Source organism: Ambystoma mexicanum, chromosome 13 (genome assembly GCF_040938575.1).
Source record: "Ambystoma mexicanum isolate Mex_15411 chromosome 13, UKY_AmexF1_1, whole genome shotgun sequence".
Classification (NCBI taxonomy): Eukaryota; Metazoa; Chordata; class Amphibia; order Caudata; family Ambystomatidae; genus Ambystoma; species Ambystoma mexicanum.
Genome location: NC_090938.1, coordinates 632213522 through 632357700, shown reverse-complemented (window position 1 = coordinate 632357700; position 144179 = coordinate 632213522). Strand labels below are relative to the sequence as shown.

General features: G+C 50.0%; 1 protein-coding gene across 2 annotated transcripts; it reads right to left on the bottom strand.

The window, feature by feature from the left end:
- Positions 1-43579: 43579 nt before the first annotated feature.
- Positions 43580-141001, bottom strand: TOP2A (DNA topoisomerase II alpha). Of its 2 annotated transcripts, XM_069634567.1 has the most exons (36): positions 140817-141001; positions 136962-137114; positions 135700-135790; positions 135366-135429; positions 134570-134715; positions 134395-134492; positions 134092-134304; positions 132084-132257; positions 131669-131770; positions 131074-131211; positions 130533-130671; positions 129993-130150; positions 129367-129492; positions 128991-129101; positions 128518-128623; positions 126418-126527; positions 124980-125072; positions 123414-123528; positions 123187-123308; positions 122430-122578; positions 121888-122119; positions 121628-121762; positions 81311-81511; positions 80705-80900; positions 80514-80605; positions 79822-79968; positions 79421-79504; positions 69837-70028; positions 69590-69725; positions 69235-69390; positions 68976-69132; positions 47369-47421; positions 46955-47083; positions 46737-46865; positions 46451-46650; positions 43580-45326 (listed from the first exon to the last, which is right to left on the bottom strand). In XM_069634567.1, the coding sequence occupies exons 1-36, from the start codon at positions 140847-140849 to the stop codon at positions 45150-45152; spliced, it is 4857 nt and encodes a 1618-aa protein (XP_069490668.1). In that variant the 5' UTR covers positions 140850-141001; the 3' UTR covers positions 43580-45149. The 2 variants fall into 2 exon arrangements, with proteins under 2 accessions (XP_069490668.1, XP_069490669.1); XM_069634568.1 differs by lacking the exon at positions 46737-46865 and having other exon boundaries at positions 45115-45326; positions 140817-140973.
- Between the last annotated feature and the right edge of the window lie 3178 nt (positions 141002-144179).

Below are 144179 nucleotides of genomic sequence, written 5' to 3'. Positions count from 1 at the left end.
AAGTCTTGAACTTTCACTAAGAAATCAAGGAAAGATTTTCTTGTGAGATTAATCCTGTGAACTCATGTATGCAGAATCTTGAAAAAACAAACCAACATAAGGAGTCAAAAAACTTTCACTTATGAGATGGAACAAGTTACTTACCTGTAACTGTTCTCATGGGTCTGGCATGGATTCACATGCTCATTAATATTCCCCGTCGTCAGGCTGGGAATCCTCGGTAAAGAATAAAAATCAGTATCAGTTTTGTTTCTGTCTTTCTTAGTAGTAAATCAATCACTGGTCTCTGGGTCATACTGCCCCCAGCCAATGACTGCCCTCTCCCTAAGCCCCGCCCCTGGCAGCATCCTCAGATTTGGTAACACGTAAAGTGGCAGTATGACCAAGTGAAGAGCCGCAGAGTGGTAGGAGGGAGGGTTCACATGTGAATCCATGCCAGACCCATGCTGGAGAACAGGTTAGGTAAGTAACTTGTTCCTTCTCCAGCAAGGGGTCTGGCATGGATTCACATGGTCATAAGAATACATAGCAGTACACACATGCACAACCACAGGAGGTGGCAAGGCTCAACATTAAGCATTACATAAACTCAACATTAAGCAACTCTTAACTCCTCACCAGGCTCACCTTAAGCAAACAGGTCGCGCAGCACTGCCTGGCAGACTCTTGACTCCTCCCTGGAATCCCGGTTGACGCAGTAGAATCTCGTGAAGGTGTGTATCGACCTCCACATAGCAGCCCTGCAGGTGTCCAGCAGGGGCACACCAGACAAGAACGCTGTGGTAGCAGCGATCGCTCTGGTCGAGTGGGCTCTCGGACGGTCGGGCAATGGTCGGTTTGCCAACCGGTGACAGTGCATGATGCAGCCGGAGAGCCATCTGGAAATGTAAGCCTTCGAGAGAGCCTTCCCTTGATTTACAGGTCCAAAATTCACAAACAGCTGTGAAGGCTTCTGAAAACTTTTGTGCGGTCCACGTAGAACTTCAGTGCTCTAGCTACATCCAGCGAGTGCAAAGTCCTCTCGGCCGGCGACGAAGGCGACAGGAAGAAAACTGGTAACACCAAGGGCTCATTGAGGTGAGAGTCTGACGGCACCTTGGGCATGAAGGAGGGGTGCGTCCTCAGCACCACTCTCGATTCGTGAAAAGTCAACTATGGAGGCTTACAGGATAGGGCCTGGATCTCTCCCACCTGTCGTGCAGAGGTGATGGCCACAAGAAATGCTGTCTTCCACCGCAGGAACTTCAACGGTGCCGAATGCAGCAGCTCGAATGGTGCCCCCATGAGCCTGGTCAACACCGAGCTCCCATGCCGGGGCCGGAGCCTTCACCGGTGGGAACGATCGCAACAGTCTGTTTTGTTTTTATTACTTATATTGCGCACCAGACCCAGGGGTAACCAGGCGCATTTTATAAGACAACTTAAAGCTTAGTTACAAGAGCACATGGCAAATAGAGAAACAAGAAATACACAACAGAAGTATATTTTTGTATATAACAGGCGAAAGAGGATGCACGTATTTACAGTCCTAATCAGAAACTACTAGGGATTAAGTAGGTCCAGGCAGTGGGTGATCTTATTGTTTGTCTGCGTTTTTGATCCACATTATGAGGTTATGTCGGAAGGTGAGGTAGGGTTGATCAGTCTTCAGGGTGGATGGTAGGGAGTTCCAGAGTTGCGCTTTCACCTGAAAACTGCAGCCACCAACTCTGGTCAATTTAACTCTAGGTATATAGATATGTTGTTGGAGTTAGCAGATCTGGTGAGTCTTGTTGGTTTTATTCTCGTGAATCTCGCAGAAAGGTAACGTGGTGCAGTGTTGTTAAGGCATTTGTAGACCAATGAGGCAGCTTTTAGTTGGATTTCCTCCTGAGTAGAAAGCCAGTTATTGACTTGTCTAAATTCGGTGATGTGGGCTCTCCTGGGAATACCTAGTGCTGCTCTAAGCGCATTGTTCTGCAAGATTTGAATTCTTTTGATAACTTCCTTATTAGCTCCAATATAGAACGAATTGCAGTAGTCCAGCTTTGATAACACGAGCGCTCTCGCAAGTATGATGCAGCTGTTTGATAGGAAAGGTTTGCCTGCTCTTATCAATTTACAGGTGTAGCCAGTTGCAGAAGCCATCGCGTTGACCTGCTTGTTGAAAGAGAGGGTGGAGTCGAGGTAGAAATCCAAAGTTTTTACCGTGTGGGCAGTTGTAATTCGGTTGGTGTCAATATTAAAAGAGGAGTAGCTGGGGCCCAGTTTTTTTGAGGGTGTGCCCAGGAGGATGATTTCAGTTTTGTCATCATTCAGGCATAGTCCGTGGGTGGCCATCCATGCCTGGATGATGATATACTCTGTTCACCAAGGCCAAATCCTTGTCGTAATCACCGGTAAGTGGTAGGAGAATCTGAGTATCATCTACATAATTAGTGTAGGTGATACCAAGAAGGTCCAGATCATCGAAAAGGGGCTTAGTGAAGATGTTGTAGAGTGTAGGAGAAACACAAGATCCCTGGGGCACGCCACATGTGATGTGGATGGAGTCTGCTGCCGCAGTGGTGGAGAAGACTCATGGTCCTATTATTGAGGAAGGATTGGATCCAATTTGTGGCTTCTTCTGAGAAGTGCGCCACCATATCCAAATGCCTACAAAGGACCTTGTGGTCAACAAGGTCGAATGCAGCTGATAAGTCCAGGAGGAGGAGTAAGGCTGGTTTGCCTTGATCCCTTAGCTCATCGATTTGCGCCTTTAGGTCTAAAAGGGCAGTTTCGGTCCCGTGCTGGGGACGGAAGCCAGACTGCCGTACTCCTAGTAAATTGTTGGTTTCAAGGTGTTTCTGGATTTGTGAGTATGCCACTTTATCTATGATCTTTGAGAGGAATGGCACGGTGGTGATTGAGCGGTAGTTCGTGGGTATGGCTGGGTCTAGCGTCTGTTTTTTAAGTAGTGGGAGTACCCAGGATTCTTTTAGGTTACTGGGTATGGACTCTGTTGCGAATGAGGCGTTAATGAGTTTTGAGATAAAGGGAGCCAGGTCTCTAGCTGCGTCCTTTATCAGTTGGGCTGGACATTGATCCCCCTGGCAGTTCGATGGTTTGAGTGACAGTATGATTTTTTCAGTCTCAATAATAGATACCTTAGAGAACTTGAAGCGAGGATTGCCGATGTTATTTTTGGGAGGGGTGATAGTAGTTTTAGGCTTAGTATCCAAACTAAGTGAGGATTTTTTCATGGCAATTTTAGATTGGAGAGTTGTCACTTTGTTAGCTAGGGCTTGCTGAATGTTGGTGCACCATATTTTATCTTTGACACAGTTGTCAGGCACTGGGATGGGAGATTCTATTTCCTTTAGGATATTGAAGAGTTCCTTCATGCTAGAGTTAGCTTGGGCTATTCTAGCGTTGTAGGTTTCCCATTTAGCCGACAGTATTTCCTTTTTGTAGAGGGTAGATATGTCTCTCAGAGTGCTTATTTTCTTCAGATGGTTGTAGTTTCCATGCAAACTCACATTTTCTTTTTTTGGTACGAAGAGTTTTTATGTGGGGGGTGTACCAGGAGTTGAGCTGGGATTTGGGTTTGCTTCGTCTCACTTTAAGTGGTGCAATTAAGTCCAGAGCAGAGGACATAATTTTGTTGTACTCGTTCACTAGAGTTTCAGGGTCCAGGTTATCTGGTAGTGAATTAAGTGTAGGGATGATGAGCGGGAGTAGGTTATCTGGGGTGATGTTTTTCTTATTCCTGGTCGGGATGGACTGTGCTGGCTGGGCTAGGGTAGGAGTAGGTCTGTCCGTTTCTAGAGCAAATGTTACAAGGTGGTGGTCTGTCCAAATTAGTGGGGAGATAGATAGGATGGAGGCATTACAATTGTGGTCTGCCACCCAGTCAAGTATTCTACCCTTGTTGTGGGTAGGGTGAAGTACTCTTTGTGAGAAGCCTAGTTCAGAGAGTAAGTTAGCCACTCTGCTTGCCTGTGGGTCGTTTTGATCATTGAAGCCCAGGTTAAGATCCCCTAGCAGGATAACTTGTGATGATTGTTTTAGGTTATGCGATAGAATGGTAGAGATGTCCTCCTCGAAGGTTCCAATAGGGCCTGGAGGTCTATAAATAAGGTGGATGGTGAGGGTTTGGGAGTTGTTAATAGCAAATTTAGCTGTTAGGCTTTCACAGGATTTAGTGTCATTAGAAGGAGCTAGCCTGGTGGAGAAGTTGGATTTAACAATAAGGGCTATGCCACCTCCACGGGCTTCACTTCTGTCTGCTCTTAGGATGGTGTAGCCATTAGGGATCGCTAACATGATAGCTGTTCCTGCGGCGGCATGAAGCCAAGATTCCGTAATGGCCAGGAAGTCAAGGTTTTCGGTCTGGATAAGATCAGCAATCTCAATGGCATGAGCAATCATGGACCTAGCGTTAATTAGTGCGCCTTTTAGGTGGGGGAGGGTGGATGGAGATGTGCATGTCTTTTCTTGGGTCGTGACAGAGGAGTGCATACGTGCATTCTATGTCTTCAAGTTTAGGCTGTGAGGTTTTTCTGTACCCCTATTAGGTGTGGGTTTGCTACGGTTAGATGAGGTTAGCGTTCTGGCGCGCGATTCATATAGTTTGGCAAGTCTGGCTCGGAGTCTAGCGTTTCTAGATGTGGTATTGCATGGTTTAGATCCGAAGGTCCAACATTGTTGAGTTCTTCAGTTTGGTCATTACGACTCATCAATGGTTGGGGTTGAGTCTGCGTGATGGCGGGGGAGTGGGCCAAACGGAGGGTAGTGTATTCAATGGTGGGAGCGAGTCTAAGTGTGTAGACTAGGAGTGTTGTTAATGTGAGAAGGGCAAATGTGGCTTGTAAGGTTTGCATCTTGTGGCGTCACCGTGGAGGGGTAGGCAATTCGAGCTAAAATAATGCTATGTATGCCAGCCTAACAGGGTAGAACATGTGCAAATAAAACAGATGCCTCAAGTGTAGTAGGCGGCACCTAAGTTTGAGATGGTAGCAGTTGACTAAAATGCAATGGGTAGTACATGGGAGCAGTTGACTCAAAGAGCAGTAGGCAGCACATAGGTACAAAGTGGCTCAAAACAATGGGGCAATTGCCTCAGATGGCAACACCTAGATTTGAGATAGTAGCAGTTAACTAAAAATGCATTGGGCAGTACATTTGACTCAAGAAGCAGTAGGCAGCGCGTAGGTGCAAGGTGCAAAGTGACTCAAAGACAATTCGCTCATATACAATAGGCGACACCTAGGTTTGCGATAGTAGCAGCTGCCTAAAATGGATTGGGGACTACAAAGGGACAATTGACTCAAAGGAAATGGGCATCATGTAGATTCTAAGAGAGCAGTTGGCTAGAAGGCAGAAGAACAGCACATAAGAATAGCTGACTCAAGAGCAGGGGGCAGCACATGGGTGCAAAGTTGTTCAAAAACAATGGGGGCAATAGACTCATATGCAATAGGCAACACCTAAATTAGAAAAGTAGCAATTGAGTGAATGCAGTAGGACAGAACATGAAACAATTGGCTCAGCTACATTAGGCTACACCTAGGTTTAAGATATTAACAGTTGACCTGAATGTGATAGGGCAAGGCATAGGTTCGAGTAGAAGCAAGTTGGGGCCATATGTAAGGGCGGCACCTATGTGGCAAACATAAGTAATAAGAGTCATCTACATTCCAGATTACTGGGATGTCTGAAATGCCGGGAGGCAAATAGTCTTAGCTGGTGTTGGTGGGGCCTTTGGTGACAGTGAATGTTCTCTGATGCAGGAGGTCGAACTCTGGTCTTGCGGACAGTCTAAGGCATATGTTAAAACAAGGTGGGGTATGCATTGGAGGAGATTAGGGCATAGATGTGGGTGGTTTACCGGATCTACTAGGATCGTTTCTGCAGGGGGGCCAGCCTTGGCCTCTTGGCATTCTCTGGACCGACATGCGCCTTGCCGGCACGTGATTGATGCAGAAAAATGCACAGTGGACCAATCCAGTTGCAGGATGGTGCCGGAGAGGGCTGTTAGGCTCCGATGCACGTAGGTGTGCAGGGGGGTGGGGCATCTTGAGAGGTGGTTAGCCTCGTGGATGGCAATGGAGGCACAGGGCAATCTGGGGCTCAGGGTGGCGAGATGGGCGAATGCCCATCCCAGTCCTTTCATAAATTCCTTCACCAGGCGATGAGACCACAGGGATGAACGTCCTGTAGTTCTGGTGTATCGGGAAATCGCTGCCAGGTGTACCTTGATAGAAGCATGTTCCAGTCCAGCCTTGGCCAGCGACAGTAGGTACGGTAGCACTTGAGGGGCCGTAATCCGTAGAGGGTTAATCTTCTGTGCACAGCACCAGACAGAGCACTTGAGAGTTGAGGAGGCACTGGCCTTTGCAAGGGCCTCTTTGCAGTCTGCCGGGATATCTTACCCTCCAAACTCTAGTGCTGCAGGAGCCAGGCCTGCAAGTTCAGCGACCCCGGGTCGTGATGAAGGATGGCACCTCCGTCTCTGGAGAGAAGTTCTGCGTCCGTCGACAGTTTGATCGGTGGGGACGCTGACAAGTCCAGAAGGTCCGGGAACCAGATCTGTCTCGGCTATGCCGGTGCTACGAGGATCATCCTGCACCGGGACCTCGAGTTGATTGATGAGTCAGAGCAGCAACAGAGGGAATGCATACAGGAACAGGCCGTCCCAGGGGAACGAGAAAGCATCGCCCTTGCTCCTCGGCTGGGGAAACCTGCTGTCAAACCTCTGGCACTTGGAGTTGGTTGCTGTCGCAAACAGGTCGATCTGGGGTGGAAGAATCGATCCACTTGATCCTGGCGTAGCTCCCACTCGTGGCACGAGCGCAGCTCCCTGCCGAGTGAGTCGGCGATGGTGTTTTTTATTCCTGCCAGGTGTAAGGGTACCAGAAACATCTCGTGGGCGACAGCCCAGTGCCACAGATCCTGGGCCTCCTTGGTTAGGGCTGGGGATCTGGTTCCTCCCTGCTTCTGGATGTAGAACATTGTGGTGGTGTTGTCGGTGAAGATCCTCACCACCTTGCCCTTGAGGGACGGGAAGATCGACCCGAGGGCCCAGAACACCGCCCGTAGCTCCAGTATGTTGATGTGGAGTGGCCTCTCCTCCGGGAGCCATCTCGTGTGAAGATCTCTGGTGTGCACTCCCCACCCCTCCAGGGAGGCATCCGTCGTCACCGTCACTTGGTGTACTGGGGTCTTGTATCCAACGGGCGTCGAGGAACTCCTGTAGAGGACGCATCCAAAGCCTGCACAGGCGCACCAGATAGATGCAAGAGGACATCATCCCGAGAAGGGACTTGATGGCCCTCACCCTGGCCATGACGCTGCACCTTGCCCAGGATGGCCTTCATCCTTTCCTCCGACGGCGAGGCCAGTTGCGCTACTGTATCAAGCTTGGCTCCCAGAAACAGTGTGACCTGCGACGGAACCAGGTGGGATTTGAGGACGTTGATGGAGAAACCCAGGTCCGTGAGCAGCCGGACCGTCTTCGCTGTGTGTTCAACGGCGAGTTCCCTTGTTCCTGCTCGGATGAGCCAATCGTCCAGGTAGGGGTAGACGTGGATCCCCTGCAGGCGCAGCCGCACCGCCACTGGAGCTAGGCACTTGGTGAATACCCTGGGCACCGACTTCAATCCAAATCAGAGGGCCTTGAACTGGTAGTGCCGCCCTTGGACTATGAACCTGAGAAACTTTCAGTGTCTTTTTAGGATGGGGATGTGAAAGTACGCATCCTCCAAATCCAACGACGATAGGAAGTCTCCTTCCTCCAGCTGGCCCAGCACGTGCTGAGGGTGACCATCCATAACTTCTGTGCCTTGATGCATTTGTTTAGCCGACGCAGGTCCAGGATGGGACGCCATCCTGTCTTCTTTCTGACGAAGTATCTTGAGTATACTCTGGAGCCCCAGAGCCTCTTTGGGACGAGCTCGATGGCTCCCTTCTTGAGCATCACCCTTACCTCCAACCACAGTTGAGGGACGTGATTTTCCTTCCTGGCCACGGGAGGGATGCGGGGGCACTTTAGAAATTCCAGAGTGTACCGTGGGCCAGGACATCCAGCACCCAACGGTCGGTGGAGATGGACTCCCACACGCTGATGAACTTAGTCAGCCGGCCTCCCACGGGGGTGCTTCGGTGGGGGCCCTATGCAACGGCCGGTTCAGTCTTGCTTGGCCTTGCCGCCTTGGCCTCCCCGACGACAGCGAGATCCCCTGACTTGCCTCGTCCCCTGTAGGCTTCTTGCGATGAGGAATGGGCCACCTGACGGTATGTCGAGGAGCCACCGCCGCCAAACCCTTTGGAGGCACCTTGCTTGTCTCCAGAGTTCCGCAAGGGCGGGCGTCATTGCTGCAGAACTCCCAAGGCCTGAGCCGTCTCCGTGTCGGCCTTGATGGCCTGAAGGGACTCATCCACTATCTTCCCAAACAGATTGTTCCTGTCGAAGGACATGTCCAAAACTTTGGCTTGTACGTCTCGACGGAAATCCGTCGCCTTGATCCACCCTCGCTGTTGAAGGCAAACGCTGTTGCCCAACTGGTGTAAACCGGTGTCGACAATGTCCGTGGCCACCGTTAAGACGTGGTCCGATGCCACCTTACCCTCCTGTAGGATCCCCAGGGCCTCTGACCTCTTGTCGTCCGGGAGGAAGTCCAACAGGGGGGCGATCTTGTGCCACAACTCCCTGTCGTAGCGGGCCACAATCGCTAGGGCGTTGGCCACCTTAATCATCATCGCCGCAGACGAGATGACTCGTCATCCCATGGCATGTAGTTTCTTGCCCGCGCCGTCCGGCGGAGAAGCCGATGCTCCCCCCCCCCCGCTTTCTTCTTGGCCGCTGCTGAGACGACCGAATTCGGGGTCGGTTGTGCTCTAAGGCACAAAGGATCGCTGTCGGGGTCCCTCTTGGCAGGCATCGTGGGCAGGTTCTTTAGGAGAGCAAGTCCCTCGTCCCAGATGTCATCCAGCAACAGCACCGCGAGGACCATCTTCCTTTTGGCCTCGCGCCGTTGGTAGAGGAAGCCTTCCTTTTCTTCGGGGCACAGCTGGAAAAGCTTGGACGCCCTGGCAATCATGGCGTGGAAGGAGCCAATTTTGTCGGGCAGGGATGCCAGAAGAATCGGCGACGGGAGGTCAGTCCCGTCGTCACCACCGTCATCCGTCCCCGTCGTGGCCGTATCTATTCCTGTGTCATCCCTCGGGAGCAGAGAAGGAGAAAAAGGCTGAGAGGGCCGTGAGGGCTGAAAGGGCGGGGCTGGATGAATTATCCTCTTGTTTGGAGGGCTCCCCGAAGGACCCGGTTCAGTTGGGTCGTCCTTCGGGGCTAGGGGCAATCTCGTCCTTATCTCCGTGCAGAAGGCTTGGATTGCCATCAAAATGGCCGCCGAGTTGTCCTGTGGCTCGGGCTGCGATGGTTGCTCCTCCACAGGAGCCTTGTCGCCGCCACCCTCGCTCTAGTCGACCCCCTCGTCGGGATCCCTCCCGTGGGACCGGGCCTCTTCCAAATTCTTGTAGAGTCCCTCTTCGACTTCAACCGGCTCCTCCTCAGAGGCTGTGTCCGTAACGGCCACTGGCCGCCGCCCCCCCCCCTTTTCCCACTGGGGTCTTCACGTGGGTCTTAAAAGAGGATTCCCTCTGCAGAGGCAGGGAGACTCTGGGCCCCGAGGTCACCTCCACTGGGGTAGCCTCCACAGGCTTTGCCAGGGCCGCTGCGCCTCCCTCAATAGAGGCCTTGGCCGGTTGAATCAAGGCCTTCACCACCTTGGGCGCGCTTGAGGCCTTCACCTTAGGGGGACGGTCACCACCTCGATCCCCTTCGGCCAGTTCCTTCGAGATCGACCGGGGCCTCTCCAGAAGCTTAGCCGGGTTCTCGGATTTTCTCTTCCCCGAGCCAGAGCGTTGGCTCGTGGTTGATGGCGTCGGCGAAGGTGCGCCCTGCCTGGCAGCCAAGAAGCCTGACCGTTTGGCACGCCCGGTGCCCGCGAACTCGCGGTGCTTTGCCTTCTGTTGGGCCCCCGTCGCCAGGGCGCCCTCACAGGACTTAGAAGACTGCTCGGACTTCTCACCTGCTGGGCTCTTGCCTTCCAGCCAGTCGGCGAGAGACGGGTCAGACGATCGCTCATAGTCTGATCCGACATGTTCATGCAAAATGCAGTCCTTCTCCACGTACGTTTTGTCCTTGTGAAGACAGTAGAGGCACCCTGAGTGCTCGTCCTCCTTGAACACATTCTGTAATCTGCATCCAGGACAGTTCCTAAACAGCTTGGATCCAGGTGTCGAGCTTCCTTTCTCCTGGGCCATGTCCGCGGAGTAGGCCTCAGAAACTTCTGGAATCCTCCAAGAAGTTTAACTCGACAAAAACTTCACCCTTGACGGGCGTAGAAAATTCCGAAAAGGGTCCCCGTTGATCGAAGTAGAAACGGTGGAGCTTGAGGCTCGATTGACCGAAAACATGAGATTAAACTCTTTGAAAAATCGCAAAACGCAGTAAAAGCTCGAGAGCTATAGCACGAGGACTCCCAACACTTGAACGTGTGGTAAAAATCTGAGGATGGCTGCAAGGGGCAGGGCTTAGGGAGAGGGCAGTCATTGGCTGGGGGCAGTATGACCCGGAGACCATTGATTGGTTACTAAGAAAGACAGTTCAGAAACGAAACTGATACGGATTCTTTTTCTTTACCGAGGATTCCCAGCCTGATGGGGAATATTCATGAGCATGTGAATCCATGCCAGACCCCATGCTGGAGAAGGTGCAATTTCTTATCAAAAACTATTGCTAGTGCTCATCCAGCATACTGAGTAGGATTAAGTTCCAAGTGCCATAAAAAACTTGAAAACTAATTTCCTCTGAGCATTAGCAGAGGAATTTTCAGGTAAAGAGTATTGTGTTTTCTGAAATATTATATATTGATTTAGGAGGGTGCTAGCGACCCGAACAAGATGGCCGCTCCTCTGTGAGCTCCCGCACTGCCTTTACATAAATCCTTACCAATCCTGAATCTTCCAGTGGTCAAACTCCGAGAAACAGCCTCCGACCCCGGTCAAGCAGGCGGAGAAGAAATAGGCCCGATGCCTGCCGATTCCAGCGTCCGTGTGAGGAGGGGAAGACCAATGGGCCCTGTGGCGCCTGCCCGGCCCCCTCGGCCCTGCAGGGGTGCTGCAGTAACAGCCGCGCGGCGCCGGTGTACCTGTGAATGCGGACAGGCGGGCGGAGTTCGCGCCGATCCCCGGGGCCTCAGTGCGAGACCCTTGTGAAGTGGGGAGGACCCGGAGGCCTGGTGGCACCTGCCCGCCCCACCGGCCCTGCGGTGAGGCATCTGCGGCAGCCATAAGCAAACTAAGTCTGGAGCGATCCTCGTGGACCGCCGGAGACGCAGACGAGCTACGCTCTTGTGGAGCAGGCGGCCCCTGGGTGCGTGCCATGGATCTTGAATCCAGTGGGGAGAGACGGAGCACTCAGTTCGGCGGCACCCCCCCACCGGAAAATAAACAGCACAGCGCGGCACTCGCCGGGGCGCCCAAAGAGGAAGGTGCCAGCACACTCGGGCGGGCGAGCTGATCATACTGGCACCCCAGCCCAGTTCTGTGACATCCCGCCACGGCATCTCGGCGAGGTGAGGGGGCAGACGGCCCACGACTATGGAGACTGCGGGGAGCCTCCACACACTCCGCCAACGAATCCGCTGGTGGCGCCCCGAAACCACAGCAGCGGCCAGTGGCAAAGCAGCAACAGGGCGAGATCCAGGCAGAGCCTCCAGGTACGGCGCGTGCGGGGGGGGGGGGGGCGGGCCCACACAGCGAAAATTAGAATCCATTGCTGTCCGCAATCCAAGTGCAGGTCCCACCAGCCGCCCCCCCCCCCCGGGTCGGGGAAGAACACCCCTCACAGCTGACCCCTTACAACCCTTCAGCTTTTGGTGAAAGACTCCGCTTCTGCAACGCAGGGGCAGAAGCGCAGCTGGCGTAAGCCAAGCCACCGAGTATTTCAAACGCGCTCCAGCAATAAAAGACAGGGGGCCACACACACCAGTACAGCTGCCCCCACCCAGGGCAGAGGGTCACCAGCAAATAGTCAGGCTGACGAGACCCCTCCACTCCCGGCACCAATAGACATCTGCTGGGAACGGAAAGCTGATCACAAACCAGCATCACAGGGTAATAAAGTGGCTCGCAAACACCCTTAGAGCCGCGGGGACCCCTATAACCAGGGTAGTCCCCCACAAAATTCTCCACCCTGCATCATCCACCCCCCAGACTCCCCAACTGAGCAACTAGCTATACCGCCCACGCAACTCCACAATGGGGAAAACGGACAAAATGCAGCGCAAACTGAACTTTGAAGCTAGCACTTCAGCCAAAACGCCAAGACTCAGTAGCGAACCCGACTCACCGTCACGTGCCTCAAACTATGAAGCATCTGACCCCCAAACACTCGACATCAAGGCACTTCTCCTAGAATTGAAATCAGGTATTAGCAACCTTGACAGCAAGCTAGATGACCTCTCTTCCAAAGTTGATCAAGTGCAACATCGGCTGGATACTCACAATGAGCGCCTGGACGAAGCAGAGCATCGTATCTCCAATCTTGACGATGGAGTCGCTTCCTTGACCAGAGTGTCGTCTCTTGAGGCCCAAATGAAAACAGCTAACGCACGAAACAAAGATCTCGAAGGTCGTTCCAGAAGGAACATCATTCGGATAGTGGGGGTGAGAGAAGCATCAGGGCAAAATGGAAGATTTCATGGAAGAGCTGTGCAAGTCTCTTTGGACCAGAAGCACTCTCGCCCCTATTTGTCATTGAGAGGGCACAGAATACCGACCTCCAAGCACCACCCCGACCAATAATTGCAAAATTGCTTAGCTATAAAGACAGAGGCGCGATACTTCGAATGGCCAGAGAGAAGGGGGAACTACACCACGATGGCGACACTGTCCACTTCTACCCTGACTTCTCACCAGCGGTCCAGGCGCAGAGGAGGTCCTTTACACACATCAAACAAAGGCTCCGCACCAACCAGATTCCCTATTCGATGCTGTCCCCAGCCCGACTGAGGATACAACATCAGGGAAAGACCCAGTTTTTCCATTCTCCAGAAGAAGCAAGTGTATATCTTGACCAAGCAGGCTGCCGCCCACCTGAGAACAACCAAGCTCGCGCCCAAAGAGAAAGAGCCCACAGGAATCCGCCATAGACAAGCGGAGGAAACGGAATGCTGACCAACATGAAGGACATACCACCGGTACACACAATAACAGGTTTGAACACCCTGAGGGCACGCGACTTGGGAAGATCCAAGCGCCCCTAGCACAGCAATGTTCAAGTTCAAAAGTTAGAAGACATTAGAAGACAGCGGAATCACGACGAGCAAGTTGGGGTTGCTCGCGTGGGATGGAGGTGATTTCACACAAGTTGGTAGTTACCAAGTTTCACGGAGCCCGTGGCTCACCACATGCGCCGCATAGGAGGGGACCGCACCCGGTTCAGTGCCACCGCGCCAGGACCCACCACCTCAACCATCTAGCTATAGTCCGCAAGAAACCGCTCGCACGAAAAAGTAAAGATATCACTTTCACAGTAGCTACATGGAACATTAAGGGGGGGGGGACCAACCGGCGAAAGTGAGAATGACGCAGTACCTAATTGATGTAGCGTTCATTCAAGAAATCCACTTACGGCCGACAACCGAGCACTCCTGGGCGAAAGACTGGGGTTGTCATCGCTATTTCGCTTCCTTCTCATACGCTAGAGGGCTAGCGATCTTAATCAACAAGACAATCAACTTCAAACTGATCGCCCAGAAAAAAGACAGAGGGCAGATCACTCCTGTTGCATGGAACAGTCGACGGGGAAGAAATCACCCTAGTGAACTCATACGGCCCGAACACAGACAGCCCCAGCAGCTTCGAATGGGTAATGACCCACCTAAACTCGGCCAGACGATCCACAATCATATGGGGGGGGGGGGAACTCAACACAACCCTAAATCCAGCCAAAGACAAATCACACAATACGACGGCCCCATCCAAAGCGAGCCTACAAATTATTGAAATCTGCAGAGCCTATGATCTCGTCGACATCTGGAAACACAAAAACCTGAACACCTGAGATTTCACGTTTCACTGTTGGGTTCATCAGACCAGCTCAAGAATCGATTATCTTCTAGTGTCCGCTCACAGTCACCTGCAGTGGGGGGATTGTCGTATTCTACCGAGAGCCTTATTGGATCACTCCATGGTGTCACTAGAATGCAACACTACACAATCAAACCCAGACCACCATAGAGATTCAAGCCCAGAGCGTTGCATGACATTGTCTTTGCAGATGAACTCCGGAGGGAACGGATTTTGTTTGTGGATGTCAACCAGGGGCCGTGGCCTCAGACGGGACACTATGGGAATCATTGAAATGCTTCACCAGAGGGATCTGCATCACGAAAGAATGTGGAATCTTAAAACTAATTCGAGGAGAACTGAACGCCAGTGAAGCCAGACTCAAAGATCTCGAAGAAGCGCAGTCAATAGACAATAACCCACTGACGCTAACAGCAATCAAGGAGTTAGAGACGTTCCAAAACGCAGCTGAGAGAGAAGTGAAATTCCTACATAGGAACCACAAAATCCGGCAGTATGGTGAGGGACAGCGACCGGGTGCACTCCTTGCAAGGCTCATAGCTGCCGACAGAATACCTACTTCAATCGACTCAGTGCTGGACCATACAGGGAACACCGTCCACTCAGCAAAAGACATTGTTGAAGCATTTTGCAGATTTTACCAAAATCTTTACGACTCAAGACTACTCCGCCAATTCAGAGGAGCTGGCACATTATTTAGACACAGTGGAACTTTACTGGGTCGACTCAGGGAACCACTGAATGCCCCCATCACCACTGAGGAGATCCTTGAGGTCATTAAGGAGCTGCCCAACACCAAAGCACTGGGTCCGGATGGTCTATCCGGCGAATTCTACAAGCACTACGCCGACCTCCTAGACCCCTTGCTCCTACAGGTTTACTACGAGGTGCTGGCCAATGACCAACTACCGCCTTCACTGTACATGGCCAACCTAATTCTTCTGCACAAACCTGGAAAGGACCCGAGTGAATGTGGCCCGTATAGACCAATATCATTAATAAATCTTAACAAAATCCTCGCAAAATCCTAAGCGGCTACTGCCCCTCATGCCCGCCAAGGTGCTAGCCGACCAAGCAGGCTTCCTCCCTGGAAGAAACACCTCTTATGGACTACGAAGAATGTTTGGAGCAATGGAAGCCCTTGAACCGGACTGTCAGGCAGTGGCAGTGCTTTTGGACACCGAGAAGGCCTTTGACTCGGTCGAATGGCCCTTCCTCTTCACAATCCTGGAAAGGATGGGCCTGATAAAGCGCTTTATTCATCTAATCTCACTACTTTATAAAAAGCCAACATATAACTTCATATTGGGAGGTCTCCATTCGGCCGACATCCAGTTAAGAAGGGAGACCAGACAGGGCTTCCCACTCTCCGCACTTCTGTTCACCCTAGTTATGGAACCCCTAGCTTCTGATATGCGCATGCATCACCTTCACAGAGGCCTCTCATTTGGCCCACACAAGATGATCCTTTCATTATACGCAGACGACGTAGCCCTGTTCTTACGGAACACAAGGGAGAATCTCAACCCAGCAATGAGAGCAGTGGTGCGGTTTGGGCGCTTCTCTGGTCTGAGGATCAACAGCAAGTCAGTGATTTTCCCCTCTTACCGCCGCCACCACTGAATTCACTGACGACTTCGGCTTTCAGTGGCAACACTCGCATGTCAGGTACCTTGGCATCTACATGTTCCGACAGAAGGAAAAGGTCATACGCGACAACCATGAAATCACGGCAAACACCATCCAATCCAAAATCAACAGGTGAAAATCCCTACCGCTTACTCTCTGGGGCAGAGCATCACTTGTAAAAATGATCATTCTCCCGAAGCCATTGCATCTATTCTCAAACATTCCTCTGCTTCTCACAAAAAAATTCCTTCAGCGCATCAAAAGCATTGTCCTAGACGTCGTCTGGGCTGGTAAGGTAGCAAGAGTGGCATACACCACATTAACTCTGCCGACACGGCAAGGAGTGCTGGCACTCCCAGATCTAGAACACTATTATTGGGCGGCCCAAGCCCAGTACCTAAGCCAATGGTACGCCACGGAGTTCATAAGTGTCAGGTTTCCTTTAATTATTCTATTATTGCCCTTTATTTCTGTGTGGGTTAGAAGTTTTCTACTGCAGTTGGTTTGGCCTTGACTTTTCTATACAGATTCCTGGCTCTGGCACAAGGCAAGATGGAGTTTTACAATAGGTTTGATTGGCTAGAGAGAACTGCAGGACAACAATGAACGTTCTAAACTGTCACTCTCTGCCTTTCATCGTCGTAACCCCATCTGAGAGGACGTGTTTGTAGCTGCTCCTGCTGAAGTCTTGGTACTAGTGGATTTGAACTTTCAAATCTTGGCAGTCGAGCTGCTACTTATTCAATGTTGTTCAGGAGAAGTATTCAGGTTCACAGCAGAGTTTTCGGAAGTTCTTTTGGAAAAGAAACATTCTTAAGCTAAGTGACTTTATTTGGATATGTAAATCTGTTGCTCAGATTCATTCGTGACTTTTAGAGAAAGTCAATGTAAATTCAATAGTAGAACTGTGATGTTACACTGTTAATAGTTCCACGTTTAATCCGTAAAAGCGTGTGTGTTCAGCGCGTGTATTCATAGCGTGTATTCATAGCGTGTGTACGCGAGCGCGCGAAAAGATTTCTACGTGATTTCTACAGCGCGTGTGTTCATAGCGCGGGTGCTTATAGCGCGTGTACGCGAGCGTGAGAAAAGACTTCTACGTGATTTCTAAAGCGCGTGTTTTCATAGCGCATGTGTTCCTCAGCCATGTTTTTCTCCGGCGTGTATTTTCTTCAGCGCGAGTTCTGCATGTGTACATCTTTGCGCGTGTGGACAAGTTTGCAAGTTCTTAAAGAGACTATGTACTTTATTAAGAAAGAAGAACTGGATTCCTTTTAAGCCCCTCATAACCGGAACATTATACAGTTTTAAAGGCACGAGTCAAGGTTCTTAATGCTACATTACTCGAAAGGAGTTGCTGTCATTTTCAAGATTTTTCAAAGCGAAAGAAGGTAGAAAGATTTTACCAGCAATTACTCCTATCTTTTCTAAGATCCGTAAGGAGAAGAACCAGGTATGATTCTTTACATTTTAGTTAAGGATATAGAGTTTTCAAAATCAAAAGGTAGTTAAAGGCATGGTCTAGTAAAAATGTTTATTGTCCCTACGGGTTGGCCATGTTTTTTGAAGCCTAAGTGGCTCGATTTTAGAAAACTTTCCTATGGACCTTACCCGAGTTTTCGTCCATTAAACGCACACGAAAACAAGCACCAGGGAGCCGCCATTTTCTGATAATCCTATCTTTTCCCCCATCGCCCTGGCTGACCTGCTTTTGCGGCACTAAATCAATTCCTCCTCCCCTGAGCCTGACATTATCAAAACATTCATATTCCCCGCCTCTCTCCGTGACGTTACTGTGCTGCGTAGGCAAACGCGCCCATTCGTCTTCTGCGCGACTCCACACAGAACCCGGAAACCAACACAGATCAACTCAACGCGCCACAATTCGGAATATGAAACTGTACTTTAAAATGAAACAGCAACACAGTACATTTGGTAAAGTACATTTGACATTAAATGTCAAGAGAATATTCAGCAATTGCCATATGAACTCAAAGCCATTTATTTTCTTTTATCTGTATCCGCAATAACTGTTCCGTTTCATCTTGAGTCACGCGCTGTTCCTTTATGGTACACAGGGTGTTCATTTTCGTAAAAAGAATCACTTTGGAAGCACAGTGAACCACAAGGCTGTTCCATCAAGTAGGCACTAGGCCAGCGTAAAGGTTGATATGTTGCTTCTAGCCACTAGTACAGCGTAAGGGCATGTGGGCCCTTGGTGATCGTCCCATAATATGGTGATCGTGCTCCAGTTGTTGACACGAAGCTGCAGGTGTCTGCTGAAGAATCCATCCGCCGGTGTCTCAAACAGATGGCAGTGGCAGAATGGGATCAAATACCCGTTATGAAAACAAAAAAACTATAATTAGTACCGCTAGCCGAACTTCATTAATATTACTCATTTAATTTATTACAGCCGATCAGAAACTATTTGCTTGCAAGGATAGTTCAATGGAGTATGTTCGTCTCTAAAAATCAATGCGAAAAGTAACGAGATAAATCGAGGCCAACACACAATGATAAACGACAGTCTACATGCGTGAGGAATGATATGATATATGATATGGCATTTGTAACGCGCCTATACTCAAGTGTTTCTAGGCGTGACGAGGCAGGTGGGGAACAAGGGCAGACAGACAACAATCCTACTAGGCCAGGTGTCTTTCTGATCGCGCATGGGGAAGGGCTGTACATGGTTAGTGCAATACAAATTAAATAATAGGGCCAGCTGGTAGCAAGTGCAAGGTAAATGCCGGGAGAAGGGGCTGAAGGATACAGAGACAGTCCCGTAGTGCAGGTAGGCAGTGCAGGGAAAAGTGGCTGGGCCAAGGACCGAGATCGGTGAGACCAGTGGACCTGCATGCCCATGTGCCCACTACGAACACGTTTTACTTGCTTTTCCTAGCTCTTCATTCATGCATCCATTCATTAAATCTTCATCCCGGTATAAAAGCGTGTAAAGATTTACTTACATTATATTTGAAATTTCCATTGTGTCTCTTCGTAATGCAGTCTGTAAAACGGACCGTGCTCTTGACAACGATTTTTCGTATACTGAACTAAAATGAAACTCGGTCTAGTTTCTGAATTTTCTGCCTTATCGTCTCTTACGTTATTGCGCACTCCCTTCAAATGTAGTTCTTTCGGCATGGTCCCGGTCTCAAGGTCAAAAAACAATAGACCCTTATACTTCCAGTGCGACTTGTGGGCCTCATCTGGGCGCTGTCCTTCGCATTCTTTATTTGCAACATCACGTAGTATAGGCATCTGTGAGAACTTGAAGTTTAGAATCCGTCTATGTAGTGCGCCTCAATGTGCAAATGCGAACTGGCTTCTCTCCCAAATGCCACGGCCCGCTTGGCTGGCACGTTCTAAGTGCCCCAATTTTGTCCCCGTTGTCTGCGAGCTTTGCAGCCCAAATTGAGACATTTAATTTTTTGCAGAAGGTCAGGGAAAGTATAAAATATCACAGGAGTTGAGTTAAAAGTGAGAATTATTGTTTGTTTTATTATTTGCAATACGCAAGCCTCCCCTCCGTTAACAGTGCGCAGCATTTACATTTACATGAGATGAGAAAAATATATACATACACATATGTGAGGTGAATAGAGAGAATTCAAAGGTGACACTCAGCTTGTTCGCCACCCATGATGGTGAAGGTAGGGGTTAGGTTTACAGGTACACTGTACAATAACATTTACAAAAAGACAATCGTATTGCAATTATTTAAACCGGGATTTGTACTTCACAATCAGCTGTTCTTCGGGTGGGCATAGCACAGTCGCAATGTTCGGTGGCAATGGATCACTGCTCTGCACAGAAACGTCCAAAATTCCATACCTGTGCTTCTCTAACACAGCAACAATAAGGCCTTTCACAAAGTCGAACTAGATTTCATCATAGACTGGTTTGATCACCCATTGCTTACTTCGTTTTGAAAACACCTTAGTGTAACGAGGCATCCTTACTTTACCCCTAGTCCTAGATTGTTCACGTCCGACATTGCTGTTATGGGCCAAGACCGCTAGTAGAGTGCGAGGTTTCATGCCCCGAAAGCTAAAATGCAAGCGCTTTGGCCTGTACTTTAGGCACATATTGTGGAACACCTCCAAATCTCCTGTGTGACAGAATTCTGTCAGTCCTCTCAAATCTCTTGATAGAGTTTTGTTGAAAACAATCTTCTCAATGGCTTTGTGTCTGTGAAGATGGAATCAACCACTTCTTCCGTGCCTCCTCTGGGGACAAAGGGCCATGTTCACATTGGTGGAAATGTTCATTTGCTGTCCAGCGGTGAACGTTGGTACAGTGGTGCATCAGTGACCCCCATTTTTCAAGTAGTATTTCCACTGACCCCTCACAAGTTTTTGAGCTCCACCAAAGATGGTTGGTGATAGAATGTGACCACTGCAAAATACTTTCAAAACCTTTTTTTCTCCCTGCAGCCGAGATTTTCTTATTGATTTAGCAAGATGCCATACGTCAAATTGATGTTTAATATGTGGGAACTGCTCTCTCATTGTCTTGGCAATTGAAACGTGTCTATCCGTGGCTATGAGGTCGATGTGCATTCCCCTTGATTGTAGATATTCCACTGATTTTATAAATCCTAGTTTCTCCATGGCCACTGACGATGTACATTGTGTTACCTGCACGACCACCGAACTCACAATTTTCTTACTATCCATGTCCTGAAAGTGGTAGGTGCAGTACTTGGCAGAAAATCCAGGGCTGTCGCACTGTCCATCGCCGGCTAGCCTGAATCGTTTGCCTTCGAATGTACTTGCTAGAGGCAATTGTTCAATTTTCCAAGCATTCACTAATGGCCGGAAACAGATAATCACGTTGGTATATGTAGTACAGCGCTTTAGAAATGAAATGGAGTCCCACAAACTGAAAGAAAGCCTCTAACTTTCTAAAACTGGAGCCACTAAAAAGTGATGCAGCTGCACACAGTAGATTGCCTGCTGGCAGTTTCCCCAGCATCGTTGTGCAGACCATGAGAACCTATGATTTAATCTACAGGCGGCATTCATTTTGACGTTACTGCCTTTTATTTGACGAGTCACATTAATCAATGGCTTCCCACATACTTTCCCTCTAATGGAATGCACACATTTCAGCATACTTATAATTTCCATCAAACAACTGTCGAATACAATGTATTTGCTCTCTTTCATTAGACTGTCATCCTGCGTCAACGTTGTTTCGGCATGTGACGTTGTGGAGATTTCAACACATTGGAAAGTAATATCGCTGATATCAAGTTCTGATGCGTCTATGGATGCTGCGGCTGGTTCATTTTCTGTCATTTCGACATCTATTACTTCAACATTGATGGGAGAACACAACAATGTCGACAGGTTTTTTGGTGGCACATTTTTGGCAGGTGTAGATTGTGTAAATTGATCTGCAACTACTTCAGAGCTATCTTCAATACATTCAATAACATCTTGTGGTGGTGCAGTCGCACTGTAGCTATGGTCCAATGCAACTTTGCTGTAGTCTCCAAAAACAGTTAATTCATGTTCTGGCCATTGGACATGAGCATCTCGACACTGAACACGCCTCAATTAATAGTTCCTCCATAGTGTACACGGTCTGGCAAGCCACATCCCTCATTCGCTTCACTGTGTGTGTATAGTTCTGACACCCACGGGTAACTGGAGGAGAGATTGGAAAAGGGATGTTCAGCTTAAACACAAGATGGAGTGTAGTAGAATTGACTGGAAAAAAACAAAATAGTCCCCAGCACAAACATTTTTTTAAAGTTATGAACTGTTTGTAACTAACCTTTTTTTGTTTTTTTTTCTTTGCAACTTTTTTGACTCGACCTTCAACATCTGTACACTGTAGCTCCGATTCATTTCCGCATTTCCTCCCTTCCTCTTGCGCTGCAACGACTATTTTCTGTATCCGCATCGACAGCACAGAATGAGGCTCCATCGTCTCCCTGAAACATAGTACTTTCATTACTATGTATCAAAATATTGTTAGCATAAAACACACGCGAGGACGAACACACAGGTACATCTCAATAGCCAAACACAATTTAAACATTGTGTGCAACAATCAAACGACAAGTATTTGACCAGTGATGATCTATTTCGATGGAACTGTCAGTATCCATACCTCTGGCTCTGCATGGACTCACGGAGGCATATAAAGAGATAACCACAAATGATTGTTATTGTTATTTTGCACTTATATAGCGTCTTATATACCATTGGTATGGTCTGAAGGCGCTGGTAGGTTGAACGCCCTTGGGAACCGAAGTTCAGATCAGTAGAGAGAGTAGGGAGAGTCAAAAGGTGCGTGTGTGCACCGGATATGTGTGCAGCTCGTGCGGTACACATGTAATAGCTGATTCTTATTGATAGGTGTGGTGGTTGAGAGATCAGGAGAATGTGTTCGTTCTGGCAGGATTTATCCGGAACGGATGTGGCTGCGTTAGGCCTGAGGAAAACGCCTGGCTGGGGTGTGAGACCAGCAGTGTTTACATAGAATGATGTGGAGTAAGCGGTGGATGTTCGTATGGGAACAGTTATACCGAATGGTGTCATAGTATCTGTGTTCTAGTTGAGTGGTGATGTAAAGGAGAGAGTAAGCGTGGGGTGTGGTAAGAATGGTTATATGCTCTTTCAATGTGCAAACTTCTAAAATCATTTTTCCAGAGAGGCTACCGGGCGAACTTCTAAGTACAATTTTCCATACAGAGGCTATTGGGAACGTTTCTAAATTCAGTTTATCAGCGAGGCTACTAGGCACACTTCTAAGTTTAACACTCGCGGAGGCTATTGGGTACACTTCTAAATGCAAATTTTCACAGAGCATCTACTGGGCTACATTTCTAAGTTCAATTTTCCAGAGAGGCTATTGGGCAAACTTCTACTTGAGACTTTCCAGGGTGTCTATTGGATACACTTCTATAGTCAACTTTCACAGATGCTATTGGTAGCACTTCTAAATGCACCTTTCACAGCGTGGCTAATGGGCACACTTCTAGATGTAGCTTTCACAGAGGATATTGGGCCCATATCTAAATTCAATTTTCCACAGAGAGGCTACTGGGCGCACTATTAACTTCATTTTCCTGCGAGGCTATTGGGGATACTTCCAAATTCAGTTTTCCAGCGAGGCTATTGGGAACATTTCTAAATTCAATTTACCCGGGAGGCTATTGGGCACACCTCTAAATGTAACTCTCATTGCGGCTAATGGGTACACCTCTAAATTTCACAGAGGGGTTGTTGGGCACACTTCTGAAAGCAACTTTCACAGAGTGGTTATTGGGAACACTACTAAATTCACAGCGAGGTTATTGGGCACACTTCTAATGGAATTTTCCAGAGTGTCTATTGGGTACATTTCTAAATGCGGCTTTCCTGAGTGTCTATTGGGCACACTACTGAATGCAATTTTCACAGAGTGGCTATTGGGCTCACTTCTAAATGCATCTTTCACAGAGTATCTTGGGCACACATCTAAAATCAATTTACCAGAGAGGCTATTGGGCACATTTCTAAGCTTGACGGAGAGGCTGTAAGGCACACTTTCTAAATGCAACTTTTACATGCTAACTTTCACAATTCCATCTAAGAGTGGACATGCTAACTTTCGCAATTCCGTCTAGGAGTGGACATGCTAACTTTCACAGTTCTAGAGTGGACATGCTAACTTTCACAATTCCGTCTAGGAGTGGACATGCTAACTTTCACAATTCCGTCTAGGAGTGGACATGCTAACTTTCACAATTCCATCAAGGAGTGGACATGCCAACTTTCACAATTCAGTCTAGGAGTGGACATGCTAACTTTCACAGTTCTAGAGTGGACATGCTAACTTTCACAATTCCGTCTAGGAGTGGACATGCTAACTTTCACAATTCCGTCTAGGAGTGGACATGCTAACTTTCACAGTTCTAGAGTGGACATGCTAACTTTCACAGTTCTAGAGTGGACATGCTAACTTTCACAAATTCCGTCTAGGAGTGGACATGCTAACTTTCACAAATTCCGTCTAGGAGTGGACATGCTAACTTTCACAAATTCCGTCTAGGAGTGGACATGCTAACATTATGGCAATCTATGTTATTTGGTGGTAAGATAGAGTGGCATGGGCTTTCTGGAGTGGAGTGATTGCTCTACTCCCCTACCCATACCACACTCACGGTTTTGGTGGTGACTGTTGGTTGCTGGCTTCCTTGGCGTCCCCTGCGGACACCTGCTGACACTTCCTGGAGCCGCCTCTGTTGGAGCCGCCCTTGGCCATGGGTCCTTAGCCGATGGGGCTGACGGGCAGGGGCTGCCCTGGGGGGATTGGCTATGAATGGAAAGTCCTCTTGATGCGACCAATGGGAGGGTGTGGGCGGGAGCGGGAGGCGGGGAGGGCCGGGGAATGAGGAAATGGATGCGGGGAGGGAATGGGAGGCGGATGGGCTACGGGGGTGGGGGAACGGGGACTACGGATGCCACCAGAAGGGTGGGTTCGGACCTAAAACACGGGCGGCTGCACTGATGCATTGTCCAAAAGAATCAAGGAAAATCCAAATATGATCACATTTCATCGACTTGTTTCAACAATTCCTTTACATCTGCATCATCTAAATGAGATGTTGCGATTGTGGTGGAAGCTCCGTTGTCTCCCTGAAACACAGTACTTGGATTAGTATGGTTTTCAATATTGGAAACATAACACACACTTGGGGTCGAACGCACAGGTACATATAAAGAGATAACCGCAAATGATGCATTGTCCAAAAGAATCAAGGAAAATCGAAATATGATCACATTTCATCGACTTACTTCTCCGATTTATTTACATCTGCATCATCTAAATTGGATGTTGTGATTGTAGTGGAAGCTTCGTCGTCTCCCTGAAACACAGCACTTGCGTTAATAGCGAAGAAAGTATAGCAAATGGAATCACGTTATATGATCACGCATGATGGAGCTGTCATTATCCATACCTCGTGCTGCTGAAGAATATCTATGGATGTTGCAAATGTAGTGCGCACTTCCGAAAGCTGTTGCGCCGATTCGTATACGCATGGTCCCGCTTCCACTTCCCCTGGAATTACTTGAATGTCAGGCTCTGCATCAAGTGCAGGGGTTGACGCTCCATCAACTGCCTGAAACATAGTACTTGCATTAGTGAGGATTACAATAGTGAAAACATACACCTGGGGTCGACAGCACAGGTACATATCAACGGCTAACCACGAATGAAACATTGTGTAGAACAATCAAACGACAAGAATTCCAGCTCTGATGATGACGCTCGATGGAGCCGTCAGTATCCATACCTCCTGCTGTTGAAGAACATCTAGAAATGTTCTAGATGTGGCGGATGCTTCAGCATCTCCCTGAAAGACAGTACTTGCATTAGTATGGATAACACTAATTATAACTGAAAACAAACACCAGTGGACGATAACTAAGGTGTATATCAATTGGAAAGCACTAACCAAACATTCGGTAAAATGATTGCACGATAAAATAAAAATATTACTTGACATGCATAAAACAGGTCTGTAGCGGATTAGCCTAGTAAGATTACCTGATACGCGCTAGAAGTGGTTGATAACTGCGACCACGTAAGGATGTAGAATGTTCTTGCTTCAGATTCAAGGGATAGTCAAGAAGTTGTAAAGGTAAATTAATGATTGATAATGAAATGCCAATATTAAAAATAGCCATGTAAGGCGACAGAATACTTGTAAAATGCTCAATACAGCACAGTTCCCTGTTCCCATATATATACACATCGCCTTTGTGCGTTATGAAATCGAAAAAGAATATATTGGTAAATGTCATTATTCAAAAAACTATACTCATAACAATATCGAAATTATTACAAGGGATAGAACACCTACAATATTAATTAATCCGTTCGGATACCTACACACTACCGCAAGGCCTAAAGCTAAATCCGGACACTTGACTCACCGGTGGCAGAATGTGGACGAATAGAGTGGGAATAGCGTTTGAGCAATTTCCGTGTCGTTCGCCGTTTATTCTTCTTTGTTACCCAAGATGTTGTGTACATGTCCAAGGAAAAGTGCCGGCTGCAGATGCGGTATCTATCACCCCTCTTGTCCTGTAAAACTTGTTGGACTCTACTTTCCAGCTCATCCAGTGGATATCCGCAATGTCTGACCCCATTCTCTTATTCGATCAACAGTTTTCGGGAATACATGCATTGTAGTGCCTTCAGATTTAGCATGAGTCTTCAAAGGGCAACCGCTAATCGAACAGGCAGGCATTGTTGATAAATCTGAAAAGTAAATATCAACATTATTATACAATCTTCAAGAATAAAGATTTGATACAAAAGTAAATGAATCATACAATGATCAATGCAAGGTTTGTTTTGGTTGCAGGAACTATACCAGTTCATTATGTGCGGCTTAGTATTTGCATAAATTGCAGAAATGTATAAATGATGTGACTAAAAACTGAACATGTGACTCATCCCTTGGATGTTCTGTATTGCACGAGAAGGAAACATGCTTACATTATAGACTGGACCCCCGAAGAGTGCAATTCGATGACAATAGACAGATGAAAATAAATATATCTATTGATAGCATAGCAATGGAAACTCAAGTCAATAGCAATGAGACCAATGAACCTAGCACTATTGTGTACTCAACTCGCAAATAGATAGAAATTTAAAAATCTGCGAAATAGGACTAGGATACATGGCCTTACCTTGACCAACAAACAGTTGGATTCAGCAAGCAGAGCAGTATGTTGCAGGAGAATAGGTGGGTGGCCACAGGTAATACACTGATGGGTTTGCTCTAAGCGGTCACAGAAGTTCATGGATAGCACGACGACAAGCAGATTAGCGTAGATCTCAGTGGTTGCCAGGTAACACGTTCAGGAGTTGACTTGCAAAGCACAAAGATGTTCTCATGAGACATATCAAGTGGTTTATAAAGTATTAGAAACAGGGGTGTGTTTGTGAATGAATGACGTATGTATGTCGTGGTCTTAGGGGGGCGGCCTGCTTCAAGGGGAGGCCTGGCTGGAGACACGGGGTCTGAGGAGGCCATGTGACCGATGGCCCCTTGGCGTGGGACACCTTTTGAAGTGTACATGTAGTTTGGCACCTTGGCCTTTCGCGCCCCCGACAGCCCCCCATGCCAGCGCGCATCCACCGGCGCAAACCGCCTTTGATACAGGGGGGTGGGATGGATGGGCCTGGGGCGTGCAGATAAGGCACAGGAAGACTGCTGAATGGAGACACTTATGTGGATTGCAGGGGGGCGGCCTGCTTCAAGGGGAGGCCTGGCTGGAGACACGGGGTCTGAGGAGGCCATGTGACCGAAGGCCCCTTGGCGTGGGACACCTTTTGAAGTGCACATGTAGTTTGGCACCTTGGCCTTTCGCGCCCCTGACAGCCCCCCATGCCAGCGCGCATCCACCGGCGCCAACCGCCTTTATATCAATATATACTATATCGTCTTTAAATCAATGATAGCAAATCGTTGCTTATCAATAACATGCCACATACCGGAGATTCTTGTGAGCACAGACCCACACTTCAACCGGTGCATTATAGTGGTCAAGACCCAAGGCCTGTATAATCCAATGGTAATTGTTAGTATAGATATATGTGTGACTTTTATAGAGATATAACCTACTGAAAGACTTTGAACAAGTGTCATTTAGTGCATGCATTATCGAGAATGTGTTATGTTAGCTTAGATAGATAGTGACCACCCTGCTTCACAGCGACCAGACCTTCACCCATTCGGAGCACAGATGTCCGACGTCCATCCTTGAATGGAGACACACTTGATTAATTTAAAACATCGAAACAACCGTTGTTAAAATATATGTGGTGTTTTATTTTGATGACACAAAAATACAAGACTTTAAACATTGTACAGTTCAGGTTGCCGCACAGCGAGAGAAAAATCCCCTGTACTGACCGCTGTCACTCGGGAACGTTTCTCTAATGGCACGAACGGCACAGGCGGGTATCGCGCTTCGAACGCGGTGCCCAAGCCTCCCGTGGAGCCACCATGTAAAGGAACGATAGGCCACCAGCCTGTACCACCTGTGAAAAGGAATGAAACAAACTGTTTTTAAATGACCAAGATAAGTTTAATAAACGTTTGTTGTCAATGACAATTCTTGTAACTAATGGCATTCTGCACGGACAAATGCTATCTAGACAATGCACACTATTGAACGACTTACATGCGTTACAATGATATGTAGATGTAATTTTGGATATAGTAGAAGAACATGAAATAGGAGTGGCATGACAAGCAGAGTATACTTACTCGTTACTCGGATTACGAGGACCAACAGTTGCGATGTTCGTGCATAAGCACCATCATTATTCTCAACACGGCCCGTGTGAGGCAGGCTGCCCTGAAGTCTGGCAGCTCGGTGATGCATTGCGGTCGTGGCTCGCCTTCCGAAATGTAGGCCAGGCATCCGGAGTTTTCATGGCAGCAGCAGTTCTCCTCGGTCGGCATTAGCTCGCACCGATTGCATGTGCACCAGGTGGAGACGCCGTCCATTCGACTAGGCCCAGGCTCTTCATCTGTTGATTCGTCCTGCCAACTGCCGTCCGAATCCCCATCGTTTTCGCGTGCTTCCCTTTCCAGTAGTTCCTCCTCGGTATACCCAGGCTCGTACATGTAGGGCATTATTGTAGCCATTGTGTGTTAAAAAAACTAAAATAATTTATGGCGGTGGTACTGGTATCTGTTCACACAGGCTACAAGCGGCGAAGGTAGCTGACCAGAGCACTGAAACGAGTCACAGAATACTCAAAGTAACACAGAGAGAGGAATGGAATCGAAAATCTGCTGCTGTGTGTTGTGAAACGGTCTGTTTATACTTATTGAGGAAAGAGGCATCCTGCCATTTCCATGGCGACACGTCATTAGCTGAAGCGCAGCGAATGCTGACACAAGACGTGCTTTGGCGTTGGGAAATGGGCGGTACGATTCTGCTGATGACAGGCTCAGGGGCGGGGGAATTGATTTAGTGCCGCAAAAGCAGGTCAGCCAGGGCGATGGGGGAAAAGATAGGATTATCAGAAAATGGCGGCTCCCTGGTGCTTGTTTTTGCGTGCGTTTAATGGACGAAAACTCGGGTAAGGTCCATAGGAAAGTTTTCTAAAATCGAGCCACTTAGGCTTAAAGAAACATGGCCGACCCGTAGGGACAATAGAATGTTTTACTAAACCATGCCTTTAAGTAATTTTTTGGATTTTGTGTGTTCTTATGTATTCACTGCAGGTTCGGCATCAGCTAGTCTAGACATCGCCAGCCTGGTGTTTATGTTATCCACTTCCCCCTTTCCCTTTGGGGTGTAGTTAACAGAGCAGAGTATAAACTGGTTCTGAGGATTACATTTCAGGGGGATTGTCGGGGGTTCAGCAGCTTCCGCGGACACAGGATATCTCTGAGCCTGACAGAATGAAAGGCCATTAACCTTAGTCCGCCTGAGCTGACATGAACCCCGACGAAACCTCAATGGAGGCTCTAGGATCTTTGATACGGGAGTTACGGGAAGAGTTAAAAATATCTCGTAGTGAGAATGCTTCACTTAGTCAAAAGGTGGAGGATTTAAATGGAAAAGTGGTACAAATTCAGCAGATGGGAGCAAGGAGGGAGGATGAGATGGCTGGGGGGTCAGGTTCTCCACCTGTTAGTAAGGGAGGAAGGTGACCGGTTATCACATTTATTACTGCCATGCTAGTGAAGGAGTTAGAAGTTTAGTTATGCCGGTTCCCATGGCGCCTCCTGAACGTTATCAAGGAGACTAAGAGATTTAGGGTGTTTTTAACTCAATGTGAGTATTCCCCGTCGTCAGGCTGGGAATCCTCGGTAAGTTATATAGACATTTTCCATAGGAAAAATTGACACTCTTGTGTCCTATCTACGTCGTTTTGGGCCGCGCACACCGGTGCCACTAGGACGTAGGGGTATATATAGCTCTGCCCCCGCGGCTCCCTCAGATTTCAGCCCCCAAAGTAGTATAGGGGGGGGATCTCTGGTTTGCATGCTTAGGGGAGGCCGGCGGGCGCATGTGAATCCATGAAAGATACCAATGCTGGAGAAATGGAGTTACAGGTAAGAAACTATTCCCTTCTCCAGCATTGGATCTTTCAAGGATTCACATGCTTAGAATAGATTGTATAGCAGTATCCCCCAACCTTGGAGGCGTGTATGCAAACCAACATCACAAGCACAGTGCCCACTTACTATGGCAACACATTACATTATAGCATGTTCACTGTACAAGCACAGTGCCCACTTACTATGGCAACACATTATAGCATGTTCACTGTACATGCACAGTGCCCACTTACTATGGCAACACATTACATTATAGCATGTTCACTGTAAAAGACAACACTTTAAAGCATAGTTGCCGAAGGATGCAACCCCACTTGGGGCTTACCTTATTGGAACAGGTGACGTACTGCCCACCCCATCTGTGTATCTTCAGCATGTTGCTGTGCGAGACAGTAATGTCGGGTAAACGTATGTGGTACCGACCAGGAAGCCGCCTGGCAGATATCCCCCAGCGGAATTCCGGCCCACAAAGCCGTCGACGATGTAGATCTCGTTGAATGGTCCCTTGGACGCTTTTCTAGCGGCTTTCCGGCCTTGGAATGACAATAAGAAATGGCCGGAGACACCCATCTGGATGGTCCTTGTTTTGAAATTGCTTTACCCCTAGCCGCAGGACCATAAGCTACGAAGAGTTGAGCTCTTTTTATGTCCAAAGTATGGAGAGTCTTCTCTACCACTGAAGACTGTTGGAAAGAATGTAGGCAACACTATAGCAGCGTGTTTATGAAACATGGAAGGTACTTTAGGTATGAAATGCGGTTTAGTGGCCAGCACGACTTTATTACTGAAAAACCTCAAATACGGAGGGTCGATCACTAGAGCTTATATTTCCGACAGGCGACGAGCAGAAGTAACGGCCACCAGAAAAGCCAATTTCCAAGACAAAAATTTTAATGATGCCGATGACATTGGTTCAAAAGGGGGTTTCATCAGGGCTGCCAGGACCAGGTTCAGACTCCAGATCGGAGGAAACTTCTTCTTGTGAGGAAAGGTTCAAAACAACCCTTAAAGGAAGTGTTTAACTAGGCGGTCACTGAACAGTGGAGTGGAATGTCTCTTCCGAGTAAATCTCGAGATGGCGGCTAGATGCACCTTTATGGATGAAACAGATAACCCCGTTATTTTCCAGGAGCAACAAGTATGGTAGGAGTCATTCCGGTGTGATCGCCCGCGGGACCAGACCCGGTTGACCTGCGCACCATATGCAGAACCTTTTCCATTTGTATGTGTATGAAGTGTTCGTGGAAGGTGCCCTTGCGGCTTGCAAAATACGACGCCAATTCGCTGGAATCGCTAACGCGTCAAACTCGGCGAAATCAGGAGCCAGGCCGTCAGACTGAGGTTGTCCGGGTCGTGATGCCAAACGGTCCCTTTCTCCTGAGACAGAAGGTTGGGGATCTTCTGGAACCTCATTGGTTCTGCCGCTGAGAGGTGAAGTAGATCGGAGAACCACACTTGTCTGGCCCAATACGGCGCCACCAGGATCACCCGACAAGGATATCTGTGGATCCATTGCAGAGTCCGACGGAGAGGTAAGGGGGGGGGGAAGGCATACAGAAACTTGCCCGTCCACGGGAAGGAGAACGCATCCCCCAGCGAGTCTGGTTGTGGCCACCTGCTCGCGTATTGGGAGCATTTCTTGTTGTCTCTCGTCGCAAAGAGATCGAGGGCCGGATGACCCCATTCTGCGAAGACACGGTGCAGTTGCCGATCGTTCAGTTCCCATTCATGTAGACAATTCATCTCTCTGCTGAGATCGTCTGCTTGCACATTTTTCACTCCTGGTAAGTGGTACGCCAACAGATTTATGTCTTGTTGTAGGGCCCAATGCCAGATCTCCTGGGCTTCCGCCGACAGGCTCCTGGAGCGAGTTCCTCCCTGCTTCCGTAGATAAAACATGGTTGTCGTGTTGTCGGTCATGATTCTCACCACTGAGCCCTTTATCTGTGGCAGAAAGGATTTTAGGGCCCAACGCACCGCCCTCAACTCTAGCAGGTTGATGTGGAGGGAGGACTCTTCCGATGACCAACGACCCTGAACCTGTAAGGAGTCCAGATGCGCTCCCCACCCAGTTAGAGAAGCATCCGTGCCCACTGTCTTCTGGAACGCAGGCTCCAGTAAGGGCATTCCCTTAGTTAGGTGTATGGAGATTCTCCACCATTGAAGCGCCTGCACGAGCTGGCCGTTGGTCAACTTGTCCGACCAGCGTCCTCGACTCTGCGCCCATCGATCCGCCAAGAATTCCTGAAGAGGCCTAATGAAGAGGCGACAGTTGTCTATCAAGGGTATGCAGGACGACATGGTCCCCAGCAGGGACATGTATCTTCGTACTGACACTCTGGTGTCAACCTCCCATTCCGATGCCTTTTGTTGCAGTCTAAATCCTTTCGAGGGATGGCTTCACCAGTCCAGACTGTGTGTGGAACTCTGCCCCCAAAAAGATCAAGGTCCTTGAAGGCTTTAACGAGGACTTGTTGAAGTTCACTGCGAAGCCCAAACGTTGCAGGAGGGACAGGGTGGCATCTAGGCTTTCTTGTGCCCTTTCTGGAGACAGTCCCCTCACTAGCCAATCGTCCAAATAAGGGTACACATGGTGACCTTCCTTTCTTAACCAGGCTGCTATTGGAGCCAGTCATTTGGTGAACATCCTGGGGGACGATTTTAGGCCGAACGGGAGGACCTTGAACGGATAGTGGGTTCGTCAGACGAACCGCAGAAATCTTTTGTGCCTTCGACGCATCGGGATATGGAAGTATGCGTCCTGAAGGTCTAGCGACGACAAATAATCTCCGGGTTGTATCAATCGGATCACCTCCTGAAGCGTCAGCATTTCGAATTTTAAATTCTTCAGCAGTTTGTTGAGCGCTTGTAGATCCAGAATGGGACGCCATTTTCCATTTGGTTTCTTGACGACAAAGTACCGGGAGTACACTCCCTGTCCTTTTTCTGCCACCGGGACCAGTTCTATAGCCCCTTTCTGCAGCATAAGCCACCTCCTGTAGTATTTGAAGGTGGGGCTGGGCCGAGAAGACCGGTGAAATGTGTGGTGGCTTGCCCATTGAACTGTAGAGGGTGGCCCAGATGAATCGTGCCCAAAACTATCGGTCTGTTATGCGCTCCCACTCGTCGATGCGACGAGACACTCGACTCCCCAGGACGCCCTGAAGCATGTCATTGTTGGTACTTGGTTTATCTTTCGTCGACGAAGGGGAGGCACCCTGCCGTCTGGAGGTTTGGTAATCTCTGCCTCTACGAGAACACTGGGCCGCACGCCTGTAGCCTTGGGACGAGTAGGAGGGTCGGCTGAAACCTCGGTCTCTAGATGACCCAAACCGGGAGTTACCAGAGGCCCCTCTGAAAGGACGAACATTCCTACCACTCTGGAGGGCTCTGAGTGACAGTGCCGTGTCAGTATCCTCTTTCATGCCCTTCAAGGCCTCATCAACTTTTTCACCGAACAGTTGCTACCCTTCACACGGCATATCCAAGACTTTATATTGCACCTCTGGTCTGAACGTAGTACACTTGAGCCAGGCTTATCTACGTAGAACTACGCCATTATTGATTTGCTTAAAACCGGACTCTGCTAGGTCGACGGCAATGTTCATAGCATGGTTGGAGGCCTCCTCTCCTTCCCGCACTAGCAACACTGCAGACTTTCTATGTTCCTAGGGCAAATGCTCCAAGATAGGAGCCAGTCGGTGCCACATTTCCCCGTCATACCTAGACAATCGCCAAGGAGTTGGCTGCTTTAACTGTAGTCGCGCCGACGGACAGCACCTTCTTGCCGAAAGCATCCCGTCTCCTGGCCTCGTTGTCTGGAGGGGTAGTGCATTTATGTTGAGACCTGGCCTTTCTCGCCGCCGCCAATACAGACTCCGGCGAAGGTTGGGACGTCAGGCACTTGGGAGTCGATTCCGGAGCCTTGAACTTCTCCAAACGACCTTTCACTGCCGGTTCAGAGACTGGGTGCCGCATGGTCTTCAGGCCCTCTTGCCAGACATGATCCAAAATCGGGATGGCGAATATGGATTTCCTTCTCTTGCCCATATGATCAAAAAGAAAACAATCCTTTTTAGGCCAAACTCTGAACACGCCTTACTCATAATGGCATGGAATGCACCCACGTTGTCAGGTGGCGATGGCTGTGCCAGGCTTCTCGGAGTTTCCATCTCCGCTTCAGAGTCCCAAGTTGGGTCTCTTGAGGGGGGATAGTGAGATGTCAACCTGATCCCTCACGGTCAGTCCTGTAGTTCTCCTTCTTGCAGGGTAGGGCAATCTTCCGGCGCGTGGGAAGCGGCCGTAATCCTTGTCGCCGAGTGAGGAGCCGGGCCCGGCTCATCGACGAATGGCGTAGTAGACTGTATCCATGTCGGGGCCCCAGGCTGGGGTATGTGTGTCCAAACGCTGTAATAGTTTTTGTAGCGTATTTAGCACCTCCAAGGACAGAACCGCCTGGGGGTTCAGTAATGACGAGGTAGTAGGGATGGAACCCACACCCAAGAGCGACATCGCACTGGTCGGCTGCAGACCCAGATCGATTGGGTACGCGACCGTGTCGCGTTCCTCGTCAGCCGACGAGATGGAGAAAGTCGCCTCTGGTTGAAGCCGGCGGGACGGGATCGAAAACCTCCGGTTGCCATCCCATCGACAGGACCACCGTCGACGATATGTTTCCTACCGCCGCAGTCTGACATGTGGGAGGAGCTGCCGATGACAGGTGTTGACGAGCGGGTCGTCGGCGAAGCCAGTGACGCAGGGCCTTGGGGTGTTCCCGCTGCTTTTGGCGCAGACTTGCTGGCCGCGGCCTCTCGACTCAAGGTAGACTTATGACGGTCTGAGGATTTAGATGGTTCTTTTCTCTCATTTTTAGATGAGGAGGAAGAAGACGCCTTGTGTGAAGAGGAGGAGGCCTTCGAATGTTTCTCTGAATCTTTCTCCGAGGGTCATTTTTCGGCCGACTCCGAGGTTCGTTTTTCAACAGCACGTGCCTTCGTCGGGGGTTCCGACTTACTTTTTGAGGCTGTGGAGCCCACCTCCGATGCCGGGTATGCACCCGCTCCGTCATTGAGCTAATCAACCAGGCGTCTTTTTCGATCTTTGAGGGTTTTCTGGGAGAAACCCTGACAAATTTCACAAGTGTCCGCCGTGTGGTGAGGATGAAGGCACTAAATGCAGTCCATATGACCATCCCCTTCGTACACCTTAAGGCCGCACGTAACAACGCCTTTCCAGACATTCTCTGAAGAAGAACAAACAGTTGCAGAAGTAGAAAGAACAACCTAACAAAATAGCAGATACGCGAGGTAATCCCACCACTTTGGAAGACGGTTGAAATCTGAGGGAGCCGCTGGGGCGGAGCTATATATATATATATATATATATATATATATATATATATATATATACACCCCTACGTCCTAGTGGCGCCAGCGTGCGCGGCCCAAAACGACGTAGCTAGGACACAAAAGTGTCCGAATTTTTCCTATGGAAAATGTCTATATAAAACTTACCGAGGATTTCCAGCCTGACGACGGGGAATATTCTAAGCATGTGAATCCATTAAAGATCCAATGCTGGAGAAGGAGGTTGTTGAGCAAGTTAGAGCAGTTAATGGGACTTCTCTTTCTTCAGGTCCAATTACTCACAGAACTAGTTTTTTGATTCTGGAGTTAACCGGGGGTCACAGTGAGGATCTTTTGAGTTGATTGATGCCCCTTTGTTAAAGATAATTTTGGGAATGCCTTGGCTTACTCTGCATAATCCTTTGATTGATTGGAGTGCTAGGACAATTGATATGCAATCAGATTTCTGCCAAGAGAATTGTTTCTCGGGAAGGCCTTTTGAGGGAGAGGTTAAACAGAAATTCAGTGTCTAGTTTCTTGGCCGAGTTTGGGGTTGGAGGTCATGATGTTGGAGCAGTTGTTGGACAACTTCCACAATGTTATCAAGATTTTTGGGATGTTTTTGATGAGAAAATGGCAGGCGAATTACCACCTCATAGATCCTTCGATTGTAAAATTGAGTTAGAGCCAGGAGCAATTTTGCCTAGTAGCAGAGTATATGCCCTTACAGAGAAAGAAAATTACTATTTAAAAGAATATTTAACTGAGAATTTGGCAAAAGGTTTTATTCGTCATTCTCAGTCTCCTGCAGCCTCACCTTTATTTTTTGTACCTAAACCAGATGAACCCTCCGAACGTGCATAGATTATCGAGCAGTTAATAGGGTCACAGTTAAGAACCGGTATCCTCTTCCTCTCATCTCAGAAAAGCTTAATCAAATTCAGGGAGCCACCATTTTTTCTAAATTAGACTTGAGGGAAGCTTATCGTCTAGCGCGTGTGCAAGAAGGAGATGAATGGAAAATAGCGTTTAAGACCAGGTTTGGACTATATGAATATCAAGTGATGCCATTCGGACTATGCAACGCTCCAGCGGTTTTCCAGTATTTTATTGATGAAGTTTTTAGAGAATTCTTGGATATTTTTGTAGTTGTATATATAGATATTTTGATTTTTTTCTTCAGGATTTGGATCAACATCAGACATGTTCGTCTGGTTTTGCAAAAATACGTGAAAATCATTTGTTTGCCAAGTTGGAAAAAAGCCAATTTCAAGAATTAAAGAAAAGATTTACAACCAGATATTTCCAAACCTTTCTTTGTGGAAGCGGACGCTTCCAATCTAGCGATGGGGGAGGTACTTTCACAGAGACATGAAACAACTGGTCAGTTACATCCAGTAGCTTTTTTTTCTAGAAAGTTCTCTGCGGCAGAAGTTAATTATACGATTTCAGATTGTGAATTGCTAGCTATCAAGTCCGCTTTTGAAGAATGGAGACATTTTCTTAAAGGGGCTAGGTACACAGTAACTGTGCTCACGGATCATAGAAATTCATTGTTTTTGAAGTCTGCTAAAACTTTGTCTCAATGACAACTTCGTTGGTCCTTATTTTTTGCAGAATATTATTTTGTAGTGACCTTTAAACCCGGAAGTTTAAACAGAATAACAGACGCACTATCCTGCCAATTTCCTGGAAGTGAGGCGAAAGTGGTTCAAGAACCAGAACAGATTATTGCTCCTGAACGCTTTCTGTTAGCTGGAGTTTTCAAAGGTATGGATGCGTTGAATGAAGTTCGCCAATCTAAGTCCTTACAGAAGATGGAAGAGTGGGTGAAATTGGATCCAGCTAGGAGCTTAAAGGAGGGTCTTCCTTTTTTGATAACAAGCTTCATTTGCCCACAGTTGAGTTAAGAGAAAAGATCTTGAAGAATTGCCATGAATCGATCTCGTCTCGACATCCAGGTTTCAGGAAGACACTGGAATTAGTTCGTAGGAATTTTTGGTGGTAGAAGGTTCGTCAAGATACTTTGAACTTCGTTAAGACATGTGCAGTCTGTGCGCAGGCAAAAAGTCAAGTTGGGAAGCTGCATGGTTTATTGGAGCCGTTACCTGTTCCTCCTCGACCTTGGCACACGATTTCTATGGATTTCATCAGTGAGCTTCCCCTGGATAAAGGCTGTACAACTATTTTAGTTGTGGTGGATCTTCTTACTAAATAAGCGCATTTCTTGCCGATGGAGGGAGAGGTTACTGCGGAAAAACTGGCTCAATTTCTTGCAAGGAGTGGTTAGGTTGCATGGTCTTCCTTGTAAAGTTCTCAGACGGGGGATCTCAATGTTTTGGAGAGCCTTCTGTAAAAAACTGGGAGTGGAGGTTAGTTTAACTTCAGGGTATCATCCAGAGGCTAATGGACAAGTTGAGAGAGTCAACCAGGAGTTAGAGAAATTTCTAAGAGGTTATCTACAAGCTAGTTATGTTATTTTGCACTTATATAGCGCCTTATATACCACTGGTATGGTCTGATGGCGCTGGTAGGTTGAACGCCCTTGGGAACGGAAGTTCAGATCAGTAGAGAGTAGGGAGAGTCAAAAGGTGCGTGTGTGCACCGGATGTGTGCAGCTCGTGCGGTACACGTGTAATAGCTGCTTCTTATTGATCGGTGTGGTGGTTGAGAGATCAGGAGAATGTGTTCGTTCTGGCAGGATTTATCCGGAACGGATGTGGCTGCGTTAGGCCTGAGGAAAACGCCTGGCTGGGGTGTGAGACCAGCAGTGTTTACATAGAATGATGTGGAGTAAGCAGTGGATGTTCGTATGGGAACAGTTATACCGAATGGTGTCATAGTATCTCTGTTTTCTAGTTGAGTGGTGATGTAAAGGAGAGAGTAAGCGTGGGGTGTGGTATCATGGGTGATTTGCTCTTTCGATGTGCAAACTTCTAAATGCAACTTTCCCAGATAGGGTACTGGGCAAACTTCTAAATTCTATTTTCCACAGAGAGGCTACTGGGCGCACTATTAAAATCCATTTTCCAGTGAGGCTAGTGGGAATACTTCTAAATTAAATTTTCCAGCGAGGCTATTGGGCACACTTCTAAATTTCACAGAGGGTTATTGGGCACACTTCTAAATTCCATTTGCCAGAGAGGCTATTGGGCACATTTCTAAACTTGACGGAGAGGCTGTAGGGCACACTTTCTAAATGCAACTTTCACATGCTAACATTCACAGTTCCATCTAGAAGCGACGCAGGCCAATATTCACAATTCCATCTAAGCGTGGACTTGCTAACTTTCACAATTCCATCCAAGAGTGGACATGCTAACTTTCCCAGGTCTAAGTGTGGGCATGCTAACATTCATAATTCCATCTAAGAGTGGACATGCTAACTTTCACAGTTCTATCAAAGTGTGGGCATGCTAACATTCATAATTCCATCTAAGAGTGGACATGCTAACTTTCACAGTTCTATCAAAGTGTGGGCATGCTAACATTCATAATTCCATCTAAGAGTGGACATGCTAACTTTCACAGGTCTAAGTGTGGGCATGCTATCATTCATAATTCCATCTAAGAGTGGACATGTTAACTTTCACAATTCCATCCAAGAGTGGTCATGCTAACTTTCACAGGTCTAAGTGTGGGCATGCTAACATTCATAATTCCATCTAAGAGTGGACATGCTAACTTTCACAGTTCTATCAAAGTGTGGGCATGCTAACATTCATAATTCCATCTAAGAGTGGACATGCTAACTTTCACAATTCCATCTAAGAGTGGACATGTTAACTTTCACAATTCCATCCAAGAGTGGGCATGCTAACTTTCACAGGTCTAAGTGTGGGCATGCTATCATTCATAATTCCATCTAAGAGTGGACATGTTAACTTTCACAATTCCATCCAAGAGTGGTCATGCTAACTTTCACAGGTCTAAGTGTGGGCATGCTATCATTCATAATTCCATCTAAGAGTGGACATGCTAACTTTCACAGTTCTATCAAAGAGTGGGCATGCTAACATTATGGCAATCTGTTATTTGGGGGAAAGATAGAGTGGCATGGGATTTCTGGAGTGGAGTGATTGCTCTACTCCCCACCCATACCACACTCATGGTTTTGGTGGTGTGTTAGTTGCTGGCTTCATTGGCTTCCCCTGCGGACACCTGCAGACACATCTTGGAGTCGGCTCTGTTGGAGCCGCCCTTGGCCTTGGGGCCCTTAGCCGCTGGGGGCTGCCGGGCAGAGGGCTGCCCTGGGAGGACCAGTGATAAATGTCGAGGGGCCTATCAGAGGGGGGGGTGGGCGGGAGGGATGGGATCAGGAAGAGATTTTAGAGGCGGGGAAGTGGGGGACTGACTCACCTGCTCCTAGGATGGGAAATAGGAGCAGGTGCAGGAAGCGGTTCGGTACACCGGCGCTGCCTCGGCCGCAATAACCAATCAGGGGCGGGAGAGGGGGAAGAACCAGGAAACGGGGGCCTGGGGCACTTTTTGGGCTTAAAAAAACGCATGGAAAGGGTCGCGCAAGGGGGACTGACTCACCTGCTCCTAGGATGGAAATAGGAGCAGGTGCAGGAAGCGGGTCGGTACACCGCCGCTGCCTCGGCCGCAACAACCAATCAGGGGCAGGGGCCGGGATGGGAGGCGGGGAGAGGGGAAGAACCAGGAAGGGGGGCTCGGGAGCTCGGGGCACACAGGGGCCTGGGGCACTTTTTGGGCTTAAAAACACATGGAAAGGGTCACGCAAGGGGGACCGACTCACCTGCTCCTAGGATGGGAAATGGGTTGATCTGGTGTGGTTGGCTGAGTTTCCTACAACAATTGTGATAAGGATGCTACTTCAGACGCCTTTCTATTTGGGACGTGGTTTTCATCCTTGTTTTTCGAGTTTTGAGGTTTTGGAAGATTCAGGGAATCCTGGTGTTGCTGATGAAGAATAATCTGGATAAAGCAAAAAAGGTACTGGAAAAGGCAAATTGAGATATAAAGGGTGCGGATGCGAGAATGAAAGCTGGTCCCAAGTATGAGGTAGGGAACTTAGTGTGGCTTTCTACCCGACATTTAAGAATTAAGGGGAAGAATAAATTTAGTCCTCGATTTGTAGGTCCATTTGAGGTTGAAAAAAATCAAATCCAGTGGCAGTACGACTGAAGTTACCCAAACAATTTGAAAGTACACCCCACTTTCCATGTTAGTCTTTTGAAACCAGTTAGTCCAGGCACCAGGTATAGAACTCATCCCCCTCCTGTGATTATGGAGGATTCATTGGAGGAGTTTGTAGTTAATCAAATTTTGGGTTCCAGGAAAGTGAGGGGACGGTTGCAATATTTGATTGACTGGGAGGGATATGGACCAGACGAATGTACCTGGGAGGATTCCTCTGATGTACATGCTCCTAGGTTAGTTGCTAAGTTTCATGCTAAAAATCCACATAGGATTGGCCCAGGGACAGGGCATTAGAAGGGGGGGATACTGTCAGGTTTCCTTTAATTATTCTATTCCCCTTTATTTCTGTGTGGGTTAGAAGTTTTCTACTGCAGTTGGTTTGGCCTTGACTTTTCTATACAGATTCCTGGCTCTGGCACAAGGCAAGATGGAGTTTTACAATAGAAGGTTTGATTGGCTAGAGAGAACTGCAGGACAACAATGAACGTTCTAAACCGTCACTCTCTGCCTTTCATCGTCGTAACCCCAGCTGAGAGGACGTGTTTGTAGCTGCTCCTGCTGAAGTTTTGGGCCTACGGGATTTGAACTTTCAAATCTTGGCAGTCGAGCGGCTACTTATTCGGGGTTGTTCAGGAGAAGTATTCAGGTTCACAGGAGTTTTCGGAATTTCTTTTGGAAAAGAAACATTCTTAAGCTAAGTGACTTTATTTGGATATGTAAATCTGTTGCTCAGATTCGTGACTTTTAGAGAAAGTGAATGTAAATTCAATAGTAGAACTGTGATGTTACACTGTTAATGGTTCCACGTTTAATTCGTAAAAGCGCGTGTTCAGTGTGTGTATTCATAGCGTGTACGCGAGCACGTGAAGATTTCTGCAGCGCGTGAGTTCATAGCGCGTGTACGCAAGCGTGAGAAAAGACTTCTACGTGTTTTCATAGCGCGTGTGTTCCTCAGCGCGTGTTTCACTCCGGCGCGTTATTTTCTTCAGCGTGAGTTCTGCGCGTGTACATCTTTGCGCGTATGGACAAGTTTGCAAGTTCTTAAAGAGACTATGTACTTTATTAAGAAAGAAGAACTGGATTCCTTTTAAGCCCATCATAACTGGAACATTATACAGTTTTAAAGGCACGAGTCAAGGTTCTTAAATGCTACATTACTCGAAAGGAGTTGATGTTATTTTCAAGATTTTGCAAAGCGAAAGAAGGTAGAAAGATTTTACCAGCAATTACTCTCATCTTCTCTAAGATCCGTAAAAAGAACCAGGTATGATTCTTTAACACATTCCTGGAATTCCCATCACAAACTAAAAAATATTCCTGCTCTGGTCAGAAAAGTTACACCTACACTCCATGAACTATCTTTTCCCAGAAGGCACTTTGACCCTGCAACAAGCCCAAGAAAGAGGAAGTAATGCCCTTGATGTTTTCATTTATTTTAGGCTTGGCCACTCGCTACAGTCGGTAATGCCGACCTTCCCGCAACAACCACCTGTCTGGCCGCTTCTCCATACTACAATTCAAGCTCAAGGAGACGGGCACCTAGTTACAAGCATCTACAAAGCCCTCCTCAGCGAACGGAACCCACCCTGCCCAAACACAAAGATGGGAAAACACATTGGGTGGCGCAATTCCAGACGAAGAATGGTCCTACACGCTGGGGCTCACTCAAAAAGTAGCGATCAACTCGAGATTCAAGCTGATCCACTTCAACTTCCTCCATCAAACATAACACCTGCGAAACTACACGCCCAGAGGGTCTCCATATCAGCAGAGTGCGCCAGATGCGGAGCGCCTGCAGCGGACTTTCTTCATCTAGCGTGGTCCTGCCCTCCGGTAGCCTCCTTTTGGGGAGCAGTATTTGAAAAAAACTTCTGCAATAGGAACGGATCTCGTTCTCGAACCGAAAATGGCGATATTAAGCCCGACTCAAACGCTACCAAAGGCAGTAAGAAAACTGGCGGGCCTGCTGTTAGTCCTTGCACGAAGAAGAATCGCATACAACTGGGGCAGGGGACCATCACCAAGTCTGGCGCTCTGGTTGAAAGACCTAACATGCTGCAAAGATGTAGAAACCAACTGTATCAAGACTTTAGCACTGTACGCACGCCGGACATATGGAGTCCATTCATCTCGTACCTGCTTTCAACAAATGATGCTTTGGACTCAACATTCTTCCCCATCAAGGGACTCAAATGCTAGCTCATTTCACAACGTAGAATCCTCGAAGGCAGCACCATGGTGATATTGACTTTGGCATGGTGACACTATTTTGAGGGGAGTGGGGTGGCGGGGGCACTTTTCCTTTTTCTCTATGATCTGCGCATGACCTTACTGTTTGCTTTTGTTTGAAGTCAAAATGCCAATAAAGAAAGTTTTCAAATAAAATATATTGATTTAGGAAGTTTAGAAATGCATTGAATGTTGTATTAATTCTCATTTATGCAGAGATCGGATGAAGATGGAGGATCCAGTGTCTGAGTGTTATTTTATCCACTTTCCCCTTTACCCCCAGGCTGTCTCAAACTTAACTGTTCAGCTGAGAGCGCAACATCTTAGTGGGAATGTGGGGCACAGCAGCTCCTGCGTTGGATTGAAGTCTGAACAAGACAGTAGGGAATTCAAAACATAATTCAAATAATCTTCGTTCTTATTTTAAGGTATTTAACATGTCTATAAAAAAGGCAAGAGGTAAATTTGGAAAACCAATAGGGTGAACACAGTAAGAGGCTAGAGTAGTCTAGAAATCTTACCAGCTCCACCACTACCTGGACATCTCTACTAGCAGGAGTAATATATATGTCTGCGAGAAGTGGGTTTGGAAGAACAGACAGGAATCCTTGAGGTTCATTTCTTACAGGTATCAATTGCAAATTGAAGAAAAGCCTGTTTTTTTTATTTTAGCCACTCCCCTTTACCTTAAAAGGTGATCTGAACCCAGTGGTTTATAGATCTTTCAGGGAGCAGTACACCATGAGGGGAACAGTGGGGTTCAGCAGCATCCACTGAGGATATGGTACGGATGGTTACCAAATAGTGGGCCATAGACAAGATGTGCAAGCCCCCCCTCCCATATGTGCACCTTCTACAGACCAAGAACGAACACCAACCAAGCCCAACATCTGCAAACTGACCACACCTTGTCCATTATTCACAGCGATGCCAAGTGTTCAATGGCAACATGTTCACAATACAAAATATATTCAATTGATAATCAGACCAATCCATGTAAAACCATTTATTACAAAAAGCTTACCATTTGAAAAGGTTGTAGAAATATTACAAAAGTAGGAAGTACAGAAAATATTTACAGTCAGACAAACATTGAAAATGAGTAAGCAAAAGCGTATCTACACAGCAGACGCGCAAATGGTACAGGATCCAAGCGATGTTTCCAAAGTATGTATTGCTGCTCAAGGGACATTTCAGCTGTGGATATACAGGATTTGTAACTCAAGAAATAAGTTTGCAGGACCCTACCATGGTGCAGTTTCCAAACTTGATAACCCGATAATTTACAAGAATTTGTCCTACTAGAGCCAAATAGTCTGAATGACTGGCTTAGACGAGGTCAGGATTTTCAGACAACAGGTGGATTTATGGTGAGAAGTTTGTTTTTGATAAAGCATGCCCTCTTGACCGCACACAGATGAGCGTGGATTCCGGCTAATGTACATCATCATTAGTCCAGCTAATGGTCATGCATTGAGAAAACAGTTTGGATAAGATGTGCAACCTAACACGGACGAAAACCGGTACCATCTTAAAAGAGCTGCTTCAGCCAAGGGATGTTCTAAGCAAACACTTAAGGGAAGGCAGAGTAATAAATAGTAATGTGGTTTTCTTGCTGGGAAATTACACGTTTAAGTGATGCTACATGCTTCCTTGCAAGGCATATTACAAGTGGATTTGTTTTATTTTGAAATAACTGCTTCTGTGAGTGTTCATGCAGTCTGGCTAGATAATGGTGTATCTGGAACAAGGGGGTTTAGGTAAGAATTTAGACAACAAATAAGGGTTTGGACAAATCATGTGGATTGCCGATTCTGGTGACCAAGAGGCAAACGAAAACACAGGAGTCTGAACTTTCTGGTGCTTTTACACTGGAAAAAAAATATTTTTAAAAAATTGGTACTACTAAAAAGAAGCAGCGCCAATTGTTGCAAGTTAATAATTGCCACAAGGAATCAAACTTGCAGGATCAAAGGCAGCTGCTTGGAATGTTGCAAGGCATTCTTCATTGGTGGACAAAGATTCACTGCAGAGCCTCGACATGCTGAGATTGAGAACTGGCATGGTACTGCCATTACTGGACAAAGAATGAACGTTCAGCATTTCTAGCTTCAGCAAGGCTTCCACTTCAGATTGCTTATAAATTGTCATTAAACGGAATGTCGCTTCACTAAAGCGCCCATCGACTAAAAACTAGCTTTGAAGATCAGTGCATACTGTTCAGTTTTAAAAGTGTCACGTCGCCAACCCCCCCTCCCCAGCCCAATTCAATACCATGGCATGAACCCCCCACCTTTTACAAGCATACAGGAGACTCCTTTTGTTATTGCTGGCCCCAAAAAGTTGCCATCATTTGGTGACCAATTCCTTCCTGCAAGCCATGCCGCCAGAGATTTTTTTTTAAAAATGCTAGTCAAATACAAATATAATTTAGGAATAAACTAGTCCATTTTTTGGAGTACCCCCAACATCTCAAAGGATTGTGGTGGTGCAACCAGCACCCGAGAAATGCCAGCCAGCGTCATGTAGAAGTCATAATATTTATAATCTGGGCATATGATTTAACAGAACATATCCTCATTATCCGTTTCTTCATCATCAGAATCAAAAGCATATTTAATAGGCTTCTTGGCACGGCCAGGCATTGCGCGAACAGCTGGAGCAGGCGTGTGTGCACACGAGTCAGTGTCTGAATTGAGGACCACGTGGAAACTGTCATCGTCATTCTTTTTGGTTTTCTAGGAGAAAAAACAAAGTGTGGGTACATGGTTTAGCACATGAATCTAGCTACCTATTAGTATACATTAGCTAGAAGCAAGACAGGCCTAACGTTCGGCAATTACTCCGAGATATGCAATTATGTTTACAGCTCACATTTAGTAGAAGTACAAAGCATGGGCCTCATCACTAGTCTGGTGATAACCCAGTGGTAATACCGCCAGCACAAATAGTGTTACCGCTACTCAGTCCGGCACCATTAGCACCGGATTAGGAGTAGCGGTTGAACGGTTACTGCCCATTCCCCCTCCGCCCCCCAATCGGGTCCATAGGAGGTGACATTACCGTCGGCAGTAATAGCGCCGAAAAAACAACCAAAGGTGACATTTTTACCTCCAGCTGCGTGCTGGAAGTAAAACTCCACTTACCCTCAACCCATAAATGTGACGATAATAGCTTTACTGCCGCATTCAAGGGCTACCGCCCAATAAGACTTGTCAGTCTTATTGGTACAGATCTAATAACTTCTAAAACTAACCCTAGAGAGCTGAACTGCTTTTTTTTTACCCGCTGTCCCAGGAACAGACACCCTATACCCTCCATCACTGGTCGCTACCAGTGTTCCCATTTTTAGAAACTCTGCCTTTTTATTGCATGTATTACTTCTATTCTTTGCATGTGTTCCTCCCCCATACCCACCCATGTACTTTTCAAGGTGGCCCTTATAAAAACAATTAAAATAATCAAATCGATCGCCTTCCATCTGAGGGGAAGTATGGTACTGCAAGTGCAGGCGTTTGTCAAAACTGCATTGTGCATGCGTTTAGCAGAAGCTTGATTCTGCACCATTGGTGCAATTCATCAAAGTTAACCCAAATTCTTTAGTAAATGTGACCCAACAGTAATCGGCGAACAAGTAACAATTCAAATAAACCTAGCGAGTAGCCTTGACTTGCCAGTAGATCATGCACCCTGAAGAGCATGAGTGAAGTAGGTCAAGGTGCCTGAACAAAACCTGCTGCATGTGCCACAACGGGCAGCACCTTTGCTTCAAGGTGGTAATCATTGCACACTTTCTGTAGTTTTAAACACCACGGGTCAAACATTACTAACCAACAAAAGTATTTGCAAGCGTCATCCTGACCTTAAGAGCAGTAGTCTTTTTTGTGCCAAAGTCCAATTCAGAATCTGAGTCGTCGTAGGTCTTTCGCTTCCGGGGCTGCTCTGTTTTTTTCTTGGGGACTGGTTTTTGCATGCCCGCATCCAGTGACATGGCCTTGGAAGGTTTCGCTTTGCTGGGCTTCGGATTGCACAGAGCATCAAGGATGGATGGTTGCGTCTTATCTGTAGTGGAAACACAGCAGCAGTAAGTCACCTTTGAAATCTACCCAGATGTGCTTGCATCCACTGCTAGTGGGGAAAAGACTTACCATCTGTGCTAGCAGCTTTTTTGGGCGGCGCTCGCTTTTTAGGTGGGGGTTTCTCCGCTGCTGGCTTGATGGCGATGGATGCGGAGTTGGACGGTCCACTTGCTTTGTCATCACTGTCCACAAGGTCAACTGTGTAATATATTAAATAGCACCAGTAAATCAACTCTGAAATCTACCCAGATGTGCTTGCATCCACTGCTAGAGGGGAAAAGACTTACCATCTGTGCTAGCAGCTTTTTTGGGCGGCGCTCGCTTTTTAGGTGGGGGTTTCTCCGCTGCTGGCTTGGTGGCGATGGTTGCAGAGTTGGGCGGTCCACTTGCTTTGTCATCACTGTCTACAATGTCAACTGAGTAAAATATTAACCATCAGCTTAAAGTTGCCAAGGCACAGAACCAATAGGTTACTTCTATAGACAGCATGCCAAATTTCAGAACTAAAAAGAGCATACAAATCCTGCCAATCTAGGCTAGGGACTACAGGGGAATAATAAAGGCTTTAAACCAGTGCGATGACTTCGTTGCAATGTTAAAAATGGACTTGGCCTGGCCTGCTCGAAAGAAGTTGCCAAATAAAGGCTGCTTCAGAAACTAACCGCACAATAAATCCTCCACCAATCAACACTGTTACATACCGGATGAAGCTACTGAAGCCTTCAAACTGGAAGTCGTTTTTGCTGTGGTTTTCCTACAGGGGAAAACAAATGATAGTTCACACAATCATAACTTTCTTCCAGACATGATGCTTCAATACAATAAGATTTTCAATGTACATCTGTGCAGTGAAGTAAGGCACCTGTATTGACAGTTGCACCAAAATTGAGATCTTTTGATCCCAGGATGACCTTCCAAAAGCCACGCAACTTTAAAATTAACTTTGCTAGTCAGTACCACTCATGTTTGTCTGATATCGTGGGGTGACCAAGCCTAACAGAAACATTAAACCAGGAGGCACCAAGCATGTAACTTGCTCCTAGTCTAACCGTAGAGACCAGGACCAGAAAAGCAGTTTTTCCTAGTGCAGTTATGGCATTGTCATTAGTTCAACCTGTTGGTGAGCTAGAACAGCTTAAAATTGTGGGCTGCTGAGCAGAATTGTGTGGGGAGGGGCAGAAGATTAAGTTTATTAAAAAAATACTTTTTCTGCACCCTGTAGCTCTCTGCAGGTTTTGGATTGCAAAGTCCATGATCATTCAATATACCATTGTTGTAGTCAACCCATCTGGAGCAACACATTTTGCAGGGCCCTGCTCGGCTCTAAACATGAGGTTGCAGCCAAGAGGGCTGCTGGTATAGGATTTCGCTAGGTTAGTTAGGGCAATAACATGCAAGCATGCATTGGTGTTTTGAAAAGCCTAGGACGACATGCATCAGAAGGCAGCGCTCTAGGTCACATTCAACACGTGACTATTTGGAAAGGCCCAGAGGTGGCACGCAAGAATAAAAGTGTTCAAGCAAGAGTTTGTTCCCTCAAGTGAGAATACATCTTCAAAAGCAAATTCTTGCATCAAAAGCAAATGGTTTGACAAATAAAAAGTGGATATATATTGTATTGCAATGTAAAAATCATGCTACTCAATTTATTTGAAACTTTTAACGCCCAGACCCAGGGGGTATCAGTGCTGATGCAGTAAAAGGCAACAAACGGTACATTTAAGCAGTCATTGGTCACATAGCAAATGTTACTCACATTTAACAACCAAGTTTTAAAAAAAAAAAAAATGTATGAGATTTAGTTTATGTGGGCAGGCAAAGAGCCACCGAGAGCGGGAGCTGTAATGCAGAAACACTGCCAGCTCTTTTGTTCTTGAAGCTGGGAGACCAGCAAGATGCAGGAGTTTTGAGTAATACTGATCTTAAGGTAGAGGGGAGCTTCATTGTAGATGCATCTGTGCGCTACAGCCAAAGTTTTGAAGTACACCCAAGCTTTTATAGGCAGCCAGTATCTGATTTAAGAGGTTGAAAGGGTCCACGGACTTCCGAGAAGACACCCTAGGAGGATTCCAGCAGTGGGCCTGGGTGAACTGGATGAGAGCCGCCCAATCACAAGAAACACCCTAAAGCTATACAGAAGTAACAGACTTATGGCAAGTAAATACCCCAGCCAACAGTACCTTAGCACGGAAGAGTCTGCAGCAATAAGACTTCAGGCAGGATGTGTCGCCAAAAACCTAGTCGCTGAATTCCTTGTTGTGAAGACAGGACTCTGTAAGGGCTTTTGCAGAAGGGGATCAACAGGGAAGGCACCCATCACGGCTGGATAGGGCTCTGTTTTTGGTACCCTTTTTCTGGAGCCAGAAGACGGAATATCGCAGATTGGATTTGCGTCCCTAATCAGGTCCAGCACTCTGGTGAAGGGACCAAGGACTGGAATCACATCTCTGTAGACCAAGGAGCAGGCCACCAAAGTTGCTAGATTCAGATTTGGGCAGACCATGCACCACACGATGGCTCAAGGTCCAAGGGTATTGCAGCCCTGCAAGGTCGCAGCATGAAGTGGTATGGCTCAAAATGCAGGTCTTATTGAGTCTAGTAGATCTCACCAGGCTTGGGGTCGTCCTTTTCGGGGCACCCAGGTCATTCAGAAGGAGGGGTAATACCCGGCTCTGGTTACACAGCAGAGGTAACTTAAAATTGCTACAGCTGTAATTTTCTTAATCTTCCTCTTCGATTTCAAGTCCAGTGGTCGACTACCTCTTTTGCTTCCAGGATCAGACTTCCAATCAAACAGACCTGCAACATTCAAACATGGGGTCTGGCACTTTCAGGACCAGCCAGCCTCCCAGTTTTAACTGGATTCTCGCAGGCAGGCCAGAAGACAAAGGGCTGCAGGGTTTGGACTCCTCCCTAGCTTCCCATCTTCACAGACACGGGCGGGATTCACTGAGGTATCAATTCAAATATAAAAATCACACAGACTTTCCTGCCCTGGAGGGAGGGGAAGACCACAAGAAGGGACAAGAAAAAAAAAAAAAATACATGGGTCATTTTGGTAAAATGGGCACCTTTACCACAGCTGTGAAAACCGCCCACAGTAAAGCTGCACCCAATTAGGAAAAAGGTTCACTGCCACCAGCATTGAAGGTATGCTTGTCCCTGTAACAGAATTGTTACAGTGTTAGTGATAAAGTCTCAGTAAGGATAGCTCAAGGGCAATGTGCTAGCCTTGGAAGCAAGACTATGCGGAGCAACAGGCTCGAACCCAGGTCAGCGCCGTAGGGACTAACGTATTCCTAGTCCTCTTTCCTCCATACTGTATGGGCTTCCCTTCCAAGGGACGGGAGACAACCTTTTTCACCAGAAAAACCTTCCCCTTTAAATTTAGAGGTGCGCGGCACAGGGAGCATGCGCTGCCCTGACTCCGCTTCCACACCTCAGTCCCCATTGACGCCTCGACAATAGATTTAACGTATTATGAAGGGGAGGTTGGTGGGACGTATGGAGGAAAGGACTATGGACTAAGAGCATGTTAGTCACTACGGTGAGTAACTTATCTCTTACGTCCCGTCCCCTTTCCTCCATACTGTATGGGCGATTACAACTAAATGTAGCCCTAGGGTGGAGAGGAGACCCTCCCTTAAGCAAATAGTTTCACGAGAACCGCTTGTCCGAAGGACGCATCGGCTCTAGAGCCAGCATCCAAATAGTAATGCTTACAGAAAGCAGAGGGAGAGGCCCAAGTGGCCGCCCTGCTTACGACTTGCCAAGGGACATGGCGCTGGGATGCGATGGCCGTTGCCTTAGCCCTTACTGCGTGGGCATGCATGGTGGCCGGAAGCGGCTTGTGCTGGCTGGCCCTTGTACGCTTCTTTGATGCAGAGACCATCCAGTGGTATATGGAAGCCTTAAGAGGCCTGATAGCGTGGTCTTCAGCATCCGAAAGTGACAAACAGGGCCGATTTGTGGAAGCCCCATGGCCTGCCCAAGTAGAATTTCAGGGCACGCCCGACATCCAGGCAGTGCAGCATTCTGTGCTTTATCCTTGGGATCGGGGAAACACGTAGGGAGGACCATTTCCTCGTTCAAGTGGAAAGCAGACAGAGCCTTAGGCAGAAATGCCGGATGCGTCCGCATGACTACCTTGCCCTTGTGAAAGGTGGTATGTTTCAGAGGCGAACAGCGCCTGATCTCGCTGACTCTACGAGCTGAGGTAAAGCTGTGTTGATGGTGACCAGCCCGAGATCCACGGATGCCATTGGCTCGAATGGTTTGTGCGCGAGGGCGCCGAAGACTGTTAAAGGTCCCACACAGGGTGCCGTCTCGGGTAGAGCCTAGCCAGACCAGTCAGATGGATGACAATAGGGTTGGAGAAAAAGAAAAAAATGCCTATCTCAGAGTTCCTGTAAGTCCCAATGGCTGCAAGGTAAGTGCGGCAGGTGTCCAACTGCACGCCTGAATGAGCAAGGTGCCCCGATAAAGGAGAGCATGTTCAAAGTGCACGCCAAGGGGTCGATACCCTTGGAGTCTGCCCAGTGGCAGAATCTGGTACATTTGCTTTTGTACTGGGTCCTGCCGGCTTTGCTCCTGGCGCCTTTGTATGATCTCCAGATTGGCCTGTGAGAGACTAAGGTGGCGAAGCTTTACCAGTTCAGGTACCACAAGGGCTAGTTTCCCTGGAGCAGGGTGGATGACTCTGCCCTTCTGCTGCACCAGAAGATGTGCTGGGCCTGTCGGAAGGTGTATCAGGGGCACCTCCGAGAGGCTGAGTAGCCCTGAAAACCACAACCTGGCCATCAGAATAATGAGTCGACAAGACTCTTTGATTTCGAAAATTTTCTGGATCAAGGAGTGGGCGGAAAGGTGTAGGTTTTCATGCTGGTCCACTGGAGGTGAAATACGTCACCCAGAGAGCTGGGCCCCTGACTCTGCCAGGATGCAAACTGAGGACACTTCCTGTGCCAGGTGGCAAAGAGTTCCATTTGGGGGTGACCCCACCTGTTGAAGATCTCCTGAATAGCGAGGTTGTTTAGCTGTCACTCATAATTGTCTGCTCCCAGCCTGCTGAGCCTGTCCGCCTCCAGGATGGCTTCCCCCCGGAGGTGGACTGCCATTTTCCAGGGCCCACTCCCACATGCCGATTGCCAGTCTGCACAGAGGAGGGGGATCTGGTGCCTCCCCCTTCTTGTTGACTTAGTACATGCTGGTTGAGTTGCCTGTCTGGCTGAGGACAACCTTGCCCTGAGAAGTGGTAGGAATGCTCCGAGCGCTAGCCAGATTCACCTTTAACCAATTGATGTGGTATTCCTGCTACTGTCGGGTCCGGGTGCTTTGGACCGAGAGATCGTCCAGGGTGGCACCCCTGCCCTCGAACAAGGAGTCTGTTGATGGTGGCCTGCGCGGAGTGCGGCCGAAAGGCCTTCCCCCTCTGTAGGTTGCAGTCCCTGGACCACCATGTTCGGGCCAGGTGGAGAGCTGAAGGAATGTTGATCATCTCGGATTGGGAGCCCTGCTCCTGGTTCCACGAGGCCGGAAAGTGCAGCTGAATCCTCATGTGTGGGACGGCCAAAAGGACTGCCGCCAAGAGACCCAGGAGAAGCTGGTACCACCAGGCCGAAGTCACCTCTGCTGAGGAAGTGGGAGGAGGCCCTCTTGATGGCAGAGATATCGTCCGCTGATGGGAATACCTTCTCGGAGCACCTTTCCCAGATGGGGCCCAAGAATGTTAGTCTGCGTGTTGTGCAGCTGCGACTTAGATTGAGCGAGAAGCCCAGATCGTGCTGTGTGTTCATAAGGGCCCAGGATGTGGTGAACCGCTTCTGGAGATGAATCCCTGACAAGCCAGTTGTCGAGGTATGGGTAGATGTGGAGGCGCTGCGCTCCGAGGAGGGCAGCCACCGCATTCATGAGCCTAGTTAAGACCCTGGGGGCCGAATTGAGGCCAAAAAGGAAGGACCTTGTATTGAAAATGGTAGCCCATGATCCGGAACCGTAGGAAAGAACAATGGGGCTGCCAAATCGGAACGTGTAGATATGCGTCCTTCAGATCCTGGGAGCACATCCAGTCTCCCTTGCACAAGGTTTCTTCTATAGGTTGAGCGTGGAAAGGTCCAGTACAACTCTCAGGCCCACCTGGTTCTTCTGAATGGTGAAAATCCTGGAGTAAAAGGAGTGAGTCATGCCTTCTTTCCCACGGAGGCGGTTGCGGAGGAGGGGTGACTGAAAAAAGCCCTTACCCCCTTTGTTGCTTGTGCCGGTTTTGAGGCGGCGAGCGGTCCGGCTTCCTGGATCTCCGTTCCTGGAAGCTGCGGAACCCTCCATACATACAACCCCTGTCAGAACGCTTCGCTGACTGGGTGTACGACTTGGGCCTGGTCTTTGTCAAGATGGATAAAGACTTGGCCGTTTGTGAGCTGTTTTTTCTTGTCCAGCTCTGCCCGGAGTGGAAGAGGAGCCTCTCCCCCCACCCCCATGAACGGTAGATTTAATGTGCGTTCCTGGACGTCCTGGTTGAATTTCATGGCCCAGAGCCAGGCCGTCATCCTCATGTCCGTGGCGATACAGATGGCATGGCCAGAGGTGTCTATGGGCCACGGTGGATTCCATGAGGTCATGCGCTACCAGCTCGGCCTCTGCCAGCCCCACCGTAAAATGTGATTGGCTCTGCGTAGTGAGTTCTGGGAGGAAGTCTGCAATTTCCCACCGTAACCTCTGGTTAGTGGCAGCCAGCATGGCATAGGCTTGATGAAGGTGCAGGGACATGTTGGAATAGTTTATTTCTTTACGCATCCAAGATAATGTCCTCCTTGCCTAGTAGAGCAGCAGGAGTAGGCCGACTGAGGCTTGGAGTATAGGGAATAACCCCCATCTGAGGTGACTTCATGAGCCCGAGGAACCTCTCGAAGAACCCCTCCGCATTGATCTGGGGGTGAGGGGGTACTGATTGGGTAGCCAGAGGCTGCTGCAGACACTGCCTGTATAGACGCGTGGGAAGCTGCCCTGCGCATAAGGATAGGCTGTGGGCCACGTACCTGGTTGAGGCCAGTCGCACCTCGACACTTGTTCTTCACCGAACTCCTGGAATGGCATTTGACATCTTGTCGCGCTGCATGCCACGTGTGATGCTGGAAATGCATCTGAGGGATAGGGCCTCCGTATCCTTGTCCTTTACTGCTTTTTTTGTGTGTTTCGTCGTGTTTTCCGCACAGGAGTTCATGTGGGACTCCTGGTAGTGCAGCTCTTGGTGAACCACCCCCATGGGATACTCTTATGGCACCCATGGGTCGGGCGTACAACCCTGTGCCCCTAGTGTATGTTTTTGGCCACCTGTGTGTGGCCCACAGAGCAGGGTACAGGCTGGTGGCAGCTCCGTGCTGAATTGACTGGTGCACCGAGCATCCTCCATTTTAGGATGCCCAGGCCCCGTCACTGGTATCAGTTGATTCCTGACGGAGACAAGATGGCCCCCATGGCCTCTTGCCTTCCATCGCCTGTTACCTTGATCTTCCCGAAGTACCGGCAAGTCCTGACTCTGTCCCTTCCTCCTGACTGGCTGTTGGGTGGAAGTTCTATATGGTAATGTGGGGGAAGTGCTGGCTAGACTGGCTGGAGCCTTCCCAACGACCGTATGTTGTGGGTACTCCTGTGGGTGGGACCTGGGTGAATGGAGTGGGTGACGAGTACGCATTCTGTGTTGGGGATGTCTAGTATCTGGTGTTTGACACAATGACTGAGACAGCCCTGCCCGGAACTGGTATGAATGCAGTGCGGAGTGTTGAATGGCTAGGTACTTGTCCCAATACACAAGTTGAGTGTCTGGAGAGAAGTAAATGGCCTGAATGCACACTGCACCCGATTGGTTGCCTGCCTGAATAAATGCCCTTCGCCGTGATAGGATGCTTGAGTATGACCCAGCGGAATGAATGGGAGATCAACAGTATATCTGGGGACCTCACTGCTAGGAATTGTGTTCATAAGCTCCACTACGAGTAACTGGAGTAAACCTGAAGCTTAACCTTGAAGCCCTGCTGGAAGAGAATTGCTGTTGCTCTGCTTCACAATCTGAAAGCTGCTGTGTCTCCAAAGACTGACCCAGAGAGGACCTGGTAAGACGCCCTCTTCCCGAGCTACAAGGGACCATTGTGCACCAACTGATCTTTTCCAAAGCTCCCTGGTAGACCTTCGACAGGCTGCCGACTAAAGACGGGGACTGCCGCGGAATCCAAAGGAGAAGCGCCCGGACTGTTGTCCGGCACTGTTGACGACCGCCGTCAACCATAGCCGTGCTCTTGTTTGCCTAAGAACTTAATTTAATCCATGGACGCATAGTCGCCCGTCTTATCCCGCTGGAGAAGGCCTGACCGCCGACGCACCGAGGAGCATCCGCTGGTGGGTTTCCCGCCACCCGAAGACGAGACGCTGACGACTGGACGCCCTTGCTGGGCCACAGTTCTTCAAACTCTTTGCGGTCCAGAACTATCGACACAGGAGCCCCGCACGCCTTTCCTTACATGACGGTTACGCTTCCCCGTCAACTAGCACCGCTAGGAAAGCTGCCACTTCACCGCCGTAGTTCTCCCTGTTCGTCGGACGTTCGACGACCCGTGACTCCTGCCTTAAAGGAGGACACTCGCAGGGCCGTCTATTCCCCAATGAGGAACGCTACGCCGCCAGGCACTTTAGGGTTGCAGAACTATTAGAAAGTCTCTTGTGAACAATATATGAACTGGGCCTGTGAAATATCTTTATTCTACAGGTTGCCCAGGTTTAACGGTAGTGGGTAGTGACCAGTATTCTGCCAATTATTCTAACCAACTGCTTTCCTCTTACCTCTATTGTTGGTTTCCTTTACGAACTGATGTGTGCCATTTAACTGTACAGTTGATGCACTTTAAAGAGATCTAATAGTAACTGCGGTACCACGTAGAACTGTTTGCCATTATAGATAACGGAGTACAAATTGAGTCATCGTGATGTACATAACCTTGAATATTAATTATATAAAGACTTAACTAATTCAGTGTGCAGACATTCCTTTGTGGGTGCTTGGCGACTACACTGTACTTAAGAACCAGCCCGCATCACTTCCTGAGAAGCTAGGCCTCGATTGCTCGTCCATTGCTACCACAATAGAGAATCTTGGCTGGGGTCCTCTGTGCCTCTCCTCTACCATAGAGAGCGGAAGTACTGATTCCCCACCCCCCCCCTCCGGTCCCTTACACCACATGCCTGCGACGTGCCTGCCACGTATGTGGCTCACAAGCCCCACTGCTCCTCGGGCCTAGGCCCGGTAGGTGTGACTCCCACGACCCAGGGGTCGTTAGAGCTGCAGTTAGGCGCCTCCTCGGACATATTCTGCAATTCAGCCGGTACAAGGACGGAGCCCCTCGGATGACGATCAGGTACAAGAACCTTCAACACTGCCACCTGGAGGATCTGAGGACCCCTCGGCCTGATAGCTGAAGCAGCCTCGGTGCACGTGCTGGCACAAGGACCTAACGGCCCCTCCCACGTGTGAGAGTCGGTCCTTGGTAAGGAGTCTCCTTTGCAGGGTGCGATGGAAAATAGCAGCCCTTCCTGGGGCCTGGCTCAGTGTTTCACGAAGTTCTTGAGGTCCTCTGGAGCAGACTTCTGGAGGAGCTCCCACCACCCGACTAGTCTGTTCTTCAGCACTTTCGATGACAGCGAGCCACACGCTGAACAAGATGGCCAACCGCGGTCTGGGCCAAGACAACGTAGGCAGAGGGCCTAAAGTTGGGAAGAGCCAGTTCCAGGATGGACACCTGCTCAAAACCCTGCGGAAGTCGACATGCGTTGGGGAGGAGGCCTGAGTACCTAAATGATAGACAAAAAAAAAAAGACAGTGAAGGAGGAACAAGCTACTTACCTTTAACTGTTCTCTGGCATGGATTCACATGCTCATGAATATTCCCCGTCAGGCTGGGAATCCTCGATAAAGAAAAAAAAAACAGTTTCACTACTGAATCACCAATCACTGGTCTCTGGGTCATACTGCCCCCAGCCAATGACTGCCCTCTACCTAAGCCCCTCCTCTGGCAGCCATCTTCAGATTTGGTAGCAAAGTGGCAGTAGGACCAAGAGAAGAGTCGCAGAGGGGTAGGCGGGAGGGTTTGCATGCAAATCCATGCCAGGCCCATGCTGGAGAACAGTTACAGGTAAGTAACTTGTTCCTTCTCCAGCATGGGGTCTGGCATGGATTCACATGCTCATGAATAAAGAATACACAGCATTACACACATGCACAACCACGGGGTGGCAAGGCTCAACATTAAGCTTCTCAATGTCTAGCATTTCTTACCTCCTCACCAGGCTCACCTTCTAGCGAACAGGTTGCGCAGCAGTGCTTGGCCGGCTCCGGACTCCTCCCTGGAATCCCGGTCGACACAGTAGAATCTCGTGAAGGTGTGCGTCCACCTCCACGCAGCAGCCCTGCAGATGTCCAGCAGGGCCACACCAGACAGGAACGCCGTAGTTGCAGCGATTGCTCTGGTTGAATGGGCTCTCGGACGGCCAGGCAATGGTCTGTTTGCCAACCAGTGACCGAGTGATACAGCAGGAGAGCCACCTGGAAATGGAAGCCTTGGGCAGGGCCTTCCCATTGTTCACAGGAAAAAAGTTCACAAGAATCTAAGAAGTTTTCCAGAAACTTTGTGCGGGCCACAAAACTTCAGCGCTCTAGCCACATCCAGCAAGTACAAAGTCCTTTCACCCGGCGACTAAGGCAGAGAACACAGGTAACACCAAGGGCTTGTTTAGATTAAAGTCTGATGGCACCTTGGGCATGAAGGAGGGGTGCGTCTTCGCAAGACGAGGCTGGTGGTGTAAAGTAAAATAAGGTGGTTTACAGGATAGGGTCTGTATCTCACCCACTCTTGCAGAGGTGATAGCCACAAGTAGAGCTGTGGAACAGAATGCATAGGCTCAAACGGGGCTCCCATGAGCCTAGTAAGTACCACATTGAGCTCCCGAGCCTTGGGGTCGCAGCCTTCATCGGCGGGACCGAGCGGAACCGTCCCTTGATGAATTCCTTGACCAACCAGTGCGACCACTAGGGTCGTACTAGGGGGATCTGGTGTAGCGGTAGATAACTGCCAGATGACCCTTGACGAGCCAGTCCCGATTTAGCCAACAGCAAATATGGCAGTACCTGAGGGGCCGTGACCAAACAGCGAATATCCTCCATTTGAGTCCGTAGCACCGTCTGAGTTGATGTCTGAGTTGATTCATGACTCGCAACGGAGGGAACGCATACAGAAACAGGCCGTCCGAGGGGAATGAGAATGTGTCCCCCATGCTCCTCGGCTGGGGAAACCTGCTGGTGAACCTCCAGCACTTGCCGAAGCTCCCACTTGTGGCAAGAGTAGCTCCCAGCTGAGGGAGTCAGCAACTGTGTTCTTTACTCCTGCCAGGTGGAATGAACGAGGAACATCCCCTGGGAGACGACCCAGTGCCACAAGTCCTGCGCCTCCCTGGAGAGCGCTGGTGACCTGGTGCTTCCGGATGTAAAACATTGTGGTGGTATTATCAGTGAAGACCCTCACCACTTTGCCCTTGAGGGATGGCAGAAACGACTTGAGAGCCCAAAACTCTGGGCGCCGACTTCAGCCCGAATTGCGGGGCATTGAACGGATAAGGTTTCCCCTGAACGACTAAGCGCAGAAACTTGCGGTGTCCTCGTGTATGGGGATGTGGAAGTACGCGCCCCCTAGATCCAAAGACTACAGAAAATACCCTTCCTCCAGCTGACCGAGCACATGCTGCAGCATGACCATCTGGAACTTCAGGGACTATGCATTTGTTGAGCAGTCATAGGTTGAGAATAGGCCTCCAGCCCCCAGTCTTTCTTACAAGAAGTACCTAGAGTATACTCCAGAGCCCCAGAGTCGCCATGGAACCAGCTCCATCGCCCCTTTCTGTAACATGGCCCGAACCTCCAGCAGCAGCCGAGGGATGTGGTTTTCGTGCCGGGCCACCGGTGGTATTCACAGACACTTCTGTTGCAATTCTAAGGTGTGTCCATGGGCGAGAGCATCCAGCACCCATCTGTCGGTGGAGATGGTCTCCCACAAGCCGACAGCTGGGCCGGTTCTTGCTTTGAGGTCGACGGGCTGCTTTGTGGTCCCTGATGACACCCACCACCGAAGGCCTTGGTGTGCCCCCTGTTGGCTTCATGGGTCATGGAACGGGAAGGCCGTCGTTAAAACAAGATCCTCCCCCCACCCCCGAAACCCTTCGAAGAGCAGATAGACTTCCCTGTGAGGAATGAAAGGAGGGTGGTTATTACTGAAGGGTGCCTCGGGCACGTGTCGTCTGTCTTGGCCTGGATGGAGGGATTCATCCACTGCCTTCCCAAACAAGTTGTCCCCGTCAAAAAGGCATGTTCAAAACCCTTATCTGGACCTCATGTCTAAAGTTGGTGGCCTTCAGCCAGCCACAACGGCAAAGACCAACTCCATTTCCCATCTGGTGGAAACCAGTGCCCGTGATGTCCAGAGCCACTGTGATGGCGTGGTCCGACGCCATCTCGAAGGATCTCCAATGCCTCAACCCGCTTGTCATTGGGGAGGAAGTCCAGCAGTTTAGCCAGCATAAACCACAGCTCCCTGGCCACAATTCTGAGGGCGGTGGCAGCCTCGACAGTCGTTGCTGCAGAGTAGATAACCTTCCCACCCATCAAATCCAACTTCTTCCCCTCGTTGTCCGGAGCGGTGGAGGAAGCCAAGCTCAACATCCCCCCCCCCCCCCCCCAGTCAGGTGACGGTTGAGACCATAAGCACTTGGGTGCAGAGTCCAGCACCCTGTACTTCTCCAGCCGGTCTCCCTTCGCTGGGGCTGTAGAGGGGTTCTTCATCAGAGCAAACCCTTCATCCCAAACATCGTCCCAGCACCGACATAAGCATTCCTCCTTTTCCTCTGGTGTGAGCTGGAAAAGCTGATGGTCAGGCAATCACGTGGAAAGATCCTACCTCATCTGGTGGAGATGCTCTGGGCAGCCGCGAGAGGTCCACCATACCGCCATCGCAGTGTCCGACTGTCTCCCTTGGGGGAGCGATGGATGGCATGGAGGTGTAGGGTCCCTCTCTTTGGCTGGCCGTTCCCCCGGTGTCAATGGGGTGGCTGGTACTGGTGCTGCGTAAGAGCGGGCAGAGGTGTCGCTGGCATCCACCTCCATCTCAGACACCAGCCTGTGTAGTGTTGAGGATGTCCAGTGAAAGGTCTCTAGGTATCGGGTGTAGGAGCGCTTGGTTCCGGTGCCTTTCATAGTCACCTCCATCGATGGAAAGGAACAAGTTACTTACCTGTAACTGTTCTCCAGCATGGGTCTGGCATGGATTCACATGCTCATGAATATTCCCAGTTGTCAGGCTGGTAATCCTCCATAAAGAAAAAAAAAATCAGTTTGTTTCGTTTCTGAACTGTCTTTCTCCTTTCACTGGTCTCTGGGTCTTACTGTCCCCAGCCAATGACTGCCATCTACCTAAGCCCCTCCTCTGGCAGCCATCTTCAGATTTGATCCTTCTCCAGCATGGGGTCTGGCATCGATTCAAATGCTCATGAATAAATACATAGCAGTATACACATGCACAACCACGGGAGGTGGCAAGGCTCAACATTAAGCATTTCAAAATCTCAACATTAAGCAACTTTATCTCCTCACCAGGCTCACATTCAAGGGAACAGGTTGCGCAGCACTGCTTGGCCGACTCTGGACTCCTCCCTGGAATCATAGTTCACGCAGTAGATTCTCGTGAAGGTGTGCGTCGAACCCCATGTAGCAGCCCTGCAGATGTCCAGCAGGGGCACATCAGACAGGAAAGCCGTAGATGCAGCAATCGCTCTGGTTGAATGGGCTCTTGGACTGCCAGGCAAAGGTCGGTTTGCCAACCGGTGACAATGACCGATGCAGCCGGAGCCACCTGGAAATGGAAGCCTTGTAGAGGGCTTTCCCTTGGTTCACAGCACCAAAATTCACAAACAGCTGTGATGTCTTGCGAAAACTCTTCGTTCAGTCCACGTAGAACTTCTGCGCCCTAGCCACATCCAGCGAGTGCAAAGTCCTCTCAGCTGGCGACGAAGGCGACAGTAAGAAAACAGCTAACACCAAGGGCTCGTTGAGATGGAAGTCCAACGGCACCTTGGGCATGAAGGAGGGGTGCGTCCTCAGCACAACCCTTGTTTTGTGGAATGTTAAGTACGGAGGCTTACAGGAGAGGGCCTGGATCTCTCCCACTCATCGTGCAGAGGTGATGGCCACAAGAAACGCCGTTTTCCACAACAGGAATTTCAGCAGCGCTGAACGCAGAGGGTCGAACGGAGGACCCATGAGGATAGTCAGCACCACATTGAGCGCCGGGGCCGGAGCCTTCACCGGCAGGATTAAACGGAAAAGTCCTTTCATGAACTCCTTGACCAGGCGGTGTGACCACAGAGACAACCACCCTGGAGTGTAGCGGGAGATAGCCGCCAGATGAATCTTGAAGGAAGCATGCGCCAGCCCCACCTTGGCCAGCGACTGCAAGTACGGTAGCACTTATGGGGCCGTAATCCGTAGAGGGTTTATCTTCTGTGCACGGCACCAGACGGTGAACCTCTTCCATTTATGTCCATAGCACGTAAGAGTAGAAGAAGCCCTTGCCAAGTACCTCCTTGCAGTCCGCCGGGATCTCATTCGCCTGCAGGAGCCAGGCCTGCAAGTTCAGCGACCCTGGGTCATGGTGCAGAATCGCGCCTCCTTCCCTGGCGAGCAGATCTGAGTCTGTCGGAAGCCCGATTGGAGGGGACGCTGACAAGACCAGAAGGTCCAGGTACCAGATTTGTCTCGGCCACGCTGGTGCGATGAGGATCATCCTGCACCGGGATCATCTGAGTTGACCGATTAGTTGCAGTATCAACGGTAATGGCGAAACGCATAGAGGAACAGGCCGTCTCAAGGGAATGAGAATGCATCCCCCATTCTCCCCGACTGGGGAAACCTGCTGGCAAACTCCGACACTCTGGTGTTCCTGGCCTTTATAAATAGGTGGATCTGGGGAGTGCCCCATCGTCGCAACAGTAGGTCCACCTGATCCTGCCGAAGCTCCCACTCATGGCAAGAGCACAGCTCCCTGCTGAGTGAGTCAGCGACAGTGTTCTTCACTCCTGCCAGGCGAAAAGGCACTAGCAACATCCTCTGGGCGACTGCCCAGTGCCATAGGTCCTGTGCTTGCGGAGAGGGCCGGGCATCTGGTGCCCTCGTTTCCAGATGTAGAACATCGTGGTGTTGTCGTGAAGACCCACACCACCTTGCCCTTGAGGGACGGAAGGAATGATTTGAGGGCCCAAAACACCGCCCAGAGCTCCAGGACATTGATGCGCAATGGCTTCTCCAGTAGCCAAAGGGCTCTTGCGTGGAGATGGCTGTGTGTGTGCTCCATCGCTCCAGGGAAGAGTCTGTCGTCACAGTCTCCTGATGCGCTGGGGTCTGGAAGTCTGCCTGCCGCTCGATGCGGACGCCCCATCAACAAATTGCTCAACAGAACGTCTCGTGTAGGGCAATCTGGTCTTCTAAGCTTCCCAATACTTGGATCCAACGAGCGTCGAGGAACTCTTGCAGCAGCTGCATCCGCAGCCTGCAGAGCCGAACAAGGTAGATTCACAACGACATCATGCCAAGCAGGTACTTGATGGACTTCACCCTTGCAATTTCCATTGTCAACATCCATTGTACCTTGCCCAGGATGGCCTTTATCCTGCCCTCCAACGGCAAAGCCAGGCGCGACAGCGAGTGTCCTGTGATGACACCAAGCAGGACTTTGCATAGTTTATCGAGAACCCCAGATCCGAGAGCAGGCCGACGGTCCTCGCTGTGTGCTTGACAGCGAGTTCCTTTGACTTTGCTCGATGAGCCAATCGGCCAGGTAGGGGTAGACATGGACCCCCGGCAGGCGTAGCCGCACCGGGGCCAGGCACTTGAAGACCCATGGCGCAGACTTCAACTTGAAGGGAAGGGCCTTGAATTGATAGTGTTGCCCCTGGACCATGAAGCCTCAAAACTTGCTGCCCCTTGCGGATGGGGGATGTAACATTAAGCATCCTCCAGATCCAGCGATGACAGGAAATACCCTTCCTCTAGCGGTCACAGCACGTGCTGAAGCGTGACCACCCGAAACTTCTGGCACTTGATGCATTTGTTGAGGCGGCGGAGATCCAGGATGGGCTGCAAACCGCTGGTCTTCCTGACGAGGAAGTACTGCGAGTACACTCCGGAGCCTCTTCAGGACAATTTCTATTGTGCCCCCTTTTCTTTTAGCATCGGTCATACCTCTAGAAGCTGTTATGGGATGTGGTTTTCTTGCCTGGCCACTGGTGGAATGCGTGGACCATTCCTTTGGAATTCCAGGGTGTGTTCATGGGCCAGGGCATCCAGCACCCAACCGTCGGTGGAGATTGACTTTCACACGCCGACAAAGTTTGCCTGCCAGCCTCCCACCGGGGTGCTTACGTGGGGGCCCGACAACACAGCTGGTTCAGTCCTTGTCATGATCTCTGCTTCCAAAAGGTCAGGGTTTTCCCAACTCCCTTGGAAGCAGATCCATAACCCAGGTTCCGAGTGCCAACCAGTCCCAATTGGGACCTTTTGGACCCAGTCCTGGCGCCAGTGGCACCAGGCTCATAAATATGCCCAGTCCCAGCGCTGGAAGCGCCGGGCTCATAATGCTTGGGTGGACTTACCTGCAGCAGACCATGCTGCTTACTTGCCTGCCTCCCAGGTTGTGAGCTCAGCAGTAGCCACTAAAACGTGTGGAGTCCACAACCTTGTAGGGGTTAGTGGGGTTCAACTTTAGCCTCCATGTGAGCCTCTGATCCTCTTCTGTTTGGAACTACTTTTCCTGTTGGGTGGGGCTGGAGCCACTCCCTAGATTTAGAACACTGGAACTCTTCTGGAAGGCAGGAACTCTTTTCTTACCAGGAACTCTTTTCTTACTTAGGCGTGGCTGTGGAAGGAGACACCTAAGCACTACAGGAGGCTATTTAAACCACACCCGGTGGATGAATCTTGCTTTGCGTTATTCTGCACCCTCTGCAGCAGGACGCTCATCGTGTCTTCTGCATCCAGTCCTGGGCCTAAGGAAAAAGGCTTACCATCCTGAATCCAGTCTTCAGCAACACCTATAAAGACAAGAAAGAACAGGTTAGCATTCCGGCATCTGAAAGGCAAAGGCTTACCTACTCTTCGCAAGCTCCGGAGGCCTTCATACTGCATTCCGGCATCTGAAAGACAAAAGCTTACCAACTCTTCGCAAGCTCCGGAGGCCTTCGGCGCTGCATCCGCATCTGAAAGACAAAACAAGGTGCGTTTAAAGACATTGGGGAACTTTAGTACTCACGTGCCATTACTCCTTTCCACATCTAATCCAGTGGGTATTCCGGCACCCTGCAGCCGCTCCGAACTCGTACCTGCAAAATAAAAAGACAGAGCGCATCGTGAAACAGGCAACAAGCGCTTACTCACGTGCTTCCAGGCGCTTCTATTCATCACACGGGCTCCATCTTCAACTCACTTCAGCCCGTCATCCGCCATCGCCGGAACCCTGCAAAACAAGAGACATCATTACTAAAGACTTTAAAAAGACATTTGAATGACTCGAAACTTACCGTTCGTGCAGTAAACGACGGACAGCAGTCCTCTGAAGTCAAGAGGCCTGTGCTACCTATCCAGTGAAGAAACTGGCTACAGCACCCTGCCCCGAGGCAGATGGAGAGCTCGGCATTCACTTACCTAAGGTGAGAGCGTTAACCTTTGGGGGTCTACAGGAGAGGAGAAGAGGAAAGAGATAGGGACACCCCAATATCCCCAGTTCATTAACCCCATATTTTCTATCTGCAGACATCTTACTCTACACGTCAGGCATACAGTGCACAGAGGTCCAGCCCAAAGAGCCAACCGGGTGCTACACATCACCTTTGAAGATACGGTAGTCGCCCAGTCAAGACCGGCGCCTCTGCGAGAATCAGGTGAGCGTTACAGTCCTGCTTCGTACCAGACATCCCACCTTGGATACAACAACGGTTTCCTCTGGCTTTGCTGCAGCCTCTGTAGGCTTTCTGGGCCGAGGAACGGGGTGGTTGACGGTACAAAGAGCAGTTGCCACCAAATCCTTTCGAGGCACCATGGGACTTGCCTCCAGAGGCCTGTCGCTGTTGGTGTGCCCAAGGCACGAGCCGTTTCGGTATCTGCCTTGATGGCTTGCAGAGATTCATCCACCGTCTTGCCGAACAGGTTGTCGAAGGGCGTGTCCAATACCCTTGTCTGGACGTCCTGACGGAAATGGGTGGCCTTCAGCCAACCAAGGCAAATGCAGTTCGCCAGATGGCCACCGTGATGGCATGGTCCAATGCCACCTCATCTTGTAGGATTTCAATGGCCTCCTCCCTCTTGTCAACTAGAAGAGGTCTAGGAGGGAGGCAATTTTAAACCAAAGCTCCCCGTCGTAGCGGGCCACTATGGCAGTGTTGGCCACCTTAATGGTCATTGCCGCTGACAAGATGACCCGTCGGCCTATTGCGTCCAGCTTGTCCCTCGCAGTCGGTGGGGACGTGGAAGTCGATGCCGCAGACCCAGCAGATTTCTTCCTGCCCGCCGCCGAGACGACCGGGGACGGCTGAGATCCGAGATACTTCGGTGCAGAGCCTGGCACTCTGTATTTCTTCTTGCACCGGTCCTTTCCACGGGGCAAAGGATGGGTTCTTCAGGAGGGACAGCCCCTCGTCCCAAATGTCATCCAACAGCGGGATCGAGAGCACAGTCTTCCTCTTGGCCCCAGCGCTGATAAAGGAATCCCTACTTTCCCTCAGGGTTCAGCTGAAATAGCGCCGAGGCCCTAGAGATCATGGCATGGAAGGAAATTATCTCGCCGAGTCGCTTTGGGTACTGGCGACGGGAGGTCTGTTCAGTCACGTGTAGGGGATGGAGGTGAAGGATGGTAGGGTGGAGGTGGATGGACTCTTAAGCGGCGGGTCCCGTGATGGTCCATGTGCCACAGGATCACCCATTGGAGGCACGGGCATCCTTGTCCTTATCCTACAAGTTCTGCACACACTGCTCCGAGATGTCTGCCGATGTCCGTCGCTGGAGGCAGCAGGAGCATTGGCAGTGGTGTGGTGTCCTCCGGTTCTTCACCGTTGAGGGACTGCAGGGCGGTTCACTTGTCGCTTTTGACGTCCGCCTCGTCAGGGTCCATCCCGCAAGGCCTGGCCTCTACAAACTTTTTGTCAAGCAGTCTTCAGGCCAGAGAGCTCCTCCTTGGAAGAGGTATCCAAGTCCGGCTGGACTTCCTTCTTGGCCAGGGGTGATGGCCGAGAAGAGATGATCAGCATCTTCACTGGATGTCTTCTCAATGGGCATGAAAGATTCCCTGAGCAGGCACGGCAATGTCTTGGGGGTTGTCTCCACTGGGACTGCATCGGTGGCCTTCACCAGGGACGCCACCACTCCCTCAATAGACTCCTTTTGGGGGGGGGGGGGGGGTGGAGGGGGTTACTGCCCCGCTCCACCCTTCGCTTTCTCTGTCTGGGTCGACCAGGCCTTCTCCAGAAGCTTGCCCGGATGGTCAGACTTCAATTTCTTCCCTGAGCCGGAGCGTTGGCTCGTGGTTGAGGGAGTCGTCGAAGCTGCACTCAGCCTGGCTGCCGCGGAGCCCCTACCCACAGCGCTCCCGGTGCCCGCGGACTTTCGGTGCTTTGCCTTATGTCAGGCCCCTGTCGTCAGAGCGCCCTCAAAGGTCTTAGTAAGACCGCTCGGATTTCCTCTTGGGTGAAGTATGCTGCTGGGGCTCACCTGCCGCTGGGATCTTCGTCTGTAGCCACTCGGTGAGCCGCTTGTGACGGTCCTTCATGGTGCTCCTCCACGTGCGTGCGGTCTGAATGTAGGCAATAAAGGCATAGAGAATGTCCATCCTCCAGAAAGATGTTCCGCAGTCCGCATCCTGGGCAGATCCTGAATAGAGGCGGAGTCTTTCTCCTCAGCCAGGTCCATGCGCTGTAGGCCTCAAGAATCTTCTGGAATCCATAAAGGGAACTCGACGAAAAATCGCCCTGAAAGGGGCGTAGAAGTTCCAGAAAAACGGGTCCCAGTTAGTCGGTTGATGGATCGATGGAGCTTGAGGCTCGATTGACTGAAAAATAGAGCAAGACTTAGACAAATCACAAAATGCAGTAAAAGCTTGATAGCTACAGCACGAGGACTCCCAACACTTGAACATCCTGTAAAAATCTGAAGATGTCTGCCAGAGGAGGGGCTTAGGTAGAGGGCAGTATGACACAGACCAGTGATTGGTTGTTAGGCAAAAGACAGTTCAGAAACTAAAATGAATTCTTTACCAAGGATTCCCAGCTGATGACTGGGAATATTCATGAGCATGTGAATCCATGCCCTGTTGTCCTGTTGTGGGGCGAGTCTCCGGCTTTTCCCTAGTCGTCATTGCCCTCCTGGATGGTGTGGATGGAAATGATCTCACACATCTGATTAAATCTCTGTACCTTGGAGGCCTTTAAGCCCCCCGCGCCCTCCCTCTCCGAGTCCAGAGGGGTCGGTCTTAGGCTGAGGTCCAGCATCCTCCTCAGAACCTCATAGCTGGCTTGCTCGAAGCCTCCCTCCTGGGAGGAAGAGACACCCTGAGGGTCCGCCCCTACAGCCTTCGAAAGCAAAGCCACCACCACCTCGAGGGAGGGTGACTTGTATGGTGCACTTACTTGGGCCTTTTCTTTCCTGGCCGTGTCCTTGTCCTGCTTGGCCTTCGCAGTCACGGGTGGGTCAGAGACCACACCCTGCCTGGCCTTCTCCAGATTCTCTCTCAACTTCCGGGGGAGTTGACTTCCTCTTGGACTGCCATTCAGAGTGGTGGCTGGAGATCGCTGCACATGGTGATCTCACCCTGAATGTCGGGGGACCCGAAGCAGTCACGACCGGCGGAAGCGGACTTGGCCTTGTGTTGGGCCCCCACAGGTGGGGCAACCTCAAAGGACTCAGAAACCCGCTCGGGTTTGACAGATCCAGAGAGGCATGCCCCTGGGTGGCAACCGGGGTAGAGGCCTTGCACTATAGCCGCACTGCCAATGGTTGGTGGTGATCCTTCAACGTGCGCTTCGAGAAGCCACAGCAAAATGCACAATCCTCCTTATGCGTCGGGTGCAAGCAGTACAGGCACTGGGAATGCTTGTAGTCCATGTACACATGCCACAAACTGCAGTCGGAGCAAAGCACCGTCCTTCTCGTCCTGACGAGATCCACGCGGTGTAGGCCTGAAGAATCTTATGGAAGCCTCCAAGATCTATGAAAACAGCCCTCGAGGGGCGCTGAAGAAGTTGGAAAAAGGATCCCAGTCGGGAAAACGATTGAGCACAAGGGCTCGATTGGCCGAAAAATAAATTTTAACTCTCAAAGCGAAAAACGCAGGAAAAAGCTTGAAGAGCGAAGCATGAGGACTCCCAAATACTGGAATGTGCGATAAAAATCTGAAGATGGCTGCCAGAGGAGGGGCGTAGGTAGAGGGCAGTCATTGGCTGGGGTAACTATGATCCAGAGATCAGCGATTGGTTTAAAGGCGAAGGACAGTTTAGAAACTAAACCCTTTTTTCTTTTACCAAGGATTCCCAGCTTGACAGGGAATATTCATGCCAGACCCCATGCTTGAGAAACGTTTGCATTTGATTTTTAGTTCAACTGATTGGAAGATTTGAGGAAGATCATAAGGTTCTGTAATTTACTCTCCCCTGCCTCCCAGGTTGTGAGCTCAGTAGTAGCTACTAAAACGTGTGGAGTCCACAACCTTGTAGGGGTTAGTGGGGTTCAACTTTAGCCTCCATGTGATCAGAAGCTGGGACCTGACAGAAGAGGCCGATCAGTCAACCTTACTGCACATCAACAACTAGACAAGCCACCTAGATCTATTTGGTCACGGGTCCAAACTTCAGTCATCCATTAGCTATGTCCTTTCAAGGCAGACTCTTAAAGGCATGTTTGCACCGATCTAGGCAGCCACAAAGGCATCATAATTGTAAAACTATTTGAGGAGTAAGGAGATTAACCATCAGCTTGCACTCAACAGGCCACATTCTCACAACAGAAAGCCATACTGCCAAAAGGCATTTTTACAAGAGACAAGTTAAACAGGTCACCATTCTTTGAGCAATGTTGATATTCTAAGCTAGATAAGGATACACCTCCACTCCCTACCAGTATACATCAGCAATACAAAGTCAGCAAACTACAAAACTGATTAAGAAATGAATTCTAATGCTACTCACTTTGGTGCAGCTTTCGGTTTGACAGCTGGCTTCTTTGCAGATCCATCATCATCTGAAACCATTTTTAACTCATCACCACTGAGTTCCAAGGAACTACTCAAAACATCTGAGTCACTGTCATCCTCGCTACCAGACTCCATCAGATTAACAGGTCTACCTACAGGAAGACAAAACCTAGTAAACAAGTTCTTTTCAAGACCTGTTAATTGTGTGTGTGTGTGGTGGGAGGCGAGGGGGTGGGATTCTACTAGTGCCTTACTCTTGCGCAGTGGACGGTCTGGACGAGCACTTTCTGTACGAGCAGGAACCTCATCTGCATCACTTTCACTTTCAGATTCAGACCATGCGTGCCGCACTTTTTTGATTGGTTTAAAAGGTAGCATGGCCTGCTTCTTTCCTTTATTGCCTTTGGGACCTGAAGGAGGAAGCACCAAGTTTAATAAAACAACCTCATGTCACTGACCAACACTAAATTGGTGTAATACCGCTTATTGGACACATTTTAGAACCAACACATTAACGCGAGGCCTGCATGGGGGAATATTGATAGTCAGAAGTTTAAGTACATACGATGGTGGTTTTTTTTTTTAGTTTAAACATTTGGCTTAAATTACCTCCTTCAGGCTTCTCTTTCTTTAGAAGCCGCTGAGCCAGGTTCTGGGACTCCACTAGCACAGGCGAACTCCCATCTTCCAGTGCAGGCGAACCCCCATCTTCACCAAACTCTATTTTAATAGCAACGTCTTCACCCTAGATCAGAGTATCACAGTATCAATAAGACACTTTTCTATTGACATGCCTTGCTGGCACAAAGGGTATTTGCAACAACAACAAAAAAAAGGGGGCAAAACCCCATTTTACCTTGATGCGCTTTTTGACTTTCTTTGAGGCGTCTGCTTTCATAGCGGTGGTCACACGTGGAACAATTCTCCGCCCATGCGGCGAGGGCAGGATCTCATCCAGCTGCGCCTTCCTTGGCTTACTAGCTTTGCCCTTTTGTCCTCGGACAGGGATTCCAGATGCATTGTCTGAACGTTCTTTGGCTTCAACCACCTGTTAAGAGTTAACAAATAATCCAGGGTGTAAGTAAAAAAAAAAACTAAAAATAAAGGCTCTAGACTTGTAAAGCTTATGGTTCTTTGGAGATCGGCAGTTCGATAAGATGGGATTTCCCCAGTTGATCCGTTTACCAGACTGACTTGACTGAACGTTATTCAAGGACACGGCCCAAACTACTTGCTGTGAACAAGCACATTGTTTTCAGAACACCATAAAACAAAGGAAATTAATGTTACTCACTGTATTGACTGTAGTACTCCTAGTCCTTCATCCCCTTTCCCCTACCCTGGTGGGCATTCGCCAACATGGGGACAGTACCGGAACCTTTGGCAGCCAAAAATTGATCTTCCCATTAAATTCTAGCGCGCAGGTCACCCCCAAGATGCCGCCATCCAGCGCCTCATCTCAGTCCCCTTAACACAACTTTAATACCGGCTTACACTGAAAATGTTAACCCTTGGCATACAAGCAAGGGGAAGGTGGGTGGAACGTATGGAGGAAAGGGGACTACAAGTACTCTAGTGACTAACTTTACTCCTACGTCCTGTCCCCCTTTCCTCCATCCTTGTGGGTAATTCCACCGAACAAGACCATAGGGTAGAGCCAACAACCTGCCTCATTTAGGACAAAGCAAAAAAGTTCAGAAGGAACAAGTTATATACCTATAATTGTTCTCCAGCATGGATTCACATGCTCATGAATATTAATTCACATGCTCATGAATATTCCCTGTCTGGCTGGGAATCCCCGGTAAAAGAAAAACCAGTGTCAGTTTAGAATCGAAACTTTCTCCTATAAACCAATCACTAAGCTCTGGGTCATACTGCCCCAGCCAATGACTGCCCTCTACCTAAGGCCCTCCTCAGGCAGCCATCTTAAGATATTCGGAGCACGTAAAGTGGCAGTTGGACCAAGAAAAGAGTCGCAGAGGGGCCGGCGGAGGCTTCGCATGTGAATCCATGCCAGACTCATGCTGGAGAACAGTTACAGGTAAGTAACTTGTTCCTTCTCCAGCACGAGGTCTGGCATGGATTAACATGCTCATGAATAAAGAATTCATAGCACACATGCACAACCACGGGAGGTGGCAAGGCTCAACAAAAGCAATCTCATCTCACCACCAGGCTCACCTTCAAGCGAACAGGTTATGCAGCATCTCATCTACTCGCCTTGCAGAGGTGATGGCCACGACAAAAGTGGTCTTCCACGACAGGAACTTAAGCTGCGCTGAAAGCATAGGTTCGAATGTGGGCCCTCCCATGACCCTGCTCAGCACCACATTGAGTTCCCACACCGGGGCCAGAGCCTTCACCGGCGGGAAGGAGCAGAACAGTCCTTTGATGAATTCCTTCACCAGACGGTGCGACCACAACGAAGACCGTCCTGGAGATCTGGTGTAGCAGGAGAGTTACCTTAATGGAAGCATGGGCCAGCCCTGATTTGGCCAATGACAGAAAATATGGAAGTACTTGAGGAGCCTTGACATGCAAGGGGTTAATCTTCCCAGACCGGCACCAAACAGCTTCCATTTGAGTCTGTAGCGTTTCAGAGTAGACTATGCTCTAGCCTTGGTGAGAAATTCTTTGCAGTCAGCCACTGAAGGAGCCAGGCCTTCAGGTTCGGCATTCAGGTTCAAAGACTCTGGAGCGTGGTGAAGAATTGCACCTCCTTCCCTGGCGATAAGATCGGAGACCACTGGCAGCTTGACTGGTAGGGGTGCCGACATGCTGAGAAGGTTGGGGTACCAGATCTGCCTCGGCCACGCCGGTGCAACGAGTATCATCCTGCACCGGTACAGTCCGAGTTGATGACTCGTAGTGGCAAGGGAGGGAACGCATATAGAAACAGGCCTTCCCAAGGCACCCATGCTCACCGGTTGGGGACCCTGCTGGCAAACCTCTGGCACTTTGTGGTCATCGCTGTCGCAAACAGATCAATCTGGGGACTGTCCCATTTGAGGAAAGGGTTGTCCACTTAATCCTGTCAAAGCTCCCACTGATGGGAAGAGTGCAGCTCCCTGCTGAAAGAGTCTGCAACAGTTTTCTTTACTTCTGCCAGGTGAAACGGAATGAGGAACATCCCCTGGGTGACGGCACAGTGCCACAAGTCCTGCACCTCTTTCGAGAGCACTGGGGATCTGGTGCCCCCCGGCTTCCAGATGTAAAACATTGTGGTGGTATTGTCTGTGACCACTTTGCTCTTGAGGGATGGCAGAAATGACCCGAGGGCCCAAAACACTGCCGCCCATCGTGAAAGTCTCCTGGTATGGGGGCTCTGGAAGTCTGTGCCTCCGGTGAGGATTGAGCACACACCCCCACCACCTTATCACTCGATGGAACTCCTTGTCAAGCACGATTTTGTCCTGGAAGCCTCCGGACACCTGGACCCAACAGGCGTCAAGGAACTCCTGGTGTGGACGCATCTGCATAGCCGAATCGGGTATATGCACGAAGACATCATGCAGAGCAGCAACTTGATGGTCCTCACCGTGGCGATCTTCAGTGCTAACAGCCGTTGCACCTTGCCCAAGATGGCCGTTATTCTCTCCTCCGGGGACGCCAGGCAGGACACCACATCGAGCCTGGATCCCAGAACAATGCGTCCTGCGATTGAGTCAAGCTGAACTTTGCATAATTCACAGAACATCAGGTCCGCCAGCAGCCGGATGGCCTTCGCTGTGATTGATGGTGATGTCCCTTGACTTGGCCCGGATGAGCCAGCTGTCCAGGTAAATATACACATGAATCCCCTGTAGTTGTAGGACCACCGCCGGAGCCAGGCGCCGACGGGGAGAGCCTTGAACTGGTAATGCTTCCCCTCTATGACGAAGTGCAGGAACTTGCAATGCTTTTTCGTGTATGGGGACATGGAAGTACATGTCCTCTAGAGCCAACAACAAAGTCTCCCTCCTCCAGCTGGCTGTGCACATGCTGCAGCGTGACCATCCTGAACTTCTGGGAATTTACTCGAGTCGCCGTAGGTCGAGAATAAGCCTCCAGCTCTCGGTCTTCTTTCTTACGAGAAAGTATCTTGAGAAGACTCGAGACACTAACCAGCTCCATCGCTCCTTTTCTTAACATGGCCCGGATTTCCAGCAGTAGCTGAGGGATGTGTTGTGCGTTTCGGGCCACCGGTAGTATCCGTGGGCGAAAGCGTCCAGCACCCATCGTTCACATGCTCATGAATAAATACATAGCAGTACAAACATGCACAACCACAGGAGGTGGAAAGGCTCAACATTAAGCATCTCTTGCCTCTTCACCAGGCTCACTTTCAACGGGTTGCGCAGCACTGCTTGGCCGATTCCGGACCCCTCCCTGGAATCCCGGTCGACGCAGTAGAATCTCGTGAAGGTGTACGTCGAGCTCCACGTAGCAGCCCTGCAGCGGCACACCAGACAGGAACGCCGTAGTTGCAGCGATCGCTCTAACTGAATGGGCTCTCGGACGGCCAGGCAACGGTCGGTTTGCCAACTGGTGACAATGGGTGATGCAGCTGGAGAGCCACCTGGAAGTGGAAGCCTTGGAGAGGGCCTTCCCTTAGTTCATGAACAGTTGGTCTTCCGGAAACTCACCGAGTGCAAAGTCCTCTCAGCTGGCGACAAAGGCGTCAGGAAGAATACAGGCAACACCAAGGGCTTGTAACGACACCTTGGGCATGAAAGAGGGATGCGTCGTAGCACACCCTTGTCTCGTGGAATGTCAAGTAAGGTGGTTTACATGAGGGCCTGGATCTCTCCCACTCGTCAAGCGGAGGTGTTGAAGCGGTTTTCCACAACAAAAACTCCAGTGGCACCAAATGCATAGGCTCAAACGGAGGACCCATGATCCTAGTAAGCACCACATTGAGCTCCCATGCTGGGGTATGAGCCTTCACCGGCAGGAACGAACAGAACAGTCTTTTGTCAAACTCCTTAACCAGACGGTGACCATAGCAACTACCATCCGAGATCTGGTGTAGCGGGATAGCCACCAGATGAACGATGGAGGCATGAGCCAGTCCACCCTTGGCCAACGACGGCAAAAACGGCAGTACCTGCAGACGTGACTCGTAGAGGATTGATCTTCCGTGCAAGGCACCAAACGGCAAACCTCTTCGATTTATGTGCATAGCATTTTAGAGTAGACTATGCTCTGGCCTTGGCAAGCAAGCACTTCCTTGCAGTCCACTGGGAGATCGTAGCCCCCGAATTTTAGCGCTGCAGGAGCCAGGTCTGCAGGTTCAGCGATCCTGGGACGTGGTGCAGGATTGGGCCTCCTTCCCTGGCGAGAAGATTTGCGCCTGCCAGAAGACTGACTGGAGGGGCCGCTGACATGTTGAGAAGGTCCGGGTACCATATCAGTCTCGGCCACGCTGGTGCAACAAGGATCATCCTGTAACGGGCCCGTCGATTGACTAATCGAAGCAGCAACAAGAGGGTTGGAAAGGGGGTGGGGGGGACACAGAAACAGGCCATCCCTGGGGAATAAGAAAGCATCCCCCTGCTCCCTGCTGGGAACCTACGGCACTTGGTGTTCGTCGCCGCAAATAGATCAATGTGGGAATTCTCCCATCTCCGGAACAGGTAATTCACTTGGTCCTGCCGAAGTTCCCACTCGTGGCTAGAGCATAGCTTGTTGCCGAGAGAGTCGGTGACTGTTTTTCACTCCTGCCCAGTACCACAGTTCCTGCGCCTCTGGAGAGCACCAGGGACCTGGTGCCCCCCTGCTTCCGGATGTAGAATATCAAGTCCTTCCTTCCATATGTATGGAAGGAAGGACTTGAGGGCCCAAAACACTGCCTGCAGCTCCAACATGTTGATGTGCAACGTATTATTCTCCGGTAGCCACAGGACTCTTGCGTGGAGACTTCCAGTGGGAGCTCCCCATCTTTCCAGGGAGGAGTCTGTCGTGACCGTCTCCTGGTGCGGTGGGGTCTGGAAATATTCACCTCCGGCCAGATGTGTACAAACTCCCCACCACCATCGCTCGAAGGAAACTCATCTAGTTTGATCTCGTCTTCGAAGCTTCCCAACACTTGGACGCATCTGCACAATCAAATGAGGTATATGCATGACATGTCGAGCAGAGACTTGATGGACCTCAACCGTGCAATCCTCAGGGCCAACAGCCGTTGTACCTTGCCCAAGATGGCTATCCTCTCAGACAGACGCCAGGCACGACACTTTAGTCGGGCTCCCAGAAACAGCACATCCTGCAATGGAGTCAAGCAGGACTTGCAGAGTTTACCGAGAACCCCAGATCCATCAGGAGCCGGACAGTCCTTGCCGTGTGGTCTACAGCGATGTTATTTGAGCTTGCCCGGATGAGCCAGTTGTCCAGATAAGGGTATACGTGGATCCCTCGTAGACGCAGCTCTGCCGCCACTGGTGCCAGGCAATTCATGAAAACCCTTGGCGCCGACTTCAATCCAAAAGGGAAGGGCCTTGAACTGGTAATGTTGCCCTTGAACCACAATGAAGAAACTTGCAGTGCCCCTTGTGGATGGGGATGTGAAAGTAAGCATCCTCCAGGTCCAGCGATGATGGGAAATCCTCCCCCTCTTCTAGCTGTCCTAGAACGTGCTGAAGAGTCACCATCCGGAACTTTTGGGACCTAATGTAACTGTTCAGACGACGGAGATCTAGGATGAGACTCCATCCGCTAGTCTGTTTGACGAGAAAGTAACAAGAGTACACTCCGGAGCCTCTTTGGGACGAGCTCTATTGCGCCCTTTCTTAGCATGGCCCACACTTCCAGCAGCAGCTGAGGTATGTGGTTTTCCTGCCGGGCCACTGGTGGTATTCGTGAACACTTGTTGAAATTCCAGGGTGTGTCCGTGGGCGAGAGCATCCAGCACCCAATGGTCAGTGGAGATTGTCTTCCACCGGGATGCACAGGTGGGGGCCCAACACCATGGCTGGTTCAATCCTGTTTTGACGACACATCGCCTTGGGGACAAAGTCCTCCTGATTTGGCACAGCCCCTGCAGGTCTCCTGGGCCAAGTAAGGAGGTTGACTGTGGGCTGAAGCACCTCCACCAAATCCTTTGGAAGAACCATGGGATTTTCCGCCAGAAGCCCGAAAGGACAGCCGGCGTTTAAGCGTGTCCAGGGCACGAGCAGTCTTAATGTCCGCCTTGATTGGAGGAAGACTCGTCCACGGTCTTCCCCAACAAAGGCCGCCGAAGAGAGCCTGAAGATTTCTCTAGGCTGCTGCCGAAACCCGAGTCCAGGGATGGTTGGGACTGCAAGCACTTGGGCGCAGAGTCTGGAACCCTGTACTTCTCATAACGGTCCCTCTTCGTCAAGGAAGGGTTCTTCATGGAGGGACAACCCCTCGTCCCATATGTCATCCAAGAGCAGGATCGAAAGTACGGTCTTCCACTTTGCCTCACAGCACTGGTAGGAAACCCTTGTCTCCTCTGGGACAAGCTAGAACAGCTCCGAGGTCCTTGAGATCATGGCATGGAACGAGCCCATCTCGTTGGGCGGTGAAGATCTGGGAGGCGGAGACAGGAGATCTCCCAACCTGCCGTCTTTGCCAGTGCCCATCGTCGCTGCGTCAGGATCAGTCACCCCTGAGGGTATGGGCACCGCCAGCGCAAAAGGCATCCTTGTCTGGATCTCCAAGCATAGGGTATGCAGAGCAGCGAGAATGTCCACCTAGATATCTCCAGGTGGTTGCCGAGGTGGCTGTGGCGACAGAGGCAATGGCGTTTGCGGCTTCGACTGGTCCTCCCAAGCCCTCAACGCCCTGCTGCTCCTTGGTCTCTTTCCCGTAGGGCCTGCTCTCGATGCATCGTTCCTGAAGGTCTTGAGGTTGGTAAGCTACTCTGAGGAGATATCCGTGCCCTGGGGGCAACCATAACACCCCCCCCACCCACCCATCTCTGCTACCAAGGGAAGACTTTCAGTGAAATGATGAGCATCATCTTCTCTGGTGACTTGATGGGCTGAAAAGAGTACTCCCTCCTGGCAGGCAGGGATACACTTGCCTTTGGGGCCGTGCTCTACGGATCCAGCCACCACTCTTTCGATGGGAGGTTGGGTCTTCGTCAGATCTACCTGGACCTTCACAGCCTTGGTCGAGCCTGCAGCCTTCACCTTAAGGGAAGGGTCTGAGCCACACTCGCCCCTTGGCATTCTCCAGAGGGCCTGTCTGGGTCTTCTCCAAGAGCTTGCCCAGATGGTCAGACTTCCTCTTTGAAGATTCAGAGTGTTGGCTTGTGGTCGAAGCCATTGGATGCTGTACTCGCCCTGGCCGCCAAGGAGCCTGGCGCAACAGCGCTCTTGGTGACAGTGGATTCGCGGTGCTTAGCCTTATGTTGGGCGCCCTCAAAGATCAACTTTCTTCTTGGCAGGGGAGGCATGCTGCTGGGACTCGCCCAGAGCAGGGGCTTTGGCCTGCAGACCCTCGCTGAGACGCCGATCGCTCAGCATGCGGGGCTACATGTCCTGACAAAACGCACAATCACCCTCCAAGTGCGTCGGGTCCGAGTGCAAGCAGTAGGGGCACAGGGAATGTTTGTCCGAAAAGATGTTCCATAAGTTGCAGCCTGGGCAAATCTTGAACAGGGGCGCAGAGTCCTTCTCATCCGCCATGCCCACGTGGTGTAGGCCTTGAAGAATCTTCTGGAATCCTTCAAGAAGTAAATTCGATGAAATTCGCCCATAAGGGCCCCTGAAGAATCCGAAACCGGGTACCCGTTAATCGGACGGTAGATCGAATGACCAAATAATTAGAGTAAAACTTAGAAAAAGCACAAAACGCAGTTAAAGCCAGAGAGCTAAGCATGAGGACCCCCAACACTTGAATGTGCAGTAAAAATCTGAAGATGGCTGCCAGAGGAGGTGCTTAGGTGGAGGGCAGTCATTGGCTGGGGGAAGTATGACCCAGAAACCAGTGATTGGTTGTTAGGAGAAACAGTTCAGAAATGAAACCGAAACTTTCTTTGCTGAGGATTCCCAGCCTGATGGGGAATATTCATGAGCATGTGAATCCATGCCAGATCCCATACTGGAGAAGATCTGGAGATCGAGGCAGACAGACTGAACGCACCCTGACCGTCACGGGACCAGCTTGTGCGGCGACCCAGACGGAAACAGACTTGCTGTGCTTGGCCTGGTCTTTGGCCCCCACGGATGGAGCGCCCTCAGGTTGGCTGGATCCAGAAGAGGCATGCCACTCCCTGTGAACCACCTGGGTTAGAGGCCCTGGTACCAACCGGACGATCCTTCATCGTGCACTTGGAGAAGCCATGGCAGATCTCACAATCTTCTTCCTTATGTGTCGGGTGTAGACAATACAGGCAATAGTAATGCTAGTCATCCGTGAGACATTCCGCAAACCGCAGCAGGTGCATATCTTGAAAAGGGAAGCTCCGCCCTTCTCCTCTGACATGATCCAGCGCAGTGTAGGCCTGAGGAACTTTTGGAAGCTTCCAAGAAGAAAACAACGATTTCTGCCCTTGAGAGCAGATGAAAGATGCCGAAAAACGGGTCCCCGTTAATCGGAAGGATAAGTGATGGTGCACAGGCTCAACCAAAAACGTTTTCCTACCAAAAACGTGAGGACTCCCAACACCTGAACCTTCAGTAAAAATCTGAATTTGACTGCCTGTGGAGCTTAGGTAGACGGCAGTCATTGGCTAGGGGCAGTATGACCCAGAGCTCAGCGATTGGGTTTATAAGAGAAAGATACTTGAAACAAACTTTTCCCTTACAGAGGATTTCCCAGCCTGACGAGGAATATTCATGAGCATGTGAATCCATGCCTGAACATGTGTTCCTCTGTAAATATGGAACACTTCTACAAACAGATGTCCATTACGAGAATCTAGATAGATATTGAAGTCTCCAAGGAGAAACTTCGAGGTCAGAAGAGAGAAGGCAAGGTAGCCCCACTCAGGAAGGGCAAGATCGGCATCAAGGAGGTGCCAGATAGAGGAATGTGACAGCAGAAGGGTAGCTAAGTGAAGCATATTGCCACCTTTAAAGGTTTTCCGAGGCGGGGTGTAAATCGGTGGGGGCGTGAGGTCAGAGGGGTGGCAGTAGAAGGAATGGCATGAGAAGGGGGGAAGTTAATGAGACCAAAGACACCCGTCAAGATGGATGAGGTTGGGTTTAGAGCCCTGGATCATGATAGTGCCATTCTGGAAGACATTAATGTCGCACCAAGATAGCATGTGCCAAGAGAACTTCCCACCTGGTTCCACCATTAATGGTGGAGGAGGAAAAAGGCAATTCAACACAAGAGTGATTTCCATGCGAGTTTTAGTAGCCCAAATAAATTGATCTTGGCTGTTTTCAGTTAGGTTTGCAACATGGTTAAGCCAGATTATTGTTTGTAAACACATGTAAAGAAACAAAACCGGATCCGGTTGAGGGGCTATTAACTAGTACGTACATCCAGCTCTTGAACAAATGCAGCAAGGTCATCCTTCCACAGTTCACCAGGGGATTTCCTCTTCAAAGTTATCAATTCTGCCTCCTAAAAACAGGATTAAAATAATTAAAAGAAAAATTGACCACTTTAAACTACACATTGCAAGACAATTTTTTCTAGGAGGCCTTTATTATGTATGTGTGTATTAAGCTCGTTTGCCAGACTATAAGCAAGCAGTTATAATGTACTACATCCAGAATCCCAAAACCCAGTTCAATCAGCCAAACTTACTACATATATAATATGTCAAAATACAGTTTGTCAGGTGAGCTTAACTTGATCAAGAGAAGCTAGTTTTAAATTTGGAACAGGTTCCACAGCAAAAAGGCTGCAACAAAATAAAAGAATAATCTTGTCTTTACCTTAGCGTCACGCTGTTTGCAGAGCTCATCTTTCTTTTCCTTTGTCAGGTACCACATGGGCATATTCAGCAGGTAATTGTAATCTGGCCCAGAAGCAGGGCCAGTTGTTTCAGTCTCTTCCTCTTCAATCATTTCTCCCGACTCCTCCTGAAGACAAATCCAATTCAGACTTACTAATTAATGGGATATCCATACCCTTTGCTCAGGTTGAGCCCAGAAATCCATGTGTGCGCACAATCATTATGGCAGTCTTGTGATGCAATTCAAGTGCTTCTAGCAATCTTGAGTCTATATAGGCTCCTACCTTACAACTTACAGGGTGAAACCGGCAGATAATTGCTAAATCAGCTGCTTGATAGCAACGAAGGCTAACACCAGCCTTGTAAACTCATGTTACGGTCACACTCACTTGAGGGGAAAGTTGAACTGCACTGAATGGCAGAGTTCTGGACAAACCTTAATTAACCTTAGGATGTAGAGGACTAGCATTTGTAGTGGGTTGAGTGGACAACAAGTAATGGCTCAGGAAGGGCCACAGGGTGAATCAGGGCTCCTTAATTAGATCTGGCAAAACATGGGCGTGACAATCTGTTCCATCGGTCAAGAATTTGTTGTGCTTGCCGTTTAATACTTATGAAAGATTAAGTAAACATGAGTGATTTGGACCAAAGGACCTGAGAGACAGTTCCTACCTTTTCTTGAGTGCGTTTCCATGCCTTCACTGGATCGGAATCAAAACCTCTATCCACCAGCAACTGGATTAGTTCCTTTTTCGGTTTATTTTCTGCAAAATTAACCACAGACTATTAGGAACTTGGCAGTACTCTGCACACCCCAAACATAACCAGATGGTGCATGGAAAGCAGTAGTGTCCTTCACATACCAATTACAATCTTGCCCTCTATTTTCTCCAGAATAAAGCGAGCCTGGTTGGTTAGTTTGGACGCCTCTGCAGTCAGCATTCCCACCTGCCACTCCTTCCTGAGTCCGTAGTACTGCAACCTGAGTTCATAAAACTCCTTCAGAATCTCCATCACACTCTCATACTTCTTGAGACAACCAACGTGGTCAAACAGCACCTGAAACAAACATTTATAAGAGGTCACTCTCCTGCAGGAAATCTACTACTTGTATTCACACACCATTGCAATCTGCCCATCCTGATCACCCACTTTGTGGAAACAGGCTTCACCCCGACAAAGGCCATCTACTCCCCCTTACATCAGAAAGAATAAGCTATGCTTAAAATAGTCTGCAACATAAAGGATGTGGTTTCCCAAGTGGCTTCACAAACCGGTAACAGCAAGCATGACAATGACCCACACAACATGTTCTGCATCAGAATGAAAATCAACTACTGATAGTAAAGCACCGTCCATGGTGTTTGTGCAAGATCCAATTCTAGCTACCTAGTTACTAGTGGCTATCAGTTATTCAGCGGCCCAGATTATTCACCCTAATGTGGTTCTTAATTTAACTTTAAACTTACCATGGAGTTACAGGTCATTGGGGTCTGAAGCTTGAAGACCTTGTGAAGCCCAGCAGCCTCTGCTTCCGCCAATTTCTGCTCAGTCATGGTCACCAGGAAGCGTACAGTGGTGTCTGTGTGATACTCCCTGTAATCCTGAATGAGGGGAGGTGTCTTCTCAGAGCCGTTCAACATGGGCTCCAGCACCTGCTCTTTGTAAGCCTGGACAAGGGAGTAATGCGTTAGCCCAAGTGAATGTTGCACACAGTATCAAATCAAGCATTTCTAATAACCTATGCATGGTGGACAGTTCACTCGACTGGTAATGCAATGCCCAAGAACATCTGTGAATGGCTTCCTGATGCCCTTAATGGATCTGCCCTTTCATGCATCTTACATAGAACATATGACCACCAACTTTAAAAGCATGGTGGATTGGAGGAATATGGCCCAGTGTAGAGCGAGAAAGACAAGCAAATTAACCATGTAATTCAAGGTAGGCCGGTAAGGAGGCTAGTGTAACTGCCCAATGGCACATAACCAAAAGACACAAGGGAGGAGGCGAGTCAGATTGTTTGGCGAGAATTCCCCTGTGGTCCCTAAACGGTTTCCTTTTGTAGCTTTACTTGGAGCCCATAGGAAGAAACCCTCTACCACTGCAATTTGTTCTGTGACACCCTAGTGACCCACAAGGCTACCGGGGCCGCAGTGCTTTGGTCCTCTTTGCGCAAGGTGGTGGTAGATGTAGTTTTGGCTTTACTAGGGGGGAAAAATATTTACCCAAGTAATAGCCCAATGGACCAGTATTGTAGCTATTTGGGTACCAGGCCTCAGATCAAGTTACTCGCCCAAAAAAATACCCCTTCCTTCATAAAGTTAAAAAAAAAAGTGCATTGCACAAGTACATTTCTTATTTGGCGCAATGCTGACATAGGCACGCAGTGAAACCGTTGCCATGTACTGCAATTAAAATCTGCATACAGTCGCACATTAAAGCTTCCAACATCACTGTACTTGCAAGTGAGCTAGGCCCATGTCCTTACCAGACAAAAGCTCCTTTACTATGTGAGGAGATTATGCAAGTGTTGGGTAAGAATTTAACATTATTGCTAATAACTCACTTGTGAGAACCCCAGAACTTTTCGCTTCACTGATGGATTATTTTTCCTATGCCGCAGTGGGAACCTTTTTCCACTCACAGAATAACTCTTTATGGGTGTCATTTTTAAGACTCATCATAGTGTCCTTTTAATTTTATTCCTTTTGACAACTTTTGGCATGGAACAAGTTACTTACCTGTAACTATTGTTCTCTAGCATGGGTCTGGCATGGATTCACATGCTCATGAATATTCCGTCAGGCAGAGAATCCAAGTTTCACTTACAAACTGTCTTTCTCCTATAAAACAATCATTGAGCTCTGGGTCATACTGCCCCCTGCCAATGACCACCCTCTCCCTAAGCCCCTCCTCTGGCAGCCATCTTCATATTTGATAGCACGAAGTGGCAGTATGACCAATAGAACTGCAGTAGAGGGTTTGCATGTGAATCCAAGCAAGACCCATGCTGGAGAATTTATAAGTTACTCAACGTAGCGACTAACATACTCTTAGTCCTCTTTCCTCCATACTGCATGGGTGTCCCTTCCAAGGGACGGGAGACGGAACCTTTCACCAGAAAAAGCCCACCATCCCCTTCAAATTTAGAGACGTGCGGGGTGCGGCCCAGGGAGCATGTGCTGCCCAGACTCTGCCCTCCGGCGCCTCACCTCAGTCCTAATTGACGCATAGACAATAGATTTAACATTTCCCAATGACACCAGTATTAGGAGGGAGGTTGGTGGGACGTATGGAGGAAAGGGGACAAAGTACGTTAATCACTATGGTGAACAACATTACTTTTATGCCCCGTCCCCTTCCTCCATACTGCACGGGCAATTCCAACTGAATATAGCCCTAGGGTGCAGGAGACCCTCCTTAAGCAAATAGGTTCTTGAGAACCGCCTGTCCGAAGGACGCATCAGATCTAGAGCCTGCATCCAAACAGATGCTTGCAGAAAGCCGAGAGAGTGGCCCCAAGTGGCTGCCCTGGTTATGACTTGCCAAAGGACATGGTGCTGGAATACAATGGCTGTTGCCTTGGTGACTGCATGGGCATGCATTTGGCATTAGCGGCTAATGCTGGCCCTCATACAATTCCTTGATGGCCGAGACCATGCAGCAAGATATGGAGGCCTGATAACCTGGTCTTGAGCCTCCGAATGGTCACAACGGGGCGTCTGATTTGCAGAAGCCCTTGGTCCTATCCAAGTAAAATTTCAGGACATGGCTGACATCCAGGCAGTGCAGCACCCTTTGTGCTTTGTCCTTGGAATCAGGAAAGAATGTAGGAAGAACTATTTCCTACGTCAAGTGGAAAGCAGACGGCACCTTGGGCAGAAATGCTGGGTATGTCCACAGGACTACCTTTTCTCTGTGAAAGGTAGTATATGGTTCTGAGGCGACCAGCGCCTGTACGTCTAGCAAGGCCGTCTTGATTGTGACCAGCCTGATGTCCGCGGACGCCATTTGCTCAAATGATTTGTGCGCCAGAGCGCCCAAAAATAATTTAGAGGTCCCACGCAGGGTGCGCCTCTTGATGGGTGGGTAAAGCCTTGTTTCTATACGATAGGAGAAGATTTCCCACCCCCCTCAGAGTTCCTGTAAGCCCCAATGGCTGTGAGGTATGTACAGCAGGTGCCCACCTGCACAGAGTGGGCGAGGTGCGCCAAGGAGAGCACATTGTCCAACGAACATGCCAGGGAGTCAATTTCCTTGGAGTCTGCCCAGTGGCAGAATCTGGTCCATTTACTTTTACACTGGCTGGTAGCCATGCTCCTTGCGCCCTGTACGATTTCCAGATTAGCCTGTTAGAGGCAGAGGTGCCGCATCGTTACCTGCTCAGGCACCACGCTGTGAGGGCTAGTCTCTGGGACGTGGTGGATGACCCGCCAGAAGATGTGCTGGGCCCGTCGGGAGGTAAATCATAGGTACCTCAGAGGCTGAGCAGCTACAAAAACCATGGCCTGGCTGGCTGTTAAGGATTTCTGAACTCTGACCAGGAGGGGCAGAAGTTCAGAAGGCCAACCTAGTTTCTTCGAACAGGGTAACCTCTGGACAAGCCAGACCAACCAGGGTAGCTATGGCAGGCGGTCAAGACTAAGTCTCAAGAGGGGCGAGGGTGACTGAAGGACTTCAATGAGCACACAGAGCAAAGACACTTACAAATTACCCCAGACAAACGGGACAGTGGTGATTTCTCAGCTCCGGATGGATTCATCGCCCCAGTTTCACTGCAGCAGGCTTCAGGGGCAAGAGGGTCACAAATGCAGTAGACTTGCAAAGGACGTTCCCGCAACAGGTCAACATGGTAACCGCGTTTACTCCGGTCCGGGCGCACTCGTCTCACTTCAGTGCGAGGGTGCCGTGGACAGAGCTGGCAGTATATCAAGTTTCGAGGGCCTCCTCGAAACGACGGCGGAGACAGAGCAAAGGTCCTGCGTAAGCTTGTCAGCCCACTGGTTGGCCCAGAGACTTCCAAGAAAGCTTACTTGCAGGTTTTGTCGAAGGTGCCAATGGGTTGGAACGTCTTCGCAGACCTTCTAGGACGACCAGATGCAGAGGGGTCCCACGGGACGACAGCGGGCTCAGGGTGCCAATCTTTCCAGCGGCTCACCAGCGGTTCGACTTAGCTTCGTAGTTGCAGGATACTTGGATCCTATCCTTTGTTCAGTGAGCACTCAGGAGATCGACCTGGTAGTGGTGTTTCCAGCCTCCTCTTATCCAAAGTTCCCTTCGCGCCAAAACGGAGAAGACCCAATGAGAGCTCTGCTCACAAACACATTCCATACGTGGACCAATCACAGACCACGGTGGTCTCAGGCATTCAGGACACTCCAGACTCTGGCACCCAGGATGTGTATTGGGATCAGACATCACAGCCCACATCCTGGAGGCGCGCACACACACACACACACACACACACAGCATGCAGAAACCCGCAAAAGCATTGGGATTCGCAGGAAAGTGCATGACTAAATGACTGGCCCGGATCAACTCGACCTGGGGGAAGGTGAAGGGGCAAGATGGCCAAAGGACAGGACAAAGAACCTTGTGGCATGGCCATTTTGGAGCCAGGCCACCTATTTGTGCCAAACGCTGTTAACATGGCAGGAGAGGGTTACAAATAAAGCAAAACGATAGCTGCCACCAGTCCTGCCCATGACATATCTGCACAGTCCATAAAAAGTCCAGCAAGATTATCTAGGGCCTATGGAAAGGACTATAGACCCAAGTGTGCTGTATGGTAAGATACCTTGCACACTTGTTACATGTTGCACAAAAGTTGCAACATGAGGACTAAGGGAAACAAAGTCTCCCAGTACTGACTGTCTTAAGGGCATGGCAGTTTCCCCATAAAAATTGAGCGAAAGCCCAGGAGTGCAGCAGAAGGCTGTGCTTCTCTGGTAAAGTCAGTCAATGGTGTCTAAACAGCAGCAAAAGGTTTGCGGGTTGACACATGGAGGGAAATTGCATACAACTATGAGATTTTTCCTAACACCGGCCACCATGGAGCCATTAGAATGATGTTGAGTTGGCGAGACTCCTTGATATTGCAAATCACTCTGAATTAGCGGAGTGGGCGGGAAGGCGCAAGCCTTCAGGCCATTCCACTGAAGACGAAATGTGTCGCCCAGGGTGCCAGGGCCCATCCCTGCCAGCAGGCGAACCGAGGACACTTGTGCCAAGTGGCAAAGAGATCTACCTGGGGGATGACCCCACCTGTTGATCTAAATGACTAGGCCGTTTAGCTGCCACTCGTAATTGTCTGCTCCCAACCTGCTTAGCCTCTCCGCCTCCAGGTTGGCTTCGCCCGGGAGGTGGACCGCGGTGAGGTAGATTTTCCAGGGCCCACTCCCACATGCTGATTGCCAGTCTGCACAGAGGAGGGGATTTGGCACCTCCCTGCTTGTTAGTACATGCTGGTCGTGTGGTCTGTCCGGATGAGGACAACCTTGCCCCTGAGAAGTGGTAGGAATGCTCTGAGGGCTAGCCAGATGGCGTTCAGCTCTAACCAATTGATGTGGTCTTCATGCTCCCGTCGACTCCAGGTTCCGTGGACCGAGATAGTTCAGGGTGGCACTCTAGCGAGGAGTCTGGTGATGGTGGCCTGCGTGGGCGGCCGAAAGGGCTTGCCCGTCCGTAGGCTGCAGTCCCAGGACCACCATGTTGGGTCCGGGCGGAGAGATGAAGTAACATTGATCCTCTGGGATGGAGAGCCCTGCTCCTGGTTCCATGCGGCCGCAAAAAATTGCAGCGGAATCCTCATCTTCAGTCTCTTGTGTGAGACGGCTAACAGGACCCCCGCCAAGAGACCAGGAGGTGCTGGTACTACCAAGCCGAGGTCACACCTATGCTGAGGAAGTTGGCGGTGGCCCCCTTGATGGCGAAGATCTTGTCCTCCGACTAAAATATCTTCTCGGAGCACGTGCCCCAGATGAGGCCCAAGGAGTGTGGGCTGCTGCGACTTCTTGAGATTGAGCGAGAAACCCAGATTGTGCAGTGTATTCATAAGGGCATGGGAAGAGTGGTGAACCTGTTCCGGAGATGCCCTGACGAGCCAGTCATCGAGGTATGGGTAGATGTGGGGGAACTGCACTCTTGAGGGCATCCACTGTACTCATGAGCCTGGTAAGACTGAGGGCCAAGTTGAGGCCAAAGGAAGGACCTTGTATTACAAATGGTAGCCCATGATCCTGAACCGAAGGAAAACACAATGGGGGCTGCTAATTCAGTCTTTCAGATCCAGGGAGCACATCCAGTCTCCCTTGCACAATGTCTCTGCTATAAACGCTGGCGTAACCATCTTTAATTTCTGCAGGGGTAAGGAGAGGGTGAGGGTGGAAAAGCCCAACACAACTCAGGCCCGCCCGGTTGTTCTGAATGGTGAAAATCCTGGAGTAGAAGCACAAGCCTCACTGGGAGGCTGGGACTTCCTCCACTGCCTGGCTCTCTTCGAGTGACTGGATCGCCGCCAGAAGAGTTGCTGTCCTAACTTGAGGGAGTGGAGCGAGGAGTGTTAGGCAGAAACCTGTGCAGTTCCCTTAGGGACCACTGCAAAAGGCTTAAGACTACAGGTGTTGGCAGTAAACCCAATTAGTAGCAGTCCGTACCACACAGATTTATCTGGTAGCTGTGGCTGAGCAGCCAGACTTCTCTCAAGAAGTTAGACAGTATACAAGATAGGTACCAAAATACAGTAGCACAAGCAAACACTGACCAGAGCTTTGGTATCAAAGTATATAATTATTTAAAGACACTTATAGAAACACTCCAGCACTATTATTGTAAGCAAGTTCAAAACAGTCACTATTCATATATATATATTTCTGATGCTTGTTAATCTGCTTAGAATCACATGCTGTGCATAGGTCCGACATCCAGTGGTCACTGCGGAGTATTGCATTTTGTTTTTCGTAGTCGAAAAGGGACGTCTACAAGGCGTGTCTGAAATACTATCCCTATAGTGACGTGTGTTGTACCCACAATCCCTCACGCGTCGAGGTCCCTCAGATTGTTTTTTTCCGCCCAGCTACTGGTCGCCTTTACGCGGAGCTCCTCGAGATACAATCTCCTCGACCTTTGGTCGTTTTTTTTCCTGTTTAAAGATTTAATATATCGATCCCTCCCTCGACACAGTTGTGAAGCTATCTCCGCCGAGCAAGATCTTCGACGGAGGGGACGAGCAGAGGAGATCCTTCGGCGTTGCCGAACACGTGGCCTGGCCTCGCAGGCCAAATACAGTAGGGAGAGTGGGGTCGTGGGACATCTCTTGATTCTTTTTCAGAGAATGCCTTTCCTTTTCCCCTTCCTTTCCCTTGGGGTAGTTATCACGGTTTATTGCCTCGGCTATGGAGAGGACACCCTTTAGGTTTTGCCCACTTTGTAAGGGCAAGTTTACTTGGAAGGACAAGCATTCACGGTGTAACCGCTGCTTGCCCCTCGATCACAAAGAGGAGGGTTGCTCGGCTTGTCGGCTTCTAAAGCCAAAGATTCTAAAAGACCGTAGGGTCAAGAGGTGGGCGGCCTACGCTATGTCGAAGGCCGGGTCTTCACCCGCCGCTGCTACCACCGACAGTGACGAGGAACGTGATAACACGACCTCCGCTACGGAAGTCGTACACCCCTCTAAAGAGCGCTTGCGCTCTTCGTCGTCTGTCCCCGGCCCCGACGGGCTCGGCTCACGCCCTGCTTATGGGGCTGAACACCCCGGCGACACCGACGCACACGATACAACACAAACACACAACCCATAGCTCTTCTTCGTCAAAGACGAAGAAAGCATCAGAGCCCAAGGAGACGCAGGTTACACCGGCGGCCTCCTCGGACCGTTCGGGTTCGAAGCCCCTCTCGCAACCGCAACCAGCGACTGGGCTTTCGGCAAATAAGGGCGCCGCCCCCAAACCATCGGCCGGCGCGCACCAGCAGAGAGCGCACGCCGCCGTAGAACGATCGACACCCGTAACGTCGAAACCACAGCCCTCCGCTGACAAACGAGTCACAGAGCTTGGCGAGGATCGTTGTAGCCGACGCCCAGAAGCGTACGCCGAAAGACACGCCGAAAAAGCCCGAAGAAAGACAGGGACTACCCCCTTCAGTCGGGGGGGGGGGGGGGGGGGGGGACCCCCAGCACACCGGAAGGCTTTTCGGAAGGCGACGGGACACTTTCCTCGACGTTGTGGGAGAGGTCGAGCCGTTTTCAGCAAGATGACACTAATTTTCCCCCGCTAGACCGCTCAGGGGTACCCCATGAAACCATGGAAAGGCTCCATCTCTGCATGGAGAGGTTTATGAACACCCAGAAGCCTCCCACTCCCAAGAGAAGGGCCTCAGAAGGACCCCAGGGCCAAATACCCAAGGCAGGACACAGCCTTAGACTTCCATAATGTGTATGACCTCACTGGTGAGGAACAATACTTAGAAGAGGAGGATGATTTTGTAGACAATGAAGAGGGACAGAGGAAGGTCTGGACAGCCCAGACATGGTAGGAGAAGGCTTCGGAGAAAATCCAGAAGAAGGACCTTCTCATCCCTGGCAATCCCCATCAGTATATTCGGACACTGATGTCCTGAACCTAAATCCTCCTGACAATTCATCTGTTAGAAACACGTCTCCCATTGACGATCAGCCCACATTCAATGCCCTGTTGCGCAGAGCAGCAGCACATTTCGAACTGGACACTGGGGAGATCTCTACAGAAATAGACTTTGTGGAAAGAGTAATTAAGGAGAAACCCCCAGTCAGCCAGACCATTCCCCTCCTCGCTTCAGTGAAGAGTAGAATCATCCCTTTGCTATCCACACCCACACTAAACAGAGGAGTTAATCCAAGGATTGAAAAACTTCACTCCTTCACCCTCAGACCAGCTGTACATCAGGGGACATTCCATTCCGGATTCCCTTGTAGTAACTAATACAAGGAAGAGGGCAGGGGTGCCGCTGTCCACCAGTGAGGCACCACCTGACAAGGAGGGCAAGAGGTTATATGCCCTTGCTAAAAGAGTCACATCCTCGGCTGCCTTTTCGGCAAGAATTGCGAACAACAATTCTTTGCTAGCTAGCTACGCGGACGCGCAGTGGGCCAAACTGCGCAAGGACGCCGAAGAAGCGCCGGAACCACTACGTACACGCCTGCTATCAACTATTGGCGAAGGAACCCAGGTCAACCAGAGTATTGTAAAGAACTCTCTGGATGCTGCTGAGACAGCGGGACGTTCCCTGGTTCAGGGAATACTCCTAAAACGCCATGTATGGCTGCGTAACTCAGCGTTCAAACCGGAGACACAGGCGTCTTTAATAAATAAACCTGTTGAAGACTCAAACCTCTTCGGGAAAGCGGTGGATGAGGCTCTGGAAATGGCTAAAAAAGAGTTCGATACTCTTGACCAGATCTCTAAGCCCACTACCAGACGCGGCTATGGCAACAAACGCTTTTTTCGTGGCCAACGCCAACAGCAGAATCAGCAGCAACAGTACCCTGCCACCAGTTACCAGACCAATAGTGGGCAGTACAGCCAAAGAGGCCAGCGCAGGGGCAAAGGGAGAGGTCGGGGGTCCACCCCCAGAGGCTCCCAAGCCCCACACAACACCAAGTGACGCGAAGATTCGCGTCCCCTCCCATGCAACACCGGTCGGGGGCCGGATAACATCCTTTCTTCCAGCATGGGAGGGAACAACGTCAGACCGCTAGGTATTTTCCACCGTAGCCCACGGATACTGCATCGAATTCAACAGTTCCCCAACATACAGACCCCCGAGGGGACGACGCATGACACCGGAACACCTTGCCATCCTTCTCCAAGAAGTACAACAACTGCTGGAAAAAGGAGCCATAGAGGTCGTGCCTCTATCTCAGGTAACGGAAGGTATTTATTCAGTGTACTTCCTTGTACCCAAAAAGGATCTAACCATGCGCCCTGTATTAGATCTGCGCCCAGCGAACAAGTTTATCAAACCCCAGAAGTTTTGTATGGTGACCTTACAGGAAGTGATCCCACTGCTATCACAGGTAGATTACATGACAACACTGGACATGAAAGATGCATACTTTCATATTTTAATGTTGCCAGCGCACAGAAGATACCTCAGGTTCATGATAGAGGGCAAACACTACTAGTTCAGAGTGCTTCCTTTCGGCATAGCATCAGCACCAAGGTACTAGCAGTGGCAGCGGCCCACCTGCGCAGGTTGTCCATCCCAGTTTACCCTTACCTCGACGACTGGCTCATAACAGGGGATTCTTACGAAACATGCTTCTCCAATACCCAAAAGACTGTAGACCTTTTGTTCCAGTTGGGCTTCTCCATCAACGAAAAGAAGTCCAGCCTAGACCCCAGCCAAATCAAACAATTCCTAGGGGCTCTAATTCAAACAAAGGACGGCCTCGTCTTCCCCTCCAACGAGAGGGTCCAAAACATGCTGTTTCAAATCCATCAATATGTGACCGGTCGAGAGGTGACGGTACGCAAAGCGATGCGCTAGCTAGGCATGATGGCGTTGTGTATTTATTTGGTACCTCACACGCGCCTGCGCATGCACCCTATGCAAGAGTGGCTCAACAGCCAGTGGTGTCAGGCCAGCGGATTATGGGACGATCCAGTGGTGGTCTCGCAGGCCTTGGTTCTCTCGCTACGATGGTGGACAAAGGAACACCTGGAAAAAGGGAAACCCTTTGCCACACCCGCGGCGGAAGCCACTCTAACCACAGACGCACCCCTAACAGGATGGGGGGCTCACCTATCCCAGACTGCTCACGGAGTGTGGACTCCGAACGTAGCATCCAAACACAAATCTACTGGAGCTACTAGCTGTGTTCAAGGCGCTAAAAGCCTTCCAGGAACACCTACAAGGCAAAACTGTGTTGGTCCTTACAGACAGCACCACAGCCATGTACTACATCAACAAGCAGGGGGGCACCCACTCTCCTGGACTGTCCAAACTGGCCCAAAATATATGGAAGTGGGCTCTCAAACAAAACATGTTCCTACTGTCAGAACATGTACCAGGGGAACTCAATCTGCTGGCAGACAAACTCAGCAGAGATTTCCCCCTGCCCGAAGAGTACAAATGGCGACTGCACGAAGACATCGTCTTCGATGTCTTCACACAATGGGGATTCCCAGAAATAGACCTATTCGCAACCCTGGAGAACTCACAATGCCCAAGTTACGCCTCCAGGTGCCCCCAGAACCAATCCAAGGGGAACGGTCTGTCGATGCAATGGTCAGGGAAATTTGTTTACGCTCCCCCCCCCCCCCCCCCCGACTCCCCTTCTCAACAAGGTGGTGCACAAGATGCACCAGGAACAAGTAACCATGATACTGGTGGCCCCAATGTGGGCCCGACAGCCATGGTTCGCTCACTTGATGGAGATGTCTCTATCTCCCCCAGTGAAACTCCCCTGCCCGTACAACATGCTGTCACAAGACAAGGGCAGGACTCTGCATCCATGCCCCCAGAACATGAACTTAGCAGCTTGGCTCCTGAGATCATAGAATTCGGACATCTACTGCTCCCGCAGAGATGTATGGACATTCTCAGGGAAGCCAGAAAACCTAACACTCGCCACTGCTACTCTAGCAAGTGGAGGAGATTTGTCATCTGGTGCAGAGGGAAAGGCATCAACCCAATTGACTGCTCTCCCACACATTGTTCTATACCTGACCCACTTATTGGATTCAGGTCTAGTGTTCAATTCCATTAAAGTCCACCTAGCGGCACTTTCTGCATACACCACTTCCCAACTCAAGGTGTCGTGGTGGAGGATCCCTGTTATAAAGGCCTTCATGGAGGGAATAAAGAGAATACACCCCCCGATAGCTGACCCAGCTCCCGGATGGGACCTTAACGTGGTACTTACCAGACTCATGGGCTCACCTTTCGAACCCATGCACAAAGCATCTCTTAAAGACCTCACTCTTAAGACTGCTTTTTTAATAGCTATCACCTCTATCAGGAGGGTAAGTGAACTACAGGCTCTTTCTGTTCTAGAACCCTTTGTTACAGTTCACAGAGATAAGGTGGTTCTACGCACGCACCCAAGGTTTGCTCCGAAGTTCATATCGAAATTCCACGTAAACCAGTCTATAGAACTGCCAACGTTCTTTCAAAATCCTTCCAACTTGGGAGAAAAAACTCTGCACACACTAGATGTGCGCAGAGCGGTCATGTTCTACATGGAAAGAACCAGACCACTGAGGAAGACTAATCAGTTCTTCGTCTCGGTGGCAGCAGGAAGAGAAGGGGATGCAGTTTCAAAGTCCACTATTTCTAGATGGATTGTTCAATGCATCACTCTCTGCTATACTCTTGCTAAGAGAGAACTGCCCTTTAAGCCTAGAGCACACTACTCGAGGCACGGGGGCGTCCATTGCAAATGTTCCTTGAGTCCATCTGCAAAGCGGCTACCTGGAGTTCTGTGCACACCTTTACAAAACACTACTGTCTAGATGCACACTCGAGATCTGACTCCCAGGTGGGTCAGGCAGTATTAAGACATCTTTTCTCTACTGTTCCTTCTCATAACCCACCGCCAACTCCGGGTACTGCTCGCTAGTCTATGCACAGCATGTGATTCTAAGCAGATTAACAAGCATCAGAAGACAATGCATTACTTACCGTAAAAGCATTTCTGATGATTGTATCTGCTTAGATTCACATGCGCCCACCCTTCCTCCCCGCTCGGATGGAAGGAAGGAACAGACTTCCTTTTATATCTCTTTTCTGTACTCCCTCACGTCTAGAAGGCTCCCTCAGGGCAGAAAAATACAAACAGAGGGACCTCGACACGTGAGGGATTGTGGGTACAACACACGTCACTATAGGGATAGTATTTCAGACACGCCTTGTCGACGTCCCTTTTCGACTACGAAAAACAAAATGCAATACTCCGCAGTGACCACTGGATGTCGGACCTATGCTCAGCATGTGAATCTAAGCAGATACAATCAGAAATGCTTTTACGGTAAGTAATGCATGGTCATACACATCCCTTATTCCTTATTAGACAAGTCTTAGTTCCAGACAGAGGTGAGTGCTCAACTGAAGATGGCACTCATCAAAAAAGGGAGGGAAAAGGCAGAAGTTAGAAAAGCACACAACTCTAATACTTTAGAAGCACCCAGCAAGGCAGGAAAGTCAAAGTCTACTTGTGAGCAAAAAGTTCAGAAGCCAGGCTCCCTCTTGGAGAGAGCAGAGCACCAATGCGCCCAAGATCACAGTTTAAGAGGTTTGAAAAAGTCTTACAGGGAGTTCACAAAGGAATTAGTTCAGCTTAGAAAAGTTCAGTTAGCCTAGGGTCAGCCCAGGTAGTAAGTTGAGGATTTAATAGACACCCCGTACAGACCATTGCAAGGGAGGCTAGGCGGGCACAGTACCTTTAAGATGGAGAGGATCCTCCGGCGGGGGCAGTTCCTGGCAGCGGGTGCAAGTCGCAGCGTCGTCCAGAGGAAGAGAAGATCTCGACGTGGAGTAAAGCTGAAGGTCGTTACACTGCCAGGGAAGAAACCAGACAGTTCTCCGGTTAAAAGGTACTACCCTTTTATTCGCAGTAGTGGTAAATCGTGGTATCCCGGTTGCCAGGGTGCTTGGCACAGGGAAGGCGGCCACAAGATGATCCGGGAAGGCAAAAAGGCGGGCAAACTGGTTATCCCCACCAGTCAAAGGAAGACGACTCCTCGGAATGAAGATCTGTCAGGAAAAGTGGTGAGGCGGTTCAGCAGGGCTCCACCAGTGGCTTCGTCGTTGCAGGTCGGCTCAGCTTCTCCCTCTTCGGATTCTTTGGTCCTGTGGCGACTTATGAAGTTCCAGTCCCCAAAGCCCTGCTTTTATGCAGAAAACCCCCATTCATCAGTCCTAGCTGTCACTCAAACATGCTAGGTGGTGAGCCGGCCGGCTCACCACTGGGCCAATCACACAAGAGTGCGACTTGAGGCAACTCAGTCCAGGGTGCCTAACCCCCTCCCCCCCCCCCCCGGCTCCACACATCCTGTAGACCCAGACAGAGTGGCACCACTTTTGGAGGCTTCTGTGTAGAAGCCCGCCAAAAAGTGGAACAAAGGGCTCGACTTGGGTTGGAGTTACAGAGGCGAACACAAACGCTATTTTAAAACAGAGTTCTGGCAAAAAGACCCAACCAGGGAATAAATATTAAATAAATAACCCAGCGGTATCTTTAACATTGCACCAAAAAGTGGTGCGTTTAAAATGAATGGGACAATCCCATAGAAAATATTCCGGTGGAATATTTCGCGTGGTAACCACTGCCACCAGCCAGAAATTCGACGAGGGGGACTGCACAGTGCCCCCTCGAAAAACAGACCCAGGGGCAATCTAATTACACCTACCAGTACTTCCACAATATGATGTTTTGTACTGGTTCTGTTCCCAATTCAAGACTAGTTAAGTCAATGGTGACTTTACATGCCCTGGGAGACAGTAGTCAGTCCCAGGGTATGGAGTCTATGTTTGGGGGTCACTAGGACACCCCCGTGTTACTGCACTGAGGGTGCTGTGTAACACTTACCAAAAACCACATGAAACCCTATGGAGTAAAAGACCCCAAAGCCCATAAAACACATTACAAAGTCAAAGTGGGAGAAAGAGAGTCACTCTTAGCAGGAGAAAAAAATAAACACCAAAAATCCGGCAAAGCTGCTGGGGGACTCACTAGGTTTGGGAAATTAGCCTTAACAGAGAATTCTCCCCAACAAGGAGAGGCTGGGATGTGTAGGTGGTACCCCGTGGATACTACAGAGGATCCAGGGGTCAGCGAAATTCTGGTGCCTGGAATGTAAATGGAGAGCAAGCCTGCCCCCCACTGGAAACACGTGGACCAGAAGGGACGGAACAAGTTACTTACCTGTAACTGTTGTTCTCCAGCATGGGTCTGGCATGGATTCACATGCTCATGAATATTCCCCGTCAGGCTGGGAATCCTCGGTAAAGAAAAAACCAGTATCAGTTTCGTTTCTGATCTGTCTTTCGCAGTAATAACCAATCACTGATCTCTGCGTCATACGGACCACAGCCAATGACTGCCCTCTACCTAAACCCCGCCTCTGGCAGCCATCTTCAGATTTGGAAGCACGTGAAGTGGCAGTATGACCAAGTGAAGAGCCGCAGAGGGGTAGGCGGGAGGGTTCGCATGTGAATCCATGCCAGACCCATGCTGGAGAACAACAGTTACAGGTAAGTAACTTGTTCCTTCTCCAGCATGGGGTCTGGCATGGATTCACATGCTCATGAATAAAGAATACATAGCAGTACACACATGCACAACCACGGGAGGTGGCAAAGGCCCAACATTAAGCATCACATCAAACTTAACATTAAGCATCTTACCTCCTCACCAGGCTCACCTCAGGCGAACAGGTTGCGCAGCACTGCTTGGCCGACCCTGGACTCCACGAAATTCTACTGCGTCGACCGGGATTCCAGGAAGGTGTGCGTCGACCTCCACGTAGCAGCCCTGCATATGTCCAGCAGGGGCACACCAGATAGGAACGCCGTGGTAGCTGCGATCGCTCTGGTGGAATGGGCTCTCGAACGGCCAGGCAGCGGTCGGTTTGCCAACCGGTGACAGTACATGATACAGCCGGAGAGCCATCTGGAAATGGAAGCCTTCGAGAGAGCCTTCCCCTGATTGACAGGTCCAAAGTTCACAAAGAGTTGTGACGTCTTCCGAAAACACTTCGTGCGGTCCACGTAGAACTTTAGCGCTCTAGCCACATCCAGCGAGTGCAAAGTCCTCTCAGCCGGCGACGAAGGCGACGGGAAGAACACAGGCAACACCAAGGGTTCGTTGAGATGGAAGTCCGACGGTACCTTGGGCATGAAGGAGGGGTGCGTCCTGAGCACTACCCTTGTTGCGTGAAAAGTCAAGTACGGGGCCTTGCAGGAAAGGGCCTGGATCTCTCCCACTCGTCGTGCGGAGGTGATGGCCACAAGAAACGCTGTTTTCCACGACAGAAATTTCAACGGAGCTGAGTGCAGAGGCTCGAACGGAGGTCCCATGAGCTTGGTCAGCACCACGTTGAGCTCCCACGCCGGGGCCGGAGCCTTCACCGGCGGGAGCGATCTGAACAGTCCCTTCATGAACTCTTTCACCAGACGATGAGACCACAAGGACGTCCGCCCCGTGGTTCTGGTGTATTGGGAGATCGCAGCAAGATGAATCTTGATGGACGCGTGTGCCAGTCCAGCTTTGGCCAGCGTCAGCAGGTACGGCAGTACTTGGGGGGCCGTAATCCGTAGAGGGTTAATCTTCTGTGCGTGGCACCAGACAGAGAACCTCTTCCATTTGTGTCCGTAGCATTTAAGAGTCGAGGACGCCCTGGCCTTTGTAAGAACCTCTCTGCAGTCGGCCGGTATGGCGTATCCTCCAAACTCTAGCGCTGCAGGAGCCAGGCCTGCAAGTTCAGCGATTTCGGGTCGTGGTGGAGGATGGCGCCTCCTTCTCTGGAGAGTAGATCCGCGTCCACCGGCAGCTTGATTGGCGGGGACGCTGACAAGTCCAGAAGGTCCGGGAACCACGCAGGTGCGACGAGGATCATCCTGCACCATGACCTCTTGAGCTGGTTGACGAGCCGGATTAGCAGTGGCAAGGGAGGGAACGCGTAGAAGAACAGGCCCTCCCAGGGGAACGAGAAAGCATCGCCCATGCTCCTCGCCTGGGGAAACCTGCTGGCGAACCTCCGGCACTTGGAGTTCGTCGCCGTCGCGAACAGGTCGATCTGGGGTGTGCCCCACCGTCGGAAGAGGTGATCCACTAGATCCTGCCGTAGCTCCCTCTCGTGGCACGAGCGCAGCTCCCTGCTGAGTGAGTCGGCGATGGTGTTTTTTATCCCTGCTAGATGAAACGGCACCAGAAAAATCCTTTGGGCGATGGCCCAATGCCACAGGTCCTGCGCCTCCTTGGACAGTGCTGGGGACCTGGTTCCACCCTGTTTCCTGATGTAAAACATGGTGGTGGTGTTGTCGGTGAAGATCCTCACCACCTTGCCCTTGAGGGACGGAAGGAAGGACCTGAGGGCCCAAAACACTGCACGGAGCTCCAGGACGTTGATATGTAGGGATTTCTCCGTCGGGAGCCAAAGGCCTCTTGCGTGCAGATTTTCGGTGTGCGCTCCCCACCCTTCCAGGGAGGAATCCGTGGTCACGGTCTCCTGGTGGGCTGGGGTCTGGAAGTCCAAGCCCGCCGTCAGATGTGCGCGGGTGCCCCACCACCGGATCGCTCGTCGGAAACTCTCGTCGAGTGTGATCCTTTCCTCGAAGCTGCCCGTCGTTTGGATCCAACGCGCGTCCAGGAACTCCTGCAACGGGCGCATCCGGAGCCTGCACATGGGAATGAGGTAGATGCAGGAAGACATCATTCCGAGGAGGGACTTGATGGACCTCACCTTGGCCGCGTCGGCCACCAACATCCGCTGCACCTTGCCCAGGATGGTCCTGGTCCTCTCCTCCGACGGGGAGGCCAGAAGAGACACTGTGTTGAGCCTCGCTCCCAGAAACAGAGCGTCTTGCGCGGGTACCATGTGGGATTTGGCGTAGTTCACGGAGAATCCCAGGTCCGCGAGAAGTTGGACGGTCCTTGCCGTGTGAATCACGGCGAGCTCCCTCGTCTTGGCTCGGATGAGCCAGTCGTCCAGGTAGGGGTAGACGTGGACCCCCTCGCGGCGCAGCTGCGCCGCCACCGGTGCGAGGCACTTGGTGAATACCCTGGGTGCCGACCGTAGTCCGAAGGGGAGGGCTTTGAACTGGTAATGACGCCCTTGGACCACAAACCTGAGGAATTTTCGGTGCCCCTTTAGGATGGGGATATGGAAGTAGGCATCCTCCAAATCCAACGACGACAGGAAGTCTCCTTCCTCCAGCTGACCCAGGACGTGCTGGAGGGTGACCATCCGGAACTTCTGCGCCTTGACGAACTTGTTCAGACGCCGCAGGTCCAGGATGGGGCGCCATCCCCCCGTCGTCTTCTTCACGAGGAAGTATCTCGAGTAGACTCCGGAGCCCCGAAGCCTCTTTGGGACGAGTTCGATGGCGCCCTTCCTGAGCATCGCTTTTACCTCCAGGAGAAGTTGAGGGACGTGAAGTTCTTTCCTGGCCACGGGGGGGGGGGGGACGCGCGGGCACCTTCTCTGGAACTCGAGCGCGTGGCCCCGGGCCAAGGCGTCCAGCACCCAACGGTCGGTGGAGATGGACTCCCACACGCTGACGAAGCTCGCCAGCCGGCCTCCCACCGGGGTGCTTCGGTGGGGGCCCGACCCCACGGCCGGTTCAATCCTGCTTCGACGAGGCTTTGCCGCCTTGACCTCCTTGGCGACGACGGCGGGGTCCGCCAGACTGGCCTCGTCCTCTGTAGGCCTCCTGAGACGAGCGGGCCGCTTGACGGTAGGTGGAGAAACCGCCGCCGGAACCTTTGGAGGTGCCCTTGCCTCCGCTGCTCCGAAAGGGCGTCCGTCGTTGTTGCAGAACTCCCAGGGCCCGGGCCGTCTCAGTGTCCGCTTTAATGGCCTGAAGGGAATCGTCCACTGTTTTCCCAAACAGGTTGTTCCCATCGAAGGGCATGTCCAGGACTCTGGTCTGAACGTCTTGACGGAAGTCCGTAGCCTTGAGCCATCCACGCCGCCTAAGGCAAACGCCGTTGCCCAACTGGCGGAACCCAGTGTCGGCGATGTCCGTCGCAACGGTAATGGCGTGGTCCGAAGCCACCTCACCTTCCTGCAGGATCTCCAGGGCCTCTGTCCTCCGGCAGGAAGTCCAGCAGGGGAGCCAGTTTGTACCAGAGCTCCCTGTCATAGCGGGCCACGATAGCCAAGGCGTTGGCCGCTTTAATCGTCGTCGCTGCCGACGAGATGACTCTGCGTCCCATAGCGTCCAATTTCTTTCCCTCACCGTCCGGTGGGGAAGTCGATGTGGAGGCCGCACCCCCCCCCCCGCTTTCTTCCTGGCCGCCGCGGAGACGGAGTCCGGGGTAGGCTGCGCCCGGAGGCACAGGGGGGCCGTGTCCGGGACCCGGTACTTCTTCTCGTACCGGTCTCTTCTAGCTGGCGTCGTGGAAGGGTTCTTGAGGAGGGTGAGGCCCTCATCCCAAATGTCGTCCAATAGAGGCACTGAGAGGACCGTCTTCCTCTTGGCCATGCGCCGCTGATAAAGGAAACCTTCCTTCTTCTCCTCAGGGCAGAGTTGAAAAAGCTCGGATGCCCTGGTGATCATGGAGTGGAACGATCCAATCTCGTCGGGATGAGAAGCCCTGGTGGGAGGCGACGACGGTACATCCTCGTCGTCCGTACCCGTCGCTGCCGTGTCAGTCCCTGTATCACCCCTCGGGAGGAGGGCTGGACGGGGCGCGACGGCTGAAAAGGAGGTGGAGGGTGGATCCTTCTTTTCTTAGTAGGGGGAACACCAGAAGGTCCCGGTCCTGGGTCCCCCGACGGGAGAGGTTCCTCCGTCGGCATCGGTAGTCTCGTCCTTATCTCTGAGCATAAGGACTGTATAGCCAACAAAATGGCCGCCGAGTTGTCTTGCGGTGCTGGCAGAGGGGAATCCGACGGGCGATCAGGGGCCCCGTCGGTACCTCAACGATGTCGTCGTCACCTGCGTCGGGATCCATCCCGACGGGCCGGTCTTCTTCCACGCCGAGGCCGTGGCTTAAGACCTCGACCAGTTCCTCCTCCGAGGTTGAAGCCGAATCTACGACGCCGCCCTGCCCCCCCTTTCTCTTCCCCTCGGGGGATTTCACGGGGGTCCTATCGATGGGCACAAAAGAGGACTCCCTCCGAGGTGGCAGGGAGACTCCGAGCCCCGAGGTCGCCACCACTGGTGTAGCCTGCACAGGCTGAGCCAGGGCCGCCGCGACAGTTTCGATAGAGGGCTTGGCCGGATGGATTAAGGCCTTCACCACCTTAGGTGCGCTCACCGCCTTATCCTTGAGGGGGGGGGGGGACACCGCCTCGCTCCCCCTCCGCCTTCGAGCTCGACCAGGGCCTCTCCAGGAGCTTCGCCGGGTGCTCGGCCTTCCTCTTACCCGACCCAGAGTGTTGGCTCGTGGTTGATGGTGCCGGGGAGGGTGCGCCCTGCCTGGCGCCCGTAGAGCCCGACCGTTCGGCGCTCCCGGTGCCAGCGGACTCGCGGTGCTTGGCCTTATGTTGGACCCCCGTCGCCGGGGCGTCCTCAAAGGTCTTAGAAGACCGCTCGGTTTTCTTCTTCTTCTCGCCGGACGGGCTCTTCCCTTCTAGCCAGTTGGCGAGACGTTGATGGCGGTCCTTCATGGTCCGCTCCGACATGTTGCCGCAAAACGCACAGTCCTTCTCCACGTGCGTCTTGTCCTCATGTAGGCAGTAGAGACAAAAGGAGTGTTCGTCCTCCTTGAAGACGTTCTGAAGCTGGCATCCAGGGCAGACCCTGAACAGCTTTCCGGGCGTCGAGCTTCCCTTCTCCTGGGCCATGACTGGGCCTGAGAAACTTCTGGAGTCCTCCAAAAGCGTAGCTCGACGAATCTTCACCCTTGAGGGGCGCAGACGAATCCGACACGGGTCCCCGTTGATCGGATAGAGAGTCGGTGGAGCTTGAGGCTCTTTTGAGAAAAAAAAACGTGAAAAAATAGCACTAACGCTCGAGAGCAATAGCACGAGGATCCCAACACATGAACGTGCGGTAAAAATCTGAAGATGGCTGCCAGAGGCGGGGTTTAGGTAGAGGGCAGTCATTGGCTGTGGTCAGTATGACGCAGAGATCAGTGATTGGTTATTACTGCGAAAGACAGATCAGAAACGAAACTGATACTGGTTTTTTCTTTACCGAGGATTCCCAGCCTGACGACGGGGAATATTCATGAGCATGTGAATCCATGCCAGACCCCATGCTGGAGAAGTGTCATACCTTCTATCCCTCTGAGACTGTCACGGACGAGGGGGACTGGAAGAAGCAGTTACTCCTTCCCCAAACCCCCCCATTTCCCCCTTTTTGTTGCTTGCTCTGGTTCCGAGACAGCGAGCGGTCAGGCTGCCTGGATCTCCGTTCCTGGAAGCCGAGGAACCCTCCATTCACACACCCCCTGTCAGACCGCTGCTGTGACTGGGTGTATGACTTGGGAGTTGTCTTTACCAAGATGAATAAAGACTGGTGTTTGTGAGCCATTTTTCTTCTTGGCCAGCTCTTCGTCCAGAGGTCGCCCCCCCCACCCCCCCGAACAGCAGATCTAATATGCTTTGCTGGACGTCTGGGTTTAATTTCGTTGCACGGAGCCAGGCTGTCCGTGGCGATACAGAGTGCATGGCCAGAGGTATCAATATGGGCCACAGTGGATTCCATGAGGTCCTGTGCCACCTGCTTGGCCTCAGCCAGTCCCACCATAAAACGTGATTTGCTCTGCATAGGGAGTTCTGGGAGGAAGTCCACTATTTCCCACTATAATCTTTGGTTAGCGGCAGCCAGCATGGCACCTGCGTTTGCCTGATGAAGATGCAAGGACGCGTCGGAATACAAGCTTCTTCCCGTAAGCCTACAAGATCATCTCCTTGCCTAACAGCGTTGCAGGAGGCGGCTGAGGACGACTGCAGATTGGAGTATAGTGATGCCGCAGCGATCACTGAGGAATGTGGCCTGATAGCAAGAGTGTATCCCCCCCTCCATCATCCCGTACTTGGCATCAAAGGCGTTGATTAACTGGCTGGAACGAGTGGGGCCTGAGCCAACCCTTCTTGGCCAGGCAGACTACATCGCTTTGCACTGTTCAACCTCGGATTGGGGTAGGCCCAGGTACTCCGCCAGCCCTGCAATAAGTTTGTGGCAGGCCCTCGCTAAGGATGGCGTGTTCGCATCCTCCTTGTCCGTATCCTCTGGATCAGGAGGATCCTGTGGAGATCAGGATTCTGTGGGGTAGCTGGAGCCAGAGGCTAGACTATAGTGACCATGGCCGGAGGAGGCAGAGGCTGGTACGGAGCAGCCCGAGGAATCGGCAGGTTGGAGGGAGGGGGCTCAGGGGAGGAACGGGGTTGGCAGCGGCTGTGCCGGCGGAGGCAATTGTGGTGCCACTAGCATCGTAGGGAGGACCTCGCTGATGGCATCCTTAAGGATAACCCCCATCCGAGGTGACTTCATGAGCCTGAAGAACCCCTCTTCACTGGCCGGAGAGGGGGTACTGACCGGATAGCCGAGAGCTGCTGGAGCCGCTGAATACCCTGCCCGCAAGGACGCTGTGGGAAGCTTCACTGCACAGAAGTATAGGCTGTAGGCCACGTACCTGGTTGAGGCCAGTTCCACCTGGACACTCGTTCTTCGCTGAACTCCTGGAATGGCGGACGGGTGCCTCAGTCTGGCATGGCGGCCATCTTGTTGAAGTGCCTGCGACATGTTTGGCTCGCTGGGCGCAGCCTCCTCCAAGTGGATCACGAGGCCTACCCTGCTCCTCAGGCCTAGACCCGGTAGGTGTGACACCCTCAACCCGGGGGTCGGTAGAGCTGTTTCTGCATCCCCTCTGATGTATTGCAATGAATACTAGGGCGTAGCCCCTCTACCATATTGCCGGTACAAGGTCAGAGCCCCTCGGATGATAATCCGGTACAAGAACCTTCCGGTCCTTCAACACCGCCACCGGGAGGATCAGAGGATCCCTTGGCCGGTAGCTGCAGCAGCCTCAGTGCACATGCTGGTACAAGGACCTGAACTGTCCCTCCTGCGTTGGAGAGTCCATGGTAAGGAGTCTCGGGGTGCGATGGAAAATAACAGCCTTACCATGGGCCTCTGGCTCAGTGTTTCGCAAAGTTTGAGGTCCTCTGGGGAGACTTCTGGAAGAGCTCCCGCCACCTAGCTAGTCGGTTCTTCAGCGTTTTGGATGACAGCGAGCCACACACTGTACAAGCTTGCCAACTGTGGTCTGGGCCAAAGCAACATAAGCAGAGGGTGTGTGGGTCTGAAGTTGGGCAGAGCCCATTGCAGGATGGACACCTGCTGAACCACGTGGAAGTCGATATGTGCCAGGGAGGAGCATGACGCCTGAGGATAGAGTACCTGAATGATAAAAAGACAAAGAAGAAAAAAGTACCCGTCCGTGGAATTACATGGCCGAAGCCAAACCCAGGAGCGCTGGTGAATTCGGCCCATTGCTGTTGACGCAGAAAAGGTGACTGAGGTGTGGCGGCCGAGTCACGGAAGCACATGATCCCTGGGCTGGGCCACACCCCCACAAGCCCCTAAATTTAAAGGGGAAGAAGGTTTTTTCTGGTGAAAAAGATAGTCTCCCGTCCCTTGGAAGGGATGCCAATGCAGTATGGAGAGAAGGGGACGGGACCAGTACAATAGTTACAGTAAGTTAACTTGTTCCTTCTCCAGCATGGATTCACATGCTGATGAATATTCCCCGTCTGGTTGGGAAACCTCGTTAGACAAAAATCAGTTTAATTTCTGAACTTTCTCCTAAAGACCAATCACTGGTCTCTGGGTATACGGCCCCCAGCTAATGACTGCCCTCTACTCAAGCCCCTCTTCTGGCAGCCATCTTCAGATTTGGTAGCACGTAAAGTAGCAGTAGAACCAAGTGAAGAGCCACAGAAGGGTAGGTGGGAGGGTTCACATGTTAATCCAGGCCAGACCCATGCTGGAGAACAACAGTTACAGGTAAGTAACTTGTTCCTTCTCCAGCATGGGGTCCGGCATGGATTCACATGCTCATGAATAAATAGCAGTACACACATGCAACCACGGGAGGTGTCAAGGCTCAACATTAAGCATCTCAACTTCTCACCAGGCTCACCTTCAAACAGGTTTCCGGAACACTGCTTGGCCGACCCTGGAAACCCTGTTGACGCAGTAGAATCTCGTGAAGGTGCGCGTCGACCTCCATGTAGCCGTCCAGCAGGGGCACACCAGACAGTAACGCCGTAGTTGCAGCGATTGCTCTGGTCGGATGGGCTCTCGGACAGCCAGGCAACAGTTGGTTTGCCAACCAGTGAGAATTGGTGATGCAGCCGAGAGCCACCTGGAAACGGAAGCCTTGGAGTGTGCCTTCCCATGGTTCACAAGGCCACAGTTGATGAAAAGCTGCGACGTGTTCCGCAAACTCTTTGTGCAGTCCACATAGAACTTCAGCGCTCTAGCCACATCTAGCGAGTGCAAGTCCTCTCAGCCGGCGACAAAGGCGGCAGAAAGCATACAAGCAACAACAAGGGCTTGTTTACATGAAAGTCCGATGGCACCATGGACATGAAAGAGGGGTGTTTTCGCAGCACTACCCTCGTCGTGGAATGTCAAGTAAGGTGGATTACATGAGAGGTCCTGATCTCTCCTACTCGTCGTGCGTGATGGCCACAAGAAAAGCTGTTCGCCACGACTAAAACTTCAGTGGCGCCGAATGCATAGGCTCGAACGGAGGACCCATGAGCCTAGTCAACACCACATTGAGCTCCTGCGCCGGGGCTGGAACCTTCACCGGCGTGAACTAACGGAACAGTCCTTTGACAAACTCCTTAACCAGACGCGGCGACCACAGCAACGACCATCCCAGAGATCTGGTGTAGCGGGAGATAGCTGCCAGATGGACGATGGAGGCATGGGCCCGTCCAGCCTTGGCCAAAGACAGCAAATACGGCAGTACCTGCGGAGCCGCGACTCGTAGAGATCGATCTTCTGTGGCACCAAATGGCAAACCTCTTCCATTCATGTCCATAGCTTTTAAGAGTAGACTATGCTCTGGCCTTGGCAAGCACTTCCTTGCAGTCTGCTGGAAGATCATAGCCACCAAATTCTAACACTGCAGGAGATAGGCCTGCAGGTTCAGCGATCCAGGGTTGTGGTGCAGAATTGCATCTCCTTCCCTGGCAAGATCTGCGACCACCGGAAGCTTGACTGGAGGGGCCACCGACATGTCGAGAAAGTCCAGGTACCATATCGGTCTCGGCCACGCCAGCGCTACGAGGATCATCCTGCACCGGGACCGTCAGAGTTTATTTCAAAGAAGCAACAAGCAACGTGGATATGGGGGGACGAACGCATAACAGGCCGTACCAGGGAAATAAGCGCCCCCCCATGCTCCTCGCCTGGGGAAACCTACTGGCCAAACTCCAGCACTTAGTGTTCGTCGCAATGGATCTGGGGATTGCCCCATCTGCGGAACATGCAATCCACTTGGTCCTGAAGCTCCCTGCTGTCGCATTCATTGGATCCAGTATAGGGAAGAGGTCGAGCAGCGGGAGTTCGCCAGCTGAGCTTTCGAGGTGAGAACGTGGAAGTCTCTTCCATACGAATTACTTCAAGAAGAAAAGGTAATCGGGCGCACACAACTTATTTTTCTTGTCGTAATGCTTGTTCCCAGTTATTTTTTCAAAGCAAGGGACTTCGCGAACGACAAAAAACCTGCTTGTAAATAGTTCTTTCCCTGCATGGAGTGCGAGTGCGCTGCGTCTAAGTAAACAGTTAAAGACTCTGTTGAACTGCTAAGATGCAAGGAAACAATTACTTGACTCGTATACATTAGAGACAGCAATCCCTAGAATCCTTCAGTTAACGAGTTCTTTCAAATGGAATCTTCTGGATGATAAGCAACTATTTAAAGTTTAATACAAAACGTGAGGTTCATTCAACCAAAGTTTAAAAGTGAATTCCTTCTCTGGTGAACTACGGAAGGATGCATATGTAATCAGTCTAAGTGGAATTGAACTCATTTCTAGAATTGTTTATGGTTCCATTTGGCATCAATTTAATGAACCAGACTTTTGAAAGTAATTTAGGTTTAACTTTAAGAAAAAAGACACTTCCAATTTCCAAGTACTGTCCAATAAAGTCATTTTAAGCCAGCAACTTGAAAAGGTTTTCATTTAGAATTAAAGGGTGCACACTTTTCAAAAGTGAGCAAGAACCTATTTTGAACCTTCATCATGACTATCCTTGTACGAAGTTACATTTAATGAGTACTTTGTGATAAAAAGGATAATATCCTCTAGGCAGCAGCAGAGGATTTTCAGGTAACCTTTAGTAGGTTGGAAATGTTGATATATACATATATATTTAAACTTGTGAAATCTCTCAGCTTTACAGATACAGCCCCCCGGAAGGAGATCCAAGTTCTGAGTTTGTTATGTTCGCCAATTCCCCTTTCCCCCAGGGTGTCACGGGCTCAACTGCGTTAATAGTTGAGAATGCTACGCTTTGGTGGATCTGTGGGGTTCAGCAGCTCCGGTGTTGGATAGAAGACCAGCCATGACAATCTCATCCTCATCAGCTGAAGTCCAGAGGGGTCGGTCTCGGGCTGAGGTCCAGCATCCTCCTCTTCAGGGTTCTCTCAGCTGGCTTGCTCGAGGGAGGAACAGACACCCTGACCGCCTGGAAATCATGCGGGTCCGCTCCTATGGCCTTTCAAAAGCGGAGCCACCTCGAGGGAGGGCGACTGTTTTGCATGGTGCAATTTGGCCTTTGGTTTGGCCTTTTCCTTCCTGCCTGTGTCGGACACCTTGTCCTGCTTGGCCTTCTCCTTCGGGGCTTGGTCAGAACCCTTTTCTACCATGGCCTTCTCTGTTGCTGGTGGGTCAGACACCGCACCCTGCCAGACCTTCTCCTGCTTAGCCTTCTCCAGATTCTCCAACTTCTCTGGGGTAGTTTACTTCCTCTTGGAAGACGATCCAGAGTGGTGGCTGGAGAAAGATGCCGATTGAGAAGACGATCATGCCCGACCGTCGTGGAACTGCAGCAGCAGTGACCGACTAAAGCTCACTTGCAGAGCTTGGCCTTGTGTTGGGCTCCCCACGAGTGGGGTGCCATCAAAGGATTTCGAAACAGTTTGCCGGAAACGGCAGAGACATGCACCTGGGTGGCAACTGCGGTAGAGGCCTTGACTGCAGCCACGCTTCCAAACATTGGTGTCAATCCTTCAACATCCGCTTCGAGAAACCACGGCAAAACTCAATCCTTATTTTTTCGGGTGCAAGCAATACATGCACTGGGAATTCTTGCCCATGCGCACATCCCACAAACTGCAGTCGGAGCAAAGCTTAGAGGGAAGCGCCGTCCTTCTCGTCCGACATGATCCATGCAGTGTAGACCTGAAGAAAGTTCTGGAAGCCTTCAAGAAGAACACTCGACAAAAACAGCCTTTGAGGGGCGCTGAAAAAGCAAAAAAACGGTTCCCTCTCAGAAAGATTGATGGAGCACATGGGATGGGCTCAATTGACCGGAAAGAAAGTCTCTCAAAAAGCAAATAAGGAACAAGTTACTTACCTGTAACTGTTGTTCTCCAGCATGGGTCTGGCATGGATTCACATGCTCATGAATATTCCCCGTCGTCAGGCTGGGAATCCTCGGTAAAGAAAAAACCAGTATCAGTTTCGTTTCTGATCTGTCTTTCGTAGTAATAACCAATCACTGGTCTCTGCGTCATACTGACCACAGCCAATGACTGCCCTCTACCTAAGCACCGCCTCTGGCAGCCATCTTCAGATTTGGAAGCACGTGAAGTGGCAGTATGACCAAGTGAAGAGCCGCAGAGGGGTAGGCGGGAGGGTTCGCATGTGAATCCATGCCAGACCCATGCTGGAGAACAACAGTTACAGGTAAGTAACTTGTTCCTTCTCCAGCATGGGGTCTGGCATGGATTCACATGCTCATGAATAAAGAATACATAGCAGTACACACATGCACAACCACGGGAGGTGGCAAAGGCTCAACATTAAGCATCACATCAACTCAACATTAAGCATCTTACCTCCTCACCAGGCTCACCTCAGGCGAACAGGTTGCGCAGCACTGCTTGGCCGACCCTGGACTCCTCCCTGGAATCCCGGTCGACGCAGTAGAATTTCGTGAAGGTGTGCGTCGACCTCCACGTAGCAGCCCTGCATATGTCCAGCAGGGGCACACCAGATAGGAACGCCGTGGTAGCTGCGATCGCTCTGGTGGAATGGGCTCTCGGACGGCCAGGCAGCGGTCGGTTTGCCAACCGGTGACAGCACATGATACAGCCGGAGAGCCATCTGGAGATGGAAGCCTTCGAGAGAGCCTTCCCCTGATTGACAGGTCCAAAGTTCACAAAGAGTTGTGACGTCTTCCGAAAACCCTTCGTGCGGTCCACGTAGAACTTCAGCGCTCTAGCTACATCCAGCGAGTGCAAAGTCCTCTCAGCCGGCGACGAAGGCGACGGGAAGAACACAGGTAACACCAAGGGTTCGTTGAGATGGAAGTCCGACGGTACCTTGGGCATGAAGGAGGGGTGCGTCCTGAGCACTACCCTCGTGTCGTGGAAAGTCAAGTACGGGGCCTTGCAGGAAAGGGCCTGGATCTCTCCCACTCGTCGTGCGGAGGTGATGGCCACAAGAAAAGCTGTTTTCCACGATAGAAACTTCAACGGGGCCGAGTGCAGAGGCTCGAACGGAGGTCCCATGAGCTTGGTCAGCACCACGTTGAGCTCCCACGCCGGGGCCGGAGCCTTCACCGGCAGGAACGATCTGAACAGTCCCTTCATGAACTCTTTCACCAGACGATGAGACCACAAGGACGTCCGGCCCGTGGTTCTGGTGTATCGGGAGATCGCAGCAAGATGAATCTTGATGGACGCATGTGCCAGACCAGCTTTGGCCAGCGTCAGCAGGTACGGCAGTACTTGGGGAGCCGTAATCCGTAGAGGGTTAATCTTCTGTGCGTGGCACCAGACAGAGAACCTCTTCCATTTGTGTCCATAGCATTTAAGAGTCGAGGACGCCCTGGCCTTTGCAAGAACCTCTCTGCAATCGGCCGGTATGTCGTATCCTCCAAACTCTAGTGCTGCAGGAGCCAGGCCTGCAAGTTCAGCGACTTCGGGTCGTGGTGGAGGATGGCGCCTCCTTCCCTGGAGAGTAGATCCGCGTCCGCCGGCAGCTTGATCGGCGGGGACGCTGACAAGTCCAGAAGGTCCGGGAACCATATCTGCCTCGGCCACGCAGGTGCGACGAGGATCATCCTGCACCGTGACCTCTTGAGCTGGTTGACGAGCCGGATTAGCAGAGGCAAGGGAGGGAACGCGTAGAGGAACAGGCCCTCCCAGGGGAACGAGAAAGCATCGCCCATGCTCCTCGTCTGGGGAAACCTGCTGGCGAACCTCCGGCACTTGGCGTTCGTCGCCGTCGCGAACAGGTCGATCTGGGGTGTGCCCCACCGTCGGAAGAGGCGATCCACCAGATCCTGCTGTAGTTCCCACTCGTGGCACGAGCGCAGCTCCCTGCTGAGTGAGTCGGCGATGGTGTTTTTTATCCCTGCCAGATGAAACGGCACCAGAAAAATCCCTTGGGCGACGGCCCAATGCCACAGGTCCTGCGCCTCCTTGGACAGCGCTGGGGACCTGGTTCCGCCCTGTTTCCTGATGTAAAACATGGTGGTGGTGTTGTCGGTGAAGATCCTCACCACCTTGCCCTTAAGGGACGGAAGGAAGGACCTGAGGGCCCAAAACACTGCACGGAGCTCCAGGACGTTGATATGTAGGGACTTCTCCGTCGGGAGCCAGAGTCCCCTTGCGTGCAGATTTTCGGTGTGCGCTCCCCACCCTTCCAGGGAGGCATCCGTGGTCACAGTCTCCTGGTGGGCTGGGGTCTGGAAGTCCATGCCCGCCGTCAGATGCGCGCGGGTGCCCCACCACCGTATCGCTCGTCGGAAACTCTCGTCGAGCTTGATCCTTTCCTCGAAGCTGCCAGTCGTCTGGATCCAGCGCGCATCCAGGAATTCTTGCAACGGGCGCATCCGGAGCCTGCACATGGGAATGAGGTAGATGCAGGAAGACATCATCCCGAGGAGGGACTTGATGGACCTCACTTTGGCCGCGTCGGCCACCAACATCCGTTGCACCTTGCCCAAGATGGTCCTGGTCCTCTCCTCCGACGGGGAGGCCAGAAGGGACACTGTGTCGAGCCTCGCTCCCAGAAACAGTGCGACTTGCGCGGGCACCAGGTGGGATTTGGCGTAGTTCACGGAGAATCCCAGGTCCGTGAGGAGTTGGACGGTCCTTGCCGTGTGGACCACGGCGAGCTCCCTCGTCTTGGCGCGGATGAGCCAGTCGTCCAGGTAGGGGTAGACGTGGATCCCCTCGCGGCGCAGCTGCGCCGCCACCGGTGCAAGGCACTTGGTGAATACCCTGGGTGCCGACCGTAGTCCGAAGGGAAGGGCTTTGAACTGGTAATGACGCCCTTGGACCACGAATCTGAGGAATTTGCGGTGCCCCTTTAGGATGGGAATGTGGAAGTAGGCATCCTCCAAATCCAATGACGATAGGAAGTCTCCTTCCTCCAGCTGACCCAGGACGTGCTGGAGGGTGACCATCCGGAACTTCTGCGCCTTGATGAACTTGTTCAGACGTCGCAGGTCCAGGATGGGGCGCCATCCTCCCGTCTTCTTCTTCACGAGGAAGTATCTCGAGTAGACTCCGGAGCCCCGAAGCCTCTTTGGGACGAGATCGATGGCGCCCTTTCTGAGCATCGCCTTTACCTCCAGGAGAAGTTGAGGGACGTGAAGTTCTTTCCTGGCCACGGGGGGGGACGCGCGGGCACCTTCTTTGAAACTCGAGCGCGTGGCCCCGGGCCAGGGCGTCCAGCACCCAACGGTCGGTGGAGATGGACTCCCACACGCTGACGAAGCCCGCCAGCCGGCCTCCCACCGGGGTGCTTCGGTGGGGGCCCGACCCCAAGGCCGGTTCAATCCTGCTTGGACGCGGCCTTGCCGCCTTGACCTCCTTGGCGACGACGGCGGGGTCCGCTAGACTTGCCTCGTCCTCTGTAGGCCTCTTGCGACGACGAGCGGGCCGCTTGACGGTAGGAAGCGAAACCGCCGCCGGAACCTTTGGAGGCGCCCTTGCCTCCGCCGCTCCGAAAGGGCGTCCGTCGTTGCAGGACTCCAAGGGCCCGGGCCGTCTCAGTATCCGCCTTGATGGCCTGAAGGGAATCGTCCACTGTCTTCCCAAACAGGTTGTTCCCGTCGAAGGGCATGTCCAGGACTCTGGTCTGGACGTCCTGCCGGAAGTCCGTAGCTTTGAGCCATCCACGACGTCGAAGGCAAACACCGTTGCCCAGCTGGCGGAATCCAGTGTCGGCGATGTCAGTCGCCACGGTGATGGCGTGGTCCGAGGCCACCTCACCTTCCTGCAGGATCTCAAGGGCCTCCGCCCTCTTGTCGTCCGGCAGAAAATCCAGCAGAGGAGCCATCTTGTACCAGAGCTCCCTGTCGTAGCGGGCCACGATAGCCAAGGCGTTGGCCGCTTTAATCGTCGTCGCTGCCGACGAGATGACTCTACGCCCCATAGTATCCAATTTCTTTCCCTCGCCGTCCGGCGGGGAAGTCGATGTGGAGGCCGCACCCCCCCCCCCGCTTTCTTCCTGGCTGCCGCGGAGACGACGGAGTCCGGGGTAGGCTGCGCCCGGAGGCATAGGGGGGCCGTGTCCGGGACCCGGTACTTTTTCTCGTACCCGTCTCTTCTAGCTGCCGTCGTGGAAGGGTTCTTGAGGAGGGAAAGGCCCTCATCCCAAATGTCGTCCAACAGAGGCACTGCGAGGACCGTCTTCCTCTTGGCCTCGCGCCGCTGATAAAGGAAGCCTTCCTTTTTCTTCTCCTCAGGGCAGAGTTGGAAAAGCTCGGAAGCCCTAGAGATCATGGAGTGGAAAGATCCGATCTCGTCGGGCGGAGAGGCCCTGGTGGGAGGCGACGACGGAAAATCCTCGTCGTATGCCTCGTCGTCCGTACCCGTCGCTGCCGTGTCAGTCCCCGTATCATCCCCTCGGGTGGACGGGGAGGAGGGCTGGAAGGGGCGCGACGGTTGAAAAGGAGGTGGTGGATGGATCCTTCTTTTCTTGGTAGGGGGAACACCAGAAGGTCCCGGTTCTGGATCCCCCGACGGGAGAGGTTCCTCCGTCGGTAACGGTAGCCTCGTCCTTATCTCGGAGCATAAGGACTGTATGGCCAACAAAATGGCCGCCGAGTTGTCTTGCGGCGCTGGCAGAGGGGAATCCGACGGGCGAGCAGGGGCCCCGTCGGTCTCCTCGACGATGTCGTCGTCACCTGCGTCGGGGTCCATTCCGACGGGCTGGCCTTCTTCCACGCCTAGGCCGTGGCTTAAGACCTCGATCAGTTCCTCTTCTGAGGTTGAGGCCGACTCTACGACGACGCCCTGCCCCCCCTTCTTCCCCACGGAGGGTTTCACGGGGGTCCTATCGATGGGCACAAAGGAAGACTCCCTCCGAGGAGGCAGGGAGATTCTGGGCCCTGAGGTCGCCACCACTGGTGCAGCCACCACAGGCTGAGCCAGGGCCGCCGCGACCGTTTCGATAGAGGGCTTGGTCGGATCAAGGCCTTCACCACCTTAGGTGCGCTCACCGCCTTATCCTTGAGGGAGGGGGCACTGCCACGCTCCTCCTCTGCCTTAGAGCTCGACCGGGGCCTCTCCAGGAGCTTCGCCGGGTGCTCGGCCTTCCTCTTACCCGACCCAGAGCGTTGGCTCGTGGTTGATGGTGCCGGGGAGGGTGCGCCCTGCCTGGCGCCCGCAGAGCCCGACCGTTCGGCGCTCCCGGTGCCAGCGGACTCGCGGTGCTTGGCCTTATGTTGGGCCCCCGTCGCCGGGGCGCCCTCAAAGGTCTTAGAAGACCGCTCGGATTTCTTCTTCTTCTCGCCAGACGGGCTCTTACCCTCCAGCCAGTTGGCGAGACATTGATGGCGGTCCTTCATGGTCCGTTCCGACATGTTGCCGCAAAACGCACAGTCCTTCTCCACGTGCGTCTTGTCCTCATGAAGGCAGTAAAGGCAGAAAGAGTGTTCGTCCTCCTTGAAGACGTTCTGCAGCTGGCATCCAGGGCAGACCCTGAACAGCTTTCCGGGCGTCGAGCTTCCCTTCTCCTGGGCCATCTCCGAGACAGGGCCTGAGAAGCTTCTGGAGTCCTCCGAAGTGTAGCTCGACGAAATCTTCACCCTTGAGGGGCACAGATGAATCCGACACGGGTCCCCGTTGATCGGATGTAGGATCGGTGGAGCTTGAGGCTCTTTTGACCGAAAGAATCGAAGTTTTTGTAAAAAGCGCGAAAAAATAGCACTAACGCTCGAGAGCAATAGCACGAGGATCCCAACACATGAACGTGCGGTAAAAATCTGAAGATGGCTGCCAGAGGCGGTGCTTAGGTAGAGGGCAGTCATTGGCTGTGGTCAGTATGACGCAGAGACCAGTGATTGGTTATTACTACGAAAGACAGATCAGAAACGAAACTGATACTGGTTTTTTCTTTACCGAGGATTCCCAGCCTGACGACGGGGAATATTCATGAGCATGTGAATCCATGCCAGACCCCATGCTGGAGAACAGCAAAAAGCTCAAAGAGCGAAGCACAAGGACTCCCAACACTTGAACGGGCAGTAAAAATCTGAAGATGGCTGCGAGAGGAGGGGCCAGGTTAGAGGGCAGTCATTGGCTAGGGGGCAGTATAACCCAGAGCTCAGTGATTGCTTCATAGGAGAAATACAGTTTAGAAACAAAACAGTTTACCCAAGGATTCCCTGCCTGACAGGGAATATTCATGAGCGTGTGAATCCATGCCAGACCCCATGCAGGAGAAGTGCAGGAACTTCTGATGCTTCTTGCAGAGATGCCGCTGGTTGAGAATTGGCCTCCGGCCCCCAGTCTTTTTCACCTAGAAGGATCTGGAGTAGACTCAGGAACCCCGCAATCGCTTTGGAACCATCTCCCCTTTTCTTAACCTGGCCCATACTTCCTGCAGGAAGTGAGGGATGTGCTGCTCCTGCCGAAACACCAATGGTATCCGGACACTTCTGCTGGCGTCCAGCACCGGTCAGTGGACCTCTTTTACCACTCGCCGAAGCCTGCCAGCCTCCCACCAGGGGTGCATGGGTGGAGCCGACGCCCTGGCCAGTTCAATTCTGCTTCGGGATTGCATGCTGCCTTGGGAGCGACGTCTGCCACCTCCCAAAGCCTTGCAACAACCCCCTGTAGGCTTCCTGTACCGTGGAACGGGAGGGCTGGCAGTACAAGGACGTTTTACCCCCCCCCCCCAAACATTTGGACGACCTTCCGATTTCCCTCCTGAGGCACTAAAGGAAGGACGATGTTGCTGAAGCGTGCCAAGGGCAGGGGCTGAGCCTGTCTTGATGGCTTGCATTTGTTCACGGCCTTACCGAAGAGATGTCCCCGTTGAAAGGCATGTCCAGGACCCTTGTCTGCACTTACTGCCAAAAGTTGGTGGCTGTTACGAAAGATTTCATAGTTGTATGCAATTTTCCCTCCATGCGTCAACCCCCAAACTTTTTGCTGCCGTTTAGACACCACTGACTGACTTTGCCAGAGAAGCACAGCCTTCAGCTGCACTCCTCTGGGCTTTTGCTCACTTTTTACAGGGAAACTGACATGCCCTTAAGGCAGTCAGTGCTGGGAGACCGTTTCCCTTGGCCCTCCTCATGTTGCAACTTTTGTGCAACATGTAACAAGTGGGCAATGTAACTTACCATACAGCACACTTTTCCAAAGGCCCTAGATACTCTTGCTGGACTTTTCATGAAATGTGTCATGGACAGGACTGGTGGCAGTTATCGGTTCGCATTATTTTTAACCCTTTCCTGCGATGTTGCAATGTATTATAATGAACTGATATGAATTCACATTTACTGTTGAATTATGTAAAAAATATAATTCTTGAATGAAACAATCCATGTATGAGACTAATACAGTGGATACATGTATATAAAATGTAATGAAGTAACTGTTTATTATGTCTTTATATGCTTCCGCATTTTTTACTCATGAATACTTTCTACTCATGAATGACTTTCTAACTAGTGAACCCAGTACGCACTGAATATACAAATATAAATGCTGACTGGACATAATTGCCAGTACTAATAGGTGTGCAGGGGACGTGAGGACTCATACTTCATGGGTTCTCCATTCTTCTATGTTAACTGCGTTAGGCATAAAGGTGGCCTGGCTCCAAAATGGCCATGCCATGAGGTTCTTTGTCATGTCCGTTCACCATCTTGCCCCTTCCCCAGGTCGGGTCGACCCATTTGGTCATGCACTTTCCTGCAAATCCCAATGCCTTCACAGGCCTCTGCATGCCTTGTGTGTCTGCCTCCAGGATGTGGGCTGGGATGTCTGGTCGCAATACACATCCTGGGGGCCAGAGAGTGGAGTGTCCTGAATGCCTGAGACCACCGTGGTCTGTGATTGGTCCACGTATGGAGTGTTTGTGAGCAGATCTCTCATTGGGTCCTCTCGTTTTGGCATGAAGGGAACTTTGGATAAGAGGAGGCTAGAACCACCACTACCAGGTCGATCTCCCAAGTTCTCACTGAACAAAGGATAGGATCCAAGTATCCTGCAACTGCGAAGCTGAATTGAGGAACAGCTGGAGGGTTGGCACCCTCAGATCGCTGTCGTCCCATGGGACCCCTCTGCATCTGGTCATCCTAGAAGGTCTGCGAAGACGCTTAGACCCATTTGAATAGTGGGACCAACTATTCTCAGCACCTTCACCAAAACAGGCAAGTAAGCTTTCTCGGAAGTGTCCCTGGGCCAACCAGCTTACAAAGGAACTTTGCTCTGAGGCCCTCGAAACTTGGTATACAGCTGTGTCCACAGCACCCTCACCGAATTTCGTACACTTGGCATTTTCAGGTCTGAAGTGAGACTAGTGTGCCTGGACCGGAGTAAACGCAGTTACCGTGTTGCGGCAACGTCCTTTGCAAGTCCGCTGCTTTTGTGACCCTCTTGCTCCTGAAGCCTGCTGCAGTGAAAATGGGGCGATTCACCCACCCTGAGCGGAGAAATCGCCACTGTCCCATTTGGGAATCATCGCTGGATCCCAGGAACTAAATGATGCCGAGACATCCTTTTTGCCACCTTCGAACCTGCAAGTCAATTGGACTGACCTGCCGAAGTTTGGGTCTCCTTGCATCAGGGAGAGTTGAGTAATACCCCAACCCGTGGCCCCTAGCGCAAGAGCCCATTTTACGCACAGCTGTCCACTGCTATTGCAAAGTAGCGACTCCATCCCAAACTCTCAAACTGCCTCTGCCGTCAAGTGGAGGTCCTTCTTGAATAGTGGGAACTTGTTCTTCACCGCCTTATCCACCTTCCCGAGCTGCTAGAGACCCTGTTTTGCCCATTCGAAGAACTGCATGCGTTTGCATTACAAGTACTATTGAGCACAAGGCTCCCCTCCTCTTAGGGCTTGGACTGCCTCTTAGATGAGTGAATAATTGATGAACTGGGACTAAAGATTAACTACACTTCCTGTCCTGTCCTTCCCATCTAGGTTGTCGACATTTCATGCAGTCACCCCTTTAGACCCCCCTGGTCTCATATATATATATATATATATATATATATATATTGCATTTTGTGATATATTGGTTTACTTGGTGTTACTGTGATTCTTTGCTATAGTCTGTTACAAAGGCCTTGTAATAAATGTGTATATTTTTGGATATAACACCTTTCTGGAGTAATTTGTAAGTGTCCTTGCTCTGTGTGCTCATTGAGGTCCTTCAGTCACCCTCACCCCTCCCGAGACCTAGTCTTGACCGCCTGCCATAGCTACTCTGATTGGTCTGGCTTGTCCAGAGGTTACTCTGGACCAAGAAACTAGGTTGGCCTTCTGAACCTCTGCCCCCTCCTGGTCAGAGTTCAGAAATCCTTACCAGTGGCTTTCAACCAGCTACAACGACTGAGGCAGACACCGTTCCCCCATCTATCAGAACACCACGTCCGCGATGTTCAGGGCCATGGTGGACATGGTCTGATGCCACCTCGTCCTCTTGTAGGATCTCCAGCACCTCAACCAGTTTGTCGTCAAGGAGAAATTCCAGCAGCAGGGCCATCTTCTACCACAGCTCCCTGTCTTATCTGGCCAGGATCGCAAGGGCTTCATCGCAGCCCTTGCAGTTGCCGCCCTTCTACCAACAGCGTCCAACTTCTTCCCTCACTGTCCGGGGAATTCGATTTCTTCCCTGCAGCCGCCGAGACCACTGAATCTGGTGAGGGCTGCGATAGCAGGCACTTGGGTGCATACTCTGTCACCCGTTTCTTCTTTTCCAGCCTGTCTCTTTTCGCTGAGGCGGGATCTCACCAGTGCCAGGCTCTCATCCCAAAACGTCATCTAGGAGAAGCACCACCAGAATGGACTTCTTGGCCTCACGGTGTTGATAGGAAACCTTCCTTCTAGGTCTTTTCTAACTTCAACACAACCTGTATCCCGAGGGTGGTGGGGGGCATGTGTGGCGGTTGATGGGGTGCTGTTCTCTTTGCTGGAGGGCCTTGTGCCTCAGGGGCTGGCACTGGCGGTGCCATCTGCATACTCTTCTGGATCTCCGATACCAGTGTGTGGAGAGTTGAAAGGATGTCCAGTGATATGTCCCTGGGAGAGTTGGGGGTAGGCTTGCTGGGCCACAATCTGCATTCCTGCCAGCATTGCCCCCCCCCCCCCCATGCCCCTGGCGTTCCGCCTTAGTTCCCTACGTCCTCCAGGACCGTGTGAGCAACACCAAGTCCTCTTCATCCGAAGAAGAAATATCTGTGCCCAGGAACATGGTAGAGGCTTCTCCACTCCCCTTTTGCACCCTGAGGGGGGTCTGTCTCATGGATGGCATCCTCTTCTACAGCGTCCCACCGGCTTGGCCGAAGCCTCCCACTCTGGGTGCCGTCAGGGTTTCCTAGACCGGGTCAGCCCCTTTTGCCTTCAAGAGGGCGGCCGCCACCACCTCGATCGTCGAGGACGACTTCACCTGGGCCTTCAAGGACAGGTCAGACACCTTACCCTGTGCCTTGGGCTTTTCCTGCTTCTCGCAGATTGGTTAGCAGACTTCGTTTGGGGAGGAGCTGGATCAATGTTGAGATGGAGGCAGACTGAAGATTAGCGTGCCCTGCTCGTTGCAGGATCCACTGCACAGTGACCATGACAGAAATGGACTTGTGGTGCTTGGCCCGGTCTTGGGGCCCCACTGATGGAGCGCCCACACAGGACTTAAAAGCTGCTCCTCAGACGGGTACGGGTCCTGGGTGAGGCATGCCCCCGTTTGCCACAGGATAGAGGCCTTGGCATTGAGCCACGCCAACCTACTGTGACGATCCGTGGCGGTGCGCTTGGAAAAACCAAGGCAGATCTCACAATCTGCTTACTTGTGGTCCAGATGGAGACAGAGGCAATGGGAATGTTTGTCCTCCACAAACATTCCTCAACCGGCAGCTGGAACGGAGCTTGAAGAGGGAACCTCAGTCCTACATGGTCCGGCGTGCAGTCTAGGCCCCATGGCCTTCTGGAAACTTTGATGAAACTCTTGACGATTCTTGCCCTTGAGGGACGTTGAAAGACGCCGACAAACGGATCCCCCACTTGCTGGTCAAAGATGAAAGGGCACAGGCTCTTGACCAGAAAAAGGCACCTTTTCAACACGCAAAAATGTAGAAAAGCTCTGGGCGCGAAACGGGCTCCCAACACTGGAACATGCTGTAAAAATCTGAAGATTGCTGCCAGCGGAGGGGCAGTATCACCCAGAGCTCTGATTGGTTTATAGGAGAAGGAAGTTTTAAGTGAAAGTGAAACTTTTCTTTTACGGAGGATCCCAGGCCCGACGACCGGGCCTATTCATATGCATGAGCATGAGCATGCAAATCCATACCAGACCCCATGCTGGAGAGGTTTACCTACGACTCTGGTTCTCCAGCATTACCGTTCATACAGATTTTCAAATCAACTCCGCCCACACTCAATTGGGAAAGAAATTCCTTGTAAAAATGTATGGGTAATAAAGTGCTTAAGAAATCTGCCTCGCAATTCAGGTTCATATGCAGTTAAACAAATCAAAAGCCTTGGTATGATATGGCATTTGTAACGCGCCTATACACAAGTGTTTCAAGGCGCGACGAGGCAGGGAGGGGGGGGGAACAAAGGGAGACAGACAACGATCCTACTAGGCCAGGTGTCATTCAGATCGCGCAAGTGCAAGGTTAAGGGGACGGGAAAAGTGCAAGGGGAAAGGGAGGGGGGGGGGGAGTGCAGTACACGGTTAGTAACGAGCAAGATAAATAAGGGCCAGCTGGTGGCAAGTGCAAGATAAGTGCAGACAAGTGCTGGGAAGAGGGGCTGTAGGGATACAGAGACAGTCCCGCAGTGCAGGGGTTGCCGGGAAGGCAGTGCAGGGGAGAGTGGCTGGGCCAAGGACCGAGATTGGTGAGTGGCCCAGTTTCTGATTTAGTACAATTTCAGTGATTTAGCAAGGGAGAGGGAGAGAAAGAAGCAAAGAGGAGGGTTTTGAGGCGCTTCCGGAACCGGAGATGGTTCTCAAGTTTTAGGGAGGCAGGAAGGCTGTTCCAGAGGGAGGCTGCTGCAGCGGAGAGAGATCTCCCACCAACTCGTTGCTTAGAGAAGCGGCTGACCCTGAGGGAGTTGGAGGCGGATGAGCGAAGTGCTCGAGAAGGAAGATATTTAGAAAGGGAGAGTTGAAAGTATTTTGGCCCCAGGCCCCAGAAGGCCTTGTGGACAATGCAGAGGGTTTTGAACTTAATCCTCACAGCCACAGGGAGCTAGTGTAGCGATTTCAGTCCTGAGAGATACGGTCCCGGGGCTTGAGGCCAAGGACAAGTCTCGCAGTCCTGTTCTGGATGAGTTGCAGAGGGCGGAGAGTAGAGGCAGGAAGATTTAGGTAGAGGCCGTTACAGTAGTCCAGCTTCGAGAGAACCAGGGCTCTGGAGACAGTGAGCTTCTGGGGGAAGGAGAGGAAAGGAAGGATACCTCTGAGGAGGTGCAGCTGGTAGTGTGACTTCTTAGAAACGTCAGAAATGTGAGGCGAGAAGGAGTGTGGAGTCGAAGATGACCCTGAGGTTTATAGCCTTGCAGGTAGGAGCAGGAAGAGGGCCAAGAGAGGCTGGCCAGAGAGCTGCAGGGATGGAGGGAGTGGGTGTGCCGATGAGTAGAATCTGTCTTATTGGCATTAAGGCAGAGGTCGTTGGCGGCACACCATTCCTGGATAGCAGAAAGACAGTCAGAGAGGAGAGAAGGAGAAGAGGAGGCCGAGGGTAGCCTGAAAATGAGCGGGGTATCATCAGCATAGCACTGAAAGTAGGGGCGGAGCAGCGATGCGGTGGGCGAGAAGTGCCAGGTACTGGTTGAACAGCCAGGGAGAGAGGTTTGAACCCTGGGGGACACCACAGGTAGAGAAAAAGATGTCAGACAGGAAAGACCCCAGTTGGACCAAGGAGGGTCGATTTGAGAGGAAGGAGGTCAGCCAAGCCAGAGCCTGACCAGTGATACCCAGGTTATCACGGAGACAGTTGAGCAGGATGGTATGGTTGACAGTATCAAAGGCAGAAGAGCGATCAAGCAAAATGAGAACACAAGGAATGTTAGAGTCAAGGTTCGAGAGCAGGTCCTCACGGATGTTCAGGAGAGCAGTTTCCGTGGTTAGACATTAAAACAGCTTAGTCCATTGGTATGACAAGTCAAATTGCCCCTTGCTGGCAGAGGAAAAGCAGCCCCTGTACCCTTCACTAAGCAATGTGAAGCAGACAAGCTTAAGGAAAGCAATAAAACAGATAGTAATTTGGCAGCAGATCCACTATAATTTACATGTCATTGACCAGGCAATTATGGATTCAGGTAGCTTCTAGTCCTCGCTCTTACTCACTGGTTAGGGACCCTATCCTTCCACAGCCAAAAAGTGCTGGACGAATAGGTTCCCAACGATTTGGGAAGTAGTGATGCTGCAATTCAAATACCAACATGGATGGAATAAAGAGACTGGTTTACCTGGGTCCATGTCCTGATTGGAAGCTCAGAGATCTCTATGGTGGTTTCATCTATCACTGACACTTCGCCGTTCAACACGTACTGACTTGGCCCCAATTCTTGAATAATCCCCTTGAAACCCTTGTAGCTTGGAAGCTAAAAAGGTACAAATACAATTCAGTGACACTTGTAGGACCTCAATATTACTGCAGATCACAATTACAAACATGAACAATTGCTTGTAACCCGCCCCTCTACCCCCAAATGCCTACCAATCATACCATTGGCTGTGGTTCTTGCCCATCCAGCATTAGACGGATATTGTTCACCACTTCACGGACATCATAGTTTGGAATCTTGCATGCCCATCCGGTTCCGATACCTTCGGCACCATTCACCAACACCATAGGTATGATGGGCATGTACCACTCTGGTTCCACTCGCTGATTATCATCACAGATGAATTTTAGGACATTGTCATCCATTGCTGGAAAGAGGAGACGGGCTAAAGTGCTGCAAGGAGATGAGTGAAACACGTGATCAGCTATTAACACTCAATAGAGTTCTGACACTGAGCATCGTGCACTTAAGCCTCTTGGGGATTATCGCCATGGTCAGCCATACAGATAAGGGGTGTATCGGCCACTTTCATTTCCGGTTTCTAGTTAAGACAGGTTCACTTTTTTATAAAATACTATTGGGAATTCGACTTCCATTTGTACTCAATAAAAACATTTTAGTACTGGCCATGGCACGCCCAACTATAAAAATGCAGATCAAAACAATGTCAACAAAAAGCAGACAGGTAAAAAGGCACACTGACCTGAGCATCGTGAAGATGTATCGGGGGCTGGCAGCATCTTTGCCACCATGCAGCCGTGTGCCAAACTGTCCAATGGGCTGTAAAAGGTTGATGTTGTTGCTTCCCACAAAGCTTTGGGCCAGGTTTATGATGGTCATCATCAAGGAATTCTAGAGGGAAACGCAGAGTCCTAAATATGCTTGCTTGAAGTGATCAAGGAAAACAGGCGTGGTAGAGGCAAGACATTACCAGTTTATACCTGTATATTATGTTCAGCTTTAGGAGCTGTGGTGCTTGGATCATAACTTGGCTGATGAAGTTTACTAAACTTATTAGATTTCTTTTTCTGAGTGACCTTTGGCCAGATTGGAATAAGAAAACATGATTGCACTCTGCATAACCACCCCCACTCAGAGTGTGTTGTGGCATTTAAGCAGTTTAAACCTACAGGCTGAGGTCAGAACAAGTAGTCTGAAGGTACTTCCAATGCGGACCTCGAGCTGAAGCGATATATTGGATTGTCTCATGTTGGAGTGGGGTTTTGAAAAGCCTAATCCTTTTGTGGAGCCTACTGATAAGGTGAATCATCAAAACCCTATAACATAAGCAGACATGACACTCTTGTGCAGTAAAAGATGCAGAGTGCCAAGTTGCTACTATAAACAAACATGCAAACGTCATGTCAAGAAGCTACCAACTACAACGAAATTTGGTGAACACTGCTAAACAGTTCTTTTGTTGAAACAATGTACTCTGCCAAGAGTGCCCTGCAGCTTACCTCACCATGGTGGTACGCTGACATTTCAGCCACAGATCCTGCCAACTGGGCCACCTTCACCTCTCGTTTGTCATTTCTTTTGAAGCAGGTGAAAAGCACTTTCCTCTGACCAGGTTTCAACCCTACCACCAGAAAAGTAAAAAAAGGGAAGCAAATTACAATTGTTTGTTTAAATAACTACGCCCTTGCGTAGGAGCCCACTGAGATCAGAGCACCCATTTACTCACCGTCCACAAGGGATGGGATGGATCTCTCGTTGTCAGAGTTGGAGAACAGAATAAGCTCCTTGTTGATGAATTCATTATACGTCAACTGCTTTGTGGTGCTGCCGTACAAATAATCCTGCAAAACAATTTGTTACATGCACAAGTCTTATCAAGTTTGCCCTTAATGTTTAAGTTAATTATCCAGCCTACTGCATTATAACAATCTACTACTGCCACCTCATCTCATTGAAAGCCCATCTTGAAAGAAAAAAAAAAATGCATATTAACACGAAAAGATGGACATATAAAACAAAGATCACAGGCGAAGGCAATGCATGCAGACTGGGAGAAAGGGTAAATGGTGGTGGGTCACCCAATTTAATGAAGGAAAATTACTTAACGCACATTTAGAATGATGCCCATTTTAAACGGAAACACTTTCTTCACATCACTTACTCAACCTAGTTTTAAAAAAAAGCAAAAGCATGCCCCCGCCGACTATGGGAAGGAGGGCAGAGGGGGTGGTCAGTATTTAGCCTTCAGGCTCTCAGTAACTCCTCTTCTGTTAACCCTTCAGGTTGGTTTCACAATCAAAACCTCTTAATGTATTTTTACAATCACTGAACTACAGCAATCTAGTTAGTTATTTATAATGCACCTATACACATGTTTTGAAGCAAGACAAGAGCGGGGGGGGGGGGGGAGAAGAACAGTGGGGGCAAAGACTATCCTACTAGGCCTTGTGACATTCTGATCGTGCAAGTGCAGTTAGGAGAAGTGCAGGGAAGAGGGAAGGGGCAGTCAGGGCGGAAGGGCCAGTGGGAAAGGCGGGTGCCAGTTGAGGCCAGGTGGACAGTCAGGGGAAAGCAGAGTGCAGGGGATGGTAGGTCCACGAGCTAAGTGAGTGGTAAGAGGCTGGAAGGGTGCAAACCCAGCCAGGCTAGGGCATGGGTAGGGGCAAGTGAAGGTTGAGGGATCCGGTGAGACCAAGTGCAGGGGTGGACTGGATTAGAGGGCACCTAGGGCCCTGCAAGACTGTAGTAACCAGGCAGCCAGCGAAGAAGCAGACCGGGATATCAGCAGGGGAGTTGGGAGGAGGAGAAGGGGATGGTCTTGAGAAGCTTCCGGAACTGGAGGAGATCTAGCTCAAGTCTGAGAGGGGCAGGGAGGCCAATCCAGAGTGAGGCACCTGCAGAGATATGTACCTCCCACTCTGCTTGGAAAAGCGTCTGGTCTGCTGCAAGTTGGAGCTAGACGACTGAAGGGCTCTAGCATGGAGGTATTGAGAGTTTGATGTAGAGGGGCACCAGAAAGCCTTGTGGACGATGCAGAGGGTCTTAACTTGACCCATTCAGCAACCGAGAGCCAGTGGAGAGATTTTAGGGCTGGAGAGATACGGTCCCTGGAGACAAGGATAAGTCTCCCAGGCAGAGAAAATCTGCAAACACGTAGACAAATCCTCAAACTGGGAAACCACTCATGTGGTTTACTAATGATCACAAACCGGCCCCATTAGGCAAAAAGATATCTACAGGCTTGTCAGTTTGCGCCAATCTACCAAGTGGAGCTTATCTTGGAACAACTCACCTCTGGCAAGCCAAGCAATCTGCGCTGTTTGCGGTCCAACATGAAGTTAGTGAGCCATTCCTTGCGGTCATCAACTTGTTTTTTGCTAAAGGCCTATAAGATGAGAGAAAAAAAATTAAAGCCGATTTCAATTATGGAAATTAATTCACAAAAACACTGAATGCGTGCTGTGGGGGCCTTATGAAGGGACTGGTTTACATCACTTACCCCCCGTCTGTCGGTATTGGAAGAGGGGCTGGAAGTTCAGTATTGGGAAATGTGTAAGTGGCCATGGGGGATGCCGAGAATGGTTACCTCAACAAGCATCCTTCCTAACAGCAGAAGGTGGGCTGTATTTGGACTTTACAGTACTAAATTGAGTTGTACGAAACGGGGGAGGGTGGGACTGCAAACGTCACCTATGCTGATGGTGCCCAGATTCTGGTAGACTACCATGAGGCACCAGGGGGCACAGTGTTGATGCAGGGCAACTGTCCAGCGTCCTATTAGTGTGGAGAGGCACAGATGTACTGCTTTTGGGCTGCCCTGCAGGAGACCCCACCACCAATCCCTGAGTGGCCCAGTCCCTTGGGGTTCCTCCAACCATAATGAAGGTTTAGGAATGTGGGTGTCCTATTTGATAGTCATCCATCTTTTCATTGCCTTATTGCTTATATAATACTATTTTTTTTATTTATAAAGCGTTCAGGCAGCTCTTGCTGCCCAGAGTTCAATATTACATGCTTCTCTAGCTAGGCATTACAAAAAAACTGAACACAAGTCTGTGTCCCTCGGGGCAGGTCTGCGATTGAAACTATTTTTGGTGACCGGTCTCTGCTCGGACAGAAATTGTGCAGGTAGGCAGTAAAAGTACATGCGAGTCCGCCCACTTTGTAATAAGTTTACCAGTTGCTATTATTTACTCTTTAACTCAGACTAATCTGTCCGATTGACTAATCAAAAGAGCAGCTGCAATAGACTATTGAATTATGGCAAGTCTAGATGGAGGGCAGTGGTGGGTTACATAAGGGTTGTTGCCTGCATAACACCAAGTTGGAGCAGGATCATTCTAGTGCCTAAAGACATTCGGGGGAGGATGGGTGTGAAAAGGCATAGGCTGTGGAAGTCTTACGAGACCAGTTGCAATGTCTTCAAAAAGTGTGCCAAAATCATTTCAATGTAACACGTGCTCTTGAGCATGCATGGGAATTATAAACCATGGAACCTCTGAGGTCCATGTGTGATAGCTGTACGATGGAGAAGTCAGAATGGCCTGGTATCACAATTCCAAGCATCACCTAAACAAATATTGCATGCGAAGTGTGTACCACTGAGGCGATTTGCTACAAATACGAGCACACCATTTGTGATGAGTAGGTGCGTGTAAAGGGGCTCTGGAAGGTTCTCATAGGATATAATTTCGGCTTCCAAGTTCATGTGCAGTATTGCTATACATTACCAAGGATATCGCAGCATCATCTTCCGGGCCGGCATACCTAAACGGTATGCGATGCCGACTCATGTCAGCAAAGTATTCTTTAGCCTCTTTAGCTGTGCTGGTACCCAGACCTAGGAAGAGAAAAAACGTGCCAGTGAGTTGCTGCTCTGCGGAGTGGGCTTCCAATGTGTATGTATTAAAACCAGGCCTGCTCCTCCAACATACAATTACATAGCACATGACAGCTGGAGCAAACCCACTATTGGGATCATTTCCAAAAATTGCTAACTCTACCTAAAGTGGATAGGCTGATGAGGGTCTCAGCTAGTGAGATGCAAGCACGCTGGAGATGAGCTACACCAACATTGGGGCTCTCTTTTCAGATAAGGGCGGAAAGCAAAGAAAACAGCCAAGTGAATTCTTTTGCTATACGGTCTCGTCTAAAACATAGCCTTGTAACGCAACCAGCAAGGCCTGCCACAATTGCCTCTGCAGTTAAAAAAAGGGACCACACGTAGGAGAGTGCGGCATCACAATTTCTGAAGCTTACAACTCAGCTGGTTTCTACAAGCGCTGGGGTGCCAGAGGCCATTCCTGCCCCCATCTCCCACTGTATTTGGTGAAACTGGCCCCGACAAGCTGGTACGCCGAGGTTTAATAGACACATCTGACCAATGGGAGGATGCCATTAGTACAATGAGTAGGAAAATGCTGCGCCTACTAGGAGCACTTTTTACCCTTATGTCCATTGTTCATTCAGGCATCCTAGCAGGTTTACCAAGCCAACGAATGAAAAGTCCAACAGGTAAAGCTGGTACCAGTACTGCATTCTGTGGAAGCTAAAAATGTAACAGCTTGCACAAGTGTCAAGGATTTCACATATTGGTGAATTGTCGTATGCTGCCAAACACTAAGGCAGAGACCCATGGTCGCCACCTGGGTAAACATAGTTTCTTCGGGAGGTGCACTGCAACTACAAATAACACACCCAACCATAACGGTCTCTTCTGAACGGATGGATTTTGGGACCACTGGCCCCATTTTGCTGCACATTTGTTAACACTGAAAAGTAAACTGTTGGGTGTTACTTATGTGGCGTACTTTCAGAATGATTAGAAAAAGTAGCTTCTGCTTTGTATACACAGGATAACCAGACATTTTAAAATGAGACCGCACTGAAAGATGCGATTTATTTTCTTCTGAGTCCGGATCCATTTTAAAGCATGTAGGGGAAATTCTGGCTTTTGTGCCACAAAAACGAAAGCAAGCATTTTGCAAAGCAACAGTTTCTGCTTGAATAGGCATAGGAGACGCCTTTTCAAAACGCTGCCCCGCCCAATAGCACCTGGCAAATGTACTGCTTCTAAACGAAGTTGGAGAACACAAAAAGCTGCTTATAACTGCAATCAAGTCACGGCTGCTCCGAAAGCAAATCTATAACGCTGACCCCATGTGGGCAGTCAATGGGAGGACAAGTAACCGCCCACAGGCTCTGACAACACCGCCTACAGGCTCACTGTTCCCTTCTCACATCTCTTCACTTCCAATGAAAATGGGTTTGGCTTACAGGGAGTGCTTTGAGCAATAACAAGCCAAAACTAAAAAAGGTGGCCATGAACGACCACTAGAAAACTAGCAATGATAACCGCTTGCATGGAGTCCATCCACACCAAGATTCTGTGGGATCATGTATAAAACCGATTGCTAGAAAAACGGCGCCAGCTCCCAGTCCTTTCCTTCTCAGAAGATAGCTGAAGCATTAATCGCTAAGCCCCCCCACCCCCCATCAAGAGGACAGGCTTCACAATTCAGGGAGAAGCGTTCTTAAGTGGCAATGAGTATGGCCCTACAAAGAAGCACTATAAAATCTGGATTTCGTTGGTCTCAACCAGAACGATTTTATGGTAGTTCTTAATGTGTGACTTAATCGGGACATAATTAAATACCCTGAAAAAGCAACATCAGAAATATATATAAAGCTGTGTACTCTGCCGGTCTCCGCCACCATAACCAAACCAGCCACGGGCAAGTAACAAAGCAAACACTCCCCTTACCCCGTTAGAACAGAGAAATGGGCTTACTTGGCTCGGAGAGCACTACCACACAGGGTTTACAACAAACCTTTGTAGTACTTGACCTTCCAGTTTTTGTGGGAGTCGGAAGCATTTTTCCATTCATCGAACTCGGGGATACTGTAGAACGACAACTCTTGCTTGTTTTTGGAAACCTACAGTTAAAAAACAAAACGTGAGCGGAAAGTGGAGTGTATAAGCAGCCTCTGCCTAAGACAAAGTTCATAACTTAAATAGTCTTTTTGTCTGTCTGAGCACTAGTCGTTGCAGCAAACTCCTGCGTTGCGTACTAAAACACCCAATAGCCAGAAGTAAATATTCTTTAAATGTACCACTGGGCTAAGTGCGCTGAATTCTTACATAAGAGTTCAAGGCACCATTTTATAGTAAACGTTATCTAATTTACTTAAAAGCTTCCATTTCCTGTAAACACGCCAGTCAAGAGGAACTGTTCCAACTAAGTATGAGGCGCCTCTTGAGCAACTGAAGAATGACTAGGCGGGAATAGAATATATAGGTTACCTTCACAATAGGAGTGATAAATTCTTCAAGAAACTTGTGGCGCAGTAGAGAAGGCCAGTTATGATGAATAAAGTTGATCAGCAAACCTTTGATGTGGGAACCATCTTGATCCTGCCATGTAAAAAGAAAATTACTCATTCCAGAACAAAAGCGCCCTGCACATTTATTCAAGCACATCCTGGCCAGCCATGTGCCACATAAGGCCAGAGATGGTCACTTTAATGGACTACCCAGAGAGTCAATGGTACGAGGGGGCCCAACCTATTCACTTCGGTCTGCCACTGCAACCCTTCAACCAGCATATCATTTCTGTTTACAATGGTTGCTTAAAACAGGGTCCGAATTAAACGTACACCAATAGATATCCTTAAATTACCTGATCTGTCATGATCATAAGCTTGCCATAGCGCAGTGTCCGCAGACTCTCGTCGTCATCGTATTTCTTCTTATACTGCAGCCCCATTATCTTAATAATGCTGTTGATTTCTGCGTTTTCCATGATCTGAAATGAGGAAAACCCACTAAGTGTAACACGACTGGAATTCATTCTAGTACATACTTCTTGCTCAGAGCGTTCCCCCTACCTGCCCTAGCATTGAGCTTCATTATAGTAAACGTGACGGGATAATGCATTTATTTTAAGTACCATCCCAAACAAGCAAACAAAAACGTGCAACAGTGCTACTCTGCTTTCCAAAGAAAATTGGAGGTCTAAATTAGAATGTACAGTGAGAATATAAAGATGGCCTCTGAGCTGGGCAGTGATTTAGGCCAGGCTGGAGGTGTAATGTGGGGTGCCAATATAGCCAGTTAAGGTGCCTGGACAACTCCATCCACCCCAAAACAAACAGATTTCCAAAACCAGATAAGAACCACTAACTTGACAATATGCAAAGATCTTCGTTGGCAACAGGAAACTGGTTCACAGCTACCACTGACTCGTTCTCCCGGCTTTTCAACTAAGCAGATGATCACACATTTTAAAAAGTGTGTTGCCTGTACCTGTTTATGGGATGCTTCACGAACGTTGAGCATTTTTCCTTTCAGGGGGAAAACGCCATATCGGTCCCTTCCAACAACTCCTAGACCAGAGACAGCCAAAGTCTTGGCTGAGTCTCCTTCAGTCAAGATGAGGGTACACTGCTGTGAATTCTTGCTTCCTGCAAGAAAAGGGCATCTTTAGGTTAACACCATACCAAAAGCTCAACTACCCAACAAAGACCAAACACGGGCACTCATGAATGGTGTTCATGACTCTGGGGTTGGCAATTCACTCCTCTGGAGTTCAGGTACATGCTAGTAGCATGCAGGTCTGTGAGACTGCTTCAAGAACACCCCAAACCCGGCTGACCACCCGGTAGAGAAAAAAAAGGAAGCACTGAAACGCTTCCAATAGAAGGCAGACTGCAGCAGTGACTGAGTGCACAGGCTCCCAGTTTCAACTTTCCATGTTAGTGCAAACCCCTACCTGCCAGGCACTGCAGGTATCTAAAAAGGCACAATTGGGTAACATTGAACAGTATTAGGCAGAAGTGTCCATACCTGCATCGTTGGCATCATCCAGTTTTGGAATTCCCTTGATCTTGGTGTGCTTCACTGCAGAGCATTTCTTGTTCAGCTGGGACTGGGCCTTAAACTTGACCCAATTCAGGATACTTTCAACAATGCCACAGTTAACAGTCTGTAAGGAGAGGAGGGCCCAAATTAATCTGGACTAAAAGATATTCATGCACTTGGCCGGACAACCCTAGCACCAGAGCAGCCACCAACTACTAGTTAAATACAGCTCAGTAGTACAAAAACCAGTGCCCACATTCTCATGACAGTTATAGTTGTGAACTACATCCAAAGGGAGTACCATGAACTACAAAAGGCTCTGCCACAGTACATCAGAAACCGATGTGATGGTCTGCATAGATTACCTGAAGTAATCTGTATGGGGTAAAAGGAAGTGGCATGAGGACCAGGCTGCATATTCCCCACTTGCATACACTGTGGTCTCCCTAAATCACAGCAACCAGAACATGTGCTAACGCGCACACGCGCAGCTACTTTGAGGACAGGTGGCAGATGCGATACTCACAGCTTTTACAAACTTTTCAGACAGAGAACACTTGGATCCAAAGCTCTTGGCCTGAAGGGTCATGTTCTCCTTGGTCTGGGAGTCAAATGTTGGGTTTTCAATCAAAGAATTCACGAAGATCCACATGTGGTTCTTGACCTGTAATTGTGCAAGATCATGAACAGACGTTACACATACCAGAGTCAAGCAAAACTGTCAAAGTATGGATTTCTATCAAGGTAGCCTAGATTTGAATTGGGGGTGGGGGGTGCAGATTACATTTATATCGTTTGAGCAATGCAACAGATTCTATCCGTGTTGGATTTGGGAGGTCTGGTCTTGCATACAGATTAGCTGTACAACCCATCAGACATGGCAGCTAAACTAAAACTAGCATAGTCACCAGAATTCTTCAAGAGGAGCAGACAAGTCCCATATAAGCAGAAGTGCCCCCCTTCTGCAGCCCAACCACACCAAAGTTAACCATCTTTAAATGCCAGTGACCACACGCTTCAGAAAACGCTATGAAAACCAAGCATTTTCGAAACAGGTTATGTGCAAGGCTGCCCGAAGCATTGATTGATGGCACCTCCAGGAGGCAAGTGCCGACACATACCTGAAATGGCTTCACCGCAATTCCCCCTTTGTTCTTCTTCTTCACTACCTCAATCAGCTTGGTGACGATCTGGTCAGCAATATAGTCAACATGCCTGCCACCCTGGAGACAGAAAGATCATTTATAACGCACATGTACAAAGCAGTGTCAAAATGGCTCATACTGCTTGAACCAAGTCCATTCCTGCCACCTCTAATGCGATCAAATAAACCCTTAAACGGATACAAAATGTGGTGAAAATATTGCAGTAGTTTATGTGCCTTTGTCCTAGAGATTGCATTTTCAAATATTAAACACAGGTCTTAATCCAGTCCTCTAGGGACAGCCACTTCAATGCTTCACCACCTCATGAGAACATTACATTAGAAGCTACCGTTTGGACTGCATAAGAAATGGTAGCAGAGAGTGTACTCGCCTTCGTAGTGGCAATGCTGTTCACGAAGCTGATCTGCTGGAAGCCCTTCTCGCTCATCGTCAGGCACACTTCCCACCGATCATTCACCAGTTCATGGACTATCTTCAAGGGGTTGCCAGTCTCGTCCACTTTTTCCTTTGTGTACAGGTCCACGTAACTACGGAAACCACTGATCTGAGCGAGGAGAAGGGGAAACATTTCTGATTTCAACAGAACTATACATTACTTCCATTAATTCCAACCCATCATAATTTAAGGCAGTGGCTCGGAACAATTGCCTTGCAAGCCGCATTAAATGGCTGGTTTCCAAAAATGACAGCTCTGTACACTATATAGGTCCAGCCTTTCTGCAAGGGCTTGAGCCGAGAACGCTGTGCAGGTAGTTTCATTCGGCGCTTTCCTTGTGCGGCTTTATCTGCAGGCACTGCAAGTGGGAAACGCAAAATGGCGGTCCAGAGCAGCACAAGCTTGCCCTGAAGCACAGGGGCAGAAGGTGAGCACGAGGCGTGCTTGCAAAAGAGCCGCTCCCCCCCCCCCCCCCCAACTGCCTTTCAACATGAACCTGCCAGCAAAGACGCAATGCGTTCAGCGCTCCACACAGCGCGAGGAAACGAAGCGCAACAGGACAATTCTTTTGGCGTGCCCACCACGGTGACACTATTCATCAGCGGGAAAACGGTTTCCTGGTGAGCGGCTCGGCCTACATCAGGATAAAACAGCAAATCTTTGATCCCAGGGACACGGGAATAGAACTATCCCCCCCCCCCCCCCCCCCCGCGCGAGACTTTCAGTGGACACCTCATCCATTTAGAGGCTCAATGAGATTGTCCGACGGGAAAGGTGTCCCGCTGGGAGGACAATGCTTGCTAAGCAACTGCTGCTCAGTAGTCATTGTCCTGGCAGCAAGACACCTTACCCTTTCCAAAAGGGAGAGGTGTCCCTCTGCCAGGACAATGCTCACATTGCTCTGTGTCAACAGGCCACTGGTATGTGAGCCATTAGGCACTGATGGGAGGGAGGGGGGGGCTATTAGCAGGGACTTTTGTCCCTTTAGAAATGTGCATTTGGAGGCAGTGATCAGCAGTGAGCAGGGTGCATACTGCTGCAGGTTTTATGAAATAATGACTATTGCGTTACCCAAGGGGGGTCCGTTAGGCTAACATTAATCTGCATGATGCTATTGTGACTTTGCATGCAGGATGCAGAGCATAAAACTACAGCCATCCTTTTATTGCTCGATATATTTCTATGATGATGTACATAGTGTAAAGTTAATTATGAGAGGATGGGCATTGCTAGTAAGTATTTAGGCACATGAAATACAAACCTTGCGATATCCTTTTCTGTGAAGTCATTTCTGTTGGTGTCTTGCATATGTAAATGAGGAGGTTTGTATGTATTTGGCCCCAGAGTGCCTCGACAGAGCTCCAATTGATTAGTTTCCTGCATCTAATCCTGCAGATTTTTTTTGCCATGTTTTAAAATGCCCTATCTACCACTAATACCAAAAAAGTAGATTGGTGGGGCGGGCGGTTTGTGGGTGTGAATGAGGCCATATGAAGCTGCATGCACTGCATTTGGGGGAAAGTAGCAGGACTTTTTTCGTGGCTCACCGTCCCCCTCTCTCCCCCTCTTGCAACGCTAGATACTCCCCTTTGGTTAGAATTTATGCAGCTATTTGGAGATGGTCCAGTTAGAAGTCATTAAAGCTTTCAAAGTGGATTAACCATGAGCCATACAGCTGCTCCAGAATTTAGTGGCTGTTCCAATTAACCAGATTCAAACAAAATACACTGCTCATAACAAGCAATCTTTTTAAAATAGGAAGACGTCAATCCAAAACCAAATCAGATGTCCTCCTTTTACGAGAACCAAAAAGTGTAGTCCAAGAGACTGGCAACGTTGGGGAGGATCATTTTTTTATCATCGGATGAAACCACCTGCATATGCGCATTTAGCCACTGTCTGGGCCATTGCGAAACATTAACATTCCGCACAGAATACTCACTGGTAATCTCTTCCCATTGAGGAAGACCTTGACACCCTTACTGGCCCCAGCAATGTCATAAGCTCGTCGAGACATCAGGGCGACAATGTCCTTGTCAAGGATGTCCATCTTAAATTTGCTCAGATCAGGCTGGAAGGTGATGCAGGTGTAGTCCTCACCATCAAAGTGCTTCAGTTTGTTCTCTCCTGCAATTGACATGTTGTTGCTCCATGTCTGAGTGGAGAAATTGCAAGAAATGAGGCATGGAGGAACAGAAGACTAGTAATGACAAACCCATTCAGAAACTAGACCCACAGGACATACCTGTCTGAAGAGCTTCTTGTACTCGCGACAGGCAGTCTCCACTGTAAATTTGGTGCTGAAGATATTGCACAGCTTTGCGCCATAGCCATTTCTGCCACCTGACAAACAGATAAAACATTACCATTCTGCCAATTCATAAAAAGTGCATGTGCCATCAAAACAGTTTCATAACCACCTGTCACTTTCTTTTGGTCATCGTCGTAATTACTGGAAGTTAGCAACTGTCCAAAAATCAGCGCAGGAACGTACACCTTCTCGACTTTGTGCTCAACCACTGGAATGCCCTTCCCGTTATTCCACACACTGATGGTATTGTTCTCTCTGAAACCGGAAAAGCAAGTAAAAAACAAAAAGGCACAGACCATCAACGGTAACTAAACCACAAACATGGACACATTCCGAGCTGTAGTAATTTACCAATACATCCATGCAGTGCACAGCAACCTACATTTACTTTTTCAGAGTGGTATACAAAGTAATTGTACCAAGTACCTCATTTGGTTAAAAAAAACGTTTCCACCCCCTACCACCAAAGATACAACTGCCTATATTTTTGATTAAAAAGCATATCCCGTAATCCTTTAAGAGCCTTGCGCCTGAGCCCCCGATGGATAACCTTTGGGCCAGCCACACAGGTTCAATATCACTAGCTTAGCCCAACAGTGCCCAAGCAAAGGCACCCAGAATACACACCCAGTACTAATCAAGGACTTTTCCCCCAAACTTCTTTCGCTGGGATCATACAAACAAAATAGCACGGGCTATGTGGCACGCAAAGCAGTCAAATGATTGACAATAGTCAATTGTGCATGTGATGTAAAAAGCAGAGTACATCTTGGATACTCTGCACCAAAAATAGCTCTGAAACCCACATCAATAGCATGACGCTCACCTATGCAAAGGATAAACTTGATGTTTCATGATCTATGTGGGTTAGAAATGGTCATGCATTAGGGTGCAAGGTCACTTACGGATCTATATTAATCTTGATGCAGGACATGCTGGCATCCCTCTGCTTGTTATCAGCAGCATTCACTGAAATACAAAATGCCAAATGCCAATCACTTGAATGTTATTGGATTACTACCCTGCATATAATCCTCAACAGCTACCATTCGCTACTGCAGACTTTGGTAGCAGTTTTGGGAAACTAGCAAGCGTGGCAACTGCATTTTAATTTACATCTATTAAATATTTACAACCCAAGGAAGGATGAGCAAAAAGCCAGTCTTTCGACAGCCAAGTACAAACAGGCATACTTTCATCCCATGGACCCACCGAAAGGTCTACTGAAAGGCAACATACCAAGAATTTCATCAAATATTTTATATAATCCAGGAACGAAGGTCACATCTCTGCAGTTCATGCCAACTTCTTCATCGAACACCCACATTTGCTAAAAGAAAAAGACATTTTTTTAAAAAAATATATATTGTTTCCTGTGCAGGTGCCAATTGGAGGGAGCGGGTATTCAAATTCATTGATTGACAAGGCGAGAGGGTGCAATTGTATGTGATCTCATCAACACGTATGTTCGAAAAGAGGGTAATCTGAAATAAATTGCAACTAGACCATGCTGGAAAATACCATCAGGTGCAACAAGCTCATTTAAGGACAGGAGGATGACATGATATGTTTATTTATATAGCGCCTATACACAATGTGTTTCAAAGCGCTTCAAGACAAGGGAAAATACAACCACATTCTTACAGGCCATGAATAGTAAGGGAGTGAAATTAACTATCATACTCGGCCTGACAACATTTCAGATAGTGCAAGAGCTAAGACAGATAAGGAAGGGAGGGGGAGAGTGGGAAGGAAATGGAAACAGACAGGCGACTACTATACTAGGTAGTGACGACATTTCTGGTAGAGCCGGAGAAAAACAAAAGAGGGAGAGGGGTGCAGAAAGGGAGGAACAAAACAAGCAACTATCATACTAGGCCTGACAACATTTTAGATAGTGCTGGAGAGATGGCGGGGAGGAAAAAAACAGTAATGGGAGGGTGGAGGAAACAGACGAGGTTGCTATCATATTAGGTCCAGGGCCAAATATGACAGTAAGTGCATAGAAGGTAAGGGGAGGAGATAGGAAAAGGGAGAAGGGAAAGGAGGGGAGAAGAGTAAGCAGTCAAAAAGAGTGGAGAAGCAAGAGTGGAGAGCGAATACAATTGCAGAAGTCAGCAGTAACACATAATGTTGCAAGCCAGGATACAAGAAGATGGGAACAGCATGCTTCAGGGCCACCATGAGTACAAGATGCAAAGGAAGTCCAGCATGAGAGTTGAGAAAGAGTGACGCCAGCATAAAGTCAATAAGGACGACCACAAATGGGCAATAATGGTGACTAACTGTTACACCGCTCGAAAACTGCTAGAATCAGGCATGGGTTGCCATTTAATGATGAAATTACGTAGATGCATGGGACGGCTGAGCCACAAGCACCTCAGCCTTACAAAAACCCAGTTACCCGCGGCACAAAAGGAGCATGCAAACAGCAGAAAAAGGTGCGCCTTCTTAATGTGCGGGAGTTTGCCCACAGTTGAGAGGCATTGCTCAGCGATTACCTGCGTCACGGGCTCCACAGATCCAATGTAGGTGTCCGGCCGGAGCAAAATGTGCTCCAATTGAGTTTTCTTCTGATAGATTCTTTCAACAGACAACCTTCTGTCAGGGTCACTGCTTTTCTTCACTTTCAAGACTTGGGTATTCTCGATCGCCTGGAACAAGAGCCATTAATGTAAGGCAATACAAATGCGAGAAACTTACATATGCATCAAATTTTCCAGGCACAATAAATCACCCATCGTTGAAGATGTTGCAACCGTATCTACTCCGAGTAGTCCAAAGTTTGACAGAACAGCACATATTGGGGTATAAAAACGTAGTATAGCCACCATTTGCGACACTTTAATGTACTTTTCTTCATATACCCAGGATTCCCACGCTATTATGGGGGGTCCCTGCTGAAAAAGGAGCCCAAAGAAGCAGTGATCGCCCCGTCTCTGGGAAGCATGAACAATGAGGCAACTAGACAAGAGTGTTATTATGGTACTGGTACACGGGCTCCCAACTATAGAAGTGGAAAATTCGCTGTGCTACTCTATTCTCCCAAGAACAAGGGACAGGACACGGTTGACTTTTCACTATCCCCCACTTCCTCTTAATGGTACTACATCTCCCGACCCCCCCCCCCCAGTCTGGGCACCATGGCACGCCTACACTCGGATTCTTGTGCAGACAAGCTCAGCTGCAGACCCCAAGAAATAAACCCAGGCCCCATACATGTGGACCAGCAGCCCAACGTTAAACGGTTGCCCTGTCTATCGCCAGGCTTATTTTGTACTTGGCCAACTGTCGCTGCTTTTGCTGCCTTGATTGTATTGTGTACATTCAGAAACTGACATTGTAACCGATTGCTACTGTTTCGAGTAGACCGACAACACAGCCAGTGCATCAGCTATGCAGGGGTACCACGAATCCCGACGTGCAGTGGATTTCAATCAATTTCATTCAGGATTTGGAATGACAGAATGTGCCCCGTTGGAGGACATTGAATTTGCCTTCGAAGAGGTGCTCTTGGGACCCAATTACAAGCAGGGCCTTCTGTTCGTTAACCCACACGGTCAAGAACTCCAATACTTAAATATGTAAACTGCAATGCCTTAAAAAAACACCTCCATGGAACTGTGAGTGACTTCTTCCCAAGAAATTATTTCACCCCCGACTCCCAATAGGGAATAAAACACAACCACTCATGTCGAGTCCTGTCAAACAAGTAGCCAAAGGCAAAGCAGGTGAGAGCAAAGGGTGTGCCTGGATAATGGCCTCTGGCAATGATGCAGAGGAATGGACTTGAGGTCTACCACCCCCTATCGAATAGAAGTTGATAATATGCCAATCGGGAAGGATCGGAAATATAAGCACAAGATTCGAAACCTTTGCATAGAACATTTATCAAGGCAAAATTTAAATGACAGCAGAAATAGTTCTGTCACTTGGAGGGAACGTGTGCAGCAACAAAAGCATTTCTAACGTGCATCACACAAATTTAAAGAGCTCCAGAAAGCAAAACGTAAGGTATATGGAGTAGAATTATGAGGTTTCCATTTTTCAACTGACAGATAGACCGACAAGCAGGTAAACCCCCACGTCTTTCCAAAACTGCTGACCTACTGAAATCACTAACTACGCTAATGCACCAGCCGTGACGATTACACTAAGGCATGAAGGAACAACCTAGGCCTGTGTTCTTCAATCGTTGGCACTGCATTTGTTCTGGACTAGTCCCCCGAGGGGCCCTGGGTTCCTAGTTCAAACATCTGCAAGACAGGCTAGAGAGCTCAGCTGGACACCCTAAAACCATTAAGCCAAGCAAGCTCAAAACAAGGCTTTGGGATGCTACAAACTTCGTGGCATCAATGACCAGGAGTAAACCAACGCCACCCATCGGCCTGGCAACAGAAAACAGTTGCTACCATTAAGCCAAGCAAATCATTTTGCCTTAACGCCCCCAGAAGGAAGGCCTTTTCCCATTGTCCATACTGCTGAGTTAACCACCAAAAAGGCATCCCAGTTATGGACAGCAGCAACAAATCAGTTTAGGAAACAATCCCAAGTAATGTATGGTCCAACCAGCGCTGGTCAAGGGGCCGGCTCTTGCCGGGACAGAGATCCGGCATCAGACGTCTGGCTGGACCATAGACCCGGCCACCCTCAGCCCCGATCTAATCTGCCCTCCTTTCACCAGCATTCACTCGCTTTTCCAGTCTATATTTGCTCAGCCTGTTTTCTTTCTTCTGACCTAAAAGACACCACAAGAATTAATGGGCCATGACTATCACTGGGGGTGGGGCGATCACTATTTAAAGCAGGGTTTCTACATGTTGGGCACACTTCCATAGAAAAATATATAATTTCCATACGCAAAAATGCTGCTTAAACTTGCATTCACTAGTTTTCTTTGTAATATATTTCTTTTCGTCGGACTACCACGCAAATAACCAGTAATTTGTGTGTCCCTTCCCTTGGGGTTATCATAGGTTATATTTATAAAGGGGTTACAGGCTTGTCAAACTGAATAAATGCTTCTGTTGGGCTGGCAGCAGTGATTAGGAAATTTAACTGGGCTCATGGGTACTAACATTTATTTTCAGGACAGGGGCATTAATACCCCCCACCCTGAATACAAGTAAACGACCAACCCATACCCTGGCCAAACACATTTAACAGCACTTATTTTTTATAAGGGAATTGCAAAAAGGCATGATTCTTAGCACTAGACCCTCAACCCGCTGAGCTACCCTGGTATCCTTCTACTGTAGACCGCGTCTATGGACCCCTTAATGTACACAACCACTGCACTAGCATTTTGAGTGTTCCACTGCCACGGAAGTGATTTCAAGTGGAATTGACGTAGCCTTGAAAGAAGCAGCACGTTTAAACGTTTCCTTCACTGAATTCAAATGCGAACTCCACCCCCTGCTCCAAACTCCGCCTCCACCCCGGCCCTTGTGGGATCCCCTTTACATTTGTTTCATTTCCACCACTGGGTACAACACTTGCTCTTCGGGTATTCCGATTTTTTGTAGTGTTCAATGTAGTGTTCCATTTGTTGTGTAGTGTTCAATGCTGACTTAACACAGTTGCAAAGCGTTAAATGTAAAGCATTAGGGAGTAGAGTGAATGCGCCAGGGTGGGCCTCAGACGTGCAGATCTCTCCCTCTACCCCAGTGAGGGTGTAAATATACTGTTCCCTGGCACGCTCCCAAGTGGATAAATCTGGCCAGAGAACCCAAACCCAGTGTTTGGTACAAACAGAAATTGTGCTCATCGCAACAATCACAAAATGTTAAAAGTGCACAGCACTATACCCACGCAATGCAAGATCCTGGGACGGGAAGGGACATTTTGACTTGACCAGACTGTAGGTCAAAAGGTGTTACACAAACTAGTATGAGCCACTGGCCAAATCCTCCAATTTTCATTCACGTAAGACTAGATCCTTCAAATCGAGCTTTCTTTCAGGTCTGACTTTAAGTCAGGCGTTTCTATTCCCACCAATACCGTGCACAATTGCAACAACCAACACGTGCATGAGCCAAAGCCCCAAGGGTTCTACTCGGTACCATGAAAGCCTCCTCCCACTAAAGAGCCTCAAAACCCAGCCCATTTTAAAAAATAAGTTCCGATTGCCGGCCGGTTCTCCTCCCACCACATTACTGCTCCCTGCCATGGAGGAAATACCCTGTAATAGAAGGGCTCCTCAACAACCTGAACCAACCACTTGCCGGGCATATATCGGCTCTCAGGTCGATTAATGGTCATCCGAAGTGCATTGAAAAATCCAACCCCTTCCCCGCGATCCCTCGCATGAGTGCTCTGGAGCCCTCCCCATGCCGAAATACCCAGCCCAGTCTCACCCGTAGGGGCACGGCTTCTCCAGATTCCTCCATCGCGCGTACAGGAAGGAAACGACGACCCCGAAGAAAAAGACGAACGGCGGACGCAAATGAGCCACGGAGCTCGAAAGCACAGCAACAACAACCGGCGGATGACTGCCAAGCGAGCGAGACAGCGAACTTTCAAAACTCTCAAACCAGAACCCGCCCACACCGGCCGTCAGCCAATAGCAGCGCCTCATGCAGGTTCGCCAGCTAATGGCGAAGTAGTTACTCTGAACGGTAACCTATCGCAGGCGGGCGCGCGGATACAAAACGACCAATCGGGTAAGGAGCGGCTGAAAAAGGGAAAGAGAGAAAAGGGTTTCTTGGAGCCGAAGACCGGGTAATTTTCTTTCAAAATCAGCCACTCAGGCGCCAGCATAGCGTGACGGACAACTGCAGGAGCAAATGAACAAAATCCGTTTTCTTTATAGTTGTCTCACGAGGGGTGGAAGTGTAATGACATCTCGCTGTTAAAAGGTTTAACGGGTGGCCGTGCTATTATTGATAGGGCTGTAAAGGGGCCAGTGTTGGAAAATAAACTACAGATAGTGTGTGGACTTGAACTTCATAGCTTTTTCAGGCTGTGGTTCTCCAGAAACGCCTGATTCAGAGTAACACTTTTCATGACTTTCCCGTGTTTTCCCACTTTTTTTGTTGTTGTACTTTACCCCCAAACACCTCAAGGTCGTTATCCTTTCGTTTTGGTTTCCACGTGCTGCTGCAGATACCACTCGTCCCGTTAAACTCGTAGATCTTTTGCACTTGCATTGCACATTGTCATTTTGAAAATGGTTCAACATTTTGAGATTGGGGCCACGCAATTTAGGCAGTTAGTTTAGTGCTAGCTGCACCTCGCATTACCTTGGGAAGTTCAGGGCCTGTTCAATGTCCACAGGCTAGTACATTTTGATTAACTTTCTCTGTAACAAAGAACCCATAGCTTTGTGTTGAAATATTTAGGTATTCGTTCAATCTTAAGTGAGTTTTTGATGGGGGGAAATATTTAAGGATGCAGTCTTGAGATTGTTTTACTGGGGCCGGTTGTTATTGTACTGTTGCCCCGTGAAGAGCCTAAAATGGCCATGCCATGAAGTCCTTTGGCCATTTTGTTCCTTTGCCTACCCCAGGTTCAGCAGACCAGGGAAATTTCTTATTTGGTCATGCAGGACCCTGCACGATCTGAAGCTTTCACAGGCTTCTCCGTGCCTTGTGTGTGTGCGTGCCAAGGATGTTGGCTGGACCTGTCTAGTTCCAATACACATCCTGGGTGCCAGGATGTCTGGTGTGCTGGGATGACTGGGACCACCGTGGTCCTTGATTGATCCACTTCTGGGATGGTTGAATGTGAACAGATCTCCCATTGGATGTGAAGAAACTTTGCATGAGAACTGGCACTTTACTCCCATTCCAGGTCGATCTTCTGAGTTCTCACCGAACTTAGTAAAGGAGCCAAGTATCCTGAACCGAAGAAACAGTTGCATGGAACCGTTGGTGACCCGCTGGAAGGTTTGTCACTCTGACCCCACTGTTGTCCCGTCGGAGCCCCTGTTTCTGATCGATCATAGGATGCCTACAAGGGTGCTGCGATCCTTTGGAGTAGTGGGACCAACTACTATCGGCACTTGCGAAACCTGCAAACGAGCCCCTTCGAAAGTGTTCCTGGACTGCCCAGTGAACTGGCCAGCTTGTATGGGACCTTTAATCTGGAATCGCTGCCGTCTTGAGTTTTGACATGAGACTTTGGGAACCATAAAGTCTTGGTAGAAGGCACTCTCCTGCCGATTTTCGTACACCTAGCATTCCTAAGTGTGGAATTAGGAGAGTCTGCCTGAACCCGAGCCTACGAGGTACCCGTGTCGTCCGCTGAGGGTGCCTTGCTGCTGTGCCCTAAGGCGATCTGCAGTGGAGCTGTCCTGGTCCCTTCCCCAGAAGCAGAGTAAAGGCCATTATCCCACCACGGACTGAAGTCCTGGAACGCAGCCCCTGAAAGCCGGAGGGACACGCAACTGCAGGACTCTAACCTGCGAGCGAACTGGACTAGACTGGCAAAGTTTGGTCCGGACTGCAACGAGTTTCGGTGAGTACTTGCAACACGTTCTGGTGTCCCCATGGTGCATACATCAACTTTTACACCCAATGGCCACTCTCCTTTGTTAGGGTAGCCTGTTCTACCATACTATTCCCGATTCCTGGAAATCGCTCTGCCTTCTTGTGGAGACCCTCCTTGAATGGTGGAACTCTTCAATTCTTCATCGCCTCACCACCCTTCCTGAGACACTACAGTCCCTTGAAGAAGGCCCGTTTTGTACTTTAATGCACGATCGAGCGCTGCTGCGCTAAACATAATTTTGAGCACAAGGCTTCACACTTCGTAGAGATTGGACTGCCTACGAGGTAGGCCTGGGATCCTAGAAGAACTGCCTAAAGTATATTTCTATTGTCTGACCCTCTTCTGTTACAGGTTGTAGATCCATATTTGTTTAAAATTACTTTAGACCAACAATTAATGTATATATGTTCCCCAGTATATCGGTGTGTTAGAATAGTTAATATTTGCTGAGTTTCATCTTGTGTTTGCCTTAAAAGGCCTTTAATAAATGCATATGTGTTTTTGATATATACACCTGACGGAGAGTATTGTGTGGTCTTGTTTGCTTTGTGTGCTCAACGATCACCCTCAACCCGCCTGAGACCTAGTCTTGACCGCTGCCAATGCTACCTTGATTGGTCTGGCTTGTCCAGAAGGTTACCCTGTTCCAAGAAACTAGGCTGGACTTCTGAACCTCTGCCCACCTGGTCAGAGTTCAGAAATCCATCTTAACAAATTGGTGTACAGCGGTGGGATAGGATCGAAGGTACCCAGTGTTGCGCACTGGTAAAGGTACCCATGTTACACTTACGCTGGACACATAGTGACCTTAGTGAAAACTTAACTGCAAAACTAACGACTTATCCTAGAACGTGTAAGCAATAACTAACATAACTTTGAATGCTTCCAAATCAGAGACACTGAGAATGTTGTGTACCCAAAGAGGCTTATCCGCTCAAGGTATCAAAGGTGGAATGATCCAAAGGATCATGCATTTGCAAGAGGATCAACTCAATGCTATTACTTCAGATGATAGTGCAGAAGGTGGTGGGCTGCTCTCACTGAAAGTTCTAGCAGAACTGTCGCTGCCAGCATGCATGGAGTCCATGAAGACTGGGATGAGGAAGAGTCCCACGTTTTGTCTGTTTGCTCTGATGTAGGAGCCATGCTAGAATTCAAGAAGCAAGAGCTGCTGTTTAAGCTGAATGAGCTTGAGTTCAACATGGCAAAGCTGAGAGTTTAGCAAGCAG

Coding starts and splice junctions, on each gene's coding strand:
- TOP2A (XM_069634567.1), bottom strand. CDS start 140,849: ATGGAGGAATCTGGAGAAGCCGTGCCCCTACGG. Junction 131,212..131,668: donor TTGCGGTGAAGCCATTTCAG/GTATGTGTCGGC, acceptor GCACAATTACAG/GTCAAGAACCACATGTGGAT. Junction 122,120..122,429: donor TACATCTTCACGATGCTCAG/GTCAGTGTGCCT, acceptor ATCTCCTTGCAG/CACTTTAGCCCGTCTCCTCT.